Consider the following 144,179-nt stretch of genomic DNA (forward strand, 5'->3'; position numbering starts at 1 on the left):
TTTTCTTCAGTAGCTGAATCCTGCAGGGCCCTATCGCCTGTGACAAACTTTTCTCCTATAAGTAACTTCAAAAGCTTTTAACTTCAACAGACCTTTCATAGAGAAAGCAGAGAAGAATACCTCCTGAAGATATAGCTAATTGAGTGTTCATCCATTTATCTTCTGTGAAGATGGTATTACTAGTCCTTTCTGAATATCTCTGCTTGTGGTCATTTAGGTATATGTATTTACTGCAAGCTGAGTTGCATTCTTTTTGGACTCCTGTTGACTCAAACAGAGGCCGTAGATTGAGTTGAAGTATTGTTCATGCAGAGTGAGGTCAACTGGAGTATTTCCAGTGACTTGGATGGGATTTTATGGGCCCTAGCCAAGGATAAGAGTTTATACTGTTTGGAGACAGAAAAAACTGAATGAGATCATCTGGTCCAATCTCTAGTTAATCAAAGGATATGCAAGTTTTATCCAGATATGCCTGTACTGAAATAGCACTTGTTTCCTTGGGAAATTAGGAAGGGTGTACTATGGAGAGGAGAATTGGAGGTCTCTTCCTCATGGTGTGACACCCCGGCTGCTGGGACCTGCTCAGGCGAGATGTTCCCCAGTGACCCCAGCTCCATTGCCAGCCACCGCGACGAGCCAAGTGCACAGCATGGTACCCACTTCCTTCCCAAATCCGGAAGGAAGCTGAGGATTGTTGGACCACTGAAGAAAATTTAATCAATGCTGTTTCCCATCAAACTCATGAAAAAAGGTGGTAAGAAGAAGCCAGGCTGACATACTTTAGGGCCAGAAAAGACTGCAAATACGTCAGCCTAATCCTCTCATGATGTGTGCATGTATAATACAATATCAAAAAGAAATACAGTTGTACAAGGTTAAATCAAAAATATGTCTAGCCAAATACTACTTCCAAAAGTAGCAGATGCTTACAAGAACTACAAAAAGCAGGTCAATATAAAAACATCTGTCTCAAAATCAGTGGTTTAGGAATCTCTTGAGCTGGAGGTTGGACCTGGACCACTATACTGCAGTAAACTGGTGGAGGTGTCTCTACTCCAGTAACTGCATAAGGTTTTTTTAAGCTATTGAGTTTACTCCTAGGATGTGGATTAAGCCCCTTTTAATATATTTAATTTCATTATAAGAACTCTATGTGATGGTAAATCCACTTCCTTGTCATAAGCTGTCTCAATATTTTCCTCACAGCTATGAGGAAATGTCTTATTTCAAGGCTGTATTTTTCCAGCTCTAACTTCCTGGTGCTAGATCTTATCATGCCTTGAAACAGAGGATGGAAAACAGATTTTTCTCTTTCCTTTCCCCTGTTGTACTATGTCAATTTTTAAGTAATAGCCACTCAGATTTTTAAAATCCTGATTCAGAGGACAATTTAATCGCATGATTTACTTTAACTACGTAAGTAATCCCATTGACTTCAATGGGACTACTCTCAGGTTAAAAGTTAAATGTGCGGTTAAGTGCTTTGCTTGAATAGTATTTAAGTTCTTTTTAATTTCTCATTTATTCTCATTCCTTACTCATGATACTTGATCTATACAGTGTGTTGGAAGCGCAGCATTTCGAGTAAATAGTTCAGCATGGGATCATGCAGGTTACAACACAGCAATTTTCATTGCAGCTTTTGTCTAGCACTGAAGGAATTCTGACTGATGGATACCAAGGGCTTTTTTGATGTTATTTTCTCTGAGGAACTAATGCTCTTCATTCCTGCTAATTCCCTCTGCTGCCTAGTTTATTTGTTCAGCAGTGCCCTAAACAAGAAAGGTTTCCTTCAAACAATAGGCTGCTTTGCACTCTGCGTGTGTGTGGTTTACTGAATCCAGACCTAGGGAAAATGTACTCGTCTTCAGCTGGTATGAATCAGAGATGTTTGCAGACATAAGGGAGCTACGCTTATTTACACCAGCTAAGGATCTGACCTGTTGCCTGCTGTGTTAATATATAAATGTGTGTATGTGTGCAGTTAAACATATAAGACCTGGGCAGAGGAATAGGCCTTCAATAATCTGCTCTTGGGATATCTGATATAATATTAGAGGCACAAGAGTAAAAGGCTGAAATGAAAGCTTATTTCTTCCTGAGGTCAGGTATGAAAAGACATAATATGGTGTTGTCTTCCAGTACCAATAGCAAAATACTTTTGAATAATGTTTGCCAGGTAATTACATCTGTACTATGGACCTTCAAAAGCTTTCGAGCACTGAAGGTCTTTCAAATGAATTTGCATTATTTCATAATTTTTGGTATTAGTCACTGACCATTCCTGCATCCTACATATATGTGATCAGGGGCTCTAGCTCCTTTTGCAAGCAGTGTGAAGTGGCCATTTCAGATCAGCCAAGCTAGGAAGTGAAGTATTGCCTAACTCATGGTTTCAATTATTTTCTGAAGGCTTCTATACCTGTCTGTTGACCAGATGCAGAGCCAAACCCTTTCTGTAAGGTGCTCAGAATATACAGTGAGACTACTCTTTAACATACAGTACTACCACAGTACTCCATATTTTTGTCAATATTGCAGAGTAAAACCTTTTTTCATTAAATTGACCATTTGTAATTTGCATATACAAATTATATTGTACATAACAGAGATCCAGTTCTTAAAGAACTAAATAAAATTCAACTTGAATGAGCGAATGGTTGTTTTTCTGAACATTTTTATATAAATTTTATAAAAATCTCAATGTAGAGGTGCAAAATAGCCTTGATTTGCACAGGGGGCAGTTTAGTTTTCCACAGCTCAGGAAAGACAGGGCTCCACTGCAATGAGACTCTCTAAGAGGAAAAAGGTCATCATTCCAGTAATTTCTAGAATAACATTTTGATACAATTGCTGAGTCAGACAGGCACAGACATAGAAAAACCCTGTACCACTGAAAAACAGTGAAGCATCTTGCTTTAGCATTTTTATGAGAAAACAAATACCTTCCAGATAAATGCATAAATAAGAGCCTACATCAAATATCCTTCCAGAAGGTAGAAGTTCATGGACTTCCTGGTTTGGAGACAGCATTTTTCCCATTCTGGTAAATAACCACAATGATCTTATCTTCCAGGATTTTTTTCACATCCTTTATCTGTAGGAAGAAAATAAAAACATCAGCATCAAAAATCCCTACAAGTCAGTAGGAAGTGTGATACTGTTCTAGACACTAATTATAATGTAGCTAACCCAAAACCTGAGTGAAAATCTAGCATGACTTTGACATGTTAGAGTCTAATCCTAAATAAATTATTGTGCTATGTTGGAATTTGCCTTCATCTTTTATGAGTTTAACACTTTGATTCAAATTTTCAGAAAGATGATGATTTAGATGTGGTAGCTGCCATCTCAGCTGACTACAGATTGTGCTAGGAAATGGTAGACAGGATTTTGTACAGCTTGAAATAATTTCTAACTTGGTTGTGCTTTAAGTGTGAATGTTCAGAACCCATCAACTTCCGTGCATGATAGACATTGCGCAGATCCATATTTAGCAGACTATTTGTGTATCCCATTTTGGCTTGTATCATACATACCATAGAATCACAGAATCACAGAATGGTTTGGGTTGGAAGGGACCTTCAGAGATCATCCATTTCAACCCCCTGCCACAAGCAGGGTCATCTTCCACTAGATCAGATTGCTCAAAGCCCTCTCCAACCTGTCTTTGAACACTTCCAATAATGAGGCATCCATAGCTTCTTTGGGCAACCTTTTCCATTGTCTCACCACCCTCACTGTAAAAAAAATTCTTCCCTATATCCAGTCTAAATCTACCCTCTTTCAATTTAAAACTGTTACCCCTTGTCCTATCACTACAGGCCCTGGTAAAAAGTCTCTCTCCATCTTCCTTAAAGCCCCATTTAAGTATTGAAAGGCCACAATAAGGTCTCCCCAGAGCCTTCTCTTCTCCAGGCAAACAACTCCAACTCTCTCAGCCTTTCCTCACAGGAGAGGTGTTCCAGCCCTCTGACCACTTTTGTGGCCCTTCTCTGGACCTGCTCTAACACATCCATGTCTTTTTTGTACTGAGGTTTCCAAAGCTGGATAAATATGGAAATCACAGAACTGTTGTGGTTGGCAGGGACCTCTTGAGATCATCTAGTCAAACCCCTCTGCTCAAGCAGGTCCACCTAGAGCTGGTTTCCTGGGACAGTGTCCAGTGAGGTTTTGAATACCTCCATAGATGGAGACTCCACAAATTCTCTGGGCAACCTGTTGCAATGTCTGACCATCCTCACAGTAAAAAAGTTTTTTCTTGAGTTCAGATGGAATCTCATGTGTTTTGTACCCACTGCCTCTTGTCCTCTCATTGGGCACCACTGAAAAGAGCCTGGCTCTCATCTTCATTCTTTCCCATCAGGTGTATATACACTTTGATAAGATTTCCCTGAACCTTCTTGTCTCCAGTCTGGAGTCTCAGCTCTTTTGGCTTTTCCTCATATGAAAGATGCTCCAGTCCTTTAATTATCTTTATAGCCTTGCGCTGGAGTCACTCCATTGTGTTTGTGACCCTTTTACTGGGGAGTCCAGAACCGGACTCAGCACTTGAGGTGTGGCCTCACCAGTACTGAGTAGGAAGGAAGGATCACCTGCCTTGACCTGATGGCAATCCTCTTCTTGTTGCAGCTCAGGATGCTTCTGGCAAACACAATCAAGCCGGGTCTTGCTGAAAACTGCATATCATCTCAATGCAATTAATTTGTCACAGTTTTAGAGATCTACATTTAGGTTAGACTGCTGTGTTCACTTTATAGTCAGGGGAGAAAAACAAGGTCTTCCAAAGTGCAGCTCATCTAACTCTGAGGTCAAGGTCTACAGTAGGTCAGTTAAATTGTAGCTTAGCCTAGTGCTCTTCTTCGGCTACAAAGAAAGCCTAGATTACTCACTAGAGTACACTCAAATCTAGACTGGTAAGTCCCACAATTCTTTTCTTAGTGCTTAGTATTTCACAGTGCCTGAATGTATTAAGCCACTTGAAGTGTGGGCAAATCCACCAGCCTTTGCCAGAATGGTTTCGTACCAGAGCAGAAGAAAGCAGGAGGAACAGAAACAGATTTCAAGGTTCCCCTGTTCTGCCACATGTGCATCTTCATGGGCTTCCTACCTTATAGTTGTTTGCAATAACTAATTAGCTGTTGGTAGAGAACATGGAAGTCTATTTTACTTCATATGCTTCCAGTTGGAGAGATTGTTCTCATCAGTGTCTCCCCTGACATCTTGGTACTTTGTGGTCTTTCCCATCTCACCTTCATTTCACTTTCTACCTTCTTTATCTCATTTCTAATTCTCATTTGCTCTGAACTCAGTTTTTTTTGTTGTTGTTGTTCTCTTCCCATTTGTCACATCTCCGTAACTAATGCTGTTGTTTTTTCACAGTGCTTTAAACACTTTGAGTACTGAGGCAGATGCACAGGGCAGTGTACTAGTTATATAAAAGGACAGCTGTAAAAACATGTGTGACGGCAATTAAGCAAGAACTCTTAGAAGCATGAAGTCATTTATTCTAATTGCACTAAGGCTCTTCTTAGACATTGTCCCTAATATTTGAAATGGAGAAAAAGTCAGCTTCAGGCACCATTCCATCTTTACTTCCTCCGCTTCCATGCTACTGCAAGCAAGGGGACTGCATGTGTCCCATTATCAGCTACACTGAGGAAGCTTTACCTTCAGACATCTGTCTTTGGGCTTGCTGTCCTGAAGGAACTGGAGCAGGTTCCATTTTAAATGCAGCAGAAGCAAGAGGACAAGTTACCAGCCAGAGAATTATTACCCACTAAAGCAATTTCCAGTTTCTTCATCAAATATTATCAAGGCCCTATCCTGAATGCCTTCGATTACTTTTCAAGAAAGCAGCAGATTAGGGCAGTTAGCAGCATCTTCAAAAGTTGTTCAGTGCCTCCCAAACTGATAATTCAGTCATCTTAATTTCATTAAACTCCAGAGTTGTTTCCAATAAGCAGCTACTCTTTTAACTAGCTGATATAGAGCTGAATGACGAAGATATGCTTAAGCAAACCAGATGAATACACACAAGGAACCCTGTTCCTTTCAGTTGCAGGCTGAAAGCTGATATATTACATGTCTGCATGCAATAAAACTTTTTTGTTTTAATGTTCCTAGGGAAGCTTGAAACTAAATCCTTGCAAAACATCTGGTTCAAAACTTCAGCATTTTAATATTAAATGCTTCCTGAAATCTGTTTGTGTAACTGTACCATGCAGGTTTGCTTCGTAGCTTTATAATAAATTGTTTCTAACTCATTTTGTTATCCTTGCACTGACTTTGATATCTCCTGCTGAAAACATAACATCAGTAACAGTGCTACTCCAAGTTCAATAGTTAGCTGATATCCCAAGCACAAATTCTGAAGACAACCGTATAATTTTTAGGTTTCGGCTTCGTATTGTCTTACATTCAACTCTAAGGTTTTAATTCTCTGTTCCTTAAAATTAATTAAATTGCTTTAGATTATAGATTTGTCTTACCAAATACAGTGTTCAGTATCACAACAGATTCTGCAGTGTCTCTGCATAAGACATGAAGAAGCTTTGCATCCCCCTGTGAACAACAGTTGTCATGTTACTGCTGGGACTAGTATTTAGAACTTTTTGTCAAAGCCTGGGAAAAAAAAATTCAGCAGTGAAGTGGAAGATTTTTTCCATACCTAATAGTCATCATGAGCATCCACGGATAGAAAAGCAAAAGGAAATCAGAAAAGGCTCATATATTTTAAAGCATGCTAAGCCTTGTGAAGATGGTCTTGCTGACCTCAAAAGCTGTAGCTTAATAGTTCCAAATAAAGCCACGTCAGATCTTAGCATGGTGCTCTAAGTTATGCAGACTGATTTCATGCCTTCAGCTGGTTTCATGTTTGTGCTGAGCACAGTGCCAAGTCCTGACCTGGCATTGCCTGACCCTCCTCCAGACAGTATAATTGTGTCAACCTGACTCTGAGCTGCAGGGCTCATGAACTTTGGGATCCTGTCATGCTAACACAGCTGTGCTACTTTTGGGGCCTAAACTGGTATTTTTGCAAGATGTGTAACTTAGAGTAACTCTGGCTATCCAATGCAGGGTAGCCTCGGATCCTTAGTTGGAGACCTTCTAGCATGACTGAGAGCATCTCAGGAGCTTGCTTCTCTCTCCAGGCTAAAGAGGGAGCCTTGGTTCCCAACTTCAGCTACTCAAGTAGAGCTCAAAGACAGACTGAATACAAACTGAAGGAGGGCTCCAAGAACCTTTCAAATACAGGAGAAAGCAGAAACCACTCAGGGGTTCCTGAAGTACTAGAAAGGATTAAAAACAAAACAACAAAACAACTTCACACAATAAAAGTTCAATTCTATAGCCTTAAATCCTATACTGTTAGCAAAGCTTTGTGTGTGCTTTAGATTAGCCATGTAATTATACCATAAACCCCCACTAGGATTTAATTTCAATTGAAAGCAGTGGAACTAATGATGTGCTTACAAATAAAGCTAATTAAGATTTTTTTTAGAACTGGGGACTATTTCATAAAAGTATCAAAAGATTTAATGTCAATATGTAGCACTTTGTATGACTCACAGAGCCTATAAATCCATACAGGTATTTTCAGCCTGATCATTATACAACTGGCCTAGCTCAGAAAGAAATGTGAAAATACATAGTAGGAAACAGTTCTTCCAAACAGCAAATAATTGTGTAAATATATAACTGGAACAAAATCCTATGGCTGATGTATAACACAGGAAATTCCATTTCAACATATTTCTTGATGCTTAATCCTGCCAGGTGGAATGGATCAACCAAAAGGGAGAAGTCACAGTACATTGTGAAAAAAAGTTACACATTTGTGGAGGTCATCCAATAGGACAGAAGGAAGCTCCACAAAACAGCTACAGCTCTCATTGCTCAAGTTCAGCTAGGTTCAAGCTCAATGTCTATCTGTATCAGTTCAATTGTTTATACTTCAATTAATCAATATCTTGCAAAAAGTCTGTTTTTACTGAAATCCTTTTTCAAGCTATTTCCTTATTTTTTTTTCCAATACATATATATTAATTTCAATTAAAATATAGCAGTAATGGAATAACAGTTGGGGTGGGGAGAAAGACACTTTCTACAACTTGCTGACAAGAGCTTCTTCAGACTGTCTCCAGTATGATTCAACATTACAAGAGTATTTCAGAATTTGCAACAGCATCAGTGAGCACTGAATCATCTGCTTGCATTAAACTGAAAAAATGAAAATGTGAGAACAATGTCATGACATGGCATACTATAACTGAGCAAAGCACTAAAATTCAGAGGAAAATAAAATACTAAGGGGAAACTGTTGAACATGGCAGCTGAGATAAAAATTGGAGATCTTCATAATAGGTCAGTGCAAATCAGATTTGGAATGTTAAAAGAGAGCAGATATTTGATATGAACTCTGAAGCTATAATTGGTGAGATTTTTGTTTCTTAAATTCAAAACGGAAATGATAGAGGAAAAGATTTCCAGAGTGAGCACGACTAATAACTACCTTTCAGGAACAAAGTGTTGGGTTCTTAAGTGCAATTCAAAGGTTAAGTTTAAGCCCAAGATTAACTTTAACAGGCATACTAGCACTAGACAATTTTGTCCTCAGGTTCCTTAGACCTCCCCTTTCAGACATTAGATATATATGAAATAGCATAAGAGCAAAGAATTAGGATTTGGTGCTTTTGTAAAAAGAAATACATACATATATAGTAATGCCTATTTCCATATGGTTACATAGTGGTTATAATAAAGTGTGAGGAATAACACCTAAGACAATGCAACATACTTTGCTATGTTCAAACTCAACTGAATTGAGGAAAGGAGCCTGACACCCAGCAGGACTCCGTATCTCAGCTTTAGCTTTGGTACAGATTTCCCTTAAGGACTCGCTTTGCAAGGTGCAAGAGTGTGTTTGACCAGAGACCTCCACAGAGACCTTCAGAAGACGGACAATTCTGAAAATAAGCAGTGTGATCTGTGCCAGAGGCAGCCTCCAGCCTCTCCACCCTCTGGCAAGAGAGCTGTTCTCCTTCCCTGCAGGGCTGAGGTCACCCGCTTTCTTGCAAATTCCTGTGAATTATGGGTGACATGTTGAAACTGCCCTTTTTGCTATGGATTGAGTAAACCTTTCTCTGTACTGAGTCAGGCCCAGAAAGGTCAGCAGTAGCTTTTCCTAGTAAATGAATATTAGCAAAGATAAATGGCAAAAATGAGGGGGCAAACCCTTGCAGTGAAAGGTTGAAGTCTTTGTTAGGATTCATTACACATGTGGGCTAATAACATGCATTTCACAAGTGTTTGTAATAGACTGTCTTCCTTTGTGCAAATGAATTTTCCATTTACTCTCTATCCTGAGCCAAGCAAGAGGCCCAGAGAGAGAGACTGCCCCTTTTACTTCAGCTCATGTCCCAGAGGTGCTTAATAAACAGTCTGGCCAGGGGATTGCAAAGTCTGCAAGGGTGCCTCCTTGGTATTGCCTCAGAAGAGAACCTTGAAAGGTTTTGTGTAATGATGAGTCTTGGTCAAGGAGTTAGCATTATTTCAGTGAGCCAGCAATTCATATACATTAAAACAAAATGCATATTCCCCTCCCATCTATCATTTTCAGAAAATAAGAGTGGAGCTATCTTAAATTTTAATGCAAATTGAGGACTTGCAGTTCCCATTAGACCTAACAGGTTCTCCACTCTTCCTGATGATGTGTTTAAAAATAAAACCCTCAAATCTCTTGCCTAAGCATCATTAACCATGCTGGATCTTAACCATCAATCATCAATTGGCTTTTATCGACTATGAGGTAAACAAAAACGAATGGGATGTTTTAAAACTGCTGTTACAGACCATGAGCTACAGACATCTACTTTCCCATCTCCTCTTTGACTTCAAGGGAGTATTACTGCTGAACATCACAAGGTGGGATACGATTTGCTAACAACACTTGTCCATAGTTTATATCAAGCATCTGTTAGTATTTAAATATCCCATTACAGAGTATACAAAACTTCATGCTGGTCAGATCCCAGACATATTCTGTACACATGGATTAACTGAAGAAAATCATTAAGAGAGAAACCCCCCAAAACATTACCAAGTGTAGTGATGTACAAAATGCCAAAATTTGCTTATGTCATTTCAGACTACTCATATACCAGCCTGCATCTGGATTCCTGATTTTTTTTTTTGATTTCTGTATCTTCAGAGGGTATACAAAGAAGGCCATTACATAACCCAGTGTTTTTTATAGCAAACTAAAACTATGCTGAAGAGATTAAATGTTGGAAGCTATTTTTAGACAAACTAATTGTAACAGTTTCACTAAGAATATAAGCTGCAGATGTCTCTTAAGGTAAAAAGCAAGATGATGGAAGAGCTACTAAGACAAAAGGCTATCAACTACAGAAAAATAGCAGATCGAAATTACATTTAATTATGCAATTCTGCCCAACACTCCCCCTAGTGGTTTTGCCCACAGAGATGAGCATCAAATCCCATACAGCAAAATACTCCAGTCTAATGACAAAACGTCCCATTAATAGGATTAAGTACCTTCTCATCAGATAAGTAGAACATGGCAAAATCCCTGACAGTCCCAGCAATTAGATCAGAACACAGCCTGTCCCCTTCCTGACGCGGGGAGCAATTTTGCAGAGGAGATGTTTCAGTATTAATGGTAAATATGTTGGGTTTTTTTACTTTTCTTTCGTAATGAGTTTGTATTTCTTTGCAAAATTAATTGGTCTTTTGCTATAAATGTAAAGGTACAATACGCATGTAACTATAAGTAAATCCAGGCTATAAATAAATCCAGGCTCTTAATTTACATATGCAGTTGCAGCTGATAACTGCGTCTCCAAGAAGGCTATACTGGCTAACAAGAAGGTACTTGAATAGTGTGTTCACTTAATCAGATGAAAACTATAAAGTGTAGTTGCATGGTTTCTAAAAAATAAACCTTTCTCTTCTAACTGCTTTTGGGAAGGAAATAAAGTAAATGGCTTTTATTTCCCTTATTTTGTAGGAACTTCTTTCAATTCCTGATGTGTTTGTTTACAAAACTGATCTAAGTGCCAATTTCTTGGCACATCTACTATTGTGTCTGCTATATTACATATTATCCTGAAGGACAATTAAAGAAATTGCATGTTTGGAGATAAGGAAGTGAACAGCATTCCAGAAATTTCCCTTTTTTAAATCTGGCAATAATGTTTAGCATGGATGCATTTGTAATATGAACTAAGAACATAGTGTGAGATCAGTAGTTAGTGTTTCACAAGGCAGAAAAGGGACAGACTGAACTGCATAAGCTTTCGGTTTTATATATATATATATATACATATATATATATGTCCTGATTCTGTTACACCACTGTGCAAACTCAGTGGAATTCATCTAGTTAGTCTGAATAGATAATGAGTTCAAGCTTCTTACTCATCCGTTTTTACTAACAGTAGCATTTATGTGCATATTATACATCTCAGAAACCATAGTTAAAGTCAAAATTAATGATAACTTGTATAATACTTACTAAACATTACACACAGGCATTTGAGCGCCATGAAGATGCTTACATTTAACTGCACTGACCTGCTTCTTTAACAGAAAGAACATGAAGTCCTCTTGGTTGTTTATAATATACGTGCTATGGCTGAAGGGTCATCAGTGTGCACCGACAAGGCAGGAGGACTTGAATCTCTGGGAAAACCTGAAGCGTATGTATGCTTTCCTTCCCAGGGGTGTGCTGGATGCTCCTGGGTCCAGGTCTGCAGTCTCCTGGTGCATTTTGACCTCCACACTCACTGGCGTCAAGAGGATCCACTTTCATGCGTGGAGCTTAGAAACCATTATATAGCTGACTACATGCATACACACACACACAATGGGGAGATAAGAACAAATAGGATGAGAAAGTAAAAGGATTAACAGACAAGCATCTCCTTATAAAAAAGTATTTACATCATTTTTATAGGTTATTTGGCCCCTCATAAATCATTAGAATATAAACTGAACCCAAAATTCAATTTAACAGATTTTGGATTATTTTGTTTGTTTGTTTAAATCATCTTTGAAAATGTTTATTCTACAATTACATATTTTGCTGAAAAAGATGGTTATTACAAATAATTGAAATAAAATGACTTAATTTAGAATAAAAGCAGCAATTTTGCATATACTCACCTTTAAACATGGCTTATTTTGTGGATAGGAAACCCAAGAGGATCTGACATGAAATATTCCTTTGCTTCCATCTCCTTTAATAATATTTCTGTAACAAACAAAAAGTTAGGGGAGGATAAAAAAGATATAAAGGAAGAAACTACTGATGTGTGCTTTTGGCAGCCCCAGGTTGATGTGGTTTTTATTTGTTTTGTATAGCTCCAATAATATTCCAGGTGTTTCTCCAAAGGGAACAAAGGATAGGCAATCATGCAGACCTTCAAGGTGCAACATGTGGGCCAACCCAGGCTTTCACCAAAACTCCATGGTCATTGCTTCACAGGAAGTCTAGAGATTTTATTTTTATGAAAGGAGGTTGAAGGCACCTGTAATCTAATTTTTCAAAATGTAAAGGGAAGATGTCACAGGCTGTTTTCAGATCAAAGATAAATATATAGGTTATGTCATTAGAAAACTCCTGAGTAATCCCTGGAGATTTTCAAAAGCCAGGATGAGGTCCTGAGCAACCTTCTCTTGTTAACCCTGCTTTGAGCATGGGGTATGGACTCAATGATCTCCAGAGGTGCCTTCCAGCCTCAATTGTTCAGGGATTCAGTGATCAGCGGTGGGACAGCCAAGTATACAGCTTGAGCTACATGCAGCTGATCACTGGCAAAGGTTCTGGGACAGATTCTTATCTGATGAAAATTATCTTGACTCTGTATTATTCAGCATTCACTATCCCAAGATTTGGCTCTGCAACTGTAGGGAAACATAGGGCTGTTTCATTCTCCTTCATCATCAGTGCATGACAATTAGGGATGGTGTTAAAATCTGATTAAGTCACTGTATAATTCGGCTTTTTTTAGAATTATCTGAAGTTGGAGAGAAGTATGTAGATGAAGAGGTAAAGAAAGCCTTGACTGGTATTAAGCAGATGAAAATTATGATGGAAAGAAATGAAGATAAGCATGTAGATCTGATGAAAACTTTGAAGAAGAGCAGTGAAGAAAAACAGGTAACTGAAGTGCATCTGGGGTTTTTTGTTTGTATTTTTCTTAAGTTGTGGCTATTTTATATCAATGATAAGGCAGGTTGTGCATGGATTTAGCCAACCTCTAGAAGTAGTTTAGGCCATAAGCAACCCAGAAGGATCCCTTGCTGTCTCCCCTTTTCTGGGAAGAATGCAAACCACATTGTATGTACACTCTGAGCAGTATACATCTCTTTATGTGGTCACAGGACTGGTAGGAAATCTGCTTCTGCCCCTTTCTCTCACTAGCAGAAGAAAACTCTCATGGCACCTTTACAGAGGTTCTCACTGCCTGTCTCCTGGAAGCTGGAGTTAGGCCAAAAGACATCCTTTACTAGACTTTCAAGAAGCCAGATGTTTACATTTCAGCAGTTAAAACACTAGTTGATATTTGACAATTTCTTAAGAAAGAGCTTGCCTGCTGGCAGGACCCTGGCACACTGAGGCTTCATCCCTGAGGGCAGCTTTCAGACTGCGCTGGAATAAAGCACTGAACAAGAGCACTGCCTGCCTCACTGGTGCCTCCTCCAGATTGTATGGTTCTTTTGAAAGCTGGAGGTGAAGAGTTTCCATATTCCCTCAGAAATACAGCTTTCTGTGTGGCATATTGTTAATTTTTCCCTGTGGCTGAATGTCTAAGCTATTTCGAAAATGAAACTAAAAGTGAGCACTACACAAAATACCGCTGAGTTACTAGCTAGCAAGTTACCTTCTCTCAGCCCATCCCAGCTGCAAGATAAAACATGTTATCTGACACAACCTGCCTTGAGATTTGAGCTCTCTCATTTATTTCTACAGTTGGGAGGTAACCAGCAGAAGCCCAGGCATAGTCAGGCTGATGGTGACCACCATGTGGAGATACAGAAGTTCTGCAGTAAAAGGAGACATTAAATGTTGTATGTGGGCTCAAACATTACTTTGAAGAGGGAACCTCCGTTTTGTAACATCCAGAAGCCAAAGCTGCTGCAACAGCAATGTGTTGAATAAAGTAGAGCACTTACTGTTTCTTGGTAGAAATCCCCTGCTTCACTGAATTCATACCAAGGCAACTGGAAGCAACTCTGTAAAGGTGTTTTGTGAGGAAAGTCCAGCAATTCTGTCCTGCATGTCTTTATACATCTCAGGCCACAAGATGTTTCCCAGCTTGTTTTGCAAACTTCAGACTTTCAGAAAAACATCAGAGCCACAAATAGTAATGTGCTCTGGAGAAAGTGCAGGGGATCAGGGGAATTTCCAATGTCCCAGTGCAATGCCTAGGCTCAGAGCCCTGTGCTCAAATGAGCCTGAGAAATAGAGATTACTGTGTATTTTTAAAAATACAAAGATCCTAACTATTGCTTTCAATGAAGTTGAAGGAAAAATCCCTCTTGGCCCAACATCTGGTAGTTAGTTTCAACTATTTGTATTAGCAAGCCAAAAACTACCTGATAGCTTTCTAGCATCTTTAGTAACACTGGTATGGTCCCATGATCTATGCTGTTGTTAGCTCTTACTGGATGATTTAATATGCACAGAACTTACATCTACAGTGAGAGTTCATAAAACACTGAATAAATGTATTAGATCAGAAAATAATTAAACAGAGACTATGAAGTTACTGTCTCCACCAAGCACATTCTGGCAGAAGTTTTCTGTGGGCCTCTTTGCTATAGCAATGCTGCCAGAAAGGAATAAGACCGACCAATTAAAAGGTTTCTGTCATACTTAGGAACAACTTAGAACATTGTTTGGAAACCTAAACTATTAAAATACCTTGTATTTGCAGAAACAAATTCATGACGTGCAATCTACTTTAGTAGGAAGAACTCTTCCATCTTTCCATTGCCACGTCTATTCTAAAATGCTGCTTCTGATCTGCTCAGCTTTGTTCTCTACCTGATGGAGAATGATCTAGTACATGGAAGCAGCATTGTAAAATGCATCTTGTTTCCCTTCAGTATGGAAGGAGTGCCTCACACTTCCATGAGAGCAGGAAGAAACTTCCTTACTACAGTCTTTTGAACAGTATAATCCCAGAGGAAATGCTATACTTTTACGTATTTCTGCATTAGAGAAAGAACCTATATATGTCAAGGACCTAGCCTCATGAAATATCAGTCCCTTAAAGAATAGAGCGAAGCAACAAAAAAGGGCTATTTGTAGAACTGCATGAATGAATACTGCAGATATGATATGGAGAAAAAATTATACAAGTTGAGCACATGACTTTGTGAGAGGTTGAAGCCTGCACAGAAAGACATGTGATTTTTTTCACATCTTCAAAGATCCAGGTAGACTGTAGAGATCCATTTGGTTTTGGAAGCTGTGCCCTCTGAAATAACGATGTTAGAAAAATCCTATATGGAAAAGCTTTTCAATTTTCAGTTCCCTCCATATGTGACTGCAGCTGAGAAGACAATCTACCCTAACAATTAGGGATTAGCAAAAAAAGGAATCATAAATAGCCAAAATGAGTCATCAACACTGGGAGAAGTATTTAGAATGTTAATCTGAAGATTTCCCTCAACTGAATCTTTTTTCTTACTTAGCAAGCCTTGCAACTTCTGGATGAAGTAAAGGAAAGATTAGAAGAAGAAGAAAGACAATGTCAAGTATCCTTGAAAAATTTATGGGATGAATGTGAATCTTGTTTAGAAAGTACCTGCATGAGATATTATACAACTTGTAAACATGGTTTGTCAACATTCAGAGGACAGGTAGGAAGAAGTTTTTTATCTGGGAAATACTCTTGAATTCACCTAACAGTTTTAGAGAAAGCACATCTCATTTTCTCAATAGCCAGATCTGTCAGCTGTATCAGGTTACTAAAATTAATTTGATTTGGGGGGTCTGGAAATGTGAAGCTATATGGCAGAGATTACATGTAATTATATTCATTGAACACTGAGCCAAAATGAGTTTGGCTGCACCCTGGCGTGACTCCATGGACATTGATCATTCCCGACTCCAACAGGGTCACTCCAGATATACAGTGTTGTCTCTCACAGTAGGACTTGCATTAAGATGCTCAATAACCTTGTGAAAAATACCACACAGATTCTTTATGGTCCATCTGCAAATCATCAAAGTCAAAAGTGTAGATATAGTTAGCAAAATTCTATGGGAAAAAAAAATCGTCTACTTATACAACATACTTTCCTATATTTATTTTATTTTAAATCTACTCTTTAAGTAACAAAAAGGCATTAAATGCTTAACTGTTTTTAATAAAGGAAACTGTCAGCAAAGGAGATTCCCCTAATTCTACCAGAAAGAAAATATGCTTTTCTGGCTGGCACATTATTATTACAAGATTTAACAAAATTGTAATCACATTTTTTATCTGGGCATATGCTTTAAGTGCAGCTTAACAACTGAAACTGCACAATTACTGCTACTGAAATTTTAGCCATATTACTTAGCTTTCACATCCCTAGGCACTGAAAAATACAGTAACTTAAAAATTAAACAAGTGACAAGCTTTAGAGCAAAGGTGTTTAACACTTGTGCACATTCTTTAAATTATTCAGGTAAAAATGTGAAAGATATTAAATCTAAGACTACTGGTGGTACTTTTGGATTTTTAAATACTTCTCATGGATATATCAGATGTATCTCTTGGGCTTTCCAGTGTCTGTGGATGTCAGGTTGAAATTATTGTAGTAAAGGTTATATATTGCACTGTCACTGTTTTTGACCCTCTTGGAAACTTCTTCAGTGAGCTATATGGCTTATTTGAAGCATTCAAAGTAAGAAATGTGTTGTGACATAAATTGTTTTTAAAAAAAAAGAGGACAAAGATGATAGCTGTGGCTGATGACACACAGGCAGCAGGGGCAATACTGCCTTAGGCTGTTCCCGCAGTGCTGTTTCACAATTCAACTTCCCTCTGAGCTGCACTATCGGTCAGATCAAGCAGCTGATTGGATTTAAAAGAAAAAATGTATATGAATATCTGCCTGTGTGTGTTTGGCAGGGTGCTTCTTAACGCCTCCCAGTTTTCTAATGCCATGAAGTGTGGCTCCACAAAACCCTGTATCTTCTCAGGCGAAGGTAGTGTGTTAAGGACAGAGTGGGGAACCAGTGGCTGAGACCCAGGGACTGGAAATTCTGTAAAGCAGAGTCGACACTCGGCCTCTTCCATCATCAGACCATGGAATTTGAGCCACTGTTTTATTGATTTTAATGGGTTTCAGTTTGCACAAGGACGTGAGGACTTGGCCATTGGTGAAAGAGGGCAGGGTATTTACAGATCACAGTGAGAACAATCACCTTCTGTTCCCTACACTGCACATAAGTACCACAGAAATGTTTCCAAGATAAAGTCCAAATTGTTTGTTGGAAGAAACCCAAACCCTGATACTAACTTTGAGCCCCCACAGATTAAAGGCCAACTGGCAACCCTTTTACTCCAGATCTGATTTGGAGCTAATGATTTAGACTGAATGTACTTTCACTCTTTATAGTCTAGTATCTTAAATTACTTTGGAGTATATGCTGTGTTTGCAGTTATTAAGTGGCATTGTTTCTGTGGGTATTTGAAAGAGAATAATTAGAGCCACTTCCCTGAGAGATGAAAAACTGATAACTTGTCAGGCAGCTGATCTATCTTCTTCTTATACACAGGTTGAAGATTTTTTGAGGAAAATACCTCCACTCATTTTCACTTTCCATGAGGATCAAGGAAAAGACATTCAGTTTAATGAAAAGCCTGAGAAAGAGGATACCCAGCTAGTGAAAATGGAAGATTTATTTAGCCAACTGTTATTGGACATGGGCTCAATATTTGACAGAAGTTTAATTTTTTTCAAGCAGATGCAAAAAGAATTTGACCAGTCTTTTCAGATGTATTTCATGTCTGATCTGGACTTGAATGAACCCCCCAGCATGCCAGCTTTACCTAGGGACACCACCAGACATGATGGCTCACAGAAAGGCTGGGATATACCTGGCTTCTTACAGACAGTTTTTGATTTCAGTAAGACAGTGTTTGAAGGCGTCAGTGAGGTGATTACCAAAGTTTTTGATGAATACAGGGATAATAGAAGAGATGTTCCAGAACAAGCCAAAGGCAAGTGTTAGAAAATGAAAATCAACTGCACTGTCAATGACATCAAACCCATTGGGTTTACTAAACTATAGTTAATGATTCAGTTTGTGGTATGTTAGTGTGAGATACTGTGTGGAAGCTCTGGAGGCTTTCTTGGTTAAACAGGCCTGGGTCAAGGGTAATTTTATCAGCTATATGAAAAGGTAAAAATCACCTAGAAATCTTAGGGAAATGTCACAGGGGGACTTAGGGGTCCTACACAGCCTAGTTTTCATGGCAATTCTCAAAGCATTTGCAGGAGCTCCTCAGGAGTGCTTGAAATCATGACGGATGCAGGTTTTCATAAGGCTGACTGACAGATCTGATCTCAGCATTTATCAGAATATGATTTGTATCATATCATATTGACAGGTCACCAATTCTAAAAAAATAAGGGTAGTTCTGAGAGATGTCAAGGTGTATCCCTGCCCTTGCCAAATGACATTAAGCTCAGCCATACAGCTGCAAGCCCTGTTCCAGGCTACTGCAGCAATGCAGTGTGCCGATCAAATACAGACCAGCCATCAGTTTTCCAGCAACCAGAAAAATTCTGGGCATAACATTAGTTTCAGTTGATAACTCTCAATGGAGGAAAAAAAAACATGGTCAACTTTTAGAATACCAATAAGCCTTATACTTTGTATCCTACTAGTGCAAATAGAAAAGCAAGCATCAATCAAATACATGCTGGTGCCTGTCTATAAGGAGATCACAGTAAGCACATGCCATAACTCTGAGTGGCAGATGACCATTATATAGTCATCAGGAAATATAAAGATAAGTGATTCTTGAAAGTGATTCTTCAACAGTGTTTTTTAATTTTTTCTGGATCATGACCCATGTTACCTCAGAAATTTGGTACTGTACTCTTATCTAGCTGTACATGATTATGAAACATCTTGACTTATAAGGCTCAAAAAGATCATACCAGATCTTGCATGTTGTAGAAATAATGTGTAATAATATTAGCAATTGTTTGGCTATTAGTGGGCAATATGCCTCTATGCCTTTATAAGGGAATATGCTATAGTGGCATGAATTTCTTGAAAGAAAACATGATTTGTGTCTTCTCCTGACTTCTACTTTTTAATGTTTTATTAATTTTTTTTTTGTCTTCTCTTTTTTAGGGTTGGGGGGTGGGGAGGAGGGATTTATGCCAGCTATTTTTGGTTAAGGGCAAGAAATTATATTCTAGCACACAGAGAAGGTAACAAATGTATGTTTATCAAAATCCTACGATTAATGTCAGTCTCAAAATACCGTGACTTCATTCTAGATCCTGACAGAAGTGGCATGTTCTCAAAAACCATGCCAGGGCGCCAGAGACCTCTGTGCAGGGAGCTTCAGGAGAACTCCTCTGGATGCCCACAGTTTCATGAGAGATGTCAGAAATGTCAAGAAAATCTTTTGCATGGTAAATAGCTATTTTCCATTTGTTTGTTTGTTTGTGTAATGTTTTAATCACTGGGTTGTAGATTTTGAAGCTGTCATTTTCTACTGAGCTGTTTACATATTTTTGGAATTAACATTCAGTTGCTGAGTTTTTACTGTAACTACATATAAAACCACTATTCCTCATTCCAGATGATTTCAATTACCTTTCCCCACTGTCTCCACAGAGTGTCAGTATAACTCAGTCATTAACATACTGCTGGAGGTCCAAAGAGAAGCTCTGCACTCTGTAACAAAATACCTACGTATTTTGTTAGATTTGCCATCCTGCAGAGAAGCAAGAGGTCAGGAAGCAATCGATCCTGCCTGCGTGCAGAAGCGTTGAGCAGAAAGTGAGGAGAAGCTCAAACTCTTGGCACTCATTTCTCCTGCAGACAACCAGATGTAACGTCTGGTAGCATTCAGCTCCTCACAAGGAAAGCAGGTGCTGAAGAGCCTGTAATTTTAATTTGTTGAACCATGACAGCAAACAGGGCTGACATGAAGGACAAGAAGGGGACTGTTTGTCAATATGTAAGGAGATGGCAAAGCTCTGGCATGCACCCTCCAGGGGCACCTGGAAAAAATTCAGACTACATCACCTAGAACTGATCTCAGGACTCCAGCTGCAGCATAACACATGTGTATTTGCAGAATTATTTAGGTCTTAAAAGCCACAGAATATGCTTAAACATAAATGTCTTCAGAATATATCCAGTATGCCAAATACTAATGAACCAATGACACATTCTGAAAAGAGTATCAGACTACTTCCGCCTCACTAAAAATATCTTTTTGTCTACAACTGTGTATTACAGATATCAGTTTGTATCTGTGGTCACTGTACTATTAGTCCAAAGGTGTCTCTTGATAGTCCTACTTGACAAAGAATAAATTGAATTTTTCCATAGTAATTTTTGTATAGGTTTAATATAATGTTCTTGTTTAAAATCCATATTCTAGTACAGAAAAAAACCCAGAAATCTTCAGTTCTGATTTTATGGCAGATGTACTAGTCACATACTAATGTCTAGTTATTGTAAGATAAATATTAGGCCTTAAGACTCAACAGGAATCGTAAGATATGTTATGGGCCTTCTTGTAATAGCCTATATCATAAAATCATGGAATAGTTAGGGTTGGAAGGGACTTTTAAAGGTCATCTAAGTCTAACACCCCTGCAATGATCAGGAACATCTTCAACTAGATCAGGTTGCTCAGAACCCCGTCCAACCTGACCTTGAATGTTTCCAGGGATGGGGCATCTACCACCTCTCTGAGTGCAACCTGTTCCAGTGTTTCACTACCCTCATCATAAAAAAAATTATTCCTTATATCTAGTATAAATCTGCCCTCATTTAGTTTAAAACCACGACCCTTTGTCCTATCACAACAGACCCTGCTAAAAAGTTTGTCACCATCTTTACTGTAGACCCCCTTTAAGTACTGAAAGGCCACTATATGGTCTGACCGAAGCCTTCTCTTCTCCAGGCTGAACGACTCCAACTCTTTCATCCTGTCCTCACAGGGGAGGTGCTCCAGACCTCTGATCATTTTTGTGGCCTCCTCTGGACCCACTTGAACAGGTCCAAGTCTCTCCTGTGCTGAGGGCTCCAGAGCTCAGCTTGCAGCTGAGTCTCTGCAGCACTCCAGGTAGAGTAGAGGGGCAGAATCACCTCCTTGATCTACTGGCCACACCTCTTTTTATGCAGCCCAGAGTACAGTTGCCTTTCTGGGTTGTGAGCACACGTTGCTGGCTTATGTCCAGCTATTCATCCACCAGTATGCCCAAATCCTTCTCCACAGGGCTGCTCTCAATCCCTTCATCTCCCAGCCTGAATTGATACCAGGGGTTGCCCCAACCCAAGTGCAGGACCTTGCACTTGGCCTTGTTGAACCTCATGAGGTTCACATGAGCCCACTTCTCGAGCTTGTCCAGGTCCCTCTGGATGGCATCCCATCCCTCAGGCAGGTCAACCTCACTGCTCAGCTTGGTGTTGTCTGCAAACTTGTTGAAGGTGCACTTGATCCCCCTGTCAATGTCACTGATGAAGATATTAAGCAGTACTGGTCCCAGTACAGACCCCTGAGGGACACCACTTGTCACCGATCTCCATCTGGACATTGAGCCATTGACCACTACCCTCTGGATGCGACCATCCAACCAATTCTTCATCCACTGAACAGTCCATCCATCAAATCCATCTCTCTCCAATGTAGAGAGAAGGATTTGCACAGTGGGATTGAGTGCACCTTCAGGAAGTTTGCCAACAACACCAAGCTGTGTGGTGCAGTCAACATGCTGAAAGGAAGGGATGCCATTCGAGGAACCCTGACAGGCTTGAGAGGTGGGCCTGTGCAAAATTCCTGAAATTCAACAAGGCCAAGTGAAAGGTCCTGCACATGAGTTGAGGTAATTCCATTCACAAATACAGGCTGGGGAAAGAGTGGATTGAGAACAGCCCTGAGGAGAGGGACTTGGAAGTAGTAGTAGTATGATGGAAAACTGACTGAGATGGCAATGTGTGCTCACATTCTAGAAAGACAACCATGTCCTGGGCTGCATCAACAGAAGTGTGACCAGCAAGTCAAGGGAGGTGATTCTGCCTCTCTGCTCCACTCTTGTGAGGGGCCCTCAGCACAGGAAAGACATGGACCTGCTCGAGCGGGTCCAGAGGAGGTCCATGAAGATGATCAAGCGGCTGGAGCACCTCCCTTCTGCAGACAGGCTGAGAGGGTTGGGGTTGTTCAGCCTGGAGATGAGAATACTAGAGAGAGACCTGCTAGCAGCCTTCCAGTACTTAAAGGGGGCTACAGGAAAGGCGAGGAGGGACTCTTTATCAGGGAATGTAGTGATAGGACAAGGGGTACCAGTTTTAAACTGAAAGAGGGTAGATTTAGATTAGATACAAGAAGAAATTCTTTAATGTGAGGGTGGTGAGGCACTGAAACAGGTTGCCCAGAGAAGCTGTGGCTGCCCCCTCCCTGGAAGGGTTCAAGGCTGGGTTGGACGGGGCTTTGAGCAACCTGGTCTAGTGGAAGGTGTCCCTGCCCATGGCAGCGGGGTTGGAACTAGATGACCTTTGATGTCCCTTCCAACCCAGACCACTCTGCAATTCTATGTTGTGTGAGACTGTAGTTCTTCCATTGCCCACTGATGTAGTCACTCCATCATAGAAAGCCACTAGGTTGGTGAGGCAAGACTTGCCCTTGGTGAACCCATGCTAGCTGTCTCAAATCACCTCCCTGTCCTCCATGTGCCTTAGCATAGATTCTAGGGGGATCTGTTGCATGATCTTCCCAGGCACAGAGGTGAGGCTGACAGGTCAGTAGTTCCCAGGGTCTTCCTTTCTCCCTTTTTAAAAAATGTTTCCCTTTTCCCAGTCACCAGGGACTTCACTGACTGCCACAACTTCTCAAATATCATGGAGAGTGGCTTAGCAACTGCATCAGCGAATTGCCTCAGGACTCTAGGATGCACCTTGCCAGGTCCCATAGACTTCTGTATATTCAGATTCCTCAGGTGGTCTTGAACTTGATCTTCTCTTACAGTGGGAGGGACTTTGCTCCCCCAGTCCCTGCCTTGTGGTCTATATAGTTGGGATGGATTGATAACAGAAGATGAGCAACTGAAACAAACAGATAATGTATAAGAAGATTACGAAGCTGCAATATGTAAAATCTACCAGTTCTTATTTAGCATAAAAGAAAACCTATTGCCATGAAATATGATATAAACGTTAAGTACTTGGTAAGTCATTGTAATACAGCAAATGGGATAATCAATTCATTTAGTCATTATGAGCCTAAACTAAATTTGCCAATACAGGTCAACAAGAATTAGTCTCTTCTTTTTAGCATTATTTAAACAGCAACCCAAAACATGCCCCCTTGTTAGACTTTTTTACCATTTCCTATACTTCAGAGAGAAAAGACAAAGTACAAGACATATTACTTTACTATAAGCTTCATGCTGGCTGTCTTTTCTAACAGATTGTCCAAACGTTCCCGACCTGCATATAAAGTTTGATGAAGCCTTTAAGCTGGTTGATCTCTCAGGGGAGCAGTATGAGCAGATTCTCCAGGTGGTCCAGCGTCATACAGAAGACACTTCCTACTTGTTGAATAAAATGAAAGAAAGATTTGGGTGGGTGTCTGAGTTATCCAATATGACCATTGGACCAGAAAACATTTTCAATATAGTTAAGGTAAGGGTTGTCTTCCGAAGGGAACTTCCACTGGTCTCTGACCTATGCTTTGCTCATACTTATGCTCTTGGGGATTGTGGATGTTCGTACATGTGCAGTGTGTGGTTTTTACAACACAAAGTTCCTACTCATCTTGAATTTATGTATGCTTGATAATCCCTTGATGAGCTGAAACTCTAAAGATTAGAAACTATTTTCCTCTAAATCCTTTTAGTCTGATGGATGGCTGACAGGCTAACCTGAATCACTGTCTGATAAGAGTAAATTGACACTAGCAGCTTTGACTGGCCTCAGATTACCTTCACAGATAAATTACACTGTACCAGTCAGTAACAAATCCTTATTGGATCACTGAATTTCCAGCTAGAGATCTATGCCTGTACCTGTATATCCCAAAGCTCAAAGAAGGCAAATGTTATGCTGATTATTGAAATGGAAGCTGCATATCTTTAACAGCATCTGTCAATATTCCAATAAATACATCATGATTAACTGTATCTCACACGCAATAATATCTCCAAGGTAAATTCAATCAATTTTCCTGGGTGAAGGACAAATCCTATTCTCCCTTCAACTCAGAAATCCAATGTACTACTATTACTACAAGAACTTCATACAAAATGATTGTGCAATCCACCAAAAAAGCACAAAATCAGGAGCAAGGGGACAGAAAACATTTAAGCACACTTTCCCAAACGAGTCCAAGCTATCTGCTCTAGAAAAATAAAGCCACAGAACTAAGTCTGGTTTAGAAAAACACACAGGAACGAATAACTTCAATCACATGAATTTTGTCTTGAAATTAGTGGGATGACACACAAGTTTTCATTAGGAGAACAGCAGCTCTTTACAGATGTAGTTCATGGTATAAATATTAACATGTAGTTCTTTAATATGGTCTTGCAGTGCCATGTCATCTTTTCCCCCCGCTTACAATAAGTTCTGGCATAAATTCAGACGCTAACTGTCTTTTCAGAAGAAAGTAATTTAAAGAAAATAGACAATATTCCTCTATTTAATGTTCCCCTATTAAACACAGTAGGCACAGTAGGTATAAACAAAATTGAAAGAATGCAGTAGTTTGTAGTGTCTAAAGTACTGATTCGTTCTCTTCTAGGTGGTACCCGGGGATCCCTCTGTTAAAAATGAAACTGTGGTAGACGTAAATGTTCTGACTTCACCTACTTTTACCATTAAAGTTCCTCCCACCTTAGATCCAAACAGTGCTGAATTCATTGAATATGTAGCTAGGAAAGCACTGCAACTATATAAGCAGAATTTTTAAGTGGTAAGTTCATTCTTTTTCCTTTCAGAGAGAACGTAATTCTTCATAAGATGTGTTTACATTGCAATAAACTTCAGCTGGAACGGGATTCAGTCATGGTATATATAAAACCATCTCATCAGAAATGACATACTGATTGAGACAAACACCAATGTTATAGAAAACAAAACCAAATGCTCAATGTTTTAGCCTGCAAAATACATTATGATATTGAAAGATTTGACTTAACTGTGAAACCCTCAATCTTTAAGTAACATCTGGGACGAGCTAGTGTGATGATAAATATTCCTTCAGAACAGAATTGCCTTACAACCCCAGTCCAGAGCATTGGCACTGGAAACCACGTCTTTGTGTTCATTCATCACGAATGAACTGAAATTACCACTCTTCATTACATTTTTTATTTTCTGTGCTGTTTAATAATACATGCTCTGTATTATTTTTGATGATAGAGTGCAAATTTATAATCAGCACCAGAACTTGAAAGAGAAGTCTTACCACAATGTTTTCCCATTACCAGCAGTCTGCTCAGATTAACAGTGTTAACAGACTCTGCAGTTTGACTTGTAGGAATGTGCACAGAAAGATCCTTCTCATGAGTTTCTACCCATTTTTGTAGGAAGTGCTCACAGAGGCCTCACTCCATGCTTAAGAGATTTCCAGATGTGGAGGGAAGAACCAGGCTGAGAGACAGGGGAAAACAATGCTTAATATTCTCTAACCCCACAGAGAATCTCCAGAAAAAACGGGGTAGTTTCAGGTGGCATCATGCTGCTGGGGAAGCCCAGGAAACTCTGGGATGCACAGCTCCAGTGGGCTCCGACTCTCACAGTTGGCTCTCCTGGGGGCAAGAGCCACAGGGCACACAAGACCTACAGGCAAATCACTGCAGTGTGTCGTGTCCCCCCCCCCATCTTCTAAGAAGGCACTAGAGTTGGATATGGCTCCTCTTTTGGTATGGGTGTCTAATACCCTCATCTCATCAAAGAAAGCATGACCTGAATGCACACAGAAGTCTCAGGAGGCACATTAAAAGGATTCAACATTAACAAAGTAGATGAAGGAAATAAAATTTCAGCATTTTATATTGACTGTGAGTATGCTTTTGAGGTCAAACTCACAATTTTTAAACAGATTAAAAAAAATCACTTCCACCAGAGAGGCATTAATTAAGTGGTATTAATTTCCAATTCACAATACCATTTTATGTTCGGTTTGCACAACAGATTTATGGTAAGTGAAAGTGTGATGAAAGCAAAGAGTTAAAATTCTACAAGAAAACAGAAAGATCTATAAGAAGGGAAAAAGAGAAAAAAAAATCTGTTTCTGTCTGTTTTTTGTCATGTATGTTTCTACAGCAGGGTACTGATACATTCCACATATATGTATTTTTCTAACATCCTTTTCTCAGTTCAAAACCAAAATATTTAATCCATATTTTTTTATTTTTTCTCCTAGGAAAGATGTGTGAAATCTTTCTTCCTGAAATCCAGTATGTACTCCTTAGATGAAATACCCTTAAGATCACTCAATGTACAGCTAATTGTTAAATGACTAGTTAAAATAGTTGCATATAAATAAAATTTTGCTTAGTAAATATTGTGACATCTGAGATAGCAACCGAAGACTGTAGAAATATTTTAACTCAAAACCAAATTAAAATCCATTTTAATAATAATTTATTTAAATAAAATGTTGTTTATGTTGTAAATTAGGTAATCTTTGATAACCAGCTATGGCTTTGGTTATGCAACGATTTAAGGAAATAATCAGCTGTAAGCATACAAATAATTCCTATTTGCATACTTAAATTCAAGCACATTCTTAAGCCTTTTCAAGATCGGTCCCTACAGATGTTGCACATTCAGCTAAGTCTGAATCAACCAGATTTCCATATGCACATAGCATATTATTTTCCAATGAAAATGTTCCATTTCTTCATCCAGTTGCTTTTGATGTTTATCACATACATTAAATGACTTTTCTGAATATGCAGTAATGACTAAGTGTTCTGCCTTTGGCATTTCTTACTTGTAGTTTGCCTCTGGAGTTCATTTTTTAATTCATTAACAAGGAAGCCTGTATAAGAAAATATGTTTGTTTGATCCTAAATTATACATATTAGCTTTCAGTGGTATTTGCACATTAAAATAAAGGTTAGGGACTGATACATTACTTAGAAGCAGAGCTGTAGGTGATTTCATTTGGTGTGCCTGGTATTTCTAAGCATTTTTTGCAGTTATATTCACCATTTCCAACTGTATCTCTGCTAAATAAATTGTATTCATTTCAAAGTGTATAAAAACATCTATATTTGGTATGCATATAGAAAAATAACTGTGCCCTAATTATACCATACCTTTTAATTTACTTCTATACCTGCAAGTAAGTATATGCATTTATAGAAGAAAAAGGCCATTTCATTGTTTTAATTAGTGGGAAAGGTATGTTTTCCTGCCTGCTGTAAGGAAAGGCAGCATTTTCTAATTCATAGTCCTCTGTTCCCTTCAACCTCCATTATATATGCCTGTATTAGAGGCTCCTAATCGTGAGATTAGCAGTCCTAACTCCTGCCATCATGCCAGGTGTCAGAACGCTGGGCTTTATCTGAGAGATGACTCATACAAAACGCTTGACTTCCAAGATACACTAATGAAATACTCTGAGGAGAGTCAGTTTGTTTTGATGAACAGAGAGAGTATACCTAAAAAATTTCGAGAGGACACGACGGTGGGAGCAGAACGAGGGAAAAATCGGTGCGGTTTGGAGCAGACTGCAGTTAGGTGCCCGGGACAGCCCTCCGTCGGGGGGGACAAGCCCCGTGAGGGACCAGAGAGGGCGGCCACGGAGGGTTCCCAGCGTGAGGCGAGGAAGTTGACAAAGGCAGCACAGGAAGGGACACAGGCCACTCGCCTCAGCCGCCTTCCGTACAGCCTGCAGCCGTCCCCCCCGCGGGGCAGGCGGGCCGCGGCGGCGCTGAGGAGCGCTGGGGGACGGAGAGAAGGCCGCGGGGGCGGGAAGGGGAAGGGTGGGGGGCGGTGGCGGCGCTCCGCTTTGCCCGCCCTTCGGTGCCGCTCGGCGGGAAAAGCCGGGCTTTGGCGGGCTCGGAGGACGCGCGGCCGGCGGGAGGGGGGGTAGCCGGAGCCCGCCGCGGCCCGCAGGGAACCGCGCGGCTGCCTCTCGCCCGACATGCCTGCCGAGGGGGAGCTGCCGAGCGGCGACGGCCCCGGCGAGCCGCAGTACCTACGGCAGGTCCGGCACATCCTGCAGCACGGCCACCGGAAGGAGGACCGCACCGGCACCGGCACCATCTCCGTCTTCGGCATGCAGGCGCGGTACAGCCTGAGAGGTCGGCACCGCCGGCATCCGCGGCCCCCGCCCCGGCCCGCTACCCCTGCCCGCTACGGCTCCAGCGGCAGCCGCCCTGCATCGGGGCTGGAGGGAGGGACGCCATCTTCTCCCCCGGGTCCGTTCCGCTCCCGCCCTCTGAGAGCGAGGCCTCTCCCGGCTCAGGGCTGGGGCTCGGACCAGCCGCAGGGGTCTGTGGAGGGGTTTAGGGCCGTCCCGCCAGCTCCTTCGTCCTCTCCCTGCCCGGCAGCCTGCGGCACCTCGGACCCCTCCTCACCCTCGGCCCAACAGCCAGGCCTGGCCTGGCCCCATAGCTGTTCGCTGGTGAAAAAACAGATTAGATCTTGAGGTAGCGTGTCCTGGACCTCTCTACCGTTAAAGCATAGTAGGAAGGATGGTTGCGAAATAGATTTGCCAACAACTTTATCTTAAGCTTCCGCTTTCTGTTGCGAATGCCTGCACATACATCAGTACACTGCACCGTGGCAGCCTCAACGCGGAGTTTGTCCAGGCCCCCGCAGATAATTCATCTTCCCCCACTGTCCAGGAAAATAAGTCACGTTCATGTCTTTCTTGGTCTGAATATGAGAATTACATATCCTTTCCCAACTCCTTACTTCATATCCAAACCTCAGAATGTCAGATGGTGGCATTACCCTCTTCTGTGGAGAAAAACTTAAATTGGCTCACTCTGTCAATTTGCTGGTCACCTCTGACACTCTAAAACTCTTTTTCAGATCAGTTTCCACTGCTAACAACAAAGAGGGTATTCTGGAAAGGAGTGCTGGAGGAGCTGCTGTGGTTCATCAAGGTTTGATATTTGAATGTCCCTGGGGGTGTGCCAGAGAGTGGTATCAACAGAAAAAGCTGGTGTGGAGTGGTTTAAGGAATTTGGAGTAACTACAGGTGCTTCTGTTCGTAGAAGTAGTTTGTAGGCAATTTAGTTACCTGCTCTTTAATATTGAGATAGCTTGTATTGATTTGAACGGAAGCAAGCAGTTCAGAGCCACAGGTGAAGTAAAACTGACATAAATACTAGGCTTTTTGGTAGCAAAAACCTGAGATCTAGTAGGCCTAATAGCTGTAGATAGAGTATTAAAATTCAACTGTAGATAATACATTACGATGTAAGTGTTCCTTTATATGTTGTGACATAGTGAAGGTATGGGAAAGTCTACCTAATGTTTTGCTACATAGCAGGACTCGGATACCCATTAGGTTTTTTTAAGGTATCTTTTTTCAAATATTAAAGACTAGATACTCCCCAAAACAGAACACTTTCTATGTTGGATTTTTGAGTGTGCTGATTTGGATGTGTTGCAGAACTCAGTGAAATTTCTCTGGGTCATTTTGTCATATTTGTCATTTTTGTCGTTTTAACAAAAGGGGTTTTAAGACCTTAAGCTCATTTATAGGTAGCTTGGCAAAGATGATGCCTAGACCATAAATTTTTTGTTTGTCTATTTTTATCTATCTGTAAAGTAAAATCTTGTTCTCTACAAATGTATGTATGAAATTATATACCCCGGTTGACCTTCAGGCTCTACTGTTTGTGTATTGACAAAGTTAGAAGAATCCTAAGTTAAATAACAGCAGCATGGCATTTCAAACTTCATCCTCGTACGTTGGTCATAAGTTTTATTCTGTCCATATGCAAGAACCTCATCCAGGACATTATTCAGACTCTTCATCCTTTATAAGTGGAGAAATACTGTAGACTAGCAAACCTTAATACAGCTGTTTCAAGTCATGTGTTGGGATTAGGAGGTAGACTTCTTACTGTGTGTTTTATAGGGTTCTACAAATGCCAAAGAGCTCTCTGCAAAAGGTGTGAAGATTTGGGATGCTAATGGCTCACGTGAGTTCCTGGATAAGCAGGGTTTCAGCACCAGAGAGGAGGGGGATTTGGGACCGATTTATGGTTTCCAGTGGAGGCATTTTGGAGCAGAATACAAAGATATGCATACAGGTAGTCACATAAAAATATAATCCTGATTGCTTAGTGAGATGACTCTGACACCTCACTTCCAGAAGTTTGGGTGGAATGGACTATTATTAAAGGGACTGTTCACAGTGTGAACGGATAGCCAGACTAAATAGTGTTTAAGAGGGATAATTTCACCTTGTTTTTTGTGTCCTTTATCTCAGTGTAATTATTTTGAAAGATGTAGCTCAGTATATTATAGTTTGATATCTGTAGAACAGATGAATCACAAGGCATACATGTTACTTTAATCTAGAGCAGGTATGGTCACTGATAGATGGGGGGATTTGTGTCTGTTGCATTCCAGAAACACGAGCTAGCTCCACTGGATAACAGTGGAACACAGGCTGCCACCTCTCAATACCAGTGCAGGGTCCAAATTTGTGCTGGCAAGAGCACACATTAGTGCACTATATTTATTGGAGACTGTGGAAGAGAAAGATTTTCCCATTCTGCAGCTGGAACAAAGTAGGATGTATCCATAGCTGATGATGCTGTGGACAGAATAGCTGTAACAAGTTATGATGTGATGCAGTACCTGTTGGTATTATTTTCAGTGGAACTGGTTCATTAAACTTTCTCCGAAGTGTTTTGATGGCACTTTTCTAAGTCACTGAAGGAGAGGATGCACAAAACATTTAGAGGACTGCCATTAAAAAAAGTCAAAAAAAAGATTGTCCCTATCTGGTTGGTGTGATTTTTAACTCAAATTAACAACATGGTAAGTTATTTTTTTTCCTCCTATTTTTTGTCAGTACAGTCTCAAAGTTCACATTAGTTACAGATATTAGACTTAGTACTGGCATGTTGACCACTGGCAGAATACAGTTTTCTGGTAACACAAATGATGCAAGTTGTGAACTGATATATTCAAAAACTTAATAAAATGTTTCAGCAAACCTGAACTTAAAAGGTCTGAGGCATAACATAGTTTGGAAAAAATGAGCAAGATAAATTCCCATAGGTTTCATTACTAATAGATTTCCTTAAGTTGCATTATAATGGATAGGTAATCAGGTTCAGGAACTAACATAACCATTTGACAAGGCTTTTGGCATAGTATTGTTGGCACAAAATTCCCTGAGAGGGTAATTATATATTACTACCTTGTTTGCCAGTTTGGGTCTCCCTGTGACCATAATTCGGTGTTGCTTTGCAATAAGAGTTATTAGAAAAAATTAGTTACCAGCTGTGCTGATTCACTGGCATGAGTCAGAACAATGAGTAACAACTAATGATTCTTTTATTCTGGAATACATTCTAATGTTCAGTTAATTCCAGTGAATTTCTTATATAACTGTTATTGAGCCTAAAAATCAGCCTGTGAGCGTCATTCAGTGAAATATAATATCCTGTGCTACACATGATTAAAGTTCTCTTCTGGCACTGAATGCTATGGAAATTTAGTTTTCATACACAGCCTTGTCAGCGCTAAATGGATGCATTTATTCATCTGTCAAAAACTCCATTTTGAGCATGCAAAGAATGCTGGCACTCCATGTTACTGGTCTAGGCATAATGTTTTTTGTTTTTTTTTTAAGAAGGAGCACTGTAGCATTCAAGTTTAACATGTAGAAAGGCATCTTAATCCAGAAATGCAATGAGCAAATTACTTTAAATACCATGAATCACTAGGTGGTAATATCTTGCCCATTCCAGTACAGCTTTTGTCCTATTTAGGTAGTAAGTCATCACGAATGAGAAAGTAACATGCTTTGTCCAGTTAATTTTTTTTGTATTGCAACTTCTGTTTCCGGGGATGTAGTGTTTTATGCAGACTTCTTATTTGGTCTTAAAAAATGTCTAGTTGTGGAGGTCTGGAATAAAGTGTTTTAGATAGGAATGGTCCTATTTCAGTGGGTGCTAAAGGTACTCAAAGCACATAAAAGAGATTGAGGGACACATGAAAATACCATCATGAGAATTTTGCAAGTCTTAGAGCACCCTAACAAAGACCAAGAATAGCCATTTAGAGGGTGCCAACTGATAAATTCAGTCAATTTCAAAGCTATAATAAAGTCTTCAGAGGTTGTCATTTGGGTATCACTTTTCAGTGGGATGTGGGCTGGGCTTTAAAAATGTATCATGACTTGAATCTATCTGGCTTAGATCTTATTTGATATCTTTCTTCAGATTACTCCAATCAAGGAGTTGATCAGTTGCAAAAAGTGATTGAAACAATCAAAACCAATCCAGATGACAGAAGAATCATTATGTGTGCTTGGAATCCCAAAGGTATTGAACAGCAGACTTTAAGCGAACGCAGTTACACATTATCTTGCTGTATGCCAAACTATGTTCTAGTGTTGTGTCAGCAGTCTTCCATTTCATGTCTTTGTTTATTCTGTATAAAAACTACCAGGAATGCAGTAAAAATGGCTAGGGGTTATAAAATTGATTCTACTTAATTCTCATGTTCAGACCTCAAAAATGTTGAACAATTACTTCAAAGTTTTTCTCTCCAGACTAAAATGAGGGACATACCTGGCTACCAGTCTTTGACATACAGTCATTGTTAAAAGACAGCAATTCTTATTTTAAAAGGGTTAAAAAAAAAACAAGACCAAAAAAGAGTATACCGGTTTATCTGGTTTTTAGCCATTATAATAAATTGTAAACTTAACAAAAACCTTAAAACTAGACAACAAAATTATTATTTGTATAGTAATCATCTCGGTGAACATAGGTTTTGTAGGTATCCATTCACTCTGTAGGGCTATTTCTAAATAAGAGCTAGTGCCAGAGAATGTTTAACTTCAGCAACAGTAGGTCTGTGCACAAAGAAAATCACCACCCAGTGTTTTCCACTTTTGTCTCTGAAAGGGGATGCCTCATGCTGTTGCTGTTATTTGTAGGGTTAAACATTCTCAGATAACAGGAGATAACTGTTTAAAATTTTCCTTACCAAACTGTAATTGCACTATCTGCATTTGTAAGTGTAGATAAACACTCAAAAGATCTTTTGTTTTCTGATTATTTTTTTATTGATCATTACTTTTTTATCTCAACAAGCAGTAAAGGCATGTTGCAGTGGGAAGAGAGTAAGATGAAGCAGTTGGAAGTCCCTTTAGGGTACATGCTTAATTTTACTCTTAATGTCTTCCTTTAGGGAAATCAACTGTCTCACCAAGGTGAGTAAAACTGAACTGCTGTGCAGCATTATGGCATAAATCTGTTCTGTGGAATATCTGTTTATGACTTTTCTGGTCATACAGCCCAGGAGACAGCTTGTCATGACCCAGACTTAATTGCTTAGGCAGCAGGTGCTTTTAAACAAGAGAAAAAGCAACAGAATAATAGTGCAATTGTATTTTTGCTTTCTACTGTATCTCATTAAATACTTGTTCAGATTTTGCTTTTTTTTACATTTATAACACACTAATGCTATTATGATTTTTTTTGTTTTTCCCCTCCTTCCTGTACTGCAATTCCTAGATATTTCTCTGATGGCTTTGCCTCCATGCCATGCCCTTTGCCAATTCTATGTTCTAAATGGTGAACTGTCTTGCCAACTCTATCAGAGGTCTGGAGATATGGGACTAGGAGTGCCTTTCAATATTGCCAGCTATTCACTGCTCACATACATGATTGCCCATGTCACAGGGCTAAAGGTAGGCTATTTAATCATTTTACTTAATCTTGTCTGAGAAGTGAAGGGCTAAAAGACTCTTCCTGTCATGTCTGGGAAAAACTGGAATGAACATACTGTTCAAAATCTTGCTGAAAAATGTGTAAGAAAGGGCCCCGTGAATTTAATGTGAATTGTCTCTGGTCTGTATGGGCAGTTAGGATCAGCAGTGTAAGAATTCTTAAATTCAAGTCAAACAGACAGAAGGTTCTCCAGGTCTTTTTAACTGAACATGTCAAAACTGACCTGTTCCATTTGTCTACTTCTCAGAAACCTGAACTGAGCACTTGTCCTTATGGGATAATAACATACAAGTGATTAAATTTTGTAGCATGTGTTTTTTATTGGCAGCAAACAGTAGCTTAGTGGTTGCTGTCAAGGTTCCAATTTGGGTATTCTGCCCACCTAACTTCCAGCTACAATTTCAGCTGGATATTTTTTTCATTTCCTACTGTAGATGATTTTGTAGAGTGGTAGTATGTGCTCAGATAGCTACTGCCCTGACTCCAGAGTTGTATTTTGTAATTTGTCAGAGTAATTTAAATGCACCATAATCTTGTTGAAGTGAAACCCCCTTTTCTTTAGAACATGTGAAAAATTACACTAGCAGGGCCATTTGGGCCTGATCCTTCTGCTACCAGCAACATGAAGGAGAAAAATAGGGAACTTAAAATAGGGAAGTAGGGAAGAATTGGACTTCACAGCAATTGTTCTACTTAAGAAATTAGGCCAAGGTACTAGAAAAAGTGAAGTTTAAGGTTATGTCCATAAAGCAGCTGTTGCCTCTCAGGCACTTCCTCTCACGGCATAATCTATCCAAGGGCTGATCTACTTTGGTCAGAGGCCAGTAAAATAGCTGCTAAAACTCACCTGAGTTAAATTAGATTGCTGAGGGGCTGTTAAGTCACAGAATTTGCAAGCTTGTGAAACCCATCTGGATGCTTTGGGGTTTAGCCCGTGACTGGTGCCTCCTCTGCCACAAACTACATTGTTTAGTAGTGGCTGAGGCAACTTCCTCAAAACCAGCTTTGACAAGTCCTGCTTACTAGAAGTGGAGTGGAAAAGCTGGATGTCACTGCCCCCCCATCTGTTTCCATCTTGGCGAACAGATCAGTAGTGCTCCATTCAAGTTGCAATTCCACACTGGATGTAAGATGCTAAGAATCAATACTGTAGGCATTGTGATGTTTTGCTTTCTTGAAACCTGACTATTTGAAAACCACGTGTATTCTCCTTTCTATTCAGCCTGGAGAGTTCATACATACATTAGGAGATGCTCACATATATCTGAATCATGTGGAACCTCTAAAAGTTCAAGTAAGTACTTATTCTGTATTCCCGTATCCTTTTATCTTCCACAATGCTTATCCAATACAAAGTTAGAAACCCATTCTGCCTAATGCAAATAAACACAAAATAAGATGTCTTTGTAGTATATCAGAAAAGGATAATTTACCAATTCACAGAGTTAATCAGCATTACTATTTGGGTGAATAAGGCTATCTTTTCTTCACAAAGTAATTTGTTGCAGTAGGAGCAAATCAGAATTTTATTTTACTAGAGTTAGCTCAGACTGAATGTCCTTCCCATCTGTATGGTTCAAAGCCATCCAGAGAACTAGTAATTGGTTCAGACCCAGATGTTCCTGTGAGAGATTGCAGCACATTTGATGCACATCTGGGTCAGAATTTCCAATTTAGTTTCCTCTGGAAGGAATCTGTAACCACTAGTTTGCTCTGCAAACTAAAAATGCTTGCAGTTCATTTGGATGCTCAGAGGAATCCACTTGAAAAGTATGCTACTGCTTCCTATCGAAGTGCTAAAGTAGATTCCACTGAACTGTATTACAATTTTTTTTTTTTTTTTGAGTATAAGTCTTCTTGAGGAGGAGGAAAAATCTACATAGGGTAATCTGAATTGAGATTAATAAAATCTAATTTATAACACAAACTCTCTGCTTTCACATATTAGCTTTATACAATCAGCTTGCTTTTATTTCAGCTTCAGAGGGAGCCAAGACCTTTCCCCAAACTCAGAATTCTTCGTAAGGTTGAAGACATCACTGACTTTAAGGCAGAAGACTTTCAGATTGAAGACTATAATCCTCATCCACCTATTAAAATGGAGATGGCTGTTTAATGCTATAAACCAGCTTCTATTAATGTGGAAATATACCTAAGCTACTTAGCTTTTGCTGTACTTAAAGTTATGGGGTATTTATATACTTGAAATGGTATATACTTTATTACTGAAAAAGAAATGGATGGCAATAGACCAGTAACTGCCTTCAGTACTAAACTGTAGTCTTACAGAACAGATGAGTATTTATTCCTGCTGTACTATGCAGATGCTAACCCACTTTTAAGTTGTTACTGAGATGGTTTTCTACACGTTGTTTCAGTTGCCAGTGGCCACTTCTGTTACCGTTCAGTTACTGTGTGTGAGTATCACTTCTTTACATGTTTTATTTAGTACTGAAAATAAGAACTTTTATGTGATAGAGGGTTTTTTCAAGGTTGTAGAAGTCTTTAAATATGCTCTAAAGAGTATATGTTTAATAAAGCTTTTTTTAAAAAAAAGTATTCTGGAAGGGGTGATGCATATTTAATTTTAGTATGCTTGTTTATAGTTAGTAGTAAATAAGAGTTGGAAAGCAAAGGTAAATTCTGTTTTACTTTAGGATCTTGAAGAGTGAGATGTAGCAAGGAAAAACAAACGAGCTTCCCATGGTCTTCACAGATGAACCAGCAGGAAGGCAAAAGATCTTAATAGAGCTTTGTCTGAAATGCAGTCTCTGCATAGTATCTCTGTATCAGCATTTCTTTTTTATTCGCCAGCACTGCACAAATGATGAATTTGATATAAATTAGAGCTGTGGATGAACAGAGGTTACCATATAGTACTAGCAATAATCTGTCTTCATTTAAAACCAGATCCCACAAGCATATGGACTAACTTTGCAGCCTGGAGCAGTGAAAGTTAGAGTTAGTAGTATTTGTAGGATTGGAGCTTATTAATTAATCTTAACAGAATTCAGCTTTCATCTTGCCTTATCCTTGCAACTTCTGCAGTAACTTCAGTCTTTATAAAATGCCTCTTCAGGAATTCAGTTGTGAAGAGATCTGTGGTTAATATTCAGACATAGCATATGCGATACATATTTGAGCACATGGAGAAATGCCTAGTAATTTTTAAATTATTTTTCAAAGTAAACTGGTAAATACCATCGGAAAATTGTACAATTTGAGATAATTCTAAGAATTTAATAAACACTATGCTTTGATTCCATTCATTCAGGGGCCTGCATAAGAGGACCACTGCATCTTAAATGAAACTGAACGTAACTTTTAAAAGCATATTTTGCATTGAAATTATTTTCAAATTCATTATGTTGATCTTCATTATACTGATCACCGATCTTCAGACTACATTTTTTGTAGCACCATGTCATGTGCTCAAACAATAATTTGTTCCCTTTTTCTAACATTTAGCCCAACACAACAAAATTGCAGGAAAAGGATGTCATTACCTTTTGTAAGTACATCAAATGTAAACAGGCCACTGCTTATTAAAAAGGTTCTCCTCAGTATTGACTGTAGTTCATCTTTCTTGAGCAGAAGTGATCAGACTGTGTGGTATTTCAGCTGAGATCTTATGAGGAACTCGATACATAGAAGGATCAACCCTATCTTTTTCTGAGGCTGCATTAAATGGTCACTCAGGAGCCAACCTGTAGTTAAAATACACTTGGGTCCTACCTTCTTCCAAATTACTGAACTCACAGAGAGTAGCAGTATTCTTGTTACTAGACCTGAAAGCCATGTCACATGCTCCTTCTCATAGATTTAATCTCAGCTCTACTAGTCTTATATTTTGAAGTCACCCAGTTCGGATATTCCAGGTATCATCTGTATTAATGATACCTCCCAGTTGTAGATTGTCAGCAACTTCTTACCATGTGCATACTTTTATAAGTTAGAAGTTCTTGAGTGTATTTACAGTCCTGTAAAGTACAAGAAAACAGTTTAGGTTGCAAATTCACTTAACAGTTCTGCCTACACTTAGCAAGTTAAGTTCCTTTTGCTGGAAATCACTTTATGTAACATGTCAGATGAGGTGGAATCTGCAGGGCATTTTAGCAAGTGTAGCCAGAGGATGCGAAACAAAATGTTGGCCTCAGGGCTTGACTAGTGAGAATTAGCAGTCTCAGTGAAGTTAACCAGGACAGCAATACCCAGCCAAGATAGGAATTTAGAATGGGAATAATTTACATCCGTTCATAAATTAAAGAGGAGATAGTTCCCTCAGAAGGAAAATTTAAAAAATCCTTTTAGGTATTACCTTTAGGAAACATGACAACTGGTCTATTCTCACATAGGTGTGTGGGCATACAGAGCATGCTTAAATGGACCAATACGTATAGCTCTGGAAGAGCTACTGTTTTTCAGTATAGGTATTAGATACAACTTCACTCTTCCCCTTTATCAGCACAATTTACTACCGATAGCAGATGTTGAAATGAAGCTTGTACCTTGATGTCCAAGAAGGTTTATGCTGCTCAGAAGATCAGAAAAATGTAAAAAGCAGAGTTCACACAGCAGACTTTAATGTGCATAAAAGTGAAAATACATATTTTTTAAATTAATGTGTATGAGACTTCTATGATTTCAAGCAAAAAATCTGAATATTCAAAGAATTTGAAGATACAGACTTAAACAGGAGGTACTCAAGGAATTTTAAGGAATTTTCATTTGCAGAATATGAAGACTGTTCACTGCTGCAAAGATGACAGGTATGACTGCAGGCTGTATTCAGAGCAGTATTTTAGACAAAATATGGGACGTTGTTAGATCCTTTTGGGAAGCTATGACAGGAACCCATAGGCCTACTCTGAGAAGGGGATGTTCTTGAACTTACTTCCTGATGAATAAGCTGTCCCAGCAGCTCCCTGTCCCTCGCACCCCCAGCTGTACAGGTGGCATTAGAAGTCAGTTCCTTACCAGATCTGCATATCCACAGCATTTCTGAGTCCTTGCCATTTGCCCTGCTGACTGCCACACTCGTTCTGCCTCACCATTTGGCCTTGAAGAGTTTCCTCTCTTCTGTCGTTCCTCCTACAGATGCAACCTTTTATAATTTCCCCACTTTCCAAGGGTAATTCAATCAACTTGGAGATAGCAAAGAAATTCCTTACCACTTTGCTCAAGTATCAACTCCCTCTATGTTCTACCTTCTTAGACAAGCTTTCATAACCCACATTATTTCTGATGTGTCATGATATGTTGAAAAATTGGCCCTATTACAATACCAGAAAGAATAGTTATCTGGTCATGGTAGATGAGGGGTCAGAAAAGAAGGAACTGTGTCTGAATCTTGAGACAAACACCTACCTGATCAGCCATCTGTTAATTAGTCTGTTTTGGTAAGTTTGCCACCATAGTGACTGGCATCTGTGAAGTGTCTGAATATGGAATACAGCCCAGGTTTCAAGTACCTTTATCAAAGCCACAAACTGTTCATCTGCTTGGAGTTCAATCCACACTTCTAACTTCGCTTTGTAGCCCACAGGAAGGTGAGTTTCTAGAGTAACAAGACTATGCTGCGACCACCATGTAGCAATATCCTTTTTAAGAAAAAAAAGAATGATTACCATAGTCAATTGCTACTGGAGTATTTTGTACAACCTGCTTTCAAGACTTTCAGGTACTGGGACATAATCAAATATTATCAAGTGCTGGACTAATTCACAGAGGCTCCAGAGTCCATACTAGACAAAGACACTGCCTAGTACCAAGACATCCAAAGCCCTTTGGTGCAGCCTACAGCATGACATGAAATAAAGAAAATTAGAGCAGTGCATGCAAGCTTATGCTCAGAAATCACAAGCATGACAGCTGAAGAAACTAATCAGACTATCTTGGAGGGTGGGGCGAGAAAGACTTTCTCATTGCTGCATTTTGCAGAGCCTTACTCTGGAACATTTTGGCCATCAGCAGCACAGACAAATTTTCATTCACACTTCCCAGCCTGCAGCTGTCCATTTGGAGGTAACTCAAGACCTTAGCTTGTAGAAGGAGCTGTTTAAATATCACTCTGTTGTGGCAGTGTAAGGGAAAAAATAAAAAGTTAAGACCTGAAGTCTCCCAGATTAACATATTACAAGAGCTGCTGGCAACTCATATAAAAAACATTTGTACAGTGTCCCTCCTGTGTGTCTCAATAAATCCAAATTATTTTAATTACTCCATTTAAATGAGATCACATGAGAATTTGGATGATGTGAAGTTCAAGGATGTTGCCAATATTAAAAATAATAAGCTTATACTTGTAATATTAAGAGCACTTACACCTGACACAATGAACTGAGGCACACTGAAAAATTATCACTGTGTGCCAAAGGGCATAGTCGTACTAGAATGAGTTTGGAAATTACTGCCCCTTAACTGGATGTTGAACTGCTTAAGTGAAAGTGAGGTGAAAATGCCAAGTGAAAATGCCTTTTCCATTCCAGGGCAAGGAAAGGGGCTGAACCTACGCAAAGGCAGCTGAGTTTGTAGTGAAACCATTATGTAATGCCCACACAAACTGATTGGGCAGCTCTTCCAGGTAACTGCCTCACAGGCTGCCTCAAAATCTGTTTAGGATTTAGCCTTCATTAGGAGCCAACTCACGCCCCTCTGGTCACCCCACCATGTCTCTAGGCAGGGACTTGGGGTACACTGGGGACTGGACTGTCTTAGCCCCACTTGAACATCCTAAGGACTGCACAGCTTTGGGATGTGCTTGCCTATGTGAATGAGGAGCTATTCCCATTTTGAGACAGCTAAAGTGAATATAGCACTGTTTCTGCAGTAGGAAATGATTTCTTCTTCTGGAGACCAGTCCAGCCAGATAAGAGATGGCCCTGTAGACAAGATACCTGGGTAAGAGTCAGGATTCAATTTATAGCTGTGCTACAGATTTTATGTCTGGAGGTTGGCTAAGCTGTTCGGTCAGTTCAGGCCTCAGATTAATTTCCCACATTTGTGGTAGGGATAATAGTACTCCCCTTATTCTTAGGGGAATTCTGTGGATAAATACATTAAATGCTTACGTGGTTCTCAGATGCTATGATGAAAGAAGAATAAAGGTTATACAAACCTTTAAGTAAAGACAGAATTCAGGACTGGCCTTTACTTCGTAAAGCAAGACTTACACTAATGAATACTTCAAGCCCATCCTAATAGACGTTTATTATAGAACACTCCCCAAATTAAGTGTCCTATCTACTGGTAGACAACAGCTGACAGCGAGAAGCACAATGAAATATGTTGATAGCAGGGCTTGGCATAAGAAACTGGCAGCAGAGAAACTATGCTAATGCAGTCACTGTTGTCTCCAGTTGCTGCAGAGAACCGAGAATTTGTTAATTCACATTGTTTGGCTCTGTAAATTTAGTGTCAAGACTTGGCAAAAAGATGAGTGCAATAAAAAACAATTTACTTTAGGTTGGAGATTTGTATCCTAAAAGGTACCAGCCTGTCTATTGACACTTCTCTATTTATGGTATATCTGAGAATTAGTTCTGGTCTTTGGACTCATTAAAAGTATTTCATGTGAAAAGTATTTCAATACAGCTAATGGCAGTGACTTACTACTAGTGCTAGCAATGAGTTTCCTTGGGGGGAAAGGAAGGGTTTCAACCTTATAAAATAGCTGCATATATACCAGCCAAATTCCTCTTAAGGACAGACAGGGCACTGAGTGCACTGGCAGACCTCACCCTGACCAGCCTCACTGGGGGCCTGCACCCTCTGCCCATGGGCCTTAGTTTGTGCCTGCTTCCAGCTGGGGTACAGCTGTGCATGTGTCTGGCCGTGGACCAACACCCCAGCCTGGCCTCTTGACCATGTCCCTGCTCTGTCGTGGCCCTGCCAAGACACCCCCTGGGCTGTGTCTGACCTTGTGTCCTCTCCCCAGGCCTGATCCTGAGCCCCACTCACACACTGAGGCCTGGCCTGGCCTCAGCCCGTCCCCGTCCCCAGGGAGGTGCCCAGGGCTTGGGGACGGGGCTACCCCACTGTCCATGCCCTGGCTTTGTGTCCCCTGAAATGACCCCCTACACCCCACAGTAGTTAAATCATGCTTCAGCAAGTCTCATCCGAGCCCAGATCTCTGTTGGATGGGAGGACACGTCCCTCTTGGGGGGGAGATGCCGTCAGTGAGGGCAGGAGTGGCCTTGCTGGCCCTGTCCAGCCTCACTGGAGGCCACCCCCCCTCACGCCTGCCCTTGGAGTCCATCTCAGCTCAGACCATGGCCCCCACTCCCTGCCTGAGCTACCCCAGGTGTGACCATCTCCCATTGCATTGCAGCTGTGCCAAGCTGTCGTCGTCTGAGCTCAGAGGGCAACTGAGCACCATGCAGCTGCTCACTTCCCCCTTCCCCTCCAGTGCCGAGAAGGAGAAAATAAGCAAAGACTTGGGGTTTGAGATAGGACAGGGAGGGATGAATCACCCATTACAGTCACAGGCAAAAGGCAGACTCATTAGGGGAAGAAAAAAAGAACATAAATTTATTACAGACACAAACAACAACAACGTTTAACAGACAGGGCAGGACAGTGAGAAACATTACCAAATCTTGAGAACACCTTCCCCCTGCCCCTCCATTCTTCCCAGGCTCAGCTCTGCGCCCAATATCTCTACCTCCTCCCCCCAGCAGCACAGGGGACAGGGAATGGGGGGTGCAGTCAGTGCTGCTGCTTCTTCCATCTTCAGTGGTGGGGGAGCTTCTGGAGCTTCTTTCCCTTGCTCCAACATGGTCCCCCTCTCACAGGAGACAGTCCTCCACAAACTTTTCTCCAACTCCCTCCCAGGGGCTGCAGCACTTCCCTCACTGCTCCAGTGTGGGACACCAACTTTCTACAACTTGTGTCCCTGCCATGGGATGTAGCCCTTCCTGAGCTGCTCTGGAGTGAGACATCCCCCCCTCTGCATGCTGCAATCCTCCCAGTGCCGAACTACAACAGTGGGGGCTGCTTCTTCCCACAGGGTCCTGGCCTCCTTCAGGCATAGACACCTTAGGTTTTCCATACAAGGCCCCTCACAGACCATATATCAGTGTCTGCTCACCTGTAGACTTCCATGGGTGGCGGGGAGGGGTGGGGGGGTGGCCCTGTTGTCTCACCACAGGATACAGGGGGGTCTCTGCTCCGGCACACCTCCTCCCTCCTTTCTTCCTCCGTTCCTCCACTGACCTTGGTGTTCACGGAGATGTTGCAACTCCTCCTCACAAGTCCAGCTCATCTTCCCAGGTCCCTTCTTAAATACATTATCACAGAGGTGAAACTGATTGGCTCAACCTTGGTGCAGAGGTGGGTCTGAGTTGGAGCTGGGGGAGCTTTGAGAAGCTTCTCCCAGGAGCCACCACTGTAGCCTTCTCCCCTGCTACTAAAAACCCCACCACTCACTCAAACCCAGAACACAAGCCATAGACCTCACTGATCTGGTTCCCGAACTGCAGGCTGACAGGCCAGCTCGACCTGGTCCTGACTTCATCACCACGGACAGTCTGACAGTCACTGGTCTGTGTCTGACCCTGGTCCCTGTCACTGGGCCAGACCCTGCCCTCAGAGCTGTCTCCTCACCATGACCTTGTCTAGCAACCTTCTCAGCTGACCCTGGCTGCTGCCCCCAGACCTGTCCTGCCAGATGTGTTATCAGTTCCTGGTTCCCCAACCCTCCCTGCACCCCTGACAGTGCCCCCGATGCCACCGAGAGGATGAACTACAGCTTGCTAACAACATGATTTTCTGGGATTTTGATCTTTACAGCTGAATTAGTGCAGCACAAATAGAATTAGTACAAGAGGAGCCAGGAACCTCTCCACTCTAAAACCCACTCCTTCATACAGCCACTGCAAGGTCACATGTACACATGTGCTGCTGTGCTGAGCAAAAATACTGGTTGCTTACCACAGAGCAAAATGGGAGCTGTGATAATTATCCCTGGGCTACAGGGGATACCAATTTCAGCAGCCCTGCAGCTCTCTGCAGACCACATTGTCCAGCCTACATTGTTCTGCACAAATGTTATCCAAGTTGTCTCATGGAACTGCAGTGTGCTCCACGGAGCAGCATGGACTTACTCTTTGTGCCTTGTTTCTCTACCTTTCATATGGGCAATCACGATGATGGATGTATTCTTTCATATTTCTCGCTGATGTGAGAATATGAAGTTTTAGCAGTTACTCTCCTAATAATAATTTAAAAATCAGTTATTTCCAGATTGTTCACAGAAATTGTGTGTGGGAAGAATGAACCAGGGAGATAAGGTGAAGGGAAGCAAATTTAGTAGGGAATATCTGAAATAGATACCAAGTAATTTTTAGCTGTAGTATTTAACTTTAGTGAGAAATGCAAAGGAGTTTTGGCACCAGCTCCTAAGGTCATGCAGTAGTTGCATTAAACAAGCAGTAAATAGGAAAAAGCCGAAAGCATTTATACATATACTAGCATGTCCTCTGGTTGCCACACAAATTCCTAGTGGTGCTAAGGCCTGTAAGGAAATAACAAACATTCAAGATTTGCTTCTGTTTTTTAATTCCCAACAGAGTTACTCAGTAGCATAAAGGATGGAATAACAGTTGATTCAGCATACTGTTTTCTACACATTTTATAGAAAATGTAACACATGTTATAAAAGTTTTTATTGATTTTTTTTTTCCTGCTTTCTCTGCTCTACAAGCAATGTAAAGAATTATATAGCAGGGTGTGTGAAGCAGTAAAGAAATGTGCATACTGTACATCTGGGATTTCAACAGTGCTGCTAAGTATAGTGTGTTGGGAGCACAAGTTCTGGACTGAACTCTCTATTTTACTGGAAACTACACATTTAAAAAAAAAAGTCCATTCACATTTCATACTAAATGTTGGCTGCCTTCCTCAGGCAGGCATTACTGTCCTTTTACATGTTTATTTAAGAAACAAACTATTTCTTTAAACTTAAAGAAATAGAGGTGCAGAATGTGTGTCAATGTCCTGTAGCAAATACATTTAACAGTACTCTGAATAACTAGTTCAACCTGAACTTGGAATAGGTGAAGGAATAGTATCAATATTACACTGCAGTACTGATTGGAGTCACTGTATTATTACTGAAATAAAAAAATTAGCTCTCCAACCTTTGAAATGGTGGCATATCCCATCTGGACATACATATCCTCATCTGGAAAAGCTGGCTCCTTAATCCATGAGGGTTTAAACTCGACTGGTTTAGTGATCCACTCTATTGCTCCTTTATTTCCCATTGTTGGTTTGCATCCAGCATCTGGGGATAAGGAAAATAAGAATCAAATACACTGAAGAATTCTATTGACTTTTTTTTCTGTCAAACTCTCATAAAGAGAGCTGCAAAACTGACATGAAGTAGAAATTCAGGAAATAGAAAGGAAATGAAAAACTGGAATTACTATTCTGTCTGTATTGTACTTTTGGCCACACTTACACTGAGTTGCAATGACTATAGCAATATCCAGACTATTTTTGAACCAAGCAGATCAGGAGCTGTATGAAATAGAGCAGAGTATTCTGTGGGAATGAGTATATCTTGGCAGCATATACTCATATGCACCCTAAAACATGGACATGGCTGCCTGAAATTTTCAGCATAAAAGCTTCTTGCAAAAAAAAAAAAAAAGCAGTCCTTTAAATAAGATGAGTTTCTCAAGCAGCTCTTCTCTCCCACACAAGGGAGAATTTTTCTCCCTTCAAAAAGTGAAACATCTGAAAATGACACCACAGTTTCTCTTCAGGCTCTTCGGGTCCTTGCCATCCTGTATTCACAGAGTTCCCCGTTCAGCATTTTATGATATATGGCATCCCATGAAAACTATGCTGCACTGCAGCACCCAAAGTAGGTCAGCAGCTGTGGCATGTCAGGGAACACATGGGGCAAAGAATCCAGCCCATAGCAGTCAACAGAGTAACATTTCCAAATCAAAATGTGTGATTTCCATCTAATTATTCCTTTTAATTCAAATATTTTAGTTTGAGAAACTTCTTTTCCATTTTGTTTTTGACCAAACATTGGTGAAAAAATACTAACAGGCTTTCCTCTGGAAGCCTCCCCAGATATAAAAGGAACTTTAAATCTTCCAGAAGATAATTCTGGAAGTGGGGTTCTTCTGCAGACTTGAATGGAAGATCTGGCACAGAAATACAGGATAAAATTCTTAGTAATACGTCTACTTTGGTGATGTACAATACTGCTCTCTCTTGATATAGATCAACATTTATTGTCATCATTATTCGGGACTTGAAGAAGGAAGAAAAAAGTATTTTTCAAGAAATGTATATAATAAGAGATATTTCATCTAATGTTTTTAAATAGAAAAATAACATAGTATAGTAGCAGAAAATGATATTCACCATTATTTTGTCTGGGCTAATCATTTCTCATATAAATCTGAATCTGAAAATATTATCTTGCAGATCTGCACCCACCTTTACTTTGAATCTAGATGCATATTTGGAACAACATATAGATTACTTCTGAATGATTAATGCAGCAGTAAACTGGAGGCCATAAACCAGAATTTACAATTTCAACAACACTGTCTTACAGAAAGAACTTCCTTATTACTTCTCTTCCCTTGTGAGTAAACTTCATCCTACTCTGAAAATGAAACAACAATGTTTTTCTCATAAATCAGTGGAAAGACGTTTATCTTCATTTGTGATTAGCCCTCAGCTTTACCATACCATTACTGTTTTCCTGCAATGCAGCATTATGCAGTAGTAGAAGGGGGGTGTCTGAGGGATATACATAAGCAAAGTCATCACTGACTATATTATTGACCTGGAGGAGTTAGACAAGAACTAGTCCATCGCTTCAAAACATAAAACACAGAAGAATAACACTCAATACAAGTGTTTACTATGTGTTGTCCAGCCCTCTCTCAAGGCCTATCTGCATAACTGTAAGCAAGGTTACATCAATTATACTTCTCCAGATAACTCTACCACACTTAGTCTAGAATAATATTAATTTACACATTTTCAGAATAAGAATAAGCTTTTTGTTTCTTTCTGGGAGGTAGCAGAAAACCATCAGAAAATGAGATCAGATAAATTAGTAACATCCAGCTGAACCAAACTCATCAACCCAGCTAACTGTAATATATGATATATTTTTCTAATACAAGTATGAACATCCTATGACTCGGCAACACTATTTCTAGATATAGCAAGGTGTATATTTCCCAGAAGATAAATCCCAGCTGTATTAACTAAATCTGACATCAATAAACTGTTCAGAGCTTTCATAATATTTCACAGAAAGCCAAGCACATGCAACTCTCTCTGGCAATAAGGATGCTGTTTTATGAAGGAAGCTAAAGGCCCTCTGCTGCTGACAGTGTCAGAGTATCCCTCAAAGCCAAGGCAACCAGAAGTTCTAGAAGAAACCAGCAATTATCAAACTTTTGATGTTTGTGAGTATCCCTGTGTGCATACCAGTGATTAATAAAATGAATATGAATGAATATATATTCATATATTTTATATATATGAATATGTACATAGGCTATTACAAATTACTATCAGCAATCAATAATATGGTATCAGTCAATAGTATATCAGTCAATGATAGCATCAATCAGTATTGTAGCACAACCAATAAGAGCAACAGCCAACTAGCTATATACTATTACAGATTACTACAGTTTATCATTAATGAAGCAAACTTATTAACAATATAACAGCAGATATATTTATGATAGATCACTTGTATGAATATATATAATATCAATATGAAGTGAATTAGACAGCTTTCAGAAGGGGCCAAGACATCCTAAAAGAGGGGAACACATCCCAGAGGGGGACTAACCATCCCTGAAAGAGGGGAGGACAGTCTGAGCCAATAACACTGCAGGCAGAGTCCCACTTCCAAAATGATCTGCATCACAGACTCTAGTATCAGCGAGGCATCCCTGGGGAGAGCCCAAGAGCTCAAAGAAAGTTGGTGTGGGATTCAACCAGGAAGTTCTCAGAGTGAGAGAGGCTCCATTTTGGATAAAAATTAAGTCCTTTTTATATCACAGAGACGTAAGAGGGAGTAGGACATTGAGAAGCCATTAGTTGCTGTTAATTTCTATTTTTCACCTGTAACAGCCAATAGATGATACTGTTTTCTGTTCTTTCACAGCAATTTCATTTTTTCAGGCTGCTTTCCACCTTCTTACATGATAAACTGCCCTTACAGTCCCTTGTTTCGTGCTTATCAGTGGTATCTGTGGATATCTCTGTTTTCTAGGTACCCCACCTGCACTTCAAAGAAGCCAGATGCAATTTTCAAGGATGTTTCTTAATGGTTCACATGCCTAGTCTCCGGGCTTGCAGTTCCAGGCTGGCAGCTCTTTTTCTGTCAGTATTTTTGAGCAGATAATATCTTTTGTTCAGTGATTTCCCCTTCTAACTAGGCTGCCTTTCTGGCTGCTCACATCACTGCCTAAATAAGTTATTTTTATTATCCAGTAACATGCTAGGTATATGAGATTTGGCTCCCAGATCAACAGCATATTCAGTAGGGAAGTGGCTAAAATATTAACATCTCCAAGAAAGATGAAGTCAAGAGAAGGGCGTACAGAAAAACACCTGATAAATAGGTCTAGGCAAAAATATTTTCTTTCAGAAATGCCAGAGCTCCAACAAAATTACTCTGAAATGTTCTGTCCAATTTCACCACTAAGCAGCGTGCAGTTGCTACAATTTTCCATCCTGCAAAAATTAAACGTGTGCAATCTCCAAGAACTTGGTGATGCCTGTACTTTATTTGATATTTTAAAGCTAAATATATGTATAAATTACTGCAAAATCAAGACCAGATGTGCAAATGAGGGCAACCAGGAGCAGTCAATCTCTGAATTACTGAGCATTCTTATATTGAGATCCCATGAGCATCACCTTTCCCTCTTGCTTGGCTCACAGAGCATTCAAGAGTGCAGCTATGGCCAAGTTCACAGCACCCTTCTCTGGTGCAATCTGTTGAGCAAACAAATGTACATCCACCAGTGTCATCCACAGTGGTTTGATACTCACCGATGTCTGTTTCTGTTAAGTGATATTTTGTTTGCCAGAGATTAAAAGACAACATTGTTGGTAACACAGCAAGAGGAAAAGTCACCGGTACTGCAAAAAAGGAGGAATCTATAATGGTTAAAAAATACAAAAGAACTAGATGCTGAAATATGTGACTTGCACCAAATACCCACCTGGAACTCTCCACACTGGCTTGCCTTAACACCAATCATGTTGTTCCCTATTTCCAAGAATAATAATGGAAATATTTTGTGAAAATGCACAGCTTAAATGTTTGTTACTATCCTTTTTACAACAGCGCCCCCAGTCTTACCCAGCAGAGTTGCCTGTCACTGGTGAGCTCTCTGTAGAAGCCTCCAAAGTTGTTGACAATTTCTCCCATGTCTCTATTGACCATGTGAATAAAGAAAGCCTTCACAGCACATATGACTGCAAGGCACAGCAGAATTTACTGCCTCGGTACAGCAAGTGTCTGTAACAGAATGACTGTGGGCCTTTTCCTCTGCAGGTACTTCGAGAAGTAACATTTTCCATTGGTCTATGAATTTGAAGTATCACTATGGAACCATTCACTTTGCACCCAGATCTGGGTGGCCACTGTCAATTTAGTTACATGGCCATGTTTCATGTTATACTTGCCTGTTTCCAGATGCTGATTCCTTCCTCAAAAAATGAATAATTACAAAGCCTTTCAAGATGAAGAGTTGCTCCTGTATCACCTCCCACTCCACAGAGGAAGAAAACAACCACCCTAGACCAACAGTCCAGAACACTGTTAAAGAGACAGAGGCCGTCAGATCACATCTCCCCTGAGGAAAACAGCATTTCCATAAATGAGAGAGCCTTTACACACCATCCCTTTCAAACAACTGCTGTACCTCCCAGAGTTGTTTTGGTGCTAGCAGTCACATTCAACTTCTCATTTCCTCATAAGGCATTCTATTTCTAGTAGTGAGACAATGGCAGTTGTGGTTCAGCTGTTTCAAGTCCCCAAGACCCAGGGCTAAGCCTGAATTCTGTTTTTTTTCCAATCTCACATACCACTACTCAACATCTACATATATTCTCAGCAAGGGTATTTGTTAGGGTAAACCTCATGCAAATCATGTCTAGCAAACTGCTGAGTGTCGAAGGAAGGATAGTCACAGTATGAAGCCTCATGCCAACCATCATTTTCTTTAGCAGCATGGAATAAAGAGAGTCTTCAGAAATATGAGACTGTGAGTCTAATTCTGTGAGGTCTCTCCCTTGTTCAGGGTATTTGCTTGAGATCTGAGAAACCAGTGTCTGAACCTCAGTTTCGTAAGAAGCTTTTTGTGTGATTCTGGCAAGAAACTTGACTTGCCTGTGTCTCAGTTTATCTGCTGTTCCTACCTGCACTGTGGGAAGAACATCCCATCCCACTTTACTTGGATGTGATGAGTCATGTACTACAGTGGCTGAGGTCATCTGTGTAGCTAGGCAGGGTATACCAAGCACACTTCACTCGTAATGATGGAAGGATATTCAGCATCACATATTATAATAGACCAGGTGATCCACAGACTCTAGTCTTAGGCTGACTTAAGATAATGATTTATCCTTAAAGATGCTTAAAATAACTCAGTACATACTTGCCAGATTGCTAAATGATTTAAAAAAAAAAAAAAAAAAAGTAGACATTTCTGTAAGAAACAATTGCAAAGGTAGGTTGAAGGAGGAAAAAGTGTGATATCATCAAGTCACAGGTTTTGTGGGTGTTCAGATGATTGCTTAGAGGGTTTCGACATATTCATCAGTGTTAGTGAAACACCAGACTTGAGTGTCAAAGAAGGAATTGCTCACTCTGTGGTCTAGAGCACTGACTGGCTGAAAGGGCACTAGAGAGCTCTTCTAAAGCACTGCTGAAAACCAGTTATGTATGGAAGTTACACGTGGTATGAGAAGGGAGCAACGAGAACCGCAGAGAAACTCCCATGTATGCTCACTGGGCACTGCTCGTAGAACACCACTGCAGCCACGTCCTGTCGTAACAAACTGCTTTGCCTAACAAAAGCCTCCTGCCCGCCTGGCCGTGCCTGCCACGGTGTCCGAGGTGCAGCAGCCCGGCGAGCTGGGAAGGCAGATGCCGCTCACAGTCGCTGCCATCCTCAGAGGCCAAGGTCGAGCACTTACCCACACGTGGGCTGTCTGCGTGGTGGCTAGCTGCACCCCAGGGCCACCTGGGCTAGCCCCAGGCTGAGCATGCCAGGGGCTGGCAGCGTTTCCCAGCTCAGGCTCCATGCTGTCTGCACATAATGATCGATACACTGGCTTTGTGGCAGCCAAATTGCTGTGCGGGGCCCACAGGGTTTACCCAGCTTTTTCTGGTTTTTTTTTGGAGTAGCTCAGGTGCCCATTGTGGGGCATAATGGGAAATTACAGGAGGCTTTTCTTAGGAAATCATTTCTCCCAGATCAAGGCCAGGAGTCAAGGTTGGCAGGTGATGCTAAAAGCTGCTCATCTGAAAGGAAATTCCCAGTAGACCAAATGCTAGATTCCAGCTGCTGCTTGGTCATGGTCTTCAACTTGATCCTGGATGAGTCAAAACACCTCTTCTCCCCTTGCCTTAGTTAGTCATGCAGGGATAATGAAACTGATCTAACTTGTGAAATGTTTAAGAGTGAGAAACGCTATATATTAGGGAATAAGGGTTGTTGGGTAAGATGGCAGATGCCTTAGAAACTCCGAAGAGGGATGCAGTGTATCAGTAGATTTCTGAGTGTCGCCTGACATAACAGTGTCTGTCTTGGGACAAAAAACAAATGAGCGTTGTGCTATTTTGCCAATAAATCAAGAGCATTTGTGCAAGGCAGGCTGGCCTGTCCAAGTGGACGTGCATCCCACTATCTCTCTGAGTGCCATTTGTCATCCCCAGACTGCAGAGAGGGTCACGCCTTCTTACCTTAATGATCAGTTGAACTGAGGAGGCATATCTATTACTAAATATACACACACTTGCTCTTCAAAACATTTAGTAGCAGTCTGAAAAGGCTGAGGCCATTCTAATGACAGTGGCACCAGAGACTATGTTTAGCCTATTAGCAATTTACTTATTATAACCTTAAACCTACTGAAGCTATTGATTGAACTTCAGTTTCATATGGAAAAAAAATTTCCCATTCCAAATGGTAATCCTTTGATAAGGGTGGCAAGAAGCTTAAACACACAGATTTTGGTGCAGTCACCTTAACAAATAACACAAAATTAAAATGTAAATATGGAAACTGTTTCTATTATACTTGTAGTCATTTAGCACAAAGGAAAGAATATACATTTATGCTAGTCATAAAACAATTCAAAAGACAGAGCCATCCCAGAAGTGAAGAGGGTAACACAGAACGAAATCAAAACTTCAGTGAAAGTGATACGGATCTGACCTTGCTCCATTAAGGCCACTCAATTTTCCAGGCACCTTCCATTAAAAAAAAAAAAAAAAATTAAAAAGAAAAATTAAAAAAGATGGTACGTAAGGCTGCTAAAGGCTTCTAGACTTTAATTTTGTGAATTCTTGTATGTGTTCATGCTATTACTGCACAGCCATATGATGGAGACATAAAAGCCAGTCAGTTGTGGTAAAGAGCGAGCACCTAGGCTAGAACTGAGATGAGAGGAAGGTGGGTTGAAGGACGGAAGGGATGTGTCATCTAGTTGCCAGCTTCTGCTCTTAGAAATGTGACCCAACAGTCTTGCCTTTTCTTGAGAACTCTTCGTAAGGACAGAACCACAGACTTGGCCTCCTTGCAAGGACTGAACAGGGGCTGCAATCTAGCATGGTCTTTCAGTTTGACAATACACCTTGAGCATCTCCTTGAGTGGTGTATTCCACAGTTTCTGGAGGAGCAGGGAGCCATCCTCACTGTTTTCATGATGAAGCAGTCAAATGATTAGATGTTCTCCTTATTTGTCTCACTTTGTCATAGGAGTTATGTTGACCTGAAAGTTTTCCTTTTTTTTTGAAAGAGCAGAAATGCTTTCTTACCCAACAAACGCAGCTCTAGTGCTTCCAAACACTAAAGTCGAGAGAAGGATCATCAGCCATGGAGCCCGTGAAAGACTGCCCCAAATGTGAATATATGTGGGGGTACTGAATGAACGGTGAATGCAGCGGCTGGCACCTGCTGAGGTCCAGGAAAAAAGTGAGTTGTTAGCATGTGTGGGATGGATTTTCAAGGCTAAATGTAAGACACACAGATCTATCCATTTCCTAGTGTGTACTTACCAGTAGCCTCAGCTAGAGACTCAATAACCTAGCAGCAGGGTGCAAAGGAGGGGGGTGAAGTGCTCCTACTGGGAGCAGGTTTCTGATAAAAAAAGGAATGCTTTCACAGCAGTCAGCTTCAGTGTTGGGACATGACTGATTCATCAGCAGTGCTTGTATTCAGCTTTCCCTTTTAAATTTCCAGTCTGTTCCTCAGACCCTGCTGAGTTTAACTAGGTAACTGTCCTCTCTCCTTTAAGAACAAATCAAAAGCAACACAAAGGCCAACACAAGTTTCTACTTGCTTATAGTAAATGAAATACTAAGAGAAGATGGACAGTGTTCTGTGAAATTACACAGTGCTATGAATACACTGACCCCGCAGCAAGAGTGTTTATTATAATTTGACAAAAAAAATGCCTTTACATTTAAAGAAAATGTTGAAGAAAAATAACCAATGTGATACCTACAAGAAGTGCACGTTTGCATGCAGAACTATCAAGGGAAATAAGCTCAAAGGGTAGGATCAGCAAACAACATGGGTCCCATGGGTAATGCCTGAACTGTTAGCTCCTAGGCACACTGTACTCACATAGAGAGGAGGGAAACTTAACACAAAATCCTACATCCACTAGGATGGAAATGTTAAGCTACTTGCCAGTGTCTGAAATGCCATCGCTCTGGAGCCGAGCTCCAGAGGCAAATATCCCTGTCAATTTGGGATCCCAGGACCAGGATCTCTCTGATTAGGCCTTCTGTATCATTTATTTTTCCTAAGAGCTGATCAAGGTTTACTCTCACAAATGACAGCAGAATGATATTTGGAACTCCCCACTAACATGAAGGGGCTCTGCTAGGAACCAGCCAGGGTGAGCTGACCAGAACCACCGCAGAGAACGGAAGCAGCACTTGGCATTAAACCTTGCTCCATTTCCACTGCGCACAGGGGAACCAATGCTCCTCAGTACCCCTGGATTTCTACCTCCTTTTCAAAATATGACAGGAAGGAGAGCAGATGATGTCTGCTATGCCATACCCTTCAACATGCTTCCCTTGGCTTAGTGAAGAAGCGTAGTACCTCAGCTGCTCACTTCCATCCTTCCGTCCCACTCTCTCCCTTTCCCTCCCCTATGCTAAGGGAGAGGCAGGGAAGCTGTTGGTGCTTCTCCAGCTAACACTCTTCCTGTATCAGTGGGGAAAAGCGCAGAGAAAAAAAAAAAGAACCTGGTCTGTGAGCAAATGCTTAAGGCTGTGGCTGCAGGTGAAGCCTTGCAGTGGGTTCTGCTCCCTACTCACAGCAACCTCCGAACAGTCTCTCACAGCTGCCAACCCCCTGTATGAGACCCATCCAGGACTCTTGAGCAGAGCCCAGGTTTTACAATTGAGGTCGTTATATCAAAAATAGATACAACCATCCCCTTCCCATCTACTGTCTCTTCCCACCCTGTCTCAAAAAGGCATCTTCCAGAGACGCGCATCATGGGGGGCTCCAACCCTGCACTGACTGCCAGCCTCCCGCGGTGCCGGAAGGTCGGCGGCAGTTTTCCTCCCGCATTAGGATCGGCTGAAATAGGGGCAAGATGCGCAGCTGTGGAGGAACCTGCGCTTCTAGGCATTTGCACAAATAGGCTCCAAGTACCTACTGCACAAGACAACAGCTATTGGATGAATCACAATTCTGGCCTTTAGCAGTTATGTACCCAGACCTGCTTATGGTGCCCAAATCAGTTATTCAAATTTAGTCCTAAATTCCTCAGCAAGGTGTGAGAATTTGCGCCTCCTCTTTGCAATGCACTGCTTAGCTTAAGTGAGTGCTCCTGTGGTTTAAACTCAACGTGACTGCATAGCTCGAAGTGAAGGCTTGTGTGTTGGGGGAAAGTTAGCACAAATACAAACAGCTACAGCATCTTCACAGAAAACTTAAAAACTGAGAAGTTTATTGGATTGAACAGATCAAAATAAATAACAATAGCGGGGGCTCATTAAGTTTCGTTGTTTATATTCATTTGTACTCATTCCAGCTGTGGATAATGTGCTTTAGAATAAACAGTATTCTAGATGACTATGGGTAATATAGCATTTTGGCTTGTTTCTACCCATCTGCAAATTCTAGGAGACTTTTTTTTTTTTTTAAAAAAAGTACTCTTCCAAGGTTACTCTTCACTCACAAGCCTAGTGAAATAACAAGTCAGTGGTTGCAAGTATATGAACACATAAGGTTCTTTTCATAATGCTTTATGCTAAAACAGGGATGTATTTTATCTAAATAGTAGGCTCGTACACATTTTTACGATTGGAAGTTTACTTAAAAATAATAAGAAAAAGTAAAATACTACAGCTTAAAACAACGCATGACAGAAACAATCTGCAGGCCTAGCATGCAGAATGGGTATCACAAAGTTCTGATGAACAATGGGGAGAGTACAGATTACCAGAAATTACATGATTGTTGTAATTGGAAATAGTAAAACATTAATTACATTACAGCAAATACTAAAAATACAGTAAACTTTGCAGTTTGGAGGTTCTGTAAGAATGGTTTCAGTGCTGTATTAGTTATTATTGAAACTCAAACAGTACTAGCTCCTTAATCTACAGTGGCACTGTATATACAGGTCAGGATTTGCAGTTTGAGTTGTACTGGTCATTGAGGCAGGCAACATTCAATGAAGTTGAGATAAAACATCAGCTATCACAAAAATGAATGTATAAAATTCCCTGAAAAATTGCACAGAAATCAACAGTGGCTGCTAATACCAGATAAAGCAAGAGAGGAAATGTGTTTGCCCTACAGCGTGGCAGTGACTGCCAGCTGAGTCTACATTGGAATTGCTTACAAGAAACCCACATCTGTATGTCTGTCCATCCCAGGGGTTAGTTTTAAGTCTAGACAGAATCATTCTATCCCCTTCCTGCCCAAGGCTTCTGAACTGCTCTAGAAAATGTCTCCATTTTCACAGCAATAATGCACCATGAACTCAGTATCTTGTATGAAAGTACATTAAAATAGTTGACAGAGGATAAAAATACACCCAAAACTCATGTTGGTTTTATTCCGCTCCTTTTCCCCTCAATATGAAGGCTACTCTGCTTTTGTCCCCCGCCCACCATTCCCCCCACCCTCAAATAAGCAGATGCAATCAAGGAGAAATTTATTTTGAACCAATTCTGCAAAACAGTTCAACAATGCCATACTTTATAAAAATACTTAGTTACATAATTAAACTTATTACTATTTATATAAAAAGTGTGAATGTGAATTTTAAACTCTGTTAGGGTAAGAACCACATCAAGGTCTTCAGGTGAAACAAATAAATTTTCATAAACATACAAACTCTTTTGGAGAAGTCTTATAATACACAACCATTTACAATGAACGTGTTCATTAAGTTAGTGTTTTATTCCTTTACTATACAAGTGTTATTACAATGAACTGTTCCATTCAGTAATTAAAAATCCAAACAATGCCAGTGTAATTTTTGGCATTTTTTGTTATAATTGTATTAATACATAAACTGATATGATTGTGTTATTCACTTTAAAATATTTAGAAAAGTTAAAATTCCATTGTATTTTTTGGGTTTTTTGATTATATTTGTGTGTGTGTGTGTTTTTTTTTGTTTTATTTTTGTTTTTCTTACATAAAGCCCTTTTAAAATTTGATAACCACAGATGTATATGTGATGAGCAACAATGAGGGAAAATGAAAAATGATGGCACTGTTCTTACAAAGATCTGTTTGGTAGTTGTATTCAATGTAGTGTAAACCCATGAAAAATGTTAAGTTTAGTACCAGAACTGCATTACCAGCTTTTCTGAAATTCATTTGTTGGATAGCTTAACAATGATAATATGAATTCCAACCTAAGTAAGAGTTTAGTGTTTCAAAATTAAAGTACATAAGCCTGATCAGAAATTCAAGAACATCACGCAAATTGTTGAGTACAAGACATGATGTTATTGCTTGATATGTCAGTAGCCAAAGAATATAAATCTAGATGTAGTGTCAGCTGGGCTGAATGCCAGCAAATTTCAATGTCACTATATTCGGACAAATATTAAATATATTTTATCCCTTTAGTTTTTAAACTTTCACATTTTATTTTGTTTATTTTTAGTTAAATAATTCTGTAGGAAGGGCAGAAGTGGGAAGAGCAACTGCGTGTAAGTGTGTCATAATAGTCAAGAAAAGCAAAAGTGCAATCGAATCCCTGAACCAGTGACAGCTAGCATTTGTGGCACCCACCCTTGTTAGCACATATAAGCCACATACAACAGTACCAAACCTGTCTCTGAAAAAGGACTAAAAAGTGGCCATTTACCAGCTTCAGTCTTGCTGTTCTGGTGAGCTTTGTTCAGGTAGTCTTCCCATACAAAAGCTCGCTGTTGGATTGGAGCTTAAAGGATTAAAGGCTATCCCCCCTGATTGTATTACATAGCTTCAAGTTCAAATGTCATCATACCTTATCAACACCATTTTATAAAATATTACCTCATTTTCTAGTTACCTTCATTATTCTTAATCAGCTACGCAGATAGAAAAAAGAAAAATCTCTCAAGCTACTTTCCAGTTATATTAATACAAGTATTAACACAGTGCATTATGCTCTCTAATTTCGCTATTGAGGTCTACCATTTAGATCAAGTTTGTCATTCACTGTTCCAATTTCTCTTTTAACCTGCCTACCTTAATTAAGTCCATGCAAGAGGAAGCTTAAAGATCAAGACTATGTATCAAATATAGTTGTACCATCCTTTTTTGGGGGGGTGGGAGGGTGGGGTGCACACGCATGTAATTTTGAACACAAGGTGTTTTACAGAACTGGAATAGAATTGCTTGGTCCCACAAAGTTCTTCTGCTTTAAAAATGTCTTACCCCAAGATCACTAATTCCAGACAATTCCCTCCTTAGTAGAATGAATATCAAATGCTGGGAAAATAAAGGATTTGAAACATTGTTTTTTCTGCTATTCACACCAACACTCATTTTTCTACCCTGTATTTTCAGTAACCTTCCTTTGGACCCTGAAAATAAGTTGGGAAAGAAAAAAAAATAAAAACGTGTCATTGGTAAATTAGATTATAACACTTTAAAAGTGGTTTTGTGCAACTGCATTATGAAATTCCAGTTTGCCATTAAGAGCATGCAAAGTAGCGAAGATTTTCTTTCCTTTGATTCCTTATAGACGTCAGGAATTCTTTGCAAGTCTTTTACATTTGGCAAATTTGTGCATGTTATATAGACTGTTGGCTTATAAATTGTCTCCAGGCTGGTACTGTGGTTCTGTAGCAGTAAAGTAGTCCTCCAAGAAAGACTGTATATATTCAAATGTTGGTCTCTCATCAGGGTCCTTCTTCCAACACAGTTTCATTAACTCGTGGAGAGACTCCGGGCAGCCTTGGGGACAAGGCATCCTATATCCACGTTCCACTTGTTCCAGAACTTCCCGATTCACCATCCCTAAGAGGAAAGCATTTTAGCTCTGAATGACATCACGCAAAGAAAAATTTCCTCAAGTTTTTCTAGTGCCTCTTCAGCCACAATGCATATGAATCTACCTTATAAGAACCTTTAATAAGCGCACTTCAGAATGAATGAATGAATTTTTTACATTTTGCATTAAATATATTTTCCGAAAATTATTTCATTACACTGGTAATTCCTCAATACCTGGGCTTTCTTCCATTTATATGCTTTCTCATTTGTACACTTCCCCACTGCCTTGGACTTGTCCTTTCAAAAAGGAGACTCAAGCACAAATATCTTCTGCCTGCCTTAGGCTCCAATTCAAGGACCAGTTATTTTGAAATCAGGCCAAGAAAAAGGCATTTTATACCTAACAGAACTGCCTTACAAATCCCAGTCACAGGAAAATATCTGGCAAATTCTGTTACATATGTTTAGTTTCAAAAACTGGTCTAGCAGGTTCACTCTACTGATCCTCACTGCAGCCTGGGAAAATGTCAAAAGTAGAAATTTCAGGGACGGATAAGAAAACATAAGGATTCCCACTAATCTGAAATGAAGTATCAGTCACATTTACAAATGCTATTACCTTAAAACACTTTGAAAAATATATAATAGTTAATCTGTAAGTAAAACTAAGTAGTTTTGTGAACAAAGGAACCAGTGAAGCATGACTAAGTTTTTCTCTCTGCTTGTCAACTGTGGGCTCTGAATGATGGCATAAAGTACAAAAGGTAGCTTCAGAAGCATAGAATACAACACAGAAAAGAAAAAGTATTAAATTTTCCTCTTACCTGGATATGGCACTCTGCCCTTTGTTACCAGCTCTGTCAGTAAAATTCCAAATGACCACACATCCGACTTGATTGTAAATCGACCATACAATGCTGCTTCTGGAGCAGTCCATTTAATTGGAAATTTAGCTCCTACAAGCATCGGAAAGACAGATACTCATTTTCCCTTGCTTATGCATTATTTGCTTACACATCAAAATATTTTAAAAAAAATACTGCACTCAGAAAATTTTTACATTTTGCTCTGCTGACGAAATTAGAGGTGGTTTAGGATTTTGATACTTCAAACTGGAAACCAGTTTCAAAGTAGGGCAGCAATTATGGGCTACAATTTTTGGAAGCAGCTAAGACACCTGAGATTCTTAAATATGTTTCAACAAGTGGGATAGATCTTCAGAATCTGATGATCAACCTGTCTGGAATCTCAGCACTCTTCAAACTGTAGCAAGTATTAACAGAAAAAAGTAACTAAAAACATTTTTTTGAAAACATAAGCAAACTGCCAGATAATTTTGATCATTAAAAAGTTTACTAAAATTGCACTTAGGTGAGGGGGACACCTAAACATAGCTATGAAAGCACACTAATATGCATGATCTTTATTCAGGCTGACAGAATGCACAGACACATTCTGCTAAATGTAATAGTTCTAAGTAATTTGAAGGTAACTGGTCTTATTTATTCAGTAAATAAATTGGTCTTACCTTGTCTTGCAGTGTACTCATTGTCCTCTATTAACCTTGCCAAACCAAAGTCTGCTATTTTACACACAAGATTGTCTCCTACAAGAATGTTAGCTGCCCGGAGATCCCTGTGGATGTAGTTCATTCTTTCAATGTAAGCCATGCCATCAGCAATCTTAAAAATAAAGTTTTATTAAAGATTATTTTTCATTACTATATACATTTCTCCCAAGCATTAAGCTGTACCCCTTTATCTTAGCTTCATTCTCACTGTGTAAGTATAGGAAGCATAGCACAGCAGGAGCTTGTGACAGCACCAATTAGGGTGTGTCTGGCTACACAGTATCTGCTAATTGAGTTTCTTCTTGACAAATTACAAACCTACAACAGATGATGTAAGACAGAACAGCACCCAACATCCAGATCATTCAATATTTAGTTGATATCTCATACAGTTTAAAATCTCTTCTCTAAGCACAAAATACAGTTTTCTTGGTTTATACAGTGTACCTGAGCAGCCATGTCGACCAGCTGTGGGAGTTTTAAGTATTTCCCTTCTCCTTCTTTAAGGAAATCTAGCAAGCTGCCTGTAAAAGACGGCATATTTTGGAGAAAAAAAAGGAAAAAACCAAAACATTAATTTGACCTGAAAACAAAATTTAGCTTTTTTTTTTTTTTTCCTAGACATGATGATTTACACATTAATTTCCCCAAATCTGTGTTTGAAAACCTGTCATTTAGCAGAACACATACCTCAGTGCCCATGCCTGTAGTTGATTCTGCCTTGATAATTAGTTAGTGCAAGATTTATCCAAGTATTATGAAATCCACTTCAATAATTCGGATAAATGAACACTAATTAAATAGACTGCTGCTTGATGATTATATACCAATACATAATGATTTTTCCCAATATGCCTGGTATCAATGGCCTTCCTAGTTGGACTTTTTTCCACAGTGAGATTTATAACTAAAGAACAAAAAACCTCATATCCATTACTTAAATTTTTCTGCCAGCTCCAGTTATATACTAGAGAAATGATTCTAAAATTGTTGCTTTTTCTTCCTTACAGGGGAAAAAAAAAGTATTTTCCATTCTTTATAATGTGTTATCTTCTCCTATTTATATAATGCAATCGTGTCTGGAACATTACAATACAAGTAGTATTTGAAATCAGTTCCAAGAACCTGCACTCCTTTTAAGACAGTAATCTTTACGTGCATGGTAAAACTTTGTCTCTAACATAACAGCTTTCTCTACAGGTTCTCTTATTACGCCTAAGAGTATAGGAACATGATCTCTTTCTTAAGAAACTGGTGGAGACTGAAAAGTAATCAGTCTCATCCCAGTCAAAATTACAATGACAAAATCACAAGTATGGCGATGGTGGGGGGAAAAAGCACTGAACTGCAGATCTTGCAATGGATTCATGGCTGTAGCCATGAATTAAGATACCTCCAATGTGGTTTTAGTCCCTTGTATTTTTGCATTGAAAGTAAAAGTGTGGCAGGCCAGACCCACACTGCTGCTGATGTTGGCTGCGTGTGTTTGCACAGACTTTTTCCCATCTTGGTCCATGAGCTCAAAGGACCAAAGAGGAAAAAAGATTTCGCGCTGACTTCTTGTAACCTGTCTGTCCACATTGGAAAAAAATTTGGGTACTGTTCAGTTTTTACCCACCTCTTTTCCTTGTAAAAAGAGAAAGAAAAAGGGAAAAAAATATGTTTTACTAGCTTTCAAGTATGAACCACGAAAGAGATTTTATTTTTGGTAAAATGTGAAAAGTTTTTCCAATGAAAACAAAGGCTTCCAATGCAGTTTGAATACATAACTTAGACAAACATGCAACTAACTTGTCCAATTCTTTATTTTTGCTTTCGCAAAGTTTCTGGTTTTAATCTTTACTTTATCTTGGGCAGAATGCTATAAAGCTTTTTTTATTCCTGATTTCCTTGTCAAAACTTAATTTCTGAAAAATTAAAATTGATTTTGCACGGCAGCTTTAAAATCTAACAAAGACTGTCTAGTGTTACTTAGGAACAACAACAACACAGAAGGAACTTTTTATATTTTCTATTCCTTTCTACCTTTTCAAACTTACTTAAAAACCCCATCCAAAGAAAAAAAAAGACCCACACATTTGTGGCAAAGTATCGAACACAAGCAGCCACTGTCCTGGACTTTAACACTGTTTCTATTTCTTACCAGGATAGCAAAATTTCTCTGTGAAGCAAACAGAAGCCTGAATATTATAAAACTGGAATAATTGACTTGAAAATCTGATGCTTCTTAACACTAATTGCTTATGATGTTTATTTCTACATTCAGCTTAAATCTCTAAATCTCTGTTTCAGCAGGAAGGGGAGGAAGAAATGATACAGAGCAAGGGAAGAAGGATGAAAGACTGAAAACAAAAAGGTAAAAGGAGGAGTCTGGAAAAAAACCCTCAACCTTTTAAAAATTTACTATTACATTGCTGGAAAAGAAAAACTAAAAAAAACCCAAACCCAACTGATTCTGTTGCTGTGAACATGATCTGTCTACAGGCAGGTGTGTTCTTGTAACAATACTCCCAGCTATACCACCCAATTTAAATGTAACAGGCAGTACACAATAAAAAATGAGGAGAAAAACCCAATCTTGTACTTGGAGGATTAGCAAGGGTGACAAAGATGTGCAAAAAAAAAAATCATGGCTCTACCCATGATCTAAATCAGAACTGCTTGAAGTAGGCCAAGTGTTGCTTATTTTAATTTAATCAAAATTACCACTTATACTCCAGTCAGCTTAAAGCAAACATTAATTAAACATTTAATTTGTTGCTGTGATCTTAACTAATCTTTTAAACATAATACCTTCAAACTATTCTGTCACACACCTTTTGTCATGAATTCAGTGACGATGTAGATTGGTTCCTCAGAAACAACAGCATATAGTGGAACAAGTTTGTCGTGTCGTAATTTCTTCATGATTTGAGCCTCCTGCAGGAAAGCTTCTGGCATCATTGTACCAGGTTTTAGTGTCTTGATTGCTACTTTTGTGGTTCCATTCCATGTTCCTAGAGAAACAAATTAGATTTTATTCTCCCCTATAATACCAAAGAGATTTTCTGCTGAAACTCTTTGCTTTTTGCTTCTGTATTGTTAGCTAACAGTATAATTATAAATTAGAACTATACCGAATATTATTTTTACCTTTATGTGACTGATTGTAATTGGTACTTTTTCTGTTAATTTCTTTATCAGAGTTTATTCTGTTCAATTCTTTATCAGATTATCTTTGCAGATCACAATACTGATTTACTTAAAATACTGTTGAAACATTCACATGAACAATGGAAAGTGTGTCTTACCCATCCACACTTCACCAAAACATCCTTGGCCCAACTTAACTTCCAGCCGCAAAGATTCTCTAGGAATTTCCCAGGCATCTTTTGCTAGTCCCTGTGTCTGTGGTTTCACAGTGGGACACACAGTTGTTAGCTTATGACACAGCCCATCGGCATGTTCTGAAAAATGGAAAAAATAAGCTTTGTCATTAAGGAGGCATAAGACTGTAACAAAAGTAACATCCTAATGTTAATAAAAAGATTTACCATTTGTAGAAAAAAAAAATATTGTTGTGAAATTTAGAAATAGGCTACACACACAGTTTTTCTTCCTCATGATAGGTACAAGGTAGCATTGGGATACTAGAACTGGGGCCTACCTCTGTAGTGTTTCACCAACTTCTGCAGCGATTCAAATTGTGCTCTGGTTGTGATATAGTATCCACCATTGTCAAGTTTTCTGATTTTGTAGTGTTTCACATTATCACCTCTGACCTCATCCCAGTCACGTATGGAAAGGGAGTAAGCACCTAGGAAACAAGTCATACTTGTTTTTTCACCAAAAATTTAAAGTAATATTTAACTTATCTCCCCCACTGTCATTATACACATACATGTGTGCACACACATACATAAAATGTGATAGACATAGAAATGCTCATTATGTTCACCTCAGCAGGGTGGGGTAGGGGGGAAGAAGTGAGTGAGACAGAGAGAAGAGATATACATAAATATACATACCTTTAGTGGTTTCACTCTCTCTTACTAAGAAAATACCACGCTGGTTCCCAGGATTTAAAAGTAGCCTTTCTGCATCCTTCCTGCCCATCTTACCAAAATACCACCTAGAAAATGTTAAAGGAAATATGTGTAAGTAAAACTTCCTCTGCTTTGGTAATCATATAAATACAAGATCTAGAAAAGTCGAGCATTGACCTGACTACTAATATCCCAAAGCAGTTATAGATCAACAAAAGTAATGAAATCCATATAATCAAAAGATTAAGATGACTTATTTCTACATGACTCTCATTTCTGTTGTTTGCAAAATACATGTGAAGAGGCCTCTATCTGCAAATACTATGTTCTTCTGATGGTTTAACAATGGACATCAACAGTACTTAACACTGAAAATAACACCCTCTTTCTGGCTAAGTTGCCAGTTCAAGCTGAATTAGATGATGCACTTTGGTAGCACACTCAAAACACTGCAGCAGCTGAAACTACCATCTCTGAGAAGTTTTGGCTATATGTTAGAAAACAATATTTAATGCCAAGTGGGTGTGCATAGATACAGCTGGATCACAGGTTCTGCATACGGGTTGGAAGGGGCCCTTGGAAGGTCTCTGGTCCAGCCTCCTGCTGCAGGCAGGGCCAGCTGTGAGATCAGACCCAGCTGCTCAGGGCGCTGTGCACTCCAGTCTGGAAAACCTTGAAGAATGGACCCTGCACAGCCAGCCTGGGAAACTTGTGCCCCTCTCTGGCTGTCCTCAGGATAAAAAGGTTTATTTTTATATCCAGCTGGAATCTCTCCTGTTTCAACTTTTACCACCTCCCATCCTTCTCCACCTCAGTAGAGGGAGCACTTCTTTTCTACTGATCCTTTAGAAACAACCCTGTGGTAGGTATCATTTACTTCTCTGAGTAAGACGCCATCTTTGTTGTGTAATTCTGATAGTAAAAAGTATGCAGTTGTTTTAAAACATCTGTGTTTTTTCTTGCCTTTTCTTTCACAAAAGTAATTTCTTCTTTTATGCTCCCACACTGTGTTCATCCTGATGAACTGCCTGCACACAGCTTTGTCCTGAGCCAGTGATAACTGTGTCCATCTCCCAGTGAATCCCCATACTTTGGAATAACACTTATTTCTAACTATATTTTATTTTGATTGTGTACCTCAGAAATCACAAAGTGATGCAAAGTGTAAATTTCAAACATTTTAATTTGGCACCATCATAGCGTCAAGCAAATATGGCTTCATGAATGTTATGAGAAGAAAATTAGTGTTGGAAATGAAACTGCTACAAAGCAATGGTTTTGTGAGAGAAACATTTTGGGGGGTAAAAATGTAGGTAAGGAGGGATCATTCTGTTGGCTTGTGAACAGAATGGCCAGTGCAATCACTTCAGAATTTGAAACTTATTCTTACTTTTTACTGTATTTGCAGTTTGACTATTTCAGTAGATGTGCAGAATTAGATAGAAGAGTACATACACTTGAGACAATTTGGATGTACGCTACAATCTTACTGAAGCAAACTTGAACCCTAGTTAATTACTTCACATGAAAATGCCTCCTCCCCAGACTACTACAACAATGTACAAACTATATGGTAACATGCCATATTATTTCATTACCTATAAAGTAATAGTAGGGTTTACTTGTTCTTTTTGTGACCATTAAACATTTATATTATGGTATCATTCAAAAGGCACACAGACAATATGGATCTTATCACAAGCAGTTTATGTTATAAATGCCTTGAGGCTTAGAAAGGAAAATTTAAAGAAAATCCTAGCAACCTGGGGCTGTGTATTGCTTTTGCACTTGTAACTCCAATGGCAGTCACAACACAAAACCTACAAATGCTATCAAAGCCTGGGGCTAACAAATGAACTTTAAAATAAAATGAGCACTAGTTCTTTAAGATTGTCAGTTTGAAAAAGCTTCCTCATTAATCACCCTTCACTCTCACCTCCAGTCATCACACAAACCTATGACAAATCCCACCACCCTGTTTTGCCAGTCTTTAGGAACAACACTTTCTTTGCAGAAACACTGCATTCTTAGTTTGCAAAGGGCTATAATTTCCATTTTACCACCACTGCAGCTGTAATGACAATATGCTTTTATTACATAATTAAAAAAAAAAAAAAAAACCAACAAAAAAACAGAAACACCACAAAACACATCAACTTTTTTCAAAAAAATCTCATGTCAATAATTTTAAAAGCAGCTGAAATTCAAGGGCAGAAAATAACAGTGCATCTTTGATGCAATCACTTTTTAATAGAGAAGAGCCAGAGGAGAGCAGCAGCAACATGCTAAAGTCTCAGCTTGAGATTCAGGAAACATCTTGGAAATCAGGCACTTTCCCTAGAAGTGCAGTAGCAAACACAGAAGTGCGCAGATCATGTACCAGGGAACTGCTTATTGGCAGTACCGTGACTGCATATTGAAGCAAGATCTGTAGAGCTTTATATTTCTAGTACAACAAATAGAGGTAATCCCCTGGAACAGGTATAACCTGAAACTGTACTGCAACTCACAGTTTCCACAGTAATTTTATGTGATTCTGTAAGTGCTCTGGGATCTTTATAAATAAATCTAGGAAGTACTGGTACACAATTTTCCCAATTCATAGTAGTCATTAGTGTACCTAACAATTTTGTCACCAAAAAGTTGTAACAGATTAATAGATTAGCAACAACTGTAGACACCAATGTTTTTTTAGACTATAAAATTAGGCACTACCAAGGATATGGCTGATCTTGATTTAGGGTTTGGCAAGCAAAAATAAGGATAAAAACTCGGAATTGATGGTGTGTGAACTCTTTAACTAAAACACATCCATTTTTGCTTTATATGAAACACAATGCATGCCTCCCAATTCTGATCTTCACTATGGTATCCTCCCATCCATTTTCCTTTAGCCCTACATACAGCAAGCAGGCATAAAACATTTGCATGGCTGTCCACCTCACACTTACTAATAATTACACCTTTGACATTATCCAAGTAGCATTGCTATCCTTTAATTAGAAGCATTATCCTACTTTACCCTTAAATGTTACATATACTGAATTAAACTAATAGTCACCACAGGGCACAAAGCGTAAAATAGATAATAAGAACAGATTGACAGGATACAATGTCTTACTCTTCTGCTTGAATGGAGTCTGCAGGAGCTACATAATTGCTTGGGATGTAGCCTGTTTTTCCCGTAGCAATGGATCTTGCTTCCCACCAGTCTCCTTCCCTGCAATGAAACATCAGTTATCTCTTCCACATATAAACAATATATCATTCCCTAGCACCTATAACATCCTCACGTATGAAAGGCAGGTTAAATTTAGGTAACGTGTTAGTTTAATTATGAAGGCATCTGAAATACTTTGTGCTGCACTTAAATATATTTTTCTTTTCATTGTAAGCAACACAAGTGCCTCTTAGTGGAATTTTGCATTTTAAAGATTTGGGTTTTGTTTTGTTTTGCTTTTTAAATGTAAGAAGAATTTATCAATATATGCAAAATGCAAACCTACAACAACACATTTTATGGTAGAGACGTGTAAATAAATTTCCCAGTTCTCTAGTCTTCATCTGCCTCTCCCAGATCATTCTGCCTGTATGCTGACAGTGACCAGTAAAGGAACCAGGATGTCTGCTAATAAAATCAGAGAACTGGACAAATTAAAACTGTTACACGCATGAATTTGAACTATTACTGCAGCCAAATGCTGCGCGTAAAGAAATCTCCAAGGTGAACAAATTATTTCCTTTCCACTAGACTTCTAGAAATCGGTCTGTAATAGCGTAATGCTGCTGCAATTGAACTAGAACATCAAACTATTCATAAACTGCCTGAGCACGGATTTCTGTGGGGGCCAGAGCTACACGCCCTTCCACGGCGAGACGTCGCTGCCACAGGCAGTGCACTCACCTCTGGCATCTGCAGTGCAGCGCTGCTGGCTGCGACCACCTCCCCTGAGAGAGGGAAACCCACCAGAGAGAGCCTGCAAGGGGCAGGGCGTGGGATGGGACAGTACCTATCTCCATCTCTGCTGTGCCGGAGGGAATAGCTGTGCCTCGCTGGAGCAGGGAGTGGAAGGATGCCACCCAACCAAATGAGGAGGAGAGGCTTGGGGCTGCCCCAGGCACTGCAGCTCTACATCTGCACCCAAACCCTGACCTCAGCCTGAAGGTTATTGTCTTACCAGTATCAATATTTTAGTGCCATGCTTGTAGAACATTGTGTGCATTCAAGAAAAAAAAAGATAAAAAAAAAAAAAAAAAATCAATCTACTCTTCACTGAAATAGGATACACAGATTTCAAGAAGAGTTGAGGATCTATTTATTACTAACAACAACAAAGTGAAGTCTGTGAATGAGAACACTTACGTGTTATTTATTATCTGGAACCGTTCACCTTTCTTAAATGAAAGGTCATCTGTAGTTCTAGCTTCATAATCATATAAGGCCACAAATACAGTAACACCACCTTAGGAAAAAGAAAAAAAGAACCCATAGGATATAGCAGTAATGTTGCAACACTTGATTTAAGGACTCGTCTGTGAAAGAACTCATCAATTTTGATTTGGAAGCAAGTAAACACCCTGGGTTTCAGCTCATTTTGGAATCTGGATCAATAATCAGCTAATTTCTTAAGATAGAGGAAAGCGTGTAAGTAGACACTCTAAAAGTATGCTTCCACACCACAAAAGGCAGCTAGATACATCAGTGGAAGTACATAAATAATTGGAGCACTTATATACAGAAACCTGCACAAGACATCAGCAGTGAAAAAAGATAGCTTCTTTATTAAGATAGCTTCTTGTTAAGAAATGCAATTTTTGAAGATCCTACAACACCACAATGGTGAACCATCAGCGCTAATTTTTACAAAAGTAGTTTCCTGTTGAACTTAGCTATAAATAACTGATGTGTTCCCAAATTTCTGAGGTTACACATCCAGATCTACTCAAGGAATTGAACCAGAAATAAAAGCATTCTGTTGGGGACAAATACATTTCTCTGGTTCAAGACTGATGCTTTTTCTAATTCAGTCAAATCTCCCCATCAGTGAAGCAGAGCCTTGCTGAGGATGATCCATCAGTGCATTACACCAGAGAACAAGGACCAAGATACATCACAGGATGAGCAGCTGCACTCCACCAACCCTAACCAATTTGCTTCCCCATGCCACTTCTGGTATAGAGCACGTTGTTGAACATGTCCCACAAACAGGATACTTATGTGAGGGAGGCTCCTATACTTATAGTAGGAAAACTTTCTATACTTTCTCACAATTAACAGGACAATGATCAAAAAGGAAGAATGCATAAGGCAACAGGTATTGTCTACATCTAATATTCTTTTGCAGTGTACACTTTCTGATGTAAAGTCTCCTAATCACTTGAATATTTTCATTTGATTTAGACTCCTCCTGTGATTACAGTCTCTCAGCAGGCCTCAGCCGGGAATAAATTTACAGTTCCTCTAGGAAAAAAAAGAAAAAAAATCCCCACAGGTTAGAGTAATTGAGGGGGGTTTTTAAAGTGTGATTTATCAACTGAAAAATAATTAGAATATACCCTAAAAGTTAATAATTCCTAATCTAAGTTAAAAATCAACAGAGTTCTACCAATTTTTACCTGCATTACTACATTAGTGCATTATTTTGATGACACAAACAGCTACATGGAACAAGAACATTGTGGGGATACATATCACATTTGCTCAAACAGAAACCAAGTGTTATGGAAATAAACCATCCCTGGAGAGTTCTTCAGCAGATGAAATAAATCAATACTCTTGAGTCACAATATCACAAAAGTTTTTATCTGCATATAAAGAAACTGAGAGACTCCAAGAACTTCAAAACAAACTGTACAACATCTAGAAAGATACTAACACGGGTACAAGAGACAGAGTAACTCCTCTAGTCAGTGTAGCACTAGTCAAAGTAATGGATTCAAATGAAAACAATGCAATAAGTAATTATTAATATTGTGTACTCTTGGAAAAGCTAACATATAATCCTTGGAAAGTTTTGATTTCAACACTTCAGCTACCATAAAACCTCTTTTTATTCTCACAAGTGTTATTTATTTCATAGCAAAAAATAACAAAATCCTTAAGGTGAACAGTGTCAGCACAGAATGTTTTAAACAAACAGATAAGGCTCAAATGATTTTTGACGTCTATTGCAGCCGTTTTCTTTGTGAATCACTGCAAGGTGATCTAGTTTAGATGTTCAAGCTATTTGTGGTCATAACATTTCCCTCAGACATTATCCTTTCATTAGGTCAGTATTCCCGTCCTCTAATCTGGGACTGGTTTTGGAGAGAAGACTTAACTTTCTTGTTCAGCATGAGGATTACAGAGCACTAGTGCTTATAGAGCTTCATGGCAGCCAAGAACAGTGGCCATTTTTCTGTTTTGATTTTCAATAATATTCTATGAATTCAAAGTATCTGTTACTGAGATTGCATAATACAGAAGCAGGGTGACTATATCAGATTTCTTCTCTTTTTCTGGTATAGAGGAATAAAAGATTGCTCAACTCTTTTCAGCCTCACTACAAGCCACGATGACAACCATATCATCCCTTGTCACACATCACTGATGGACTGGATAAATACTACTGACACTTATGTCCCGTTTGACAAGCCCATCTATTCTCCTCTCTTGTGAAACAAAGGGCCACAGAGTGTGATCCAGTGTTTTACTTGTCACAAATACAAAAAGCTTACAGTCAGAGGAAGTTTGTCATCTTACTCATTCACAAAAACACCCAATTTTGATTGATCTGAAAATCGGTACTGAATGTACCAAGCAATTGCTGGTGCAGATTGATTGATTGATTGATTGATTTATAGAGTGTGTGTGTTTGTGGATTGGCTGGCTCTATAAAATGAGGAAGAATAATTACATATCCAGTATCATTTTACCTGATGGAAAAATGATGGAGTGTTCACCCAAATCAGTCTGCCTGCTGAGAACTGAATTCATGCTGATGAGATATTAGACTATCTTTTCATTAGAAGTCTCTTCCGTTGACTCTGGTCCAAGATCATGCTTAACTACCAGCAGGAACAAGGACAGGCAAGAGAACATCCCTTCTGGTCTCTGCAGCAAAGGATTTGTGGTATCTGGCGGGGGGCTACATCCTTGATGTCTGGTAATACCCAGGAGTGCCTGCACGCACTGCTGGAGATTCCCATGTGAACAGAGAACCAGATCCAGTAAGAAGGAATATGCAGAGGTTCTTGGAGGAGATGAAGCACAATAAACTTTCCTCAGTGGAGCTAATGAATAAAAAAGAAATGCTGCCCTTCTTTTATTTCTGCATATGTTAGTCCAAAATGGGGATTCTGAGCTGGCTCAAAAAAATTGAGACAGGATAGATGCTCATTTTAATTATTCATTTTTAAATGAATTCCCAAAAAGGGAATATGAGGCAATCATTACCTGGCAACTCATATTTGGTTTGGTTTTCTGAACTGTTTAATGTCAAGGACACAGTGGGTTTTCACGGGTCTCAAATTTCCCGTGTTTAAAAGATTTTAAATGCCACTGTGACGAAGCAAACATTTAAGCACTATAATTGTGCTAACGTTAGAGGTTTGTGGGAAAACTAGAAATAACTAATAAGGAATTATTTACCATGTTTTGTGAAGAGTCTGTGCAAAGCTTCTAGAATAAATTACTTTTTCCTTTCTCTCTCCAAAAAGAATAAATTACAACTTCCTCTTAAAAATATCCATCAAAACTAAGTGAACTACTTAGATTATCCATGTGCACGAAATCAGTGTTTATGTAATGAAGTTTAAGATTTTGCTTTAAATGTGGGTTTATAATATCAAATGTGCATATTTCTTTAAAATGCTGTCTTTGGAGACTTTCTATCTCAGCCAAGAAGGTCCCTGAGCCTTGTAAATTTTCTCTTTACATTTTCAACTTTGGTTTTAATGTGGCCACCAACAATGAGAATTCTGCTTTTTGATTTCACACACACACTGTTCATATAGTAAAGGACACAGAAAATACAGCATATCTTGTTTAGCTTTATAAATTAACAGATTCAATGTTGCATTAATGTAAGTAACTTACAGCTAATCAAATGAGTCTGAAAATCAGTTTTAAATATCAATTTCCTGATTTTGAAGTGTTTTTCATTTTGCACCTCTCTCCAAAAGCTTAAAGCCATTTGTGCATCCCTTCAGCAGCTTCAACTATTCCCATTACTGCTTTTACTAAGTCTTAAATTTCTCTCTGCTGTGATCCTAAAACCCCTCCCAAAAACAAAAGCCAAAACAACCAACTTCCAAGACCCGGTCTCTAGTGAATCGCAGCAGTAAAGATACTGAAGATCAGAAATCCCTAAAAGACAATTTATTTTAAATTTGCAATTTACTTCTGTGTGGCAAGCGGTCATAATATTTTTTTGAGTATTACTGTCAAGCTTTAATAATAATAACAACAACACCACTAATAGTAGCAGCATTTTATGTAACACTCACCTGTTAAAGTACTAGGATATGGGCTTGGCACAGCTGAAAATGAAGATGATGCTCCTCCAAAGGGTGTCATTCCTGACGGCCCACCAAAAGGAGTCATGGAATGACTATTAAAATTAACTGCTGATCCCTTTATTGACGGTGACTGTGTTGCTTGACTGGAGTCTGATCCGTAATGGCTGACGTGGGAAATAACTGGTTCTGGGGTATTATCAGTTCTGTATTTCATGGCTGGACCTTTATCTTCTTTGCTTTTAATGCACCCCATGGCTGCTTCTGTGAGAATGAGAGGAAAAAAATAAGTTCATCTCTCTGTTGACTCTTTTGATAGTTAACACAGAAGATTCCCAAGAAGTTACTGAAAATGCTGATTTATTAATTGTTAAAAAGGCCAAAACAACACAGAGGAATTGCTCCCAGGTGCAATTTTTAAACTCTGATGAAAAAGTGTTCTGGAATAAAAGTAATTCCCAGATTAGAGAGGACATAATTATTTTGCCTTACAACAACACATACTAACAGTACATTTGGATTATTCTTCATCCCAGTTCCTTGGTGAACTGTAAATGGTAAAAAAAAAAAAGAGGAGACAAATCCCAAATCAATTATATGAAGCAAATCCAAAGCAATTATATGAAGAAAACAAGTGGGGCATTCCTGCTTTCTTTTTTAAGCACCTCTGCAGTAAGGTCGTGACACGCTGGTGGTATTACAACTGCCTTTGAAGATCTAGATAAGTTATTGTCTATTGCCAGCCCGAAATACAGCTCTCGAAAAAAAATTTAGAAGAGTAATTAAAGCATCAGTAGTGCTTTAGAAACTGAATTGTGTCCAGTCAAGTTATAATTTATAGCCCAGACAGCCCCAGACTGCCACCAGCTCCCACTACAGGCAGACTGTGCCAGAGCTGTGTACTAGAGGGACACCTATTACCTGCTGATGGCAGGTAATCAGAGAGGAGATGTGTCTTAAGAAGTCACCATCTGCCATTCACCAGGTGGTAACACCTGATAGCAGGCATTTTCTGGTTTACCCCAGCTGGGAAACATATCAGGAAGAAAACAGGAATCTCTATTAGATGCAGCACTAGTCTAGCATGAAAATTCTTATATTCTTGGCAGGAAAAAAAAAAAAAAAGTTAAAAATCTACTTTAACTTCAAAAGTAGAAACCTCCACAAAAATCAGAAATCAATTGCTCCACATTCTCTAATGAATCAGTTAAAAAAAAAAAAAAAAAAAAAAACCAAAACAAAACAGCAGCAGTCTGAAAGCATTAAAAATACTTCTTATGATAACTACAGCAATAGTTTCATGGATTCTGACAAATAGGGAAACACAATGTTTCCCCCTGTGTGTCTAAGTATTTGTTTGCTTTTCAAGTCTCTCTTACCTTGTTAACTATTAGACACAGAAATATAGAATAAAATAAATCTTACTAAACAAATACCACCTTAATAGTCACATTGAGAGAACCTAATTCCTTCCCCCTGTATAATAACCATTACAATATTAAAGATACTATAATTTCTTCAAGTGAATCAGAGTTCCAGGAAAAAACGTCCATAGCCAGCAAAATACCATATGAAATTTACTGCTCATAAAGATTAAAGAATATTCACCCTGTCAACTCAGCCTCTAATGCTGTAAAGTAATAAAATTACTGGTGAAGAAACAAGCAGCAACCAAGTCAGATAACTGCATTTCTACAAATCCCATCTGAGAGTTTTCTACGGAATAACAAATCATCACAAAAGCACACCTTATGGTTTGTTTTTTTTTTTTCACTTCTGATTCTATTATTGCCAACTTACTAATTGTGCACAAATGTTAATAAAGCAAGACTCAAATACACGGATGAAGAATGTAATGTGTCTAAATACCTTACAAAAGATGCCTGACAATCTACAGCAGAAAAGCCAGTTACTAATTCATGATACAAGTCAACCAAACACCCAATCACCTCCTTTTAATTTCTCTACCACTGAAAAGAGACACTGTAATTTGAGCTACTTTTTTTGCCATGTAGCTGCCTATTGTGAATTCTTGCCTTATTTTGAGGCTTATTTCTTTGATTTTCTTTAAAAAACTGCAAAGTTCTCTACTAGCACTGATTAAAAGACCAATCACCTTTACAAAAATGTCTTTGCTAATAGCACCGATTCCTTGCCTGTGGCTGGAAGTTAAGCATCACACACAATTCAAAAGTCCAGCACACTAAAGTTAATAAAGTAGATTAAAAGGGAAATATATGGACATTTGCATGATTAAGTGTTTGTCACAAATATTTTTCCTCCCTCACTTCTGGCATTTGGTTGACTTGTAACAGGCTGAGAAGACTTCAAGATGTAAAGGGAAAAAAAAAAAAGATATAAAATAATTTATCAAGTCTGCTAAAACTGCTGGAATCTACTCACACTATTGCTCATTTGATCAAATGGCCATTGAAAAGGCTACCCTGTACTGCAGTTGTAACTGCTATCACCCATACGTGCTCACCCGCTTAAGCTGTGGTCAGCAGCAGAAGTCACCACTGATACACTTGAGTGCTGCAAAGAAAAGCCCTTATTGAAGACCTGGATTCCTTCCAGAAAAATAGAGTCAGCCTATTCCTTGCTTCTTCCCTCCCCAGCCATTTCACTGTTAAGGTAATCTTCTTTTAGGGGTCAAAGAGATTAACAACAAAGTTTCAATCAGCACTTCAAAGAGAAAGACATTCAGAAATAAGCAGACAAAATTTTTAAAAGCTCTACTTTTATAACTGCATACCCACGAAACAAAATTAAGGAAACAAACTCCTTAGCTTTTAAAAGTCAACAACATAGGTGGAAATTACTATAAACTACTGGGTATGCATTCATGAGGTGGAATTAGAGAAATGAGGGGAGGGAAGATGACATAAAGCAAGAGTGAGTAGTAGGGAAGGGAAAAATGATTGTCCACCCTATGGGGGGAAAACCCCAACGACTTATTAGTGTTTAGTCTTGTAATAAATTACTGAATAAAGAAAAAAAAATCCCTAAGTAGCTGGTATACAATGTTGTATTCTGGTACTTCATTTGTTATCAAAAAAATGTATGTAAGTGAAATAACTTTACAACTGTTTTTATCGTGCTTTGTCTCATCAGCAACAAAATATTAAGGAATGCATTTCTGCCATAAAATTCATGGCTCTCTTTCTGAAGCACTGAACTCTTTCTAGAAATAGATACAGATGAATAGTTCCTGTTTGCTCTGTAGTTGTGTTCAAAGAAGTCTTGGCCCAAGGTATGTTATTCACAAGCCACTGATATCCCATTAGTTAAATAATTATTTTAGACTAGACTAGTGTCTGAAGCAAACTACTTGGGTAACTTCAGCAGCTTGCTCTTTCTTTGAAACAAATACTCTCCCATTGGTTCTGATCAGTGTGCCCACAGGTTTGGGGGGGCGGGGGGGGGTGTGAGTGAGGAGTCAGCTTGCTTGATGTCTATCAGAAAACCATGTTCAGAAAGGCATGGACTAAAAGCACAGATGTCATCTTCTGCTTTCTAGATGAAAACAATCCTATGTTAGAATGTTTTCAGGAAGAAACAGAAGCTAAAATGATTACTGGAAGAACAGCTGAAGGTTAGCAGGATGCCCACAAAAATCAATAGAAAAATGAGAGTACTCCAGTCATTAAATGAGATTTTAGTGACATCTAATTTGACTTGGGCTTTTTAGAGAAGTCATACAAAGGGCAAAAGTTCATTGTTGTTCAATACTCTACAAACACCTCAGACAATGACAGAGGACCCTTAATAACCCCCTCTGACAAACAAGAGAGCTCCAAGAAAGTCAATGCTGCCCTCTTATCTTCCCAACTCCATTTTATAGCAGAGTGCCAGATCACGAGGAAAGCTTTGTTCAACAACAATTGAAAAGTGTGGCTAGTAAAGTCTGTAGGTTTTTTTCCTGCTTTCCTTTCAGAAGAATGATCTACCAGCCCAAGAAAAATGAGTTTTTCCTCAAGAGCCATCATATCCTAGGATACTGAAAAACAGTTCCCTCAGGGTCTTTGCAGCCTCGTCCACCCAGCCCTGAGAGATGGGTGCCACAAGGGAACCACTTGTTCATCCAATGTCTCTTTGTTCTTTCCAGTTGATAGTTACAGAAGTTATCTCCTGATTGGTTCCTTGGGACATAAGGTTCTTGGGAGTGCTTCAGAAAAGGTCTCCTACTGGCATGAAGGAAGATGCTAGAGCTTTCAGTGAAAGAGGTGGTTTTAACGCAGGTGGATAAACTGACAATCTGTTACAGCTAGCTGCCTCAGAGCAAAGCAGTCTGTAAATGCCTCTAAACACCATATTCATTTTATCCCCATACTCTACCCACTGGCATCAAGATTTTGAGAGCTAGATGTTAGCCTCTGAAACCCTCCAAAAGAAAAGCTGGGAGAGCCTCACCTTTGTTTCACTTGCTGTAACGGATTTGGTAACAAAACCCGTTCGCTAGAAAAATATAAGAAAAATTAAGAGTTTCAACTTGAGGACAACTGGAGGTACTATTCTGATCTTGCACTTTGTTATGATATAGCACATCCCTTCATCATGATGTAAGGGCAGGAACGACAGCCATATGTACCCATTCCAATGCACTGCAAAGGTAAAGACTGTTTAGGGATCTGTTCTCTCTTCAATCCCTAGACTAAACAGGGTACTAAATCCATACAAGAACTAAATGCAAGAGGCAGAGCAAAAGAAAATCACTAAGGGGAAGGGTAGGTTGCAACATTTCTTTTTTCCATTCCTTTTGATTACTGAAATTGTTCATACACCCAAAAAAAGCATGTAAGTAATTTTTCACTATGAATAAAGAGCCAAGTTAGAAGAACAAGCAAATCAAATCTCTTTCCAGAAGGACAAAGCGAGATTGCAAATATCCTCCTGCCTAAAACCAACCAAATAAAACCTTAAAACACAACCTCCCCATGCTACATAACATACAAAATAATTTCATTTGAGAGTCACAAATTGCTAATAAAAAGACCAAAAAAGAAATTGAAGATTTCCACTGATGCTCTATCTTTACTTCTCAATGTCAGCAAAAAAATTAAATTGTTTCTGTCAAGAAAAGAAGCACCTTCACTTCTCAAATATGAAAAAAGTGTCTTACAAAAAGGTCCTCTTAACTTTCAACTAAAGTAATGATTTAAAGTTATTAAAATTTCATGCAGTGATGAAGACAGGATATTCTGCGGAAAGTTTGCTAATGGATCCATTAGCTGACAGCTGACTATTTGCTCAAACAAGTGCAGATCTGACTCCGTATGTCACCGGACACACGCAACCTATACTGGTTTTTTGTACACTAAGCAAGCAATGCAAAGCATCTGCCAAACAGCTGGTGGTATCAAAAAATCATTTATTAGAAGTGACATACACTGAAAGAAACTAAGAAAACCAGAAAAGAGGCTAACAACCCCTTTGGCCAATACTGTAGCATCCAACTAAATCAGTCCATCTGCTGATGGACAAAGCAGCAGTCACTGCTTTGGTATGAAAATATGGGTGGGCTTTCTTGTCTACAAAGCAACACACCATGTTTGTAAAGGAAAATAAACTAAAGAATTGCCCTGTGTTCTTTACAGAGTATATGCATTTTTTAAAAATTTGGCAGTTTTTATTATGTGATATAATTTATCTTTTATGAGGTGTCATAAATTGTAGTTTCCTTTTTACCATGGCATTTCAAAGAACGATGTTCTACGGGATTCAGTTATAGAAGCAGCAATAACATTAGTGTAATATTTGTGTATTAGAGTCTATACCCTTATGCATTTAAAGTGCACCTGACATGACCTTGTAATTAACGATCTAACAAGGAGCAAAAAATGAAGATAAAGGAAGAAGTATTTAAAAAAAGAGACACACTGAAGCAAGGATTTAGGTTTCATTGTTTACTATACATCTTTGTGCACTTCTATCCAGAAAAATAACCGTAACAGCATGATTAGTGATTAGGTTGCTCATACACTAATAATATATTTAAAAGTAAAGAAACATCCTCTTTATCACTAATGCAACCTGAAAATTTTGATCCTAATGTTTCTACAGACCAAGTCCTGCTTTTATTATGACTATATAAACATATTAAAGGAAAAATTCTGGGACTGCTATGGCAATGCTTTTGATTTCATAAAGCAGAACAAACCCCAGATTGTTTGCTAGTAAAACTACAGCTAGCAAACCCAGTGGAACAAACAGAGGACTCTATAAAAAGAAGGAGAAAACAATGAGTATAAAATTGCTTTTTTAGTTGAACATTTTGTATTTCAAAGTTAAAAGCTGTTGGAAACATTACATATTTCTATTCTTGTCCATGTTTTTTTACAGGAACCAGGATTTTAAATGTGCATTAAATTAATGATTGAGACTGATCCTTCTACTGGAGGATCTAGTTACCTGGCTGACAAGATCACAACAACTGTGCTCTGAAGTAATATCAGATCTCAAAACATTACCTGGAAAATTAGGATAAGCAGGAATTGCATTAAAAAAGATCCCTGAATTCTTCAATATCCTTCCACGACTTCCTGACTTTTTTTTTTTTTTTGAATGGAAGACAAGAAATTTGATGGAAGTGTACTTCCTCTGAGGTTTCAATGTCTTCGATGTGGGAGACTTGCTCAGATATGTCAGATTTTGGACATCATATCTATGAAGCAGTCTGAGGATTTCCAGGCCTCCAATTTGAATTATCCCAGACAAAGGCTTATTTCCTGAAGAAACACCTACTGTCCTTGTTGGAACTAACAGGGAGGAGATGGAGCTGCCCCAGCAAGCAGTACAACCCTCACACCAATCCACACCAGGCCCTACCATCCAACTACAAGGTCCCATTGGATGCCCGGTTACAAGTTGAAGGAAAAATTAACTACTGCAACAAGTTCTAATAAAAAATATGGAATTAAGGATTATCAGTGAGGCAAAGTCAGGAGAGATGTGAGCACTCTCAGATTTCCCTCTCAGTCACATCTTCCTTTTATCTGACCTTAACATGTAGGACCTGAATCTGTAGAGGCAGACTTTCATTTTAAAGACAGGCAGATAAAGCAGGAGCATATTGGAGATAATGATCACGTTATGGATGACACGCGGCTGGCTCTGCAAAATACACTCATAAAATTGTGTTTGTTTATTTATAATCGCTTTCGCCTACACTATCAGAGGTAGCAGATGTTTCCTTTGACCAGATGTACATGAGCATAGAAAGAAAAGGTAGTTTTTCCAATCAGACTAATAACTGGCCAGGAAAAACAGACTAGACGTAGCAGAAAGCAAGCCTACTGTAATTTTAAAGACTTTTCTAATTGAGGATCTAGTTCAGTATCCTGTCTTCAGTAGTGGCCTTTCCCTCTAACCAGGAGCTCTTCCTTCACCATGGGCCTGGGCATGAACTCTGACAATGAATGAGGTTATCTCTTTGGAGAATGAGTAACCAGCTGGAGATGCCTTGGAAGATGAGGAGCAGGGTGAGCACAGACTGCTCCAGCCTCCACCAATCTGTAGCTCAGAAAGTCCACAGTCAGAGACTAAGGACTCTGATACATAAGAGAAGTCCTACAGCTGTTCCCTACCTTATGAGTTTAAACTAGGGCACTATATAGTAGGGGACTATACACAGGGCACTACTAGTATGTTGATAAAACTTCTGCACAGGATTTGCATTCTAGTATATGTCTTTACCTGAATTGCTTCATGCTGCTTAGTTTAAGCCAGAATAATTGTATTCAAGAAAACAGTTATTATTTTAACGACATAGATTTAAACATCATAACTTTCTGTTCTAGACAAGGCTTCTGAAAAGCCACGGGGGGTGAATGTCACAGCCAAGACCTGGACTGAGATCTTCCAAGTATGACTGTAGCAGCATGACTTTTAGACTGATACACCTGAACAAGGAAGGCTTCCTTATCAAAGCTGTTCAGGCATCTGAAAAAGCACACTCCTGTCATTAACCTCACCTCCTTGTCTTCCAGGTGTTCACATGAGCAATCTCCACTTCAACTGGAAGCTGCCTACTCTGTGTAAAAGGCAACAGAAAGCACAAGAGAAAGATGCTAGGTGGAAAAAAACAAACAAACAAAAATACACAACACCTCAAACCCACCTGCAGTAAGTTCAGAGCCTAGCTGGGGGTACCTGACAGCCAGAGGGAGCTGCTTCTAACTTCCAGAGCACAGCAGAGAAAATATGTCAAATTTAAATGTTTAAACTTAATTTTTAAAAACCTACCAATTGCTAAATTGAAATTCTATTTTAAGAAATTTTGTTTTCAGGATCTATTCTGAATTTTCACTGAAGTCAGAATATTGTTCACATCCAGGAAGAGTGAAAAATAATTTGTGCTTTTGTACATTCAACAATAAACCTGTCAACAAACCTAAGGCAGATGAGGCAAAATACACAACACTGATGGATTAATTTTCTTTATTCCAGTGGTCAAGATCACAAGGTAGAGTTTAACTAAAATATCAGAATCACAAAAATAATTTTTTGTGCCAAAATACATATATGAGACCGCTTTTAAAATTTGGAGTTACAATGTCTAGCCATACAATTTCAAGTCTTTACCACACAAAGTCATTTTCTCTGACAACAGATGAGACCACAGACAAAACCACCAATATATTGTCTAGACAGCACTACTGCTGCTCTATTGTCTCAAATGTTTAAGTACACAGTCAATAAATAAATGCAAGCAGAAAAGGACTATTCTGTTTTGTTTTGTTGGTTTTTTTTTTAGTGTAATAGCTATTTTTATTAATTTGTAAATAATTACAATTATCTTAAAAAACAGAAGTCTGATATATTCAAGAAGTCTGGCCAAAAGATTGTTTCAGATTACAATAAAATGCATATCATACATTGTCAAAGCTATCTAGCCCATTTCAGACAGGATTTAGGAACCAATTTATAAATAGAAAAATTCTGCTTTCACTGAATCCTGTTTGGAAAACAACAAAAAGTATGCCTGGTATCATAGAACATTTTCATACACTCAGTTTTAAACCATTCTATTTTAGTATATTATTTTAAAAGATGCCTCCAAAAGTTATTGGAAAAGCAACTGATAAATATGGTTTACTGAAGTAAACTAGAGTTCTGTTTTCTGGGTCTCACAGCAGGCAACGTGCAAACCGCCTTCCCAAGGGACATTTGCATTACAGAAAAAGTCAAGTAAAACTTGAAGAACAATTTGCAGCATTTTTGCTCTGAAAAACTCTTACGAAAATGTAATTTCTTTCAAAGTTCAACTATGAACTACATATGAAAAATGGACTACAACATTTGCAAGCTCCCAAAAATTCAAAGATAGTGAAATTCATATGAATCTATAGTATTTTTCATCTTCTCAGCCAGGCACACAGCTGAAATGGCAATTACATTTTAAGATGAGAGAGCAATTCAATATCAGCAATAATCCAGTTGCAACTTAATTTTTTCAACTTAGAAATATAAAGGAAAGAAACAGTGACAAGAACTTAAAAGATGAATCAGAAAAAGACCCTATAATAAATGACTGTTATATCCACTGAAATTACAGCATAGGAGTACTGCTATGGAATCTCATGGAACTTAGATATAATTTGTTTGGTGTGTGTTTGACACACTGTTACTTCACATTTGCACATACCTGCTTTGTGAAGATGAATTTTCCCAGCTACTGTTTGCCAAATGTCACCCTAAATTGAAAGTAAAATCCCCTTTATTCTCAGTGCTATTTTATCCAAATATAATTGACATGATTAGCATGTTAACAAAAATCAGTAATTAAAGTATTTACACTCAATTACTGACAAAACATTGCTGCTCATTTATTCAAGGGCCATATATCCAAATCTCCTTCAGCAATTAGCTCTTTTCTGAGCAACAGGAATTTCAAGAAGCCAGATGGAAAATACCAACCTTTTGACTAAAACAAAAAGTATGTATAAACAATTACAATCACACATGTACACTGTTCTTCATGATTCAATAGCTTGTGTTTTCCTTTGTACATAAAAAACCCAAGTGAAAAGTACAATTAAATTGTAAAGAAATTCAAAATTAAACAAAAAAAAAAGATGACACCTGCTAAATAACACCCTTATTAAAAGGGAAGAGCTGGATGACATTTTAACTAAACAAGAATTATTACCCTAATAGCTATCATTACTGCTGTTCTATTGCTTTCTATACTGACAGATATAATAGTGTTCACAGGCAAGAAGACCAGAAGAAATTACCTTAATTAGCTTGTCAGGCATCTTGTACAATAGAGGCCATAAGGCTGCCCTAAATTAATTTATCTTTTTATGGTTTTGGATGTACACACATACTCAAATTCATTCAAAGTGACCTGTTATGGAAAGTTCACCCACACTGGACGAGTTACTAAAAGTACCTGCATCACCTCCCATCTGAATTTAATGCCAACATCCAGCCGGCAATCTTGTTACTCCTTAGCCTCGGAGCTCCCCCACCTCTCCATTTCTGTTCCATGTGTAAGCAGATGACAGCTCACTTTAACCTTCCCCTAGGCAAGACTGATGCAGTCCCACTGAACTCCAGCCTATCAAGGGGCTTTCCAGTCACACAAACCACCTCATCTTCTCCAAGGTCCCTCAGTTTTTTCAGTGCCTCCCATTAACAGGGATCACCAGGAACAGACAGGGTATTCCAGATAAAGGGTATTTCTTAATCCTTCTTTCACAGAATGGTTTGGGTTGAAAGGGACCTTTAAAGGTCACCTAGACCAACCCCCTCCCCTTTCCCCCGCCCTTCCCTGCAATGAGCAGGAACATCTTCAACTAGGATCAGGTTGCTCAGAGCCCATCCAACCTGACCTTGAATATTTCCAGGGATGGGGGGCATCTATCAGCTCTGTCCTGTTACTACAGGCTCTAGTAATGAGTCTCTCCATCGTTCTTATAAGCCCCCTTTATATATTGAAAAGCCACAGTAAGGTCTTCCTGGAGCCTTCCCTTCTCTGGGCTGAACAACCCTAACTATCAGATTGTCCTCATACAAGAGGTGTTCCAACCCTTTGATCATTTTTACAACCCACCTCTGAACCCACTCCAAAAGGTCCATGTCTTTCTTGCACTGTGGACCCCAGAGCTGGATGCAGTATTCCAGGGGTCTCTCCAGAGCTGAGTAGAGAGGCAGAATCACCTCCCTCAACCTGCTGGCCACGATTTTTATGGTTGGCTTTCTAGGCTACAAGCAGCATGGCTGGCTCATGTCCAATTTTTCATCTGCCAGTATCCCCAAGTCCTATGCAGGACTGCTCTCAATTTGTTCCTCCTCCAGTCTGTATTGATACCGGGGATTGCCCTGACCCAGGTGCAGGATCTTGTGCTTGACCTTGTTGAACTTCAGGACACTCACTCGGGCCCATTTGAGATTCTAGTATCTATTATGGCAGCAGCCACTGTCCCTTAGGATTCTCAGGTCTTTTTCAATACTGCTTTAGAACAGAAATTTCTACATCCTGAAAGCATGGCCCACATCCTTCTTGCTAGAAGTATGATAATAATTTATCTGTATTAAATAGTCATGACTCTTAACTAATCTGGATTACTCCAATCATGGAGCTTTCAGACAAATTTGGGAGTGGGGGTGGGATGGAGGGAAATATCTCTCTCATCTGAAAATGGAGACAACAGGACACAGTAAGAGTCTCACCATTGCCCTACCCAAGGCTCCTTACAATTATCTCCAATACTCCATTGCCCTGTTCATCATCTACCCTGAGAGCACCTGGCACTATGTTTTGCAACATGCACAGATCTCAGCCAGGCAGCAGCTCTACCTTCCAAGCACATCTGCTTCTGCAGGAGAAAGACATTTCTGCTGCACCTCAGCAAGCACACTGCAGAAGGAAAGCACTCACTTTCTTCCTGCCTTGGGAGGCAAAACTGGCTTATTTGTAGGTTACAGTCACTTGTCCTAGGCCAGGGTTGGCTCCTGCAAAGTAGGTGCATCCTCTGTCTTCAACAGAAAAGTTCTTTCAAAAATTATTTCCTTTCAAAACCAAGGTGTTACTTTCCCTCACATTCATGTTGTTTCATCTGCCTAAGGAATGAAAATACTCAACTCTTTCCAGCTCCAGACTAGCAATTATAGTGACATGTATGAGGTGTACCAAGCCTACAATGATAGCATGTAATGGGAAACCACATAGCATACGCTTACCATTCCTTGTTGGTTTTCCTTTAGACTCATCTTCTGCTGATTTTTCCTCTAACACTTACAACTGTTGAAAGAGCTTTAAACACAGTTCATAAAAGCATTTCTGAAAAAGATGTCAAAGACAAACTTTTCCTGAGGGTGTTCTTATTTGATGAAGTGAAGCAAAGAGAAACCATCTCAGCACTTCTTTTGATGGGGTGGTTTACCAAAATACAGCTCAAAAAAATGTTGAAGTCTTCCGACATCTTCTAAAGATACATTAAAAATGACATCAGCTTTCTGTTCATCTTTTTAAAAGGCTTTCCATATTAGGCAATGGGTCTTCCCTCTAATTTAGCATTTTTAGCAGCTCAGATTACTCCCTACCATGCAGGCAACACAATCCAAGCATGAACTAGCCAGCAACACGTAAAACACGTAATCAGACACTACTCTCTGAAGATGTGCAAAGTGAACACAACCGACAACTTTAGTAAGTTAGCCACTCTACTGGTTTTCTTATTCATTTCAGTGTTCTGGTTCTTCTTATACTGATCTAAACTAGAGGTTTATAAATACAGAAGAACCTCCTATTTTTCACTTCTTACAAGCTTAAATAGGAAGCTGTATCTGAGAGAAAGTTAGAGGTGCTCCCCATCCAGGAGAAATGGGATTCCTTTTCTGGTCTTCTAAACTTCAAGAATTCCTAAAGTCCTCACCACTTTTATGAACTTAATGCCTCTAAATGTCATCTTTCAATCAGGAAGCAATACAGTACTATCATCCCACAGGTTAGCTTTAAGAATCAACTTTTGCATATTTTTAAACTCTCTCTCCTAGACTAAACATGAAATGAATCTGCTGAAAAACAGGTTCTCCTGTTTGGAGCAGTTTGTGGACTGCTCCCTGCCAGAATCCACTGCTATTCACAAATAATAACACTAGAAGTGATAACCCTGAAGCTGAGCAGAATTTGAAGTAGTAAATACCTGTATCTTCAGCCCCCAGAGGAGTGTCATAGTTCACCGGTGGCTGGTCTAAAGACAAGTAAGGTCTGCACAATACAGCACTAAACCCCAAATGCACAGTAAGAACAAAGGAAAAAACAGAAAGCATTAACTTTGTTAGAACCGTCTATAGGGACGGAGTAGGTAGCACTTCATACTTCTAACAAATACTGGTTGTAACTCAACATGAAGAAGGGATATTGTCCCCAAGCAAAGTCCTACTCGATATGAAGTGGAGATCCCAGCAATTGCTCCTTATCACACAAACAGACAGGTTTGCATTTTCTGTTCATACAACACCCAGCATTAAACTGCCAGACTAGGGATGGGGAGAATTATCTAACCATTCCAAACTGGTAGAGACTACTCCATTTTTTTTAAGTCCCCTCTTGCAGGGAAGGTATTTTCTTCTAGGAGTGCCTGGCAATTTCTATTTGACAAATGCTCTGCTAGTGTTAAGGGTTGGCGATGTGCTTCATCTGTCCTCGTATCTTCCGGTAGCATGTCATAGCTGTGACTTCTGAATTTTGCTATTTTTGTTAAAGAACTGAGAACTGTTTCACATCCTTGCCAGTACAAGTAGGGAGTCCACACAATATCTGTACAGCATCCAGTTCTCCTAGTTAGGAACCGTAATAACCCTTCAGTTCCACGTTTCCAACCAGTGATTTACCCATAGCTCCTAGTGAGGAACTCCTTTTGCCTCCATGTTTGTATCTGGTGGAGGAAAATTGTTTGAAGGATACAGGTTCCTATGATATACATAACCTGAAATGTTGTGAGTTATTTTCTAATCCTAAACTACTTTTCTAGAATGTTCAGGCTGATGTAGAAAATAAAGAAACTACTAATTTTAATGTAAAAAAAACCAAACCCAACAAACTTGACAGAACTCCATCAGCCTTTGATACATAACTAAACTTAAGTATAATTAGTAGGATAGAAAAATAGAAGTGGTACAATAGCAATGGCATTGTAAGAATTTCTTATTTTTGACTCAGGTATAAGGATACAGTCTGATAGCAGGACTTGATCGGTGTGATCAAGAGGATAAAGCTGCCACAAATTACGACATAAAAAGCAGAATTCCCAAAATGAAAGAAAGAGAAAAGACCAGGAGATTGTCACCGACAGGAATCAAGACTTATAAACAGGAAAAAATAAGGGGGGGGTTGGGAAATGAAGAATCTTCAAGCATGGCACAGTAAGAAAGCATGGCACAGCATGAAAAGTACATAAAAAGTATACCAGCCCTTCCAAGTGTCTGCTCTGGACAAACAGAAACAAAAATTAAGGAAGGTATCTGCACTGCTACTTTTGGTCCTGAAAATTTGAAGGCTGGATCCCCTTACACAGGCTTCCTGTACAACCAGTGAGAGACATAGGCTCCTCTAGAGGAGCAATGATTTTAAGGACACCTAAATATTTCTTTTTTTTCCAGCCCTAACATTTAACAGACAGTTTAGAGCAGAAATAAAATTGTGTTATATGACCTGCTCTTCTCATTATGCTAGTCTTTGTTGTCATCAAACAAGTTGGCAACAAGACTAGTCAGATAGCCTTGCAGAGCTAGATGCTTAGAAATTAGGCAATGTGAATATACCCTACTTGTTAAGTTTCAAATATGCCGTAAAAGCAGAGCAGCTTCAAACAACACGAAATACAAAACAGGCTACAGAGTGCTGATTTTAAACCTCTGAAATCTAATTAATGGAAGAAAACAAAAGATTACTGCTCAGTTGGCATGCCAGTCAAGCTAGTGTCCTTTTAAATAATTCCCTAGTTTAAACTAATGACATTTATAGTCAGTAATGGACTTCAGGTGGAATTCATCTTCCAAATTTAGACATCCATCTGGGGGTGAGATGAATCATGCAGTGAAAGTGCTTATTTCTCTCCACTGACTATAAAGGGAGCCTACAGGACTAGCTCACGTACAGGCAGCCAAAGCTGGTGTTCACCAACCTGCCTCCTGATACCTAATGCTCAAGTTCCCACTGCATACCATGACTAATGGTCATCTATCACTGAATCAAAAAATTAGGCTAGAAAAATTTTCTTTCAACAAGGTAAGAAGCAGCACTGACCTAAATTAGCATATGGAATTAGCTTAAATTGTATGTAAATATTGGCAGTCACTATTTTCCCGATGTACAACAGTTAGAGGTCTGTTTGTGGAAAAATAAGCACACCTTTCAAATAAATCCCCCATATATCTGACATCTTTGTACAAATCTTAACACCTGTTGAATATGAAAGAACTATTCTAAAATAATGCAACCACATATAGAAAGCTATCCAGAAGCCCTTATCTCCATAAAATGATGCACAACTGGATGAAAATATATTACCAAGTCTACTAATTGCCTAAACTCAGTCTGAACATTAAGAATGTCTCTACAGAAAATGGGAACTTAGGATTCAAAAATCACTGACATAGTAAAGTATACTACTAAATCACAATGATCTATTAAGATTGAAGCAAGCAGTAAAAATCTTCTGTGATTTGTGCAGCTGCCACCTTAACAAAAGGAAGAGAACAGCTATATTCAATAGCAGCCCCTTGTTTCAAATAGTGTCAATTTTCTCGAATGCAGTATTTCTGTCCAGCACAACGCCCTCTTAATATTACTTTTCCATTTACAGGTAGAGAGATCCCCTGATTATTTCAATAGTCACTGCAGCCACAAAGAAGTATATTTTTATCAATAAGCTGGTCACATACAACAGAGAAATATGGGGGCTTAGCATGTCTGGCGGAGGGAAGTGCTACACAAAATCATCACAAAGGAGTCTGAAGGGAGAGCAGAAATAACCAGCCTAAAGACAGCTCAGACCATGCATTTGTTTGATGAAGACCCACTCAAAAACGCCTCTTCCTTAAAACACCTCTTTTCCTAAAGGGCCTCTATTGTGTGAGGAGTGCATGAGAGAAATGTGTTTGGAAGTGCATCTATTACATGACCAAAGAGGTACTATGCAGCAGTAAGAGGACAAAAATCATAGAAAATTAGGCCACCAATTGACACGTACCTGCAGTCCTAACCCTGCCCTGAACATGACCCTTGCTTCATGGAGATTTTATATTTTGGTAGCATACACAAGGTCACACAAAGAGAAAAATATGAAGCCAGTGGCCCTAAAACACCCCTTAAATAGCTTACTGCCCCGTTTTGGACCAAAGTGAGAGAAATTAAAAAAAAAAAAAAAAAAAAAGTGTAGGGGGACAGGGCAAGCTTTACAACAAAGGAATGGCTGTATTGAGCAAGACCCAAAGGTCCATGTCCACATACCCCTCACTAACAGCAGCCAAAATAGATACCAAATGAAGAATGTAAGAACACAATAAATATATAGTAAAACCTCTCCAGAATACTCCCCGAGACCCCAACAGTTTGCAGAAGCAGGATTTCCTGAACAAGAATAGGTATTTGCATCTGATGATTCTTCTTCCATGAAACAGCAGTTTCCCTCTGCACTGATGTAATGTTTAGCCTCCTTAAATTCCTGAGGCAAGAAATTCTATAGCTTAATTACATGTTCGGTTGAGAACCACCTCCTTTTGTCTGTTTTCAATTCATCAGCTGCTAGTTTCATTAGATGTGTCTGCACACTAAAAAAAGACAGTGAACAAACACTCCCAATTTATGTCCTGTTGGGTATCGAACACTTTACAGGATTTTATCACACCATTTTTTGGTCACCATTTCTACCCTAACAAATTCATGCTGCTCCCCTTACAAAAACTGTTTCATATTTGCTCTTTGTTGAAACTTTAACTATGTTCTTTTTGAGAAAACGATAGTATTAGGGGCGAGTGGGACAGAACTATATAATTATTTTAATATAATTTTTAAAATAATATAATCATTACTCTCCTTTCCTTTTCTAACCATTTCTAGTGGCAATGATCAGCCCTGAGCTCATCTTTTAAGATGTGAAGGTAAGGTTGCTCCTCCCCACCTTCAAATACACCACATGAAGCTATTTATGGGAAATTTCATCTGCCATTTTACCGTCCAGTTGCTGAGCACTGTCAAGTCCTTGTGCAATGCTAGGGTCTGCCTTTGCATCTACTACCCACCAGTAAAGTCTGTGAGCTCACTTTTTTCCTATATCTTTATGATTTTCTGTATCTTCATGAACTTGAACATGCTCCATTAACATAACCTGGGAGAACTGTTATGCAGGACCCCTCTCTACCCTGTTTACTCCAATTCTCCATTTCTTATGTTTTAATCATTCATTTAACCACATGAAGTCCTTTTGCCTATCCTATGGCTGCTTAGTTTCTTCAAAATTCTTTGGTGGGGGCCCCTGTCAAATGCCCTTTAGAAATCCAAGTAAGCTATTTCTGTCATATCTTTCTTATTCATGTGCTTGCCTTCAAAAAACTTCCAGTGACTTTGCAAAACATGACATCCCTTCATAGCAGGCTCTTAACTCTCCCTCAATATATCATGTTTATCCATGTTGTCCTTATTATTATTTTGACTGATTTACTTAGTACAGTTGTCAGGCTTACTGATCTGTAGTGCCCCCAGAAGGCTTTTTTTTTTTTCAATAATATCAGTGTCACATGCAGATTAAGACATTACAGATCATACATAAATACATTTATCTTAAGTAGATGCTGTGTTTGTTGATTACTGTTGACAGTAAAATGATCCTTGCTTGCTTGCTATTTGGAAAGCTGTACTTCCAAGTGCACATACCAGCTTCTCTAAAGATGTGTGTTGGGGTTTATTTCCTCTGAAGGTTTAAGCAGTATCTTTGGGAAGATCTGTAAATACATGATAAAGATTTACTGTAACAGTATTACTACAAACATTCAGTCGTATCAAAAAACCTCCCTTATCTTTCCAGTCTGTAAATGGTAGTTCCATAAATATGTGCTCCTGTGAAGTAGTAGCCATTCAGTCATTTAATAGCTGCCCTAATTACCAGAAAACACAAATGAGCTTGTGAAAACACAGTTATTCATTTACAAATGAGATATTGTTCAAAGGGAAGTATAACCTTTAATGTCTTGCTAGAAGATTGGAATTGAGAACCTCTGCAAAAATTACAATCAATGAGCAGGCAACTTGAGACAAAGATTAAACCTAGCCAATTTTCAGTATACATAAGGTATTTTTATACTCACCAACTGTGTGAAATTGCGGTTTTGTTTCACAAGGTTTCTAACTGCCCTCTAATTTTCAAGTCCAAGTTCACCCTATTTTTCTTCAATATAGAATTGACTTTCATCTTATTTTCTATTCATATTCTGATCCTACTCAAGTGGGTCCAGAGGAGGTCATGATCAGGGGGCTGGAGCACCTCCCCTGTGTGAGGCCAGGCTGAAAGAGTTGGGGCTGTTCAGCCTGGAGAAGAGACGGCTCTGGGGAGACCTTAGAGTGGCCTTCTAGTAATTAAAGAGGGACTACAAGAAAGGTGGGGAGGGACTCTTTATCAGGGAGTGTAATGATAGGATGACAGGTAATGGTTTTAAACTGAAAGAGGGAAGATTTAGACTAGATATTGGGGAGAAATTGTTTACTGTGAGGGTGGTGAGAACCTGGCACAGGTTGCCCAGAGAAGCTGTGGTGCCCCCTCCCTGGAAGGGTTCAAGGCCAGGCTGGACGGGGCTTTGAGAAACCTGGTCTGGTGGAAAGTGTCCCTGCCCATGGCAGGGGGGTTGGAACTAAATGACCTTTAATGTCCCTTCCAACCTAAACCATTCTATGATTCTACAAAGCCCAAAGACAAAGAGTTCAAAACAAACAAGTCCCATCTTACTAAACTGATCAGGCGCCTTTCTGTGATACAAGCTCAAATGCTAGGTTTCATTGTGACCATGCTTTTATTGGTAATCTGTTAAACATAATAGTGTGTTTAAATCCATATGCAACTTTCAGCTCCTTTTTCACCTCTGTATTTTGTATTAGTCTAATGGAAGTTTGCAGTTCTAACACTAACACAGCAACAGCATGGATTTATCAATTTAGTATGTTTAGTCAAATGTAGGGAGAAAAACAAAAACAACACCTTATCACCATTGGCAAAGAAACCACTGGAGCATGTGTAGAGTTCATAATCTAAGTTTTTACAGAATTCTGAAGAAAAAAAAAAAAAGGATATTATCACATATGTTGAAAAACTACCTTTCCAAATATGAGTTTAAAACATTTCCTTGACTTAAAAGCCCCTGGTACTGCTCAGTTTTCCAGGCAGCAGAGAAGTTAAAGTTACCCAACTCCTCACCACTGCTACCACAAGGATGGGGAGAGGACACAATGGACAATAAAGCTATACACAGACTTTATATTAATAGCAGAAAGCAAAGAAACACAAGAGAACAATGCAGTTGCAAAGAGTTACCTCTCCTCTTTCCAGGTTGTCATGAGAAAGCTGGCAGAAACAACAACAAAAAAATAGCTGCCAAAACAAACAAAAATATTCTGCCTTTCAACACCTGTGTTTTGTTTCAACTACCACATTTACTGTTGTGACCCTCTTAAACCCTTTCATGAAAATCACAGAACAGCTGAAGTTGGAAGTGACTTCTGGAGGTAGTCTACTCCAACCTCCCTGCTCAAACCTATGTCAAAGACAGCAAGTTACTCAAGTCTGTGTCCAGCTGGGTTTTGAGTTATTGCCAAGGATGGAGAATCCACGACTTTTCTGGACGACCTGTTCAAACATTCCATCACCCTTACAACAAAAAACACTGTATTTTTTTCTTATATTTAAATGGAATTTCCTGTATTACAATTTCTGCCCGTTGCCTCTTGTCATGTTACCAGACACTACTGAGAGGAGCCTGGCTCTGTCCTCTTTACTTCACCCCATCAGGTATTTATACATATAGGATCCTCCCGAGCCTTCATTCTCTCATTCTCTTCTCCAGGTTGAGCAGCCCCAGCTCTCTGAGGCTTTTCTTTACAGGAGAGATACTCCAGGTTCTTGGGTGTCTTAGTGGCCCTTTGTTAAGATTCTCTCCACTATGTCCATGTTTTGCTTGTACCGGGGAGCCCACAAGTGGACACAGCACTCCAGGTGTGGCCTCACCAGTGCTGAGTAGAGTAGAAGGATCACCTCCTCTTCTCCTAATGCATCCAGGACACCACCAGCCACCTTTACTGCAAGGGCACATTGCTGGCTCATGTACATCTTCTCCAACAGGACTCCCCAGTCTTTTCCTGTCAATATACTGGAAAGCCAAGTAGCCCCCCAGCATGTACTGGTGCCTGGGGTTGTTTCTCTCCAGGGGCAGGACTTGGCATTTCCCTTTACAGAAATTCATGAGGTTCTTGTCAGTCAACACCTCTGATCTGTTGAGTTCCCTCTGGATGGTGGCACCAACCTCTGGTCTATCAACCGCTCCTCCCAGTTTTGTACCCTCTGCAAACTTGTCAAGGGTGCATCTCTCTGTGACCACCTAGGTCAGTAATGAAGCTGTTAAACAGGACTGGCCCTGGTATTGAACCCTGAGTTACAACACTAGTGACTGGCTTCCAGATGGACTGTGTCACTGACAACAACCCTTTAAGCTTGACAGTTTGGCCAGTTTACAGTTGCTCTCACAGTTCGCTCACCTGGCACATACTTCTTCGGTTTGTCTATGAAGATGCTATGGGAGACCATGCCAAAAATCTTACTAAAGCCAAGATAAACAACATCCACTACTCTGCTCTCATCCACCCAATCAGTCATCTCATCGCAGGAGGTGGTTAATCATGATTTCCCCTTCATAAATTCATGATATGCTGACAGCTCCAAATCAACTTCTAGTCTTTTACATTTGGAAGTTATTCTAGCTCCTGTTCTTCATGTTTTCCAATCTAAGTTTTGTTTGTTGCTTTTTGTTTGTTTGTTTGGGTTTTTTTCTGATGTATACAATAGACTTACTCATTAGTAGCTGCACATCTACTAAGTGGGATGCCTTCAAAACAAATAACAATCTCATGGCACTGCATAACAAACTACTTATTCCAGCTAGGCACTGAAACAACAATACTTCCTTTTTCTCCACAAATGTATATAAACCAATAGCAATGTTGTTGCAGCTGTAATGGCCTAATGATCTCAGAGAAGCAAGGAAAACACCCTCCTCCCCGCCCCCAAATATACTCACTACTTACTGTCGGGAAAATACAAGTTCACCAGGCATACTGTCCAAGCATCATGCCTGTAAGAATTTTTCTCTCCTTTAAACTGAGCATTTTGTTACTAGCATCCTTTCTACACATCTAGTATAATTCCCATATTTTGTCAGGCTCTTGACAGACGTAGCTCTTTTTCTCCAATTTCCTGGTCTCCCTGAAACAGACATCAGGAATTTCAGGGAGCATCTTCTCCACATGTTTTTTCCTTAACTTTTTTCACCTTCTCTCTTCCCTTGTGAAGTGCTAGAAGACATATCAGACTCCAAACTATGCTAAGAAAAGGCCCACGCTTACACTTACTGTGGAGGAAAGAATGCACAGCATTAAAACCCTTAGCATTTAAGCAATGGTGTACCTAGAAGGTAAGCATCCTTTCAACCTCCACTAAAACTAAAAATGCATCAAAAAAATTTAGCCAGCAAAGAATTGATGAAGTTTTCCTAAATTCGGTCTAGTTTTAAACATTTCCAGGTAGTGGATAATCCAGTAGCTGGTTTGGCTAAATAGCAGCTCAGGTCTGTAAGTCTTACAGTAATGGCAGGCTACAGTTGTGGTTTTACACTGTATTATACATCCAACTAAGTGTTTCAAACACACACTGTGGCATTAAACCAAACTGGAAGAGCAGATTACAACATGAACCCTGTATTCTTTCACCAATTTAGTAATGTACTGCCAAAAAGAGAGTCCATTTTAAAAGCCGTGTTTTACATTTGGCTAGGACACATCCACCGTAGTTCCAACAGCCCAAGGACGATCGTCTGACAACAGTTTCTGGGGTACTAATGTTTTCTGCAGCCAAGCGCTTGACTAAAATATTTTAAACAAATTTGGACATACTCCCAATAAGATTATAACAATTTCCAGGCAGCTGAAGCCCTGGGCCAATGTTAGTTGACAGCATCCATTTAAAAACTCTTTCACACTTGTGCAAAGTTAAATCAACTTGGCACCCTCTCTGGTAGGCAATTGTCTCCTTAAAGTATGAGCACTATTCATCCAAGTGAATTGCTGCATTAAGGGGACAGTTGGCTGGCATGGGGAGGACAGGACTGATTGACAATGTGCCTTAGTCACAAAGAAGTTGGAGCAAGAGTTTCTAAAAGCCAAAAAGCAGTTAAAACCATGAATAGCTGAAGACAACAAAAGTACAGGATGTTTCCGGGAAGATGCTTGTGGTTCAATAAGCTTCCTAACTATGACTAATCTTAAAACAGTTCTTGAGGTGCTAAATTTACAAAACAAGACACAAGTGTTTCAGAGAATTCCAGTTTACTGCTTAACCCCTTAGCATCAGCTAAATATTGCAGCAGCAGTTATTTATAGATGGTTATTTTGCAGAGCTACACATGCTAAACAGCTAAAAGCTCTGTGGCTCTGCATTCTTCTCAGGGAAGGGATTATTAAAATTTCACATATGAAATAAAAAGAAACATGGAGCAGCTTTTAAGGACTCATTCTCAAATTATTCTAAGGAGATTATGATGTCCCAGCCCCTCTTTCCTTCATGAAACTTCAAAGAGAAAGTACAAGAAAGTCATACAGTGTTTGGGTCAAAATAATCACACACACTTTTGAATTAATTCATGATCCCAACAGCTACCAGAAGCACTGAAAGAAAAACTTGATACGCAAGAGTGACAAACTATACATTTTATAGTAGTATAGCAGAGTATTACATAAGTAATCACTATATTTGAGTCCATTTTTCAAATATTATTTCTTCATTGTTTGTGTACACAACACAGATTCTGTTGTGTAAAGCATAAAAAAAGATGCCAAAGGTGCTACTGTCTGCTGTGGAAGTCAGTGGGTTACTCCAGCTACCACTGGCAAACACATGGGATAACATTCAGTCCAACTTTTGGTGTAAATGAATTACCCTCTTCCCATCTCATCAAGACCACAGAAAATCACTCAGGATGCCAGCCTGATGCTGAAAGTACAAAGCCCCCCAAACCCGACAAATTTGTCACATAAAGCCTATTAAATTAAACGGCAAATGGATCCCTTTCAGCTACTTAAGGCTAAATTTCTTAAACATTTGCTAACAGTTTATAATGTGTTTGAGTTTTCTTGTGATAATTCTTATGCCACATAGACAAAAGAGTTCATAAACAGATTCTACCTTCTGTAAAATATTTGTAGTCAAAAATAAGTGACATCTTATTCACTGTTCAATGCAGTGAATTAATACAACTGTACTATCTAACTGATAAGAAAAAGTCTTTGATTCAACTGCTAAATTAACCTAGGTGTTTGAACTAACAGATCCAATTTCATTGCCTATAAAGGCAGGCAACACTTCTTTGTCTTCATTTTATACTCTAATGAAGTCTACTTCAATAGAGTTGCCTCTACTTATCCCAGAGGACAATTTGGTCCTTTTGTGTAAAGCTAATCCAGCTCTCCCTGAAGTCAAGGGGAATTCTGCACGTGACTTCAGTGTGAGAAAGTACCAGGTCCTAGAACAGCAACGTCAAAAGATCTGTGAATAAAAATGGGTTTAGATTTTCCACTTCCTAATTAGCTTAAAAAAACAAAAACAAAACAAAAAAAAAACAAAACTCCAATTGATTTGATGAAACAATCATTAAAAAAGGAAAAAAGTCTAATTTGCATTTCAGTTTAAAGTATGTGAAAAGTTGTTTTCCTTAAAAATATAATATAATTCCATTCAAACATCTTGACTATAAAACTACTATCAAATGCATCTGCCTTGTCTTTTCAGTTTCAGAGGAACTAAGGGGGAAAAGTTAATAATCCCTCAAGTCTATGAAATACTTTAAAAGAAGCAACAGTTTAATGTCATGGTTTCCAAGCTGTAAGAATCATGCAGTAATAACACTTAGAAATTTTTCAACACTCTATCAGTGCTGTTAGGGTTTCCTTAAGAATGTCTCACACTATGATCAGTCCACCGGCTCAAAAGTTTTGGCACATTTCTGATGCCTGAATACAATTTGATTCCATCACCTAAATTACCTGGCTACCTGGCTATAACATACTATATATAATGCAGTAAACAACGTTTACTTCTAAGTATTTGTATAATAACAAAAATAAAATACAGCAGACCTGTATCACCACATTAAGTCATATGCTGACTGACCACATGCCATGTTATAATGGAAAGTTGCCCTTCTGATGGCATTTTTTTAATATTTAAAGTGGAGAAATAAATATTTTTAAAAATTGTAACATCAATTTACATTAAGATCCACATTTACTGTTTACCATAACCTATATTAAATTTAAACATGATTCAAACTGTTTTGTTAGCCATCAAAATTTTAAACAAATTCAAATCACCAAACTGGCAGAGCTCATTCATAACCACCTGGCATCAGAATTTCAACACCTAAATACCTAAAGTAGCATAAGCTGTTGCAAGTGCAGAGGACACCTCACACTCCCAGTTAATATCATTTAGATATCTGTTCACTAGAATCAGAAACATTTGCCGAAGATAAGGTTAAAAGACAGAGGAGAGACTTTTCTTCCTATTTTCAAAGCAAACAAAAAACTTGCAAGTATGACATCTATTCATTCTAACATCTTAGAGGTTTTGGTGAGCAAAATTAATTAACAAGTTAAAGCCAATATTCCATTTTGTAGATAAATCCATCAGATTTAAAGCAAAATGTGTTTTGCATTTAAAATTATTGACTTCTATGTCCTTATCTAAAAGGCAACATAATTTGTACCTTAAAATATAACGCTGGTTATTTATACAAATTTCAATCAGAATTTCCATTCAAATGCCACTGAACACAAATTAGGAAGAAAAAAACGTCTTTTATATAAATTGGGCTTTCATTGCTTAAATAATTAGATATCTATCTTAAAAGAATTATTAAGGTACTTTATTATTACATTAAATACACATGCAGAAGACCCATGCCCCTGGTAAAAAGCTAACAAGATTAGCGTAAAACTAATATATAGTTAGAGTCAAAGTATTTTACTGACCAGTAAGACTCAACCTCTTTCTTTGGGAAAAGAACAAAGAAGAACAAGTGTAAAACCAAGTTAAAATATTCATTTAAAATAACCATATAAAATCAAGGTGTCATGCTTGTTATCGTACGTCACTTTGTATAACTTGGCTACAGTTTCACCATGTACGCACCAAATTCAAATAGTATTCTGAAGGTATGTCAGATGTAAGCTAAAGGGGGGGGAGGACAGTACATAATCAAAGAGCCCTAGATTTAATAACTAATGCAAATTAATTCCAGAATATTTAAATACACCTACTTTGTATGAACAAGTCAAAGGTTTCCAGGGAAATAATTTTTCATCTATTAACTATCACTTGTCTCATTTTACGTACATCATGATAGCCTGAATTAATCAGTTCTACAGGTTTCTACAGCGTACAAGCTAAGAAATATTTCCTAAAATGAAAGAGAAGATTGATAACTTTAGCAAATTACATAATATATGTAATTATTCAGCAAGCTATTTTGAAAGCTTATCGCTTTAAATAAACTCAACCACTGTGAAAACACATTTAAATTGTGTTTTAAGTGTATAACTGTACTTAAAATACAGTACAGAGCTGTACTTGAAAGTAAAAAAAAAAAAAATATCCACATTACTATTGCATCTTAGCCACAAAAGCTGTACGCAAGTCAGCATTTAACTTTTGTGTCTTCCAAAGTTGAGATTTTTGCACTTGCATTTTGCTCACTCATTTGAAAACCACGGAACTAAAAAAAAAAAAAAAAAAAAAAAAGAAAAAAAAACAAAACAAAAACCACAAAAAACAAAACCACCTAAACAACCCCCCAAAACACATAAGCTTTTACCTTTTGTACTCCCTACAGAATTGTAATACAATACTTACTTTTCAGTCCTGAAAAAGTGTGGCCGCTGGGAAAGGGAATTTTACTCAGAATTTCTCCTGCTGACTAGTAGTAACAGTTCAGGAATTATCCTGGTTTTCCCTTCTCTTTCCTTCATGGGTAATTGTTTTCAAAAGGAGCAGTATTTTGCTCTATGCTGTAAGTGTTCCTGAATAGAGTATTTAACTTTACTATGAAAACAATTAAACATGGATGTCCACAGTGAGAATAGTATGCTCTTTTTCTCTCTCCAATGTGTGTTTTTCAGTTAAGTATGGATGAGCTGATCTGGCCAATACTATTATAACCCTTAATAATCCTTTAAACAAATATTTAACATTGGTATCAGTTAAACAAACTCCTCCCTCTCTTTGCTTTCAGGACTTTGTCATTCTATTAATACGTCTTCTACCTAGAATGTATGGTGGTGATGAACCCAAAAAAAACAAAAACAAAGGACATAACTTTGGCAAAAATCCCAAATATCACACGCCTCAGAAACCAGAGAGCACACTTATATTTTAAGATATTACTGCTGGAAGGAAACCTGAATACTTTTTATTTAAAACAGGCTGTTGCTGAAAGAACCCATTCTGAAATTTTCCCTTTAACTAAACTTCCAAAGACTTACTGGAGACATTAAGAATTTCTCTTGAACTGAGGAGAAAAAAAAAAAAAAAAAAAGAAAAAAAAAGAGAGATATTTGCCTAGATGGACTTCTGGTCTGATTCATGAAAACTGTTCTTTCATTACGCTTTATTTAATGAACACGTGCATCAAAGAGGAGAAGCACTGTTAAGATTTAGGATAAAAAACAAACAAGAAAACCTCAAGTCTTCTATCTCCATGCAGTACGGGACAGCCTTCTTACAAGAATGATACACAACTCACCTGGGCTAGTCATCACACAGAGAATGGTCTTTGCCCTATGGATCTTATCTAGGCCTTGCATAAATTTCCATTTAGAAAAAGAAAAGAAAAAAGTTCAATATTTTCAGTTTCACTGGTCACTGAAGTATTGCAATATGTTCTTCAAGAGAAATTACCTACAAGTGCATAAGATACACTGTTAAACACCTCTGCAGCTTCATCATAGCACCAATAATAAGTTCACATCTCTAAGGGAATGTGGAGTATTTCAACTAAACTAATGGAGCTAGTCACAAATACTAAATACTATGTATCAACAAAACCACCAGTAGTAGTAAAATATTCTGCTGATACATTCTGTTTTCAGCTCAAGAAGTTATGAGACAGGGGGACACAAAACACTTACTTTTATCACCATAAGATTTCATCCCACTTCAACTCACCCTTGCTTGGTCCTCGTGAATATAAATGCCATGGCTTTACAGATTTTTAAAATGTGAAGTTAGCTATTAGGTTTGGTGCAAATTTTTGCTTTTTAAGACGTCTGGAGACCACTGTTTTATATAAATATCAGACCTACATGTCACACTTAACTCAGTCTCCCACAGACTAACCTTGTTAAACTGCTAACTGAAACACTACAGATTTTGCCTGTTAATATGCTTCTGAAGACCTCGGTTTGGAAATTGGTAAAGTAAGGTTTTAATCTCAAACTTCAGACATTTGGAAAAACAGCATCAGAATCAAGGCAAATAAAGGCGATACAGAACTGAAAAAATAACTTGGAAGATGTACTGCTAAACTTACTGACTTGCTTTAAACACTTTACAACAAAATACAGAACTTCCGTAATTATGTTCCAATTTCCTTCCTCTACGATAGCTCTTTGTTTTCTTTCTCCCAGTTTCGCAAATGAATACTAGTTTCTGATGAGTGTCTATTTTGAAAATGAGAATATTTTCTAGACATTAATTCTATATCCATTTTTCAGTGAGCATGCTTTGACCAAAGCCTTAACAGCATTGCTCATCTTTGAGGCATGTGTTCATTCAGTTAAGCCTACTGAAAGGCCAGATGTTATGAATCAGACCAGAAGTCCATCTAGCCCAAATACCTCTGAACCAGACTAGAGGCTCACCACTGGTCCCCACCTTCTGAGATGCTGGGCAATGGAGCCTAAGAACCAGGAAAGCCTGTGGCAGTGATATTCTTGGCATAGTCTTTTAGCTTCTAGACTTTGGGATACTGTTGCTGGCAAAATACAGTATTTATGTTGAACAAGTTAAGCTGGTAAAAAACAACCAGAAAGAGGAAGAGTGTGGAAAGGAAGAGCAAGGTGTACAGAAGGACTTTGAAGAGGGTTTTTTGATTCTTCTGTGGTTACAAGTGTCAATCACAATTTTACTTCCCAATAAAATGTTCTTGAAAAGCAAGAAGATACACGTAAGAACTCAGACCTGTTTTTCCTTTATCACATTTTAAGAATATTAATTTTGTTATCTAACCATACTTAACTTATTAAAACTGGATTGTTCAGTATTAATTTGTTTTAAGTTGTCTTTTCCTGGCTGACTGCCAAAGCGGTTACAATGCTATACAATTGCAATACACAAGAGATTCATAGTATCCTCTAATTACTCTTTAGATACCTCACACAAGCACTGCTTTTTTTTTTTTTTTCTTTTTTAGAATCGGGAAGGCATTAAGTTTGATTGAAAATTTCAAAACCTTTAGCCCAGATACTCTATTTTGCTTCCTGAAGCTGAACTTTACACTCACCATCAAAAAGTTTGCCTGAGTTACGGGCAAACATTTGGAACAGGACTGAACACAAACATCACCCTCCACTCAGACTGTTCTTTTGCTACGAGGCCATCAGTCCTGGTAAGAATACCCTAGACCTTACTGCATTTATGCTCTGTCATTCACACCATGAATAAAACACTATTACTGTCTCAGTTTTGCAAGACTAGAAGGTGCTTTGGGCATGTGCAAACAAAGGAAATTAACCCCACTGAACCAAAGTCTTCCAATATGAAGACTGGCTTTAAATGTCTGATTAATGTCACAAAATGGCCCTGAAAGTTTCCGCAAAACAAAGTTAAAGGCTTTGATCTACAAAGATTTACTTCCGTGAGTGTGTTTACTCAACTTCACTGTCAATAGAAGTAAATGAAGTTATTCACTTTTGTAAGCCTGATCTAGTTGATCCTAAAATCTGAACTGAAGGTGTTACTTGAGACTTCTGAAGAATCACTTCTTTTTCCCAGACTTCTCTAGACTCCTGGTGTGAAGAAAGCCACGGAAACACGTATCTAAAGCCACAAAGTTTTTCATCCCCCTGAAGAGGCAATCCGAAAGACAAATTGTTTGAAGTTCAGTAGCACCATCAAAATTCAAAATTTATGTAAACATTTAAGATACAGATGTAGTCAATATACATACTTATTAGAGTCTCATATAACACTATTATATTAGCATTCACCTTCCAAAAATACAAAGATAAAATGCAGCCAGGTTAGCAAAAGAAGTTATCTAATTTCCTATCCAACATCTTAGAATACTCAAGAAGTTGAAATACATATGATGCCAGTCTGAGGTTCTAGTGGTCATTACTTACTTGGCACTCTCCAACCATACCCTGTAACATTACCTAACACTACAGTCAAGAAAAATGGAAACACTGCCCCAGTCTCAGCCACAACAGTCAACACAGCCTTGGATCTGCTCCACTGATGATCCCTACGGCAGTATCCCACTGGGCTGTGGGGCTCAGATACAAGCCAGGGTTAGCAGTCCTCGCAGGAGACCCTTAGCTCAAGGGCTTATTTCAGCTGAGCATGAATTTGATCCACTGACTTTTGGAAAATGTCATGAAACCCAGTGCTCTAGGTACGTGCCTACCCAAAGTGACAATAGAAAGAGTGTTTCCCATCCTATTTCCAGTTATTCTTTATGTTTTTAAATAATATATGTTCAAATGTAAAGGGAACAAAACTTATGCATAAGTAATAATGTTTACTTACTTCATTTCTAGCATTAACGTTACTATCACCTTGATCTCCGATCCTGCAATCAGCCATGCATGTTAACTTTACCTAAGGGTGCAGTCCCACTCAATTCAGTAACTTGCTTCAGTGCCAGTTACTGCTTTGATGAATTGGCATCATTAAGGATAAACCCCCATAGGTGGAAAAGGCAGTAAGAATGACCCCTTAAAACCTAAAATTAAACTTGTCCTACAGTTAGTTGACAGCATCTTTTCAATATGACTTCTTCCCTACTAAATTCAGCATACACATGGGAATTTGTCCAGGTTTGCCTTCAAATCCTGGCAATCGATAATGCAATCTGGAACCCTACAGCTCTAAGTCATTGGTTTCAATGCAGCCAGGGACTGTAGTGATTGAAAGAAGTTACCATATGGCAACTGTAAAGCAGTTTGTATTAAAAAAAAAAAAAAAAATTAGTGGCTGCCACATCATAAAATCCATCACTGTAAAACAGCATCCTACTGGCATTCTCAAGGAGAACAAAAATGAAATAAATACTGAGAATTAACTATCTACTTATATTTCGAGGTGGCTCCTCCAGGACAAAAACTAAACCATTCTGTTACAGTAGTTTGGGAAAGTACGTTTCTCTCTCACTAATCAATCTGTTCCATCAACTAGCAGAGGACTTCAAGTACTAGAAGCCCAAAACTTTCACGAGGGCTTCGCAGAAACCACAGACTGTGTAAGTATGCACAGAAGGTGTCCTATCTGAAAAAGGCTGCTGGATATGACACAGCAGAATAAGGACACATTCGTAAAGTAGTCTTTGTGTTAATGCTGACACCAATTTTTAGATTAACATCAAGATAGCTTACTCAAACTGTGATCAAAGTATGAGGCAAAACAGTTGGATCCAAGTAGGGAATACAGATGAAAGAACGTATTTCTTTTAACTAACGGTTTGAACAGAAGGCATTATCTATTGAAAATACATAGCTTTTGTCCGCAGACAGCACGTACAGGAAAGTAAAACCATACAGCTACATTGTTAATAAAGTAAACTTTGACCACATAAACTGGCATGTGCCACCCCGCAGACTTTCACATCACTGTCACATGACAGCCATCATTTATCAGAGCGAAGAGAATGCCGACTTCATTCTTCGGGAGCTGCAGGAAGTATGCAAAGCTCAAAATAAGGAATATTCCTCTAGTGCAGAAGTGTAGTTCTCTACTCTGCTACATAAGTACAGATAAAAAAAGCCTAAATTGTAAACTGCAGTTTTTCAATAATGCTGTTACACAGTACACAGAACACCAAAGATTTATTATTTTTCTAGTGATTTCAAATAATGTAGTAATTTAAATACTTTCAATTTTGTTAGTTTCGTAGCCAAAGAACTGTTGTTATGCAATAAATATTCCCCTGAAAATCTCTCTTTATGATATGAAATACAGATTAAAGCTATTTTGCGCTCACTACTCTCATTCCGAATGAGGTTCTTCAGATTTCAAAGAGCGGTTCTGGGATCCAGGTATTAAAAAGTTATTGAAAACTGGACCAGTAGCTCTGTAAGCAGCAAAACCAGGGAGGTCTCATTTCCTGCATCAATTTCCAGCTTGAGATAAGTATTGACATGAACTCTCTGGTGTGCAGGTTAAGAGCTCTCTTATACCTGGCTTCCTTACTTTCACAGATTTTGTAGAAATTGCTCACCTGGGAGACCTCTGCTGCCAAATTTGTTTGAAACTGGCTAACAGCCAGAAGAGTTCTTCGAGGGACTGATGGTACACGCATACTGCAGTTGTATTTGAGCTGCGTCTCCTGAGGAAATAAAGCTAACAAAACGCATGGAATATTTACTGGCAATTGCTGCTACCAACTACTGTCATCCCTTCACATGCCTGGTATTGCTGGATCTTTTTCTCTGAAATTCAGCACTGTGCCAGTGTTGCTCTCTTTCTGTTCACCTCATGGATGCCACCTCATCCCGAAACTAACCCTGACACCCTGCCTGCGCAAAACACACCCTTAGTCTCAGCTCTATGCCCATGTTCAGCAGGAACCTCCTGTAGCTAAAGTTACAGATACGCATCAGAAACACAGGTGGAAGTGCAAGGTTTTGTTGTTTGGAAAAGAACAGTTCTTACATCCATAAGGCCCGCAGAAACATCATTATGGCAAAAACATACTGCTTACTGACAGATACTACGAGTGTAACTGACAAGGCAATTTTATTAGAAATCCCTCTTCATGGGCTGGCTTTCCAAAAATAAAAGACTGAGGTAAACTTTTGTATCTTGCTTCCCTGATTAATGGTCAATTTTGCTTGCAAAATTTGCTTGAAATTTCATCTAGCTGTCTACGAATTATTAAGAGACAGTACACCTTCCTTGGCAACACGCTCCACGTTTTAAACTGGTTTTGGAGCAGTATGCCAGTTTAAGTAAATCCAAACATCTATTTCTTAATTAACAGCCAGCCTCTGCTTAGGGTTATATCCAGCAGGTATATCTGACTACACCTTCTTAACAACATGAGTTTTGGAAATACTTTAATCGTAGTTTTCCCAGTGCAAAGCAGCCAATACCTACATACATACCAGACACCTGGAAAGGGCCATTCGGAAATGAATGCAATAAACCCGTGTATGTGTAATGTTGTATAGTGGAGAAGACGACACGCCAGCCCCTGGTGTGAGGGGTGCCCGCACAACTTTGCACAGCGCAAGCTTGTGGGTCCACACAGTGCAGAAAGTTACGTGCAGCCTCCGCAGAAACGGGAGCCTCCGCGCGTCCGATCTTTTTTTTTTTTTTTTTTTTGAACCGTAAGGAAGGCGAGGAGGCTTGATGAAGTCTGACGATCAAACATTTGAATTAATGACTCAGAAATTTAAACGCAGGGATACAAACCAGAAGAGTGAGCAAAAAAAAAAAAAAAAAAAATCGAAAAATTCATATAAAATAATTCGACGCAGGCCAGGCTACAGGCGCCTCGCAAAGCGATTTCCTGAATTTCAAACCGCCTGCACCCTCCGTCCCCGGCCGGCCGTGCCGGCACCCGGGAGCTGCGGCGGGACCGGCTCACGCCGAGCGCCCACCCGGGCGGGGAACGAGAAAAACCGCCCCACGACCGCGGCAGCCGGGCGGGCCGGGGCCGCCGCGGCAACCCGGCGGCGGGGGCCTCCCCTCACAAACTTACTTCCCCTCCGCCCGCCCGCCCGTCCCCCGCAGCCAGCCCAGCTCAGCCCAGCCCCGGGCGGCGCAGCGCGGCTCCCGCCCGCCCGACCCCTCGGCCCCGCGGGCGGGGGGCTCGGGCCCGGAAGAAAGTTGCTGAGAAACTTTCTGCGGAGAAAGAGGCCGCGGGTGAGGGGCGGACACCCCCTCCCCTCCGCCCCCTCCCGCGGGGCCGCCCGGCGGGGAGAGGCCGGGGGCGGGCGGCCGGGGCCTAGCGCCTCGGCGGGCGCCGCCGCCATCGCGGCCGCCTCTCCCGCGGGGCGGGGGAGCGGGGACGCGGCCGGGTCCTCACCTGCCTCTCCTCGGCGTGGCGGGTGGGAGAAGGACGGGGGGGAGGGAAGGAAGCGGGGCCCCCCCCGCTCCTCCCGGAGCCGCGGCGACCCGGGGAGGGAAGGGGGGGAGGAGGGGAAGGGAGGAGGGACGAGGAGCAGGAGGAGGGAGCCGGGCGCTCCGGTGCGTGCGGGAAGCCGGAGCCTCGCTGCGGGGGGAGGAGGAGGGGGAGGAGGAGGAGGAAGAGACTCCCCGCCCCTACGGCCGGGCTCTCCGGCGGACACCGCGGCCCCTCCTCCGCGCCTCAGCTTTCCCCCCGCCCCTGCGGCCGCTCCGGGCCGGGCTCGCCGTGTTTCCCCGCCGGGGCAGCGGCTCCAGACCCGAGTCGGAGGCCGCGGGGAGGAGCCGGGCGGCCCCCGCAGAGCCGGGCTGGCGGCCCCCTCCTCCGCGCCGCTGCGCAGGGAGCCAACATGGTGGTGGAGGAGCGCGGAGCGGCCGCTCTCCCGGCGTCGGGGAGGGAGGGAGGGAGGGAGGGAGGGAGGGAGGGAAGGGGGGAGGGAGGGAGGGAAGGGGGGAGCCGGGGCTTGCCCTGCCCTGCCCCACGGCTTCGGGGGCGAGGCGTGGGCCGCGGGACGGCCGAGGGCAGCCGGCGAGCCCCGTCCTTGTCTCCCGGGGTCGGGTCGCGGGACCCTTGTCGGGGTAGATATGGGGTGTGGGGGGCGGCCGAGCCGCTGGGCTGCTTCTCCCGCTTCCCGCCCTGTCGGGTGGGTGACCTCGGTAAGCCTCTCTCACCAGAGAAGCTGAACCCGAAAGATTTCGGCAGCGGAGCCTTCGGCGTGGTGTGGGAAAGTCGAACAAAAATAACCTTAAAACTACTGAACCGGGCATTTCCAGGTGGGCTACGGCTTAGGCTTGGTAGATTTAATTGGGGGGGGGGGGGGGGGGGGGGGGCGGTGTCAAAGAGATGCAAAACGATCCTCGTGAGGCGCGGGTGGCGCAGGGGGCTGAGGCGGTGCTGCGCGGTGCTACGCGCCTGCCGCCCAAACCCTGGGCGAACAAAGAACGAGAGTCTTGATAACGCACCAGTAGCTCCCTGGTATTTTATGTTACGGGTGGTTTCCCTGCTCATCGCAGAAGTCGGCGTGTCGCGTTTTGAGAAAAATAAGAAATTGGATTTGTGTCAAGGTGGGCGTCATGGAGAAAGGCTGCTCAAATGCCTCTGACCTTCAGCATTGCAGACTGCAGGAAGAAGCAAAAGAAAAAAAGAAACAGCCCTAAAGAGCTAAAGTTACTGCAATTTACATGGGCGGATCGGCAGTTCTCATTCAGCATTGTGTTTTATTGTTTTAAGCTCTCTAATGGTCAAATTTGGCGCTGGAATAGCGTTTACATCACTTGCCTCTTTATTTGGTTCAAAGGCTGAATATAAAACGGTAATTGTATTGATTGCTAATGATAATCTAATCTATTTTTAATCTTCAAAATTGAAATAGGATGTCCAGTTTATCTTCCAGGCAGTGCTGTGGAGTAAAGCCATTTGTATTTTTTAATTTAAGATAAAAGGGCCATAAATAAACTAAACAGTTAACAAAAGACAAAAAAGCAAAAGTGTTTTAGATTTGGAGACTCCTTACCATAAATCATACTCATGCAATCCTGTTAGAGTGGTGGAGTTTATCATGTTCCTGTGCTGTCAGGAGCCTAAATCAAATTATACAGAATTGATTTTTAATTTAGAAATCAACAGCAAGTCTTACAAATTGATCTGGGTGATGAATTACTTAACTGAGGAGGAATGTTTGCAGACTGGTCTGAGCTGTGGGTCTGCCACAGCTTCACGGCACCAGCTGGGCTTACAGCAGTCTTGAGCAAGAGTTTGACCTCCAGTATCAGTTATGTGTTTTTTTTTTTTTTTTTTTTTTTTTTTTTTTTTTTTTGTTTTGTTTTTTTTTTTTTTATACACAGGCAAGCATTGCTGCATGCTTAATTTTACAGCACAGTGGCAAAACTTGCATATCTGAAAAACAGGATGAGTCCTAAGTATGTCATCATCTTCATTGTTTCAAAGTTACTAATTTTTCTTAAGAAATTTTTCAGCATTGCACTAAAGCTTTATAGTTAGAGACATATAGGTTCTTGCCAGCTGTCACGGCAATTTGACTTCTAGGTTTCAGGCCTGGGGTCAGTGGATGGGATTACATAGCTCTCCTTTCTCCCAACACCTGGCCGTGTCCATGTGGCACCAAAAGGTTTGTTGGGATTCTGAGTCCATCACACCTCTCCCATTGCTTTCTCTCCTTAGGACCACTATAAGGAATGATTTGGTGGGTTTTCGAAAGACCAAGCTGTTAACCGTGGCCTCTGCTTGCTGTCTTACATGTACGTGTGCTATCGGCTGCCACAGATCATACCGGGGCTGCGATCGACTTTGGTTGACAGTGGAGAGACCGGCATGCTTAATTTCAAGCATGATGTGATTAAAATAGCAGAGCAGTTGGGGAGAAGATGAGATGACCAGTCCTATAACTGACAGCAAGCTCAGACCCACACCATGTGGGCGTGAAAGAATAGATGAGGGTTTGAGTCGGGAGCCTTGGAGGCTAGACATGCTTTCGTTGTAGTGGAAAAATTGGCTGCTTCTTAAATTGTCTTGCACTTGTCACTGGTAGTCGGAGTGTTCCTCATTTTTATAAGGAAATGTTGAACAGGTGAATTAAAACCATCAAACTGCTGGTGGTTCAGTCTGTTTAATCCTGCACCGGAGGGGACTTGGGGCGTCGTTGCCGCCTCCTGCCTGCGAGCCAGCCTGCAACCTGTCGCCGCATTTTGCCTCAGTAAAACTCCCTTATGCTGCCGTACTGCTGTTACTGAGCGGGCTCCCAAACCTGCTGTGGTGCTGGGAGTGCCGGCGTGAGCCGTGCAGGTGGGCTGGCACTGCTCAGTATTCGCTCAGGACTCAGCATCAGCTGAAACTGGCACCAGTCTCAGCGGCAAGTCAGCCAAGGCCAGTGCCTGCTTTTAGGAATTTCCCATCCCTTTTATTCATTTGGTGTAAATTAATATTTTTTTTGACTTTTTCCAAGAAGGGGAGGGAGGAGCTGCCCTTGTATGCTTTAGCATGGCTGGAATATGGTGTGAGATGCTGCCGCTGTAGGGGTTTCTTGCTGCCATTTGCTGGATACAGTTTCCCAAATAGCCATTCAGACAGGCTCAGCATTCACAAACTCCTCAACTGTGTTGCATTTTTAGTTGGTATTAACATAATCTTAAAGATTTGTGTAAATAGTACATGGAGAATGCTTTCCTTACTGTAGGCTATCTTCAAAAATTCTCATATATTTGAATTAATTTCTAAATAAGATGATAGTTTATATTTATACAATCCTTAATGTGTTTTTTTTTTGGTTCAAATTACTTGGTGATTGGTAGGATAGAGTATATATTATGCCAAATTATGTATTTTTAGGGTTATAAAGGGGAATAGCATAAGGTCTAAGTGGAAAGAAAGGAGGAACAGAGGAATAGAGATGGTGGAAGTCAGACTAAGATATTTCAGGCATTGATGTAGGTTCAGTGATTTGTGATTAGAGAATACGAGACTTCTATCCAGATATTCTGAAGGAGATGGGCAGATTGATTTTTCTGGAGAGCTTTAACAGTACATGCCAAAGGTTAATCTATGGTACACGTTATAGTAACTTGAAAACATTGAGACATTCTTGAAAGCACTTGGTGGGATTGTTCTCCAATAAGTTGGAATAAACAGAAAAATACTGTAGTGGTTCATGGTCTCCTGCAAACAATTTTTTCTTCAAAAAGAAATAAAAAGTTTTGCTGGACCTAAATTCATTCCTTCCTTTTGAGAAATAACTGTGGTAGTCAAGGCCTCATCCTAGCTATCGCTTACTCTTTAAAAGTGTGAAAAACAGTGGTATTTTATAGAGGCATCTCCTAAAAGTCATGGGCCAAATTCCCATTGCTCATTGTGCTGCGTGATCGTATTACAAAAAGCAGTTCTTCTTGGGATTAATTAGTATTAGTCACATGCTTACTTTTAAGCACTTGCATCAATATTTTTGAGTAGGGAATTTAACAAAGCGTAGATATTTCTTTTGAATCTGAATATTTTAAGTGTTAGTTGAATAAGTGGGTAGTTTTTGCTTTGTCATGTTAATTTCTTCAAGTGAAGTTATTAATAATAAAATCTATTTTTAAAGGTGAAACATCTTCAAATGCAAATATTACATATGAATGTAGTAGTTCAGTAAGGAAATGGAGTGCTAAGTCACTGTGTGAGGATCTGTCATGGTTTCCTATTCTGAAGCAAGTATTCTATTTAAGCTTTATGTTAAACTTCAAAATGTTTTTGTCACAAATGTCCTGTTTTGCCTTAAAATGCTTCTGTATCTCTAAATGGTCGGGATCTTTGTGTCTGTTGCACACATCTATTTGCAAGATTAAATATTCCGTTCTTTCTCAAATAGCAGTTCTGTTTGATCTTGTGTAACATGACTAATTACTTACGCGTACTGTACTTTTAGCAAGTATGTGGAGGGTTCTTTTTGAAAAACATTGCTTCAAACATTGTTTGGAAATTATTTAAAGTTATTTTTGAGAGCATGCTAGACTTTATCTTGAAAAGCCCCACATTTCCAAACCTGTTGCTATTTACATTTGTGTCACATCCAGTTATATCAGACACGCTGGATTACATTGTATAATGAAAGCCGTATTGATGTACTCTAATCTTTATCTCTTTATATCCGATCTCCTTTGAATTGCAGATGAGTATTGCTTATGGTTACTTAAAATAACTACTGCTTTTGTTTCAAGGGCAGTGCTATATATGATGAGCACTTAACACTCAACCCTATTTTGGCAGCAGCTATGCATCCTGTATCTTTGGTTCTTGCATGATTTAATTTGGAAGCTGCACAGAAGACTTTTTTTTTTTTTTTCATTTAATTGTCTTATTTGAAAAATCTGAAGCCTGTGAAATCATACATGTCCAGAAAAAATTAATGCATTTACATGGGCCAATGTGATCTTCTGAGAGATTTGGAATGAATGCTCTCCTCCTCACAAAGCGGGTCATGTACTCTTAGTCAGAAAGGAAAGGGACAAACAGTAGGAGAAAAAGGAGTATGTGTGGTAAAGCTGACCTGAACTGACCTCGGTTTTGACATCGCTGTTAGGCTATGATATTGTCTGTAGCCTTTAAGAGACTTTTGACCTCGTTTGGTAGCCTCTGTGAAGGAGCAATTTCTGCTGACTTTGGGAGACTTGCACATACATGTATTGGCTATACTTTGTTATTCTAATGCTGACTGCCTATGATATTACTGTGGAAGAAATGCTTAGTAATATTATTAGCTGCAAAATTCAAGTTAATACAGCATTTAGGGAGTGCCGCCAGGGGATTCTGCATCAAAGTCTTCTCTTTTCCAGGGCACCCTGAATTTTAACTGTTGAACACACACGCTGTTGTGGCACTTTTATACATGGCTTCATAAAACAAAGCCAGGTGAAACAGAATTCAACAACTTGCTTTTTACAGAGACATAGCAACTATATACAGAGTCTTAATGTGGCCCTGTGGAACCACACTTTCCTAATCATCCACCCCATCATTCTTGTCGCTGCTGTATTCCCTCATCTTAATTTCCTCCTCCTCCTCTTCAGTAGTTAGTTCTTATGCTCAACCTTGCTCCATACTCTGTATGACCCTTTCCTCTGAGCTCCCACCCCGACTAAAGATGGCCAAATTCCTCAGGCCTGTGTCAGTGCCCTTTACTATGCATTAATGCTTGTCAGATCTGAATTCTCACTGCCAGGTTGTTTTTCTTGCCCTCATGTTTTGAGGATACTATCTGTCACAACCCTGGGCACCAGAAAGCCTTCCTTCTTAATTTAGAGATGAATGTGATGAAGTTTATTACTTTAGGAATAGTTCCAGGAACAAAATTCTCCCTGCTGGGATGCCAGACAAATCCTTAGAGTGGAGCTTCAGTCAGGATGGGGCTGTTCACTGTTACAGGTGGATATAACTGCTGTGCATCATTTAGAGATCTCAGAAAACTGGACAGCCATCAGATGTGTGGGCGTTTTCTCAGCTTGCCCTGTATCTTAGTTGTTTCTCTCCCATCTTCCATCTTTTCATCACCATTCCATCAGCTGGAGGCTACAGTCCACTCAGATCTGCTGCCATAACCACAGCTATAGTTTTTTTTCCTATAGTTTTGCAGTTCTGCTAACATGATCTTAGTCAGGTTAAGTCTCTTAATAGTTTTCTAAAACAATAGATTATGTTGATGCAACTTTGCTAGCAAGTGACATATATACAGTTGTGTTCACTGATGTGAGGAAAGAGGTAATAACATAGGGAGGAGACCAGTGACTTCTTATCCCAACGCAGCTGCAGCCAGAACAGTCTGAATTTTCTGAAATTTCAGAATTTAGGAAACTCCAGTGTGGTTGCATTGATAGATGAAGAGAGAGCAGTGGTGGTGGGGAATGGGAAAGACTAGATCGCTCTGTTTTCCTAACGTTTAACTGTAACTGATCTGTATGCATCTTTCTCGGTTCCCATCCCACTTCAGATAAATACCCTTTGGTTTCCTTATCACCATCTGCTTTGCTCAGTCTGACGCAGCCACAATCTCTTCCATTCCTCCCTGAGAATCTGTGTCAGGGTGAATGAGAATGTTGAGAGTGAGGCAGCCAAGGTAATAACTACTTAAGAACTTGTATGCTTGTGGAAAACCTGATTTTTTTAAATCTGAAAACCACCTTAAGAGATGGAAGAAGCCTGGGTTCATTAAAGGCAGAGCTGGTAGCCTTTCCTTTGGTTAATGATCTCTAGTACTGTTCTGTAAGAGTTTTCAGTTGCCTGTAGCCACCCAACTTGAACTTCTTAGGCTAAGGTTGTTCTTGGCAATTGCCTGCCTTGCTGCTCTGACACTTGCAATGTGAAAATCCGCTGCTTTCTCATGTTAGAAGGAAGCAACTTTGCCAGCTGAGTTGTAGAGAAGCACCTCTACTGCTAAACTGGATGCAGTCATTTGAAATTTAGCAAGTCTCTCATGCAGATGTCAGGGATATGCCTTTTGTAATATGTGTTAATAATACATCCATATCTGACCTGACGGTAAGTAAGCTTCTGCACCGTCTCACTTTGTGTGTAGGGGCTTAGTAAGTCTAAGGTGAGTTCTCCAGAATCTCTATCTGCATATCCTCCCACAAAGTCCTACTCACCAAGGAGGCTGGAGATCCTCCACTCCAAGGCTTCAAAGGCTAAGCCAGTATTTCTTTGCAATGAGGTAGGAACACGGAGCTGGAATGGACCTCCCACCATGCCACAACCATTGGGAAAATAGTAGCAGCTCTTCCCTTCTCCACTCCTTGCTTAAAAAGAAAAAATACACAGGAATCAATAAATAAGGAAAACTACTTCCCAGTCGCTCCTCTTTTTGTTCTGCAGGCTCCCAATTTGTCCTGCTGTTTTATCACCGTGCTTCTTGAGCATCTGGCTCTCAGGGTGGGAAAGGAGTTGAACAGAACTCAACCTGAGCCTCCCCTCTACGAGTGCTGAAGCTGGTGATGACGCATCATGGCTGCTCAGAACCTTTGTTCATATTCTTCAAAAGGGGAAAAAAGCGGCTATAAAGGTTCAGGAAAGCTATGTACATACCATGAAATCAAAACTAGAAGCTATAAAAAGGACAATTTTTTTTTTTTATTTTTCTTATTAGAAAGGAGTTTTTACCAACCTGCATTTCTCCAAATTTTGAGTTATTCTAAGAGAGGGCGCTGGTGAGTACTTTTTTTTTTTTTTTTTTGAATGTGCAAGTAATTGATCCTGTGTTCTGGAGAAGTGTAAGCCTTGGAGGAATATAAAAATCTTTGCTTTTTTTTTTTTTTTTTTTTTAAGTAATATTATATTTCACTATTATGTTTCTTACATTTCATGAAACAATTTGTGGAAGCCAGATAGCATTGCGTATCTGACATTTAATTTCTCATGGAATAGATTGTAAATGATGGGATAAAAAGATACATTTATCATTCTCATAATAATGGGGCAATGATAGATATTAATATGCAGACAAATTCAAGGATAAATACCTGGCATTAAAGATTACATTGGTATGGCTCATCTGCTGCCTCCTTCTGCTTGTTTTTCATTTCACTTTTGGTTAAAGTGCGATTTTTCAAAGTACAAGAATTTGCTTACCCTATTCCTCCTTCCTTCAAAATAGAGCCTATTGAAAATTAGGCTGTGTTCTAGGTTGTCCCATATTTTTGCTTTTGTTTTCTAATTGGGAAGAAAAATAAAACATGGAAAGTTTCAAAATGTTTTGGTTTTAAGATGTGGGCTTTAGATATCTTTGATGTATCATCATAACACAGCTAGAAGGGAGTCTATTGTTCTTGATGGAAAATGTAATCCATTCAGGAACCCCAGATGATGGGAGAAAATGAGGGACCTAAACCATGACAACTTCATGATGAGTAATGACAGACCATCCTGAAGCAAAGCATTTAGATTTGCTTGGACAGTTCAAAACATTCTGGATTCTTTTTTATATGCCCAAAGGGACATTACATTGTTTTGGCATAACCAACTTTTTCCTGTGGAAAAAAGTCAATATTACAGAAACCACTTTTCTCTTTAAGAACCATGAACAGAAAATTCTGGAGCAGCAATAGAGGGAAGCAGTCAAGCCAAAACCAAGCGCATTTGAAAATGTCCTCCCTAGAGAATCTTAGGACTGCTCCAACCTAGCAATAAGAATTTTATATGAAGGTAAGTATATTTCATAGACTCCAAACATAACATGATGAAATCCATGTGGCACAACTTAGTATGTTTCAACATGTTTAAAATATGATGTTTCATAGAGACACTCAAAAACTCTGTTTAAAAAATGTGAAAGGGCTCTAATGGAAGGCTTGGGCCTTTGAGATGAAAAATCACATTGAGATTTCACAACTGTTTTGCTAAGACTGGGCATTTTTAAAAATCTGAACACTGCTTTAAAAAAAAAAAAAATCTCTACCAAGCAAAAGCTTGTATGTTTAGAAACATACTTTTAGCTTTGGAAACATACATCAAAATTAATTGTTATTTAGAAACGTACTGCTAGATTTGGTTCTAAAAAACGGGCACAAACCTCCTCTTAACAACAACAGCGAAGTAGTTTGGGTAAAGATATGGAATGCAGTAGTCCAACTGAATTTTTAAGATACGGGTAGTTAGGATAACGTGCCAGGCCATTTTATAGCCTTCTAACAGTGGCCATGAGTCACTGACTTTCTAGAACTGATGGCTGTATCAATGTCTACTTTTTCAGGGCAACTTCTGCTTTAAATGCGGCAAACTTTGACCTAGCTTCTTCTGTATTAGGGCAAGCTTCACCCTGACAATAGTGGGTAGAAGGCAGAGCCTTTATTTCTCATTACCCAAGTCAAACACATGCTTTTCTGAGTATAATAAACGGAGAATTCACCCAAGTTCAAGAGCAGAAGTGACCAACAGACCAGCCAGTGTCAAGCACTCTGAATAGCTATCACCACATCTCAGATTTCACCCACAGTTGAGCCCAGTCACTCATGCCAGGCCAAGGTGTCCCATATTGATCATAAGGCACTGAGAGATGGGACGTGCACAGCTTTGGGTGGCATGGGTTTAGGGGACCAACGAGCAAGAAAAGCAGAGCGACAAACCGAATCAAGGGCTCAACGGATAGTTGAAGATGACTGTTGGCATCACGCCTGTTGGCACATGGGTCATTTGGTCAGCTAAGATATATAATCTTTCACCTGGCTCAGGTGGGCATGTATCATTTATTTTTGTTCTTTGTGTGTACAGTTCTCACAATGGGGTGCTAGTCCACAAGGCAGGTCAGTTAGGTGCTTTCAGAATAAAAACTACAGTAGCTAGTGTGACATACAAAATAGCCACTAATGACTCTGAGCTTCATCACACCGCAGGAAATGCAGGGTGAGCTATTGAAGAGCCCAGGGTCATTGCAGATTTGTGCTGGTAAAATCAGAAAATGCTTTACTTCCTGCATATTTCTGGGAATGTCTGGGAAGTCAAATTAAAATGGAAGAGTGGATTTCATAGCTGAGGTCTTCCGCTTAGAGAACTTGTAGTTCTAACTAGCCCAAAGCAAACAAATTACAAATGGATCCTGCTGAGGTTTGAAAGTTATTTTAAATCTATTAGGTTTTTTAGTCAACATCACCTGACAAACAGTGCTGTTTATTAATATAGTCAATGTGTTTCAATATAATTTTTCTCGTCTTTCACTGCTCTTGGTGAGGTGGGGTTTTTTTCTATAATTGTTTTGTTAGTCATTTCTGTAGGCAGCTAGGCAGCTGTTGCTGCAATACCTTTATTAGTTGTGGTTGGCTCCGAATTTAACAAAATCCAACTGCACCCTCTTGTGGAAGGTAGTAAGTAGATTGTTTTGGTTTCCTGGTACCACCTAGTTTATTTTTCCTGAACAAGTCAAATAAAAACAAATAGCAGAAGTGTCCTGAGGCCACACAGCCACAAAGCTTCCTGGAGAACTTCAGAAAAATAAGCTGCAACTTTGGAATGTCTGAACTCGGACAGCCTTTGAAGACAAACTTCTGTAGGGAAGACTTTCAAAGGCACCCTGGGAGACTTTCCTGCCATTGGCTTTTGTAGGGATCCCTAGCATAATATTTTCTTCAAGAGAAACATGGCTATATGCATAGAAATGGTATATTTACAACTAAGTCTAAGGAGAATAATTCAATAAGCATATTCAGCATGGACCTGAAAAACAGTTTACTTTCATTCTCTATATGTGCAAATCAATGAACACAGTTGTTGATCTCCCTGTATGTGCTAATGTATGTTCTTGAAGGCAAATATGCTTGTAAAGGGAGTAGGCTAGACTTCACATTAAAGGTTTAACTTTGAATACTCGTAAATCTTGATGTCGAGTTTTTTTCTGCTACTCCTGTGGGTACTTTATTTAAAATAAGTGCATTTAAATACATGAATGTATACTCTGGTCTCTGAGGGTTGGTGGCAGGGGAAACAAGAACTCCTTCAGCTGGTGAAGCGTGTCCAACTCCCACTCAGTGGTATTTTTTTATTTTACTGTTATTTTTTTTTTTTTACTGTTATTGTGAACACAAGGTATTTTTGACTAAGATAAAATGAAGAAAATACGGATTTTTTTTGAAAGAATAATTCATCTTGTCCTCCATAAGCAGAGACACTCACTGATGAAAGGGTAAAAATGCTCCAAAAGTAAATATATTTCTAACACATGAAGTATTCAAAAGTATTAAAATCCCATGTAAGCAGCAGCTCTTTTTTATGGGTGACAGAGCTGCTGTTCTTTCTCAGAGTAAAGAATTAACCCAGAACCTGCTCTGATGCCAACTAGAAAGCTGGAAGAATTTGTCTTGCTCTCTGAAAATGGTTAATTAAAAAAAAAAAAAAAAAAGTAACTGTTATACAGCATTTGATCCCCTATGTAGAATTTAATGAGATGAGTTGATCTGCATTTTTATGTCTGAACATGTTCTTGCACTGCCAGCATGTCTCACTGAGCAGTGAAATACAAGCTATCGACACCTCTGGGTGGGGTAACAGAATTTAAGATGCTGGTCAGAAAGCTGTGTTTAAGGAGTCCTGGTCTGATACTAACACTGCCTTAACTGTGACAGGGCCTCTGCACTTTCTGAACTTCCACAGCAGTCATTACAGTGTTTAAAATATGCATTTCTACTTGGTTCTGTGTTGTGCTTTAAAGGGCCCTTTGCCATCCTCAGATGGTATATGTTTCTGCAGTCAGTGATACGGCACTTTACCCCAGATGAGGATTTGAGCCTCATTTTAACATCTCTGTTGGATATTTGCACTCGTCCTGTACACTGTACTTTGTGTATTTGTGGCAGAATAGTGGTAAGCCTGGCACCGTGCTGGCTGACCCAGGAGGAGCCACTATGGTTGCAGGTCTCTGGAGGGGGTGGCTCACACAGCTTTGGGCTCCATGGACTCTCATAAAGGTAAAGAAACAGGTCAAGTACTCTCGTGACTGTTGACATCATAATTTTGTTACGTCTTTCTACAGGGCATGCAAGTACACACAGGTGGATGGGCAAAAAGAGTTACGAGCACCCTCATATATGGTGAAGCTGCTTCTTGGACTTCAACATGCATCTTCGTGCTGCCAGACAAAGGGCTTCTTTTATCACACTTCAATCACGGGAGCTTGCTCCTTCTCTAGAGCGAGTATGGATGTGAAGTTTATGCAGCTGCATCCCTCTTTCAAGTTAATTATATCACTCCGAGCGCTTCAGCTATGATCCCACACTGCAGTGCCTCACGCCTGAACCAGCCTGCCTATTTCCCTGGTTGCCTGCCGCAGAGGTTACCTCCCCACTGAAATCCTGGCACATTACCTAGTCCTCTGTAATCTAAGTTTCTTTCAAGCTCACGTACCCAGAATTCGCCACTGTAGCCATGCCTCATGTCTCTACATGATTTCAGCTGAATTCCCAGTCTCCCCTGGGGAAAGGAGCATGTCCAGTCTCATTAAAAAAAAAACATTGCTGAAAGCCAAGTATCTACAGGCAGATTCAACTACCTAAAACAGTTCCCATGTAGCTAATAAATAATGAAAAGCCATTTTCAACGCCTAGTATTGATCCTCCACTTTATAATCCTGAGCACCTCTACCAGATACAACACCACATTCCTGGCATGAGCTCCTCATCCCATACTCCAAATCTAATGCCGTTTCCAACTCAGTATGCTCACATTCCAACTCCAAGGCTAAGTGCAGCAGTTGATTTCAAACCGAGGAATGATTTACACTTAGTTCTACAGTTACGTTTGAGGTTTAGTACAGCAGGGCTTAATTTCTTGCTACTTTGTTACAGAAGAGTTTGGTTTCTTGCAGAACCTGGTAAGTGTAGATGCTAAGAAGTACTAGGCTAGTTTATGATTATTTTGGTTAGTAATCTTTCTATATCACCGCTGACATGGGAGGCAGGACCTCCTAATGAGAGAGTTCAGCTATTGTATTTTGGGGGAAGAAGAGAAGAGGTTAGGTTGGACAAAGCCAATTTTGATGCGTTTATTCTAGAGTTGGTTCTGAGTGAACATTGTGACTCCACCAATAAATAACACTTAAGTGTTCAAAGGTTTTAGTCAGGTGTCAAATATGCTGGCTAAGATTGTCAGGTAAAACAAACACACCTGTATAAAAAGTGTTTGTGCAAAGCAAACATTAACCAGTGTTCTCAGGGTCCCATAGAGGAAACGCTCACACACACACACACACATATTTATACATACACATACGGTTATTTGTATGGGCTCTTAGAAAATTGAGGAATTAAGGAATCACTGTGGGAAAGTTTCAGGAAATCAGAATACTTCAGCTCAAGGCCTAGCTACCAATTTTAGCAAAGACAGTGCCTCCACTCAATTAAATTCTCATTAAGTCCTGTAGTTACCATCATAGAACTCAGATAGTAGTAATTACACATTTATTTATACATTTTCCACAGTTAATTTGAAATTAAAATACATTCACCCATCTTTCTAAGTATTCTGAGTTACAGCTCCTGTTAACAATGATTCATGAAGGAAAAGTAGCAGCATATATAAATAATAAAATGCATAATGCACATTACATAAAGGAATGAGTAGCCTATGCACTTAAGCAACAAATTTTGTGGTTAACTTGGGTTTTGTGTTTATAGAAAATCCTAGTGGCCCCAGTGTCAATTGAATGACAAACTTAAAAGAGCATATCATTTCATATAACTGACACTTTCAGTTTTAAGAACTCATTTTGAGTTCCTTCCAGCAAAAGATAATCGATGAAGACAAAAATATATGTTTTGTCAGAAGATCTCTAAAGATTTGTCCAGTTTCTTTTAAAAATCCCCCAAACTTCAAGCTGAAAAAAATCAATAAATAAAATATTTGCGTGGTTTTTTTTGTTGTTTTTTGTTTGTTTGTTGTTGTTTTTTTGTTTTGTTTTGTTTTTTTTTTAATAAATGTACTGAATACAGGAGAGGGTGTTTCGCATTCTTTTTTTAATGGAAAGTTTTAGAAACAAATATTCTCAAGCATCCTGACTAGCTCTAACTTCAAAGTGAACAATCCAGTTACAGTACAAGTTACGGCCAATTACATTCCTAAAAGGAGAACCTACACTAGACACAGAGCAGTTCAAGGGCAAGTTTGCTCTTTAATGTGGCATTAGAGTATGGATGAAGAAATGCATTAACTGAAGCACTGGCTACACACTGAAGGCCTCACTGTGCATGAAAGGAAACAATGAATGCAGACTACTCACACAGCCACTCCACTGTGGACCAAGACAATAGCCAGTATTGGACAAGCTTAAAAATAACTTTTCTAAAAGAAAAGCTTAATACTCACTATGTTTGTACAAACCAACTCCTGCCTGTTCTTGAAGCTTCTATCCTGGAAATGTTGCAGTTCAGGAAGTTCTTGTTTCTGTGCACACATTGTATTTCACAGCCTTTCTCAGCACCTTGTTTTGGTTTCTTGTTTCACATAGGATATTTATAAACTGTTTGTGTGAATGCTTACAGATTGTTTCAGTTAGTCTATCCCTCCAAGGAGAAGTTTAAGCAGATTTTCTTTCTTTTTTCAAAGCTGACTATTGCTCACTGGGAGGCTATTCTCTTGGGTGGGAGATGGGACATGCATTGGGAAGTTCCTCTCAGGTGGTTTCCTGGAGACTGCTTGGTGTGATAAGCTCTTTTTTACCACTACCACATGGGGATTGAAATTTGCATAACATTTGTAAATTATATAACTGTAAATTATAGGAAACTAGTATGAGGGTTAAAATAAAATTTTTAAATCCTTTCCATGCCGCAGACTTCTTGTTGTTGGAATTTCTGGAACAAGTGGGATGAATCCGAGGGGATTTTCACACTAGGCAGGTGTAAGACAAACTATGTGTTTGCTTTACTGAGTGCAAACTTAGTGTGAGCCTAAGTGCCAGGCCTGTGTGTTGTGCACGTGTCCACCTCCCAGTCTATCTGACAGCCTTGTGTTATTTCCATGGTTTGCAGGAGACATCTTGTGGGCAAAAAGCAAAATCACAGACCATGAAAAGTGTAGTCTTCTGCAAAGGCTGAGAAGGAGAGTAATCTGACTTCCACTGCTTCCTGAGTGTTTTGTGATCTTTTCACTGCCAGGCAATGAGGGAAGTAGAAGTTATCTGTCTGTCTGAAGGGGCTTTTTGAACTAGGGCAAACTGGCTGAGCTGGGGCAGAAAGGAGCTTTGAGGCAATGGAGGCAGCGTATGGGACATGGTCAGCCTCCTATGTAGGGGGAACCTATGAAATCTGCTGCAGGTTGCTTGGAGTCAGAGACGTTTCTTAGATGAGGTGCTGGCATTGCTAACACTGTGTGCCTGCCTGCAGCCTCCTCTCTCCGGCATGGAGCACTGACGCAGTATGCTGCAGAGCATGGGAAACGAGGCAAAGCACAAAAAATGAGAATGCATTCATATTTAACTTCAGTATGGTATCTTTTCTCTGACACTGAAGACAGACATCATTCAGCCAGTCACCTAACTCTCACTGTACCGAGGTAAGTACAGAGGGGAGTTCCACTGAAGAGAAGGGAAAAAAAAAAAAAAAAGTGATTAAAAATTGCATAAACAAAAGCAAGATGGAGCAAGATAAGAATACCACAGGGAACCAGGAAGACAAGGCTGTTTTAGACATTTTTATGATTAGCAATAGGTATCTGCCTCTGATGATAATTACAATTATTACGCAATTATGTAACAGCATTTCTCAACTGGCCTGGCCTTTCACTGTGTTAAGTGCCACTCAGATACACATAGAAAATTACAGTACTTGCCTCAAAGACAGTATCAGCTATGAGACAAGATAGAGCAGTAGAATGAGCAAAATAATTGGATTGTGATGGGGCGATGGAAGATGTAGTACCAGTAATAAGAGGATGGGTGCAATTCTAAACTTATCGCCATACCGTGCTGTGCTATTAAAAGCCTTGTGAGAGAACAAAGAAATAATGAGCATCCATGCTAGGTGAGTTGGGAACAACAGCAGCAGCAAAAAGTAACTCCTAGAAGATATGTGAGAAAAGCTGACCACAGAAACCATTCAGCAGAAGCTGTGTCAGGCCAGGCAGTCTGGTAATGAGGCTGTATAGTAATCATTTGTTCCCAAGCTGCTATTATCCATGGTGAGCAAATCTGATTCTTGCAAGTGTGCAATGAAAAAAATCATGACCTTCCAGAACCCATGAAGTCACAGTTTATAAATAGAGCCTTGCAGAAGATGGAAATCCCATTTGGCAAAGGACTGGCCACTTGTCCTTATTAGCTATGGCACCAGTCACTTCACAAGTTCTATGCAGAGGATATTTCATAAAGGATTAGTGTCAGGTTGACCTGGATATTTCATTCTGAGATGTGCACATTTTAGATATTATAATAAAATGTAAAATCAAATGAGCAGTCCTTTTTGAAAAAGAAAAAAGAAAAAAACAAACTTCACAATGTTTCTACAAGTGACAAAAAAGCATTCTGCAAAATTTTCACAACTTCTGTCCTTTTTCTTTCCCCTTTGTTAAATGAAATTACTGAGAAAATTATACCATTTTGCAAATGTGTCCATAATAATGAAAGTGAATTCTCTATTTCAATATTGTTTTCCCAACAAGCTCTATTAACCAACTCTCACTTGTCTTTCAGAACTAAATTTTGTTCCCTTTCCTTGAAAATTGAAACAATTAATACTTGGCCCAACAGTATCCAGCTGTAAGAGCTCTGCACACACTGCCTCAACAGATAGCAGCCCTTCTGCAACCAAATGCAGACTAGATGTGTGGGAGCCAGTGCGTCTCTGGCAAGATCTCTTCTTGGAGTGAGACCAGGGACTTATTTTAAATCTCTGTTGCATTTACCTCTCTTGGTTGCTGGGAATGGTTAACATAAGAGAAAGACCCATACAACCCAAAATCTGTCTCTTCTGAAATGTTGCTTGTGCTAGGGGCTCCAGCAGAAGATGAGCTGTGGTCTGAGGGCTTTTCTTTAGTTTCATTCCGTGTGCCTCTTGGCTATGATCTTCTTTCTAGCCAGCACTGTCACTGAAATTAATGGCCTAATACATCTGAAAGACTTGTTCAGCCCTTGTTCTTACCTACACAACAGTGGACAGATCCACGTCAACTCTGGGCCTTCCAAGCATTCCTTATAAACTGCGAGAAGGTAATTCCTGTGTCTCAGAGACGCCTGTTGTGTGCTCCGCTCCAGGGTGGAAGACTTCTCAGCATAGAGCAGGCACAATATATTGCTCTGATGTAAAAACTGAGATGTAGCTCTGCCGTTCTTATTGCTGGCTCATTCAGAACTGAACAGAGGAGGAACATAAAAATGGCAAGCACTGATAGTCTAAACTACTTTCTTTCCTTCTTTTTTCCTGTCTGTTTGTGTAGAACATGTAACATTTTTCAGTATGCAATTTTCTTTGTGAAGTGAAATACTCTCTGTAACAGCGAAATTGTCCCTTTCTTAGTCTTCTCCATGAAGCTCTAAGAATAGACAAAAAAAAAAAAAAAAGATGTTTAAAACCCATATTGCATTTGCAAAAATTATGTTTAAATAACAAAGGCCTTGAAACAAAGAATATCAAAAGTTTTTGTCAAAATATCAAAACTCTAGTGGAGCTCTTGGCTGCACTAGAAAATGTCGCTTGTGACTTAAAACCAAACTGCTTGTCAAGGTGACAGATTTTGTACTTTGGTCATAAGATCAGCAAAGCGACCAGAGAAACAAAGTCCTCCATGTAAAATGGCATCATAACCAACGCAATTTAGGTCACCTCAGTGCAAGTCCAGTTTCTTTCTAGGCAAGAAAGCAGGTTTTCAGCTATGTTGCTACGTTGGTTCGAAGCCACATGATATAGATGTGTTCCTTAGATTCAAGATATTTTGCTTCCATTTTCTACACTGCTATGGTCTCTGCTAGTCTGCATCATCACTTTGTTTCTGTGCTACACAGGTATATAGATGTAAGATAAATACAAGAGGTGAATATTGTATACTACTTAAGTATAATAACAATAGTCCTCTTTTTTCACAGCAGTAATTAATGTGTAAATTAATATTTTGTAAATATTTATATGTAAATATTATAAGCTACAATACTGACTGAGTTTTGCTTATGAAGAGGCATTGGTGACACAGTATTGAGAATGCTAAGACTAATCAAACAATTAGCTTATCTCTTCCTCTTGCCTGATAAAGGGAGTATAATCAAGATCAGTGTGGAAAGCCTGGAAGTTATCCGCTCTGTTATTTCCCATCTGCCTCGGTATCAAAACTGTGGTTTAAGTTAAACCTGCCTGGCAATAAGTTCTGAGCATGTTTGTTTTCAGGCCCCTGTGGGGAGCTTGGCACCAGCTTTTGCACTACCCAGTCTCCAAGCTGTACCATAGACTCTGGTTATATTTCAGGGACAAGTCAATAGTGCTAATAATATGAAGATGAAGAATTTAGTTGTCATCCACAGAGGGCAATTTTGTGTTGCCCTGTATACCAGAGCATCACAGCAAAGGGATGAAATGTGTGGAAGTTCTGGTTTATGAAAACTGTTGGGCTTTGAAATTCTAGTCACACTAAAGATGTCTTTGAAATAAGATGGGGGAGGGGGAAAATCTTAATATCCAGTCCAAAATAGACACTTGATTAGGCACAACTTTGGATTAAGCTGTAAAACTCATTTCACATATCTAATGCTTGTCAAAGGTATAAAACAGATCAAAATGCAATTAGACACATTCATAGGGAAAAGTCAGACAAGGACAGAACATCAGAATGAGGCTACATTCAACGTCTCAATAATTCCTTAAGCCATAGAAACCCAGAAGCATTCTTTCCTAAATATCTGCTAGCAGCGGCTGTTGGAGGTAGGCAAGCAGGTTTGCTGCACCACTGGTCTGAGACAATACAGCAGGTTTTATGCTCTTATATCTCCTACTCTGCTCACTACAAGTCTTAGGCCCTCTAGTCCCAGGGACTTCAATCCAAGTGTCCTACATGGCAAACAGACACCTCAGATGTGGGGCTGCATGCATTTCTGTACAAGTATTCTAAGCAGAAAAGTTTTTATAAGGAAGCACGGAAACTTATAGCACCTATAATGTTTTCTGCAACTCCTCCAGTGTCTGTACAAGCAAATACTAGAGTGCTCCTAGAAAATCAAAACAGGGTATCAAATTTATATCTTAGCGGACTGCTATTAGTGTCTGCTATTAGTGTTTCTGCAATAAATTCCTCTCACCAAAACTTTGTCTTAAAGTAGGGGAGAGCCTAGATTTTGACAGCTGTCATTTTCTGTTGATGATTCCTTAAACACTTTAATTACAAACACACATGACTGATAGATCCTTTCAAACACACAGTGAACAGCTATCACATAAGCACAGTGAAATTTCTTCACAGCAGTTTTCTCACAAGAGACTCATTGTTAATGTAGCATAAATACTGCTAAAATTGAAGGCCTGGGGCCACGTGGATTGTGCTAATCTTGGTGAAAATTCATTTTATGGGTTTATGTCTATCAACATCAACAAAACTGTGAATCTGAAAATGGGAGAAATACTAAATATAAACTCAGCAAAGTAACAGCAATGTTGTATGTATTATGTATGTATAGAAAAGAAGCCAGCTGATTATTGATATTTTGTCTGAAAAAGAGACTACTGAGGGACTAATTTCTGGTAATATTAAATATGGTTTAAGTAGATTTGACACCCCCCAGATCAATTGCTGTTTTCAGGAACTGAATACCACATGTGACATAAAAGCATTCCCGTAGGAAATCTATTCATCTCTACTCAAATGTCATTATCTAAAAGTGGATAAAGATTATTTGCATAGAGAACGTGAAGAAGATATTTTTCAGCTATTACAATGCCGCTGGGATTGGCACTTTCAGAAGAGATTATTTCTTTTTCCTTTTATTTTTCTTTTAAATGGAAGATAAGTCAAACTCTCACTCTGGATTTTATTTTGTTTTTCTTTTTCTACAGGTAAGCACCAGCAAAATTTTCTACTTTTCACAATTTTGTTTTAATGCAAAGATACCGAAAACAATCTTTCTTTTAGGAATGACAGAAGCAAAATATGTTTTCGTTTCTTTTTTTTTAGGACTATCACTGGAGGCTCATGCTACAGAATAGACATGTAGTTAGATACTGTGTAAGAAATATGGTTAAGATACTGTTCATAGCTCTATAGTGCAAAAATACCTTGCTCTTAGCAGTAGTATAAATAGAAATCAGAAATCTAATGTGTTGAGGACCTCAATAAATCATCTAATCTAATTCTTTGGTGAAAAACATCAAATATATCTAGGCCACCAGTAAAGCTGTTTGTCAAATTATTCGTAATGCCTTGAATAAAGGAGGTCCTTCAGCATTTCTCTGTCCCTTGGTCCTGAGACTCATTGTCTTTGCAGTTAGAAAGACCCCCACATACCTAACATAGCTAATCTTTGCTGAAAATAAAAATGATGTCTTCCTGACCTTCTTTCAACTGGTTAACAGCACTCTTGTTTCACCAAACAGCAGTTCACATCTTGCCCCATAGTCCACCTGTGAATGCAGCCTTTCTTCTAGGGAAAGTCAGTAAGTTAGTAAGTCCAATAAGGCTCTGTGGTCACCTTACATCAACACGCTGACACTGCCCCAGTGCCACCAGTACCATGAGGAGCTTGGCACCCAGGGTAGGCTTCAGCCTTTGCAGAAGCACCCATGGGGACCAGAGAAGCTCCCTGAACTCCATGGCTGCTTCTCACTCCTGCTGTAGCTTCAGGGTGCCTGTGTGTTCTTTTTAAGCAAGCAGATTGTTCAAGAAGACTTGCAGCTACCAGGAAAAGCTCAAAATTAGCTTGCTCAGGAGGAACTGAATGGTGGGAGGAGCAAAACTGGGCTTGGAGGGTCTCCGGCTGAGGCAGATGTTGTGCTGCTGCCATGGCACAAACTGCTGAAGCAGCAGCACTGGCACCCCATGAAAGCGTTCACTTTGGGGGTGTATTGCAGCTTTCCTCAGGGAAAACTTGGAAAATCCAATTTGCACATGTTGGAAATACCAACTCATCTGCCCAAAGCTGTACAGTTTATCTCCCTTCCCATCAGGGTGCTGCAGAGGTGAGGGGCTCCCCAGGGACCATGGGAGCTCCCCGTGGGGTCCCTCAGGGCAGGTCCTGGAAGTGGGGACCCATTCCACCGCCCCAGCGAGGAGCAGGGCAGCTGGGGGGAACTGGGGCAGCCCCAGCCCCGGGCATCAAACATCTCCCTGGGGATGGGGACAGGCCATGGCCAGGCTGGGACATGGGCCTGCAGGTGGCCTGCTGGCTTGGCAGGGTCCATGGCCAGGCAGGGCAGGGCTGTGGGGAGCTGGAGACCAGTCCTGCTGCAGTGTTGCTGGGACAGGGGTTGAAAGCTCCAGGGGGGCTGACAGCCCTGTGGGACTGACATGGGGTCCTGGGCTGTGGGCAGGGTGGGGGAAATCCTGGGGTGGTAGGTAGGGACAGGCAGGGCTGGAAGTGCCTCAGGGACATTGCACTGCTTGAATTTTCAAGCTTTACCACCTCTCCATCCTTCTCAACTAGTTGCACTTCTAACACTAAAATCTGGTGAATACAGGGGCTGACCATAAGGCTCTCGAGATTAATCAATTTGATATGATCCTTTGGCATGAATGCCATCACTAGCGCACTCTTTTTACCTATGTTTTGTGAGGCACAGAGCTTGATTTCCATGGAAAGGAAACATGGTCCCCTCCAGTGCAGAGTTATCAATGACTCAATCCAACTTTGAAAAACATGAGAGGCACTTGTTCAAAAGCTCTTTCTATGTGTCACAGGATATGGAAAGCTGAAAAATGTCATGCTGGTAAAATATCTTTATAGACATATTTTGTCTGAGATGGGTAACATTTCAGTAGCATGCAAACACTGGAACAGCAGTTACAAGTGGCTTGGCAACATATGTCTCAAGCACACCTGAAGACATGACATTCACCTTTGTCTCAAAATTGTCTGTGTGCTACTCAGATGTTGTCTCTTCCCCATGTCTTTGCAAGAAAAGCTGCTGGAACGAATGCCAAATGAGGAGTTTTTCAGGTAGTAAGGGATGAATGCCATCACATTTCTCTCTACTGCCTGGATAACTTTTAGGTTGTCTCAGATTTCTTTCAAGGTTTTGCCACGATCTTTGGGATAAGCCATGACAAAGCGACAACAAGTTTTATGTTCCTGAATGTCTTCAGACCAAACCCAGGTGCTTATCTGTTTCTTTGGCTAAACAAAGTGAAGTTTGGTCAACTCATAACTTATTTGGTTCAATATTTGGCTAAATCAGACTGAAGAAGTGAAACTAAACAACTGAATTCTCCTCTCTAGTATGAAACAAAAAATGTTAAGAAATGTGGATCAGAACTGCAAAGAGCAAAGCTGCGGTTCCTTCTGCCCACTGGTGTGTGTATGAATCACAGTCCTTCACTCCCTTACAAAGTGGGGGCTGAAGAAAGTCACTCGTTACTACAGGGATAGTCCCCTGGGTGAAAGCAGAGCCTCCCTCAAGACTTGGTTCTTAAATTTTCGAAGTTGCAAATCAAGATGAGACATGGTATACTGTCAGCTGACAATTACTATTTTTTGCTCTCATCTCTGGCTTTGTTAGTTGAAATGAATTGGGAATTGTCTAAACTCCAAGCTTCTTGTTTACATTTACTTGAAAATAAATATCTTGCCTTTAGAGACTATTATATGTCTGGAAAGAAGTCTATTTTCTTCCTGATGTCACAAAAGTAATTTACCAGAATAAGACTTTTTTTTTTTTTTTCCCGGAATGGTGGTGCTTAATCATTTTAAGCAAATGTGGGAAAAAACTGTCATGTGTCTTTTGCTTTGTAAAGAACCATTAAGCTTTGGACCTATTAGCTTGTGTTTGGAGATTTCATTTGTCGCTCTTTGTAGTTATATAATGAAATATTTATTGAAAAAGAAGAAGTAACTGTTAACTGCCTTCCATCAGTAAACAAGTGTCTCCTTCACCTTGTGAAAATGGAGGGTGGATGGTTCTTCAATTAAACAACAGTGGATACATGGGTTTGCTGAACGTATTTTATCTGAAAAGTGGAACATCTGTTCTGCCTCTCAGATTTCCTCAAGGAATTCCTCTTTTAAGCTATCACAGTTTTAAACTATGCCAAGGATTTTATTTATCACTCTGACATGTTCAAAATTGCTAACCTGAGGTCCATCCAAACTGTACAAAGTAACTACAATAGCTGAAGGATTTTATACTTGGTTTTCTTAAAAGTTTGTAAGCATCTGTTTTCCCATAAGTGTGTGAGCAACTTACATAACTAACTCTCTTGTGCCCTTTCTCATCAGACACATACAGAATTCATTTGTTAATAGTGTGTGACATCCTTTTAGGCATTTCTGTTTTAGTATTCTTTACATCTTTTTTCATATGTAGCTTCCATTCTAATATTAACTGACACTCCTGTGATGTTTTATTGGCTTTTATTGAACAATTAAGATAAAACAGTAAAAAAAAAAAGGAATGCTAACTTCTGACTGTTCAGAAGCTTAAGAGAGTCACAGAGGCTTTCAGCACATGCCTATGTCAAGTTATTTCTCTAATAATGTGTTATAATTTATCTTTTCTGCATACTATTTCTTCTGCATGCCATTGAATATATCAGTTTTCAACTACCTAGTAGGAGACAGATTATCAAAAGTATTCAGCACCCACCTGCAAAAAGATAATGATTTTCAAGACCTTAAAAACTCATCTTTGCAGTACTTTAGTACAGATTTTTGAATAAACCTGGCACCCAATTCCAAGTGCATGAAAATCTAGGTACTTCTGATGCCCAAGAGGGAGATGGGTATTTCTGAGAGTTTATTCATATGCGCCTTTTCTTTGACATGAGGCTCCTAAAATATAATGTATAGTCCTGAATGAAAGTTGACTTACAATGTTAAATTAAACACAATGAAAAGTCCTGGATTCCATTAAAAGAAAATCTGTTCCCATACACAGGGATCACCTGAAGCTCTGACAGTCTAAGCCTGTATTACATCTGATTGATTTCTTATACAGAAATTAATAGCACTAACCTTTCATTAGACATGGCAAATGAGTCTATTGTGTAAACTCCACCTCTGGCAACACACCTGAGCCTGCCCTTTAAAGCACCTACCTTTTCACTTGTGGCTCCTTCTCAGTGTTACCATCAACCTCACTATTTGCCTTTCTAAATTTCATCACCTGTCTTCATTGCAAATGTTTTTGGTTGAGGAAGAATGAGAATTGAAAGTTGAGCTGGTGGTGGATTGAAGAAGTATCTCAGCCAGAGGTAATCCTGATCACTTTAGGGAATAGTCCAGTAGCACCAAGCTACATTCCTTTCTTTGCCTACAAAGAAAACTACTTCACTTGCTGCATCTGATGTCTAAGGACTTTGCTGTGTTCTTTTTAGTTCATACACCTTGGCTAAACTTTCAAGGCATGAAATATGAGTAGAAAATTCAGCATATTAAAATTTTTTCTTTTTATTATCTTAAACCCTCAAAATGGATTCCAGGTGGTCTAAATGTGAGAACTGGGTCCTCTTCATTTGTAAAGCACGTGGAGGAAAATATTGATATGCTCAGTTCTCATGTTAAAGAGAGAATTCTACAATTCTGCTTGCTTAGCTGTTTTCTATTCCTCTCTCAGTACATTCTGTCAGTAACGAAATTAAGTGCAAATGGAAATTATATGTCTGATCTTTGAAGAACAATGTATAGAGAAAAATCTTCATTTAAATGAGAATGTACTGCACTGTCAACCTTTCCTCCTCTTCCATCATGTTTAAGGACAGCTGATTTCAGACTGCCTCAATCCATAGTCACTAAACAATCATTTTCTCAGGAGAATGGGGAAATGGTGACTGGTATAATGACATTCATTATTTTGGTGGTATTGGTTAAATAGGATTTCTGTAAACATTCTTATTCATCAGAAATTTGCAAATTGAGAGACAGCATCACATATTTACAGCTTCGTAAAAGTTATTTAATTTCCTGATCTCTCTCTCTCCTGAGTCTGATCTTTTATTTTGCTTACCACCTACTACCTGTGCTCTGGCTACAGCTACCCATGAGAATAGCCATTCAGCTCCCAAACCTAGTTTCATATGTCAGTTAACCACACTTTTTGTTTTGGCCAAACCACCACACACTACAGATCTGAATTGAACCATGACAGGCTGGATAAAAGCAATTTGGAACAGGATTTCAGTTGTGTGGAGTTCATCCACAGGCATGTCTAGAATCTCCCAAAATAAATGATCAGTTTGTGGAATAATATCAAGCTTTTATGACAGCATAAACACGAGAAGGAGTTGTTGATGCTGTCATTCATGAATCTGCAAATGTGTTTCCTTCCTAATTTTACCCATATGCAGCTGCATGTTCTCCCTAATTAATGAATTGCCCTCAGGTTACTCACCCAGACACATCTAATCTATCTCTGTCCAAAATGACTAAACTCTGTCCTGCATTAAAGATGTAAAAGGCCACAAATTACTTTCTTGGTCTTTCCAACTAGAAAAATCACTGCTTGCTGAATGGCATTCTCTCCATGTGGCATTCAGGGTGATTTCATCACCTCAGGGCTGAAGCTCTCAGTAGAAGTGAAGTAAAACATCTACTGCTAAAAAGTTTCTCAGTTCAGATTCCAGTTCAACAGAAAAAATGTTCAGTTCAGGTTTAAGCTTATAATAATGCCATGAATGCAATAAAATGTGTAAGTATGCAGTTCTTTCATCTTTAAAGCATTTTATAAACATTAGCCTATCTTTCCTGAGAACAGTTTCCAACTAAGGTTATGTGATTAAGATGAAAGTTCAACATATTGTTACAGAAGGGTATTTTTTTTCCAGACCCTATAATAAAAAAGTGTGTGCAATTAGCATATAAAATGAAATATGGATAAGCACATGTCATCTTTAATAGCAGCTGACCTCCACTGCAATTATAAAAATAAGGATACATGCAATTTTCATGTGAATTTCACTGTTATTTTCTTACATAAATTGATTTTGTTTCCTCCTTAAGGAATCTGAGAGGATTTACAAGCTCATAGGTAAAAAAATCACTTCATGCTCTTCTGTCTGCTATGAAATAAAACATCAGCAGTACTCAGTAGGCTGAGGAATTGGAAATTATAGTGCTGAATGTAAATTCCCACAGGAGTGGAAGCAGCAGGAATTCTTGTTTAACAAAGTTGAAGGGAAAAAAAATGTCCATACAATTTGACCTCTGTTTCAAGTGTGAACACCACAAGCGAAGCAGTTAACACTACAGTAATATTGTGGGTTAGCTGGCAGGCACAAATTTGGCCAGAGACATTGGACTTGCATTTAACAGAAAACCTTCCCTGTGACCTCTAGCTGGAATTTGCCAGTGAGACCAAGCCTTACTAAACACGCCAAACCTTGAAAAAATAGAAAAGAAAAAAACAGTTGTGTACTGCAAAGTAGTATATTGAAAGAGACAGAACAGCAGACTCAGAGATGTGGAGTTTATCCCCCACTTTGAGACCAATTTCCTTGTATAATCACAGGGAAAGCAATCTCTCTTGTTCCTACAGTTTCTCATTGATGCCTGGACTCTCTGTTCAGATTGTGAAGCCTTTGGACAAGAGCTGTTTCAAACAGGTGCGTACAGTGCCTGGCATAATACACTGCCTGTACTAGCCGGTACATTGTGATTTGATCATAACATGAACAAAAATGTGAGGGGAACATTGAGAAACTCTCTGTCAGTGCAATAAGCTAATATTGGAAGAACATTTGTTTGTTTTAGGGTAATGCAAGTTAGAAATGTGAATGAAAGAAACCCATCACTTATTTAGAATGCTTAAAGGCTTTTGATAGTTTCAGAAGTTTACTTTTCAAGCACCCATTGATCAAATCATGTGTGCAGGATAAAACTAGTACTTTTTCTTAAAAATGGGTTAGACAAGAATGAATTCTGCTGAATGGTATTTCGAGACTATGTGCATTTTTTACATTGGAAATAACTATGAAAATTGCCTGTTTGGGAGAAACAGATGTGCTACTGTAGCACTTTTCCTATTTCTGAACTACTTTCCTGCTCCTCTTGTAAAAGGTGCCTTGAACATCATAAACTCCACAGCTGGCACGCTGGTGGCCTTGTTTTGTTAGCCTTCCTGATTGGCAATTCTGAGTTGTTGTTACTGTATGCCATACTGTATATTGTCTATCACTGTATATTTCTGCTTTTCTAATTATGTTTGTATTTCTGAGGAATAACTACAGTGTAAAGGATTTTGGACCTCAAGCAGTCACTCACATTTAGGACAGAGTAATCAACCCCCTGGGAAGATAATACAGGAAAGCTTGATTGCTGGTGCGGATAGGGTTTCTTTTCCAGGTCACTGCACAGGGTGAGGCCTGGAAGGTGGATATTTTCCATTTTGTTTCTTTTTCTAGTCATTAAAGAGGCCACCTTAGTCATGTCCTTATTTTAGACTTTTCCACCTGATCCAGAGTTAACATTCCTCAGATGCAGAACATTCCATATGGTCCCTTACAGTCTTCATAGGTTAGTATGTTGCAGTCCTTGTATACTGCACCCAGGTGAGGTGGTTTTGCTTATTCTTTAGACACACTGTTTTAATCCTAAAAAAAAATGATCCACCAGAGTTGAATTTTGTATTACGCATTTTGCATTTTTTATAACTGTGTCTTACAAAAGGATATTGTCCTGTGATTGCCTCTGAGTTCATGATATAAGGTCAAAACATTAAAGCCCTTTTAGGATCTGTTACTGCATAACATTACAAAATAACTGTTACTGACAGGTGTCAGCTGGCTGTCAATCTGAGCTCCAAAGTCTTTACTGGCTGAGTTGGTTCTGAACATCTGAAATTTCATTTGTTACTACCTGTCCAACCAGGTTTGGCTACTCTCTGCTTGCCAAGGTGTTGTTGCGATCTGTGGATTGACCTCTTGTTAGAGATTAAAAACTCTTTGCAAAGCAACAGCTGACCCATGGTTTTGTCACTTGCCTGATTATTTCTGGAAGCAGGATATTTTGGTGCAGGGTGATTAATTTTTAGCTATTGACATCTTTACTTCTTCCTACTGAATGAACAAATAAAAACCATTTTAGACACAAAATAAGCTGATGGTTGGTACTATTCCACAACACTGGGCTCTTCCTAATGTAATACTAGTTTCTCTCAGTACAAAAACTGATTATAGCACACAATTCCTTCTCAGCAGCACCAGCACTAAGATCTTCTAGATTTTTCTTCCTTAACTGCATGCTGCATTGGCCAGAGCTGTAAATAATCTCCAAAATTTGGAAGACTGGTAATTTATAAACTAATTGGCTGTTTTGACTTGCAAATTCATATGCTGAAATTGCTCGATAGGAAGCATATATACAAGTTTTACGGTAATGAGATGATCAGAATGAGAGCCAAGGGAGAAGTTTCAGGAGACAGAACTCTGAGTGCCCACCTCTTTTTAAGAAAAATGACTTCTCTAATTGCTGAGAGATGAAAGGGGTGAAAGTGGTGGCCCATCCATATGTTTTCCCAGAGACAGCAATGGTAGCACTTTACTTGAAGTTTATGAGATGGGCACGTTGCTGCCTGTGTGGCAACTTGCCTCTTAATATCATCAAAAGAGGAGGAAAATCTGTGTTAGAAAAATCAGCTTTGTGCATCCCATCATCCAGTCCCAGAATGATGATACACACAGATGAAGGGTAAAGGAGAATAGGAAGAAAATACAGCAATGAGTATTGATCACTTGGTGACATGACCTGGGCCATGGATACCACATACTAATGGGACCCATACTCCTCTCAATGTCTCTGATAAATTTTCCCAACAGCAATTTTATATTATTGCTGAGGCAAAGATCCATGTATTTGAATATCAATTTTGTGAAGTATATGTTTACAAATTGTTTTAAAAATTGTTATGGGAATTAATCTCACAATACATTCTCTTACTCATGCAATTACAGAAAATATTACTCTAAAGCCTGAGAGCAGACCGAGTCTGGAAAATTAAAAAAAAAAATTTAAAAAAATTAAGAAGTGTCTTTCAGAGTTTGAAGACTCAAGTACTTTTAAAGGCAACTGCTGTCAATGTTGCTTTTGTGTTGACAGAATCCTTTTAAAAGGTTTTGTGGTGTGAAAAGCTCCTTTTAGTGGGTTTTCATAATGCACCGGGAGAGAACAAGAAAATGTTTTTCTCACCGTGGCCAGCCATGGAGATCACTTAGAACATCGCGTACCCAAACCAGGAGGCGATTTTCTGTGTGGCTTGTGGGCAGAGCCGGCGGGACCGGCACTCGTGCCTGCCCCTGCTCACCTTGGAGACCCATTTGCTTCTTCCAAGTGCTCCTCAGGATGACTCAGGCCCCTTAATGTGCCTGAAGGAGATACTCGGGGTGAGGGCACACACCCGCCCGAAAGTGATAGATTGACGTCCCAATGGCTTGCAGGAGGCAAAGTGCTTTTATTCTAAGAGCAGGCCCACGGCGCAGGAGGAGGGGTGGCCTCCCCCTGTGCCAGCTGTAGTGCAGCAGCCACAGGGTGGCACGACGGCTTCGTGCTTCCGCTGCGAAACGTCTGCCATAAAATGGCATCTGGCCACGCACTCTCACTGCCTGCCCGTCTCCCCCAGCCCGCAGAGCTGTTTATGGGGGCTCTAAGGATTGCTGTGCGCAACACCCGGGGCTGCTATGTCCTTGGGGCTGCTATTTCTCAGTCTGGTTACATAAAGGCCAGCCTGGGCGCACGCCTACTCCTGCACAAATCCTCCCTTCCTGTTGTCACCTATGGGAGGGCCACCATTTCGTGTCTCATAGGGTCAGTGGCGTCTGAAGGTGCCTTGCAAACACGGTAAAAGGTCTAGCCTTTGGGTAAGTTAGCCAGAACCCCAGGGTCTGCTGGTGCAAGCTCACCCTCTGCCCATGGTGCTCGTGTGGCTGCAACAGGTCTTATGCAGCGGGGGCACGAGTGCCCAGACGAGCAGCAGATATTCCCAATTCAGCTCTTCTAATATCGCTGCTCTCAACCTAATCTGTAACGGATCTAACAGCCAGCAAAATGAGAAAATCACTGACACGGGAGGCTGCAAGAGTCTTCTGCACCGACACCCTGGTGACACTACGCTGCCAGTAAAATTGGAGTTTTCTCTCACAGATAAAACCCTCCTTGGTATATTTGTGATATCTCTGTTGTATATCATGCACCTGTGACATTTAGCAGGTTATGGCTGGCCAGGTGAACAGGACAGGATGGGATGGGACAGGATGGATGGGTGCATCTTGTACTGCTGTAGATTTTGCCAAAGCAAAACTGAGTGAAGAGGATGTGAAAGGAGAGGGAGTCTGGGGCTAGGTTATTAAAGAGTGCATCACAGGGCTTCTTTGAAATAAACTTTTAGGAACTTTACTGTTATCAGTGCAATACATTCATAGCCAGGATTTTCTTTATAACATACTTCCAGCTGCTCTGTACAAATGATGTTTAGGAGATTCTTCTACTGGTCCTCTTAGCATAGTGCAGAGCTCTTACCCCTAGAAAGTTTTTCTTTTACCCCTGCCTTTACATTTCACTTAGAAGACAATCTGAAGGTGTAAGATAATGTGAAATAAACAGTTCCTACACCCAGTACTATGCAGGTGCCATTAACAGCCCAGTCTGGAGGAAGGCAAGCATTCAACGCTCCCATTCGTTGTACTTATGTATTTAAAATGTGCTGTATTTCTAAACAGGGCTCCAGGCCATGTAAAGCTATTAGTGACATGTAATAGTTCACTGGGAGTTGCAGGTATGCAGTGCTCAGCAAAAGTAAGGCAGTAGCTGTGACTTAAAGCAACTGTAAGTGCTTTGCTCACAGATCTCTGTGGCATTAAAGAGCTGTACCTGACTTCGCTTCACTTCACTCCTTCCACAAAAACATGTAAAAAGAAAATCCCACAACCCCCTCACCTTTTTTCCATTTCTTACTAGTTCAAAAAAATTTGAGTTTAATATCTCTGTGACCTTTCAGTTTTATATCACCTAAGTGGAGCAGAGAAGCTATTTTCTTCTTCAAGATGAGCTTCCCTTTCATTGCAGGCTCATTTAGGTTTAGGACTAATGTAGCACAGCAGCGAATACCACAAGGATTTTATGTTTCACAGCACTGTTTCCAGTTAACCATTCCTAAATTTTATAACCATGAACTGTGCATTCTGGGGTAGTTTGTCTCCCATCCTGTGGTATCCATAGAAACTGGGAGGAACGATCCTAAGAAAGTATTTACTATAGGTTTAACTACTTAAACCAAATGCAGATTTTGGAAGCAGGAGGAATCATTGGACATTACACTTCTCTTCACATCTTAATAGCAAGTTTCTGCTTTTAGTCTGTGGGTCGATGCTTGAGAACTTTTGCCATCGTTCTAACGCACTCCAGTGACTGTGCTGACATTACCTGGTGCTGTGTTCCAGAACAGCAGTGCACACTATTGTTCATTAAGAAAAATTATGAAGAAAACTTGTGATTCAGCTCTCCCTACTGCCTCTTCTTCCCCTAGGAATATCAAGGAAGGACACCAACTATATTGAGTGTCATGACTAGCAGCACTGTTCACTAATCAACACTGTAAGATGCGGAAAGATTTCTTTTGAAGGACAGATTTTGCTCAGTTGCAAAGTCTCCTTTGATTACTTTGTTCTCTGAGGATGAGTAATGTGGTTTTAATTATTTTTAGTTTAGTTCAAGGTTATTAATCATCTTCAAGCTAACAACAACTGCAGGAAGTTGCTAGTGTTTCATGTCATTCACTGTACATTTTCTTTTTTTTGGAGGCATACTTTTCTTTGTCATTTGAGTGATGCTGATTTCTACATGCGCTGGCGGAGACCATCACCAAACAACTACTCTTTTGGAGGGTGGGATAGGAGTTTCTGCAATTAAAATCACTCTTCCTAGAGAATGAATACTAGACTCTCCTGAATCCATGACAGAACTCGCCAGCAGGCATTTACTTTATAGATGAACGTCATTGAGTGTTTGGAGGCATGAGAGGTGTTACTCCTGAGTAACAAACCTCCATCACTGGCAAAAGAATGGAGTCAGATTAACAAAAGTAATCATCTGACCCCACTAAAGTCATTAGGGTCTTTGTCTTTGACATTCAGTAGGGTTAGGTATTTATTTTAGAGCTATTCTGTTTTTAAGTTAGGTGATCCCAAGGAAGTTATTGAATTTGCTGTATTTCATAGTGTACTGGGTAAAATAAATGTAATATATTAATAAATATATGCCTTATAAAAGCATTGTGAGATTAGTAGCAATACTTTTGGATGAAAGTTATTTACATCATTGTAACATATTTTATAAATATGAAGAACCCACAATAATTATGGGCATATCATCGTCAGACCACATGCAGCTTGTCTTTCATCTAGAAAAAGATACGATTTTTTCCTAAATCTGCAATGTGGGGCTTTTAGCATAATTTTCTCAGTACTGAACAAATATTTGCCACTTTCATAAATAGAGCTTTATACCCATACTCTAGTATTTAACTTGTATTTCAGGCTCTGGGATAATTGCATAAAAATATTCTACATTAGGAATGGGAGGAAAGACAGGGAGGATATATGAAAATGAACAGTACATCAGAAGGAATCCCTGGCTCAGAACAGAACTGGCAGAACTAATCTGAGGAGATAAGGTCAGGAGATATATTCAAAACAGAGTTATTTACTTTCCATAGAAAAGAGGTTTGAATAAATGAAGTTCTTGACAATGGCTTTCTTTTGAATGTGATTAAATTATTTTTTTATCCCATAGAGGTAAGTGAGACATACAAAGGTATCTGCCTCTGGAGTCCTTATTTAAAAAAACAAAACCAAAACCAAAACCGAACAAATCCAAATCCCAGAAGCCAAACCACCTTTAATTGTTAGCATTAGATAATAAGATAATGTTATTTCTATAATTCCTTGCTCATATCTTGTCTATTGTGTTTCAGAGCAAATTCTTGTCACTCTCAGATTTTAAATCAGAGAAGCTAACTAAAGTTCTCTATTCAACGGTAAAACATTCATTTCAAACAATAAACCCCAAACCAATAAATACATTTTAGAACGATCTCAAGTGTTGTTGGGACTTAGAATAAAACTGGTTTTGCTGTAGAGTAAAAGATGTCAGAGAATCACCCCATATTATATGCAATTATTATATGCAACTAACTACTTTTTTTCTGAAAACCCATATGCAAAGTCAATAATATGCTTGCACTTGGTAGTAAGAAAGCACCAGGAAAGGGGATTTCACTACAGTGAAAAATATCACGTTAAAGTTTCAGGAGTTTAAACTTCTGCAGAGTATCATTGTTTACTATTTAGTTGTTACTGTTGACAAATCCAGTTGTCTCTGGAGATTCAACACAGATCTGGGGGTCAAAAGAGAAGGTTCAGTCTTGCAATGTCCTAGCAACTTCTGGTTGTGTTGAGCTCTGTAAACTTCTATGAAATTCAAAAAGGACCAAAGGTGGAAATATTTATGTAATGAGATCAATAGACACGTACCTGTGAGTTATGAAATCGCATAGGAGTTTCTGCAGACAATCTTCATTCCTAATGAGAAAGGTCAATAAATCTAGTGCAGTTCTGTCTGAAATCAGTGAGAGTCTTTCCTGTGGCATTACAAGGGTCAGAGACCGATTTCTGACATTACAAGAGGCCATTATGAACATTCAGTCTGACCTTTGCATAAATCAGGACAAAGAACAGCTGAGTAGCTTGAGATCTTTAAGAAAGACAGCAAGCCTGACTTTAAAGATTTTCAAGTAATGGAGATTGTAATCCAATTCTGTTTAAGTGATTAATTGCCTCAGCTGTAACAGAAATACCTTTTATTAGAGAATAGAGATGGTTCAGGCCATAAGGCCACACACAAGAAATTCTTTGTGCTGTCTTTAAATATAAAAAATAAGAATCACCCATTTCCCTTTAGGCTAAGTAGACCCAAGTACTTTATTGAAGTCAAATGAATTAAAAAATGTTTAAAAACAGTGATGCTGCCCTATAATTACAGGCTTTGGCCCTTAAGCATCCCCCAGTGGGTCATGTCTGCAGTTAGCAATTCATTTCATGCTGTTTGATTATGGCATGTTTCAGAGCCAGGGAAGCCCAGAAACTGGCAGTGAAAGGCAGTCGGGTGCTAAAATAGCCCCTGGTCTCACACAGTCAGAGAAGCGGCTGTCAGTGCAGGCTGCTGACGGGGAAATCCAACCCACGGCCTCACTGGGGACAGCCGCTGTGCGGGTGTCCCGGTGCTTCCTCCGAGCGCAGTTACGGCAGCAGCCAAGAAGCGTGTGCTGGCTCCTGGCCCCACTGTCTGGCTCGTGGCCCTAGTGCCTGCTGTCCAGTCAACTCCCAGCACAGAGGCCAGCAAACCCAGTTCCCCGGTCTTACCCCACACCCGTTGCCTTTCTGGGGTTATGCATCTGACCGAGCAGGGGCCCTCCCGCCCTGCAAAGGGATGCAGGAACTCTCCCCATTTCTCGCTGCACACAAAACGGGGAGCTAAGCCTCACAAAGGGCTCCCATGCTCAGGGCAATGTTGGCTGCAGCCAGCATGGACTTGCAGGGCCACGAGGCATACGCTGCACTGCAGGGTGCACAAGCCACCGAGGACGGGCTTCTGTGCCCAACCAAATGTCTTTCCTCTTTTCCTTAATGAGACGGACTTCATTATTCTCTCATCACAATATTCAGTTCTGATTGATATTTACTGGGCTCTGCATGACCCATCCCCGTTGTCTTTAGCACGGGTAATTGGAATTATTGACGGGCACCTGGCTCTGGCAGGCTGGGATTCATCCCTGTTGGGACAGTCCTCACCTGCGCAGCCTTGTTCCCGTCAGACTGAATTAAGCCGCACTGTCAGGAACCAGGGACCCTTCAACAGTTTTCCAGCAAAAGCAACACCAAATTAGTGTTTGGTAATAGGCTGCACACTGTTTTGTAATAAGAAAATATGGATGATTCTATTTATTCCCTCTCTCTCCTGTGATGATAAGAAATGTTCTAATTCATTATTAATTTGTTCCAACTATTTCTGGTAAATCTAAACTATGAATAACTTTAGCTATGCCATTAGCAATGCCTCAGAACTGCAGACGGATTTTAGTTTCTGGACACAGGCACATGGCAGTCCCACTGTTTCTAAAGGCGTACCCCAAATCTGTCACATTTGGGTACAAAACCAGTACTTGTCGTTCACACTGGATTACAGCTGTATCTAAAGCAACTTGGAACACAAAGATATTGTGGCCATTATTTGTCCAGTATAAAACATTGTAGCTTGGCAACATTCTGTGAAACTTTGTGTATTCAATCTGCTTAAGGATTTACCCTCCCCTGAATACCAGACCAAATGGAAATGAGAGTGGGAGTAGACCTAGACCTGCTGCCAGTGCTGAAGGCTTTTATTCTGCCCTGAAAACTAGAAAGATCTTTAGTGGCATTTTATAAGTTGTTGGCTTTAGTGTAGAGTAGGCCTTCGAAATATTAAATCTTCAGAAGGTGATTTTTTTTTTTGGATTGTTGTTTGCTTTTCATAATTTATTTCTCTACTTTTCATATATAAATGATTGATCAAAGAACCATTGTCAGAAAGCACTGAGGAAAATTTTTTCCTTCTTTTTTATGAATGTACTTGGGTGAAAGATGGGAGATTATAAACGTATCTACTGGCCATCCCAGGAAATTATCTGTCACACGCATAGCGTGGTGGTACCTCCTTGTGGAACCGAGTCCTCTGTTTGGTCTTTCATTCATCTAGAATGTACTTTTCTTGCATTTGTGTTTGATTGGGAATGACTCTTACTTTGCCTCTGTGTTGTAATCATCTGGCTTCATTCACCGAAAAGGAAAAGGAGGACACTCACCATGGGAGATCAAACACGGAGCTTCTGTGTGGGCAATCCTGTAAGACACTGACACCCCACCAGCCTTGTGTCTCACCCTGAGCCCTAAGCAGGGGCAAGAGCTTTATAACTGCACTCCTGGTGCTCCCACGCTGCTGCCCTGGAAAGTGCTGTCCTACCTCCTCACTTCAGAAAATAAAAAAAAATTTAAAAATCCCACTGCTTTTCCTCAGAGTACATGTACTTAAGAATGTTTTTAACTGTTTGCTTGGAAATAAAATTAAGGTGATAAAAGGCAGCAAGGAATTATCTTTTTTTTTTTTTTTGCTAATACTTGATCGTCACCTGCAAAGAGGCTGGCAAAGGTCCCAGCCACCAGTCAAGGCTTGAGAGAGTCCCAGCACTGTTCCTGGTTGTCACTCTCTGTTTTTGCTGTAGTTTGTACCTCCTTCCCAGAAGGTGCCTGGGTGAGCAAGCTGTCTGGATTACAGCTTTGCTCCTTCTGTCTGCGACAGCCATGAGAAAGCAGGCAGATGTGCATGCTTTCCACAGAGTGCCTAAACATTTTGCTGGTTTTACGTAATGAAAGCACAAGAGGGGATGGTTTAATAAAAGAAAAACAACTCTGTGAATGAAACACTCTACCTCTCTCTGTCCCTGAGTTGATTACTCTCTCTCCTTGATGAGGAAAGCGGGGCTTTCCCACCGCTGCCACAGGTGCCATATCTCAGCTGAAATGTCCGCCAAGTCCTGGCTTCCCCTGCTTGAGCTTTAATAACTTCTGTTCTTCTGCCAGGTGATCCCTAATTAGCCATTATCAGATGACCACAGCTGCACCCAAGTGACTTCATGGACTAGTTAATCTTCCCTCTGATGAGTCCATCCTTCCTAGGAGCTAGCTCTAAGGGAGGAGGAGGCTGGAAAGACAAGAAACGATGAAAGCTAGTGTTGCATTCTTAAAGCTGTTCCAGACGTGTACTCATCAGCAGACTGGTCTGCAAATGGGTTCCCCAAGCCATCCCATAAGAAAGGAGGCCTGAGGAGAGATAATAACAAGATAGATGATAAACCCATAGTGTGTGTATGTGTGTGTGTGTGTGTGTGAGAGAGAGAGAGAGAGAGCTGGGTTGGCAGGATTGTTTGCTTTTGAGAAAGACGAATTAATCCTTTTCTATATTGGCAGAAAAAACATGTGCCCTTTCTTGATAACATTACATATTATAGGTCCGTCAATCTTCCAGGTTCCATTAACAATATGCAGCTAAGGTGGGACGTACTGAGAAAATGTGAATATAGTGGCTGGATATCATCTGGCTTTATGGACCAATACAGTTCGTGACAGTTCGGTAGATTACTCATAGCATTTTTTATAAAATATGCAAAAATATGCAAAAAAGAGGTTTTTTCAGGAGTGGAAAAGATACTCATCATGGTACATGATGAAATATGTTCCTCTGAATCAAGCCTATGGCAGTAGCTTTTAGAGCAGTCAGTCCCGGTTAGGCTTAACAAGGCTCAGAGGATGTAAGCTCCCCTAGAAATATCTATAGAATTATAATGCTCTAGTTAATAAAATAGATATTTAAAATAG

General features: G+C 39.7%; 4 protein-coding genes and 1 long non-coding RNA gene across 7 annotated transcripts; 2 read left to right on the top strand and 3 right to left on the bottom strand.

The window, feature by feature from the left end:
* Positions 1-2,954: 2,954 nt before the first annotated feature.
* LOC116960397 lies at positions 2,955-10,679 on the bottom strand. Its single transcript, XR_004406361.1, has 3 exons — positions 10,561-10,679; positions 6,492-6,564; positions 2,955-3,097 (listed from the first exon to the last, which is right to left on the bottom strand). It is a non-coding gene; the product is annotated as an uncharacterized LOC116960397 (long non-coding RNA).
* Positions 10,576-27,498, top strand: CLUL1 (clusterin like 1). The gene is made up of 9 exons (XM_032987666.2): positions 10,576-10,684; positions 11,614-11,723; positions 13,038-13,186; positions 15,730-15,897; positions 17,807-18,251; positions 19,546-19,683; positions 23,694-23,908; positions 25,026-25,196; positions 26,652-27,498. The coding sequence occupies exons 2-8, from the start codon at positions 11,621-11,623 to the stop codon at positions 25,191-25,193; spliced, it is 1,386 nt and encodes a 461-aa protein (XP_032843557.2). The 5' UTR covers positions 10,576-10,684; positions 11,614-11,620; the 3' UTR covers positions 25,194-25,196; positions 26,652-27,498.
* Positions 27,499-28,229: 731 nt separating this feature from the next.
* On the top strand, positions 28,230-37,739 carry TYMS (thymidylate synthetase). Of its 2 annotated transcripts, none has more exons than XM_042798012.1 (7): positions 28,230-28,542; positions 29,279-29,352; positions 30,336-30,510; positions 32,659-32,760; positions 33,961-34,136; positions 35,399-35,470; positions 36,155-37,739. In XM_042798012.1, exons 1-7 carry the CDS (start codon positions 28,383-28,385, stop codon positions 36,290-36,292), a joined length of 897 nt encoding a protein of 298 aa, XP_042653946.1. In that variant the 5' UTR covers positions 28,230-28,382; the 3' UTR covers positions 36,293-37,739. The 2 variants fall into 2 exon arrangements, with proteins under 2 accessions (XP_042653946.1, XP_042653947.1); XM_042798013.1 differs by having other exon boundaries at positions 30,336-30,399.
* A 2,076-nt stretch (positions 37,740-39,815) lies between these two features.
* On the bottom strand, positions 39,816-49,612 carry ENOSF1 (enolase superfamily member 1). The gene is given in 8 exon segments (XM_042797858.1): positions 39,816-39,906; positions 40,094-40,259; positions 44,650-44,689; positions 45,315-45,424; positions 45,427-45,460; positions 46,561-46,652; positions 47,079-47,109; positions 49,544-49,612. Coding segments are annotated over 8 exon segments (633 nt in total).
* A 5,745-nt stretch (positions 49,613-55,357) lies between these two features.
* Positions 55,358-107,031, bottom strand: YES1 (YES proto-oncogene 1, Src family tyrosine kinase). Of its 2 annotated transcripts, none has more exons than XM_042798116.1 (12): positions 106,545-107,031; positions 72,969-73,241; positions 68,845-68,944; positions 67,603-67,701; positions 64,464-64,567; positions 64,103-64,252; positions 63,747-63,902; positions 63,273-63,452; positions 60,904-60,980; positions 60,415-60,568; positions 59,711-59,842; positions 55,358-58,910 (listed from the first exon to the last, which is right to left on the bottom strand). In XM_042798116.1, the coding sequence occupies exons 2-12, from the start codon at positions 73,231-73,233 to the stop codon at positions 58,702-58,704; spliced, it is 1,626 nt and encodes a 541-aa protein (XP_042654050.1). In that variant the 5' UTR covers positions 73,234-73,241; positions 106,545-107,031; the 3' UTR covers positions 55,358-58,701. The 2 variants fall into 2 exon arrangements, with proteins under 2 accessions (XP_042654050.1, XP_032843585.1); XM_032987694.2 differs by lacking the exon at positions 106,545-107,031 and adding an exon at positions 90,865-90,886.
* Positions 107,032-144,179: the final 37,148 nt, after the last annotated feature.

Source organism: Tyto alba, unplaced genomic scaffold (genome assembly GCF_018691265.1).
Source record: "Tyto alba isolate M040663 unplaced genomic scaffold, T.alba_DEE_v4.0 Super-Scaffold_27, whole genome shotgun sequence".
NCBI classification, from domain to species: Eukaryota; Metazoa; Chordata; class Aves; order Strigiformes; family Tytonidae; genus Tyto; species Tyto alba.

Coding starts and splice junctions, on each gene's coding strand:
- CLUL1 (XM_032987666.2), top strand. CDS start 11,621: ATGAAGTCCTCTTGGTTGTTTATAATATACGTGCTATGGCTGAAGGGT. Junction 11,724..13,037: donor TCTCTGGGAAAACCTGAAGC/GTATGTATGCTT, acceptor GGCTTTTTTTAG/AATTATCTGAAGTTGGAGAG. Junction 18,252..19,545: donor TGTTCCAGAACAAGCCAAAG/GCAAGTGTTAGA, acceptor ACTTCATTCTAG/ATCCTGACAGAAGTGGCATG.
- TYMS (XM_042798012.1), top strand. CDS start 28,383: ATGCCTGCCGAGGGGGAGCTGCCGAGCGGCGACGGCCCCGGCGAGCCG. Junction 29,353..30,335: donor AGCTGCTGTGGTTCATCAAG/GTTTGATATTTG, acceptor TGTGTTTTATAG/GGTTCTACAAATGCCAAAGA. Junction 35,471..36,154: donor TGGAACCTCTAAAAGTTCAA/GTAAGTACTTAT, acceptor CTTTTATTTCAG/CTTCAGAGGGAGCCAAGACC.
- YES1 (XM_042798116.1), bottom strand. CDS start 73,233: ATGGGGTGCATTAAAAGCAAAGAAGATAAAGGTCCAGCCATGAAATAC. Junction 68,945..72,968: donor ATATCCTAGTACTTTAACAG/GTGAGTGTTACA, acceptor CTTTTTCCTAAG/GTGGTGTTACTGTATTTGTG. Junction 58,911..59,710: donor GGGCAGAGTGCCATATCCAG/GTAAGAGGAAAA, acceptor CTTTCCTCTTAG/GGATGGTGAATCGGGAAGTT.